A 125,916-nucleotide genomic window follows, 5' to 3' on the forward strand; every position below is an offset into this window, starting at 1 on the left:
CATCAGCACCTCCCTCTTCACTTACAAGAAATACTCCAAAACTGAAGACTCCTTATCTGCAAGGGTCTCTCATCATTAATTCATTGGAAAACTGGAAGAATCTATGTAGAATTTGAGGGCCATCTGCAAGAATGTCAACTGTGTAGGACGGTAGTCATCATTTTTCTAAATCTATTGTTAAGACAGATTACTAAAATTGAACAGAAAGATTACATTTAACAATTGAAATTTGATTTGTTCCACTTGTTAAATGGCTTTAACTTAACAAGTTATCTGGTTTTTGCAAAGACGTACGGGTAGGTTAATTTGGGTTTAAAATGGGCGGCACGGACTCGTTGGGCTGGAAGGGCCTGTTACCATGCTGTAAATAAAATTTAAATTTAAAAGTATATGGAATTTAGATCAAGGTAATAAAACTAGAAGTCTAGAAAATGAGATTTCCAAGACTGCATTTGAAAATTAAATGTCAAAATAACCACACCAAATTTTCCTGCCAGTGGTGAGAATGTCCTCTTCTGAACAAGTGGAGAAGAATTTGCATTGCATGGTACCATGACAATAAACAAATATTTTATAATAAAAGTAATGTAGTTGTAGTGTTTAAACCAAAGCTTTTATTTATGCATTCAAAACCATATGCTGTCATTTAAGAATGTCTCTGAGCTAGTGAGCAGGGAGAAACGTGATCAAGGGGTTCTGTAAATTCCAACTGATAATGACCTTTCATCACATTAGACACCCCGTGCTGGGAATATTCAAGGGAAAATGTTTGCATCCACAGTGACATGGAAGCTTATGTTTTGTGCTTTTTTTTGTCCTATGCTGTTTTTCAAATTTGGCACATACTGATCTTTTTAAGCTTGGTCAATCCACTGTACTCACTGTTCCTAGGACCCAAGCACAGAGCTGCAGTAGAAAGACTGCATGTTTTAATTTGTTGTCTTTATGCAGAAGATCTGGACTGGAAACACTCAAATCACCTAACCTGTAACAATCTACATGTGTTTTGCTAAAGTAATATTAGCTGAAAATAGGTGGAATGGCAAAATTGATTAGTGACCGAGAATCAATCCTAATGCTCATTCAGAATTGTTAGTTTATTATTATTTTAGTTAAATCAATCTTAACATTTTACAACATCATCCCAATCCCTTAACCTTGTTCGAGCAAGGCCAGCCCCAGAGAAGCAAGCTGGAGGTAAATGAGGTGGAGGGGGTGGCCTTGCTTGAACAAGTGTGAGAGATTGTAGCTCCTGGATTAATGACTGTTTTTCTCTTTAAAAAAAAATTGTGTGCCAGGGAATTATTCCTGAATGACTTTTGTGGTTAATGGCTCCAATTAGCTCAAATGATTCAGTGCCAACAAAATTACTTAAAGCATAGCACGCTGAATGTAAATGCATAGGATTTACATTAAGCTGTAACACCAGCCCCTGTAGATGAAAGTTAACAGTCCATAAACTGCCTAATTATTTTTGTACCTGTTCTCCAGCTTTTGAGGATCTGTGCTTGGGTTCTTAAATCTCTCTGCTTCTCTGTAGTTCTTGGCTTCACGTCAGCTAGACATACTCCTCTACCTATCTTGGGTCAAAAGGAAATGCACTTTGAATTCTGTCTGCTCACCCACTTAATTTATCAACGTACTATATATTTGCAACTTTCTGCTCTTCTGCACCTGGGAGATACCACTAAACATATGGTGCCAATGGAGACTCTGCTCTCTGTCACCTACCTCCTAACCATTTCCTTTCCCACATTCAAAGGTTGCCTTTAATTCTTTATTCTTCCATTGATCCTAACAGTTTCTTGTGGAAAGAACATAGAACAGTACAGCAAAGTACAGGCTCTTCAGCCCACGATGATGTGCTAACCTATATGAACCTTATCCCCATTCAATCTATCCTCCTCTCCACCTCCCATTACCCTCTATTTTCTTTCATCCATGTGCCTATCTAATAGTCTCTTAAATGACTCTATCGTATTGGCCCCTACACCACCGCTGGTAGTGCATTCCAGGTACTCACTACTCTGTGTGAAAAAAACCTACCTTTGACATCTCCCCTGAACTTTCCTCCACGCACCTTAAACAGGTGACCTCTAGTATTAGCCATTACTACCTTGGGGGAAAAGATGCTGGCTGTCCACTCTGTCTATGCCTCTCATTATCTTATATACCTCTATCAAGTCTCCTGTCATCCTCCGTCGCTCCAAAGAGAAAAGCCCTAGCTCACTCAACCTCTCCTCATAAGCCATGCTCTCCATCCCAGGCAGCATCCTTGTAAATCTCCTCTGCACCCTCTCCAAAGCTTCCACGTCCTTCCCATGATGTAACCAGAACTGAACACAATATTCCAAGTGTGGTCTGACCAGAGTTTTATAGAACTGCAACATTACTTCTCAGCTCTTGAACTCAATCCCTTGGCTAATGAAGGTCAGCACACCAAATGCCTTCTTAACTGCCCTATCCACGTGCGGCAACTTGGAGGGATCGATGTACTTGGGCCCCAAGATCTCTCTGTTCCTCCACACTGCTAAGAATCCTGTCATTAATCATGTACTCTGCCTTCAAGTTCATTCTTCCAAAGTGTATCACTTCACACTTCTCCGGATTGAACTCCATCTGCCACTTCTCTGCCCAACTCTGCATCCTGTCTAAATCCCATTGCAACCTACAACAACCTTCTTCACTATCTACTGCACCACCAACCTTTGTGTCATCTGCAAACTTACCAACCCATCCTTCCACTTCTTCATCCAAATCATTTATAATATGCTCAATTTAGTGGTTTCTCTGGTTATAAACTAAATCTTAATAAAAGTGAGCTTTTCCCATTAAATATGCAAGTTCCAATCTATAGGCAATTACCATTTAGATTAGTGACTGATTATTTTACTTATTTAGGTGTTAAAATTACCAAGAAGTATAAGGACTTATTTAAAGTTAACTTTTTACCCTTAATTGATCATGTTAAACAATTGTTTACTAAATGGTCCCCACTGTCCTTATCACTGATTGGTCGAATCAATGCAGTTAAGATGACTATTTTACCTAAATTTCTGTATCTATTTCAGGTGGTTCCAACCTAAATCCTTCTTTGATAGTATTGATTCTAAAATTCATTCATATATATGGCAGAATAAAAACCCAAGGTTAAGTAAGAAATATTTACAGAAATTAAAAAAGAATGGCAGTATGGCTTTGCCTAATTTTAGATTTTACTGTTGGGCAATTAATATTTGAAATTTAATTTTTTGGACACAAGATTTAGATGTAACTCAATGTCCACGATGGGTGTATCTCAAGCATGAGTCAGTGCAAGGGTTTTCATTGGCTTCTATCTTAGGGGCCTCACTCCCCTTTACATTCACTAAATTGAATAAGCAAATAATTAATCCAATAACTAAACACTATGGTTTAGTTACTAAACTAAATGGTTTCAATTTCATAAATTTTTTGGATTGAATAAATTTATCTTATCAAGTCCTGTGCTATCTAATTTTTTTCTTTCAACCATTTAGAATTGATCCAGCTTTTCTTTTATGGAAAACGAAGGGAATAACGTTTTTGTGATCTATTTGTTGATAACTGTTTTTTGTCTTTTGAACAGTTGTCTATTAAGTACAATTTGCCTCGATCACTTTTTTTTAGATATTTACAGATTATAAACGTTTTATATGTTACTCTACCTACTTTCCCAATATCACATCCAATTGAAATTACAGGAAAAATTTTAGGTTTTAACCCTTATCAGAAGGGCTTGATAGCAATAATTTATGATTTGATTATGAAAATACATTTAGAGATACCGGATAAAATTAAGAATGATGGGAAAGAGAACTTCAGATACCTCTGCCTATAGAGACATGGAAGAAAATTCTTCAATTAGTTAATACCTCTTCAATGTGTGCTAGACACTCTCTAATACAGTTTAAGGTGGTTCATAAGACCCATATGTCTAAGGATAAGTTAGCTTGCTTTTATAACCATATAAATCCTATCTGTGATAGATGTAATTCGGAGGTGGCTTCCCTGACACATATGTTTTGGTCCTGCCCTCTTTTGGAAAAGTATTGGAAAGATATTTTTGACATCATTTCAGTGGTTTTGAATATTGATTTACAACCACATCCTATTACTGCAATTTTTGGGTTACCAATGATGGATTCTGGCCATTTATCTGCCTCAGTTTGTCGTATGATTGCATTTGTTACATTAATAGACAGAAGATCCACTCTATTTAAATGGAAAGAGGTTACATTACAATGGTTTTCCCAAACTATAGCATGTTTAAACTTAGAAAAAATTAGGAGTGTTACTATTGATCCTTCGGTTAATTTTGAAGAAACTTGGAGCCCATTTATCCAGCATTTTCATATGATGTAAACTGACCTTTCCGAATCCTCTCAATAATTTTCTATTCGAATATAGAGGAGTGGAGTTAATGACATAATTTTTTTTAAATTGATGAAATATGACAGCCCAGCTTTTGTTTAGTTCTTGGTTAGTTTTTGTTTACTATTACCATTCATTTTGTTTTGTTACTTTTTTTTAGTTTGGGTTTTTTTTCTCATATAGTCAAATTTCTTTTAAATCTTTTTCATATTCAATTATTAAGAGATTGGGAGGTTCAGATTACATATTTTACTCTTTATGTTTGTATATGTTAACTGTTATTATTGTAATCCCAATCTCCTTATATCATGTGTATAATTACTATTATTACATATATCAATGTGAAATTAATAAAAAGGTTGAAAAAGAAAGAAAGAAATCATTTATAATAAATCACAAAGAGCAGGGGTCCAGGAACAGATCCCTGCGAAACACCACTAGTCACCGACCTCCAGGTCAAATACTCCCCTTCTACAACCACCCTCTGCCTTCTGTGGGCAAGCCAATTTCGAATCCACACAGCTAATTTTCCATGGATCCCATACCTCATGACTTTCTGAATGAACCTACCATGCGGAACCCTGTCAATCACCTTACTAAAATCGACAAATGCCACATCCACCGTACTACCTTCATCAATTCATCTTGTCACTTCCTCAAAAAACTCTATTGGGCTTGTGAGGCACGACCTGCCCTTCACAAAGCCATGTTGACTCTCCCTAATATCCTCTGCTTCTCCAAATGCTCATAAATCCTGTCCCTAAGAATCCTCTCCAATAGTTTGCCCACCACTGATGTAAGATTCACTGGTCTATAATTCCCGGGATTATCCCTTTTACCTTTCTTGAACAATGGAACAACGTTTGCCATCCTCCCATCTTCTTGTACCATTCCTGTGGCAGGGAGGACTCAAAGATCATTGTTAATGCTCCAGTAATCTCTTCCCTCACTTCCCATAGTAACCTGAGGTATATCCTGTCCGACCTCAGGGACTTGTATATCTTAATGCTTTTTAGTAGCTCCAACACTGGTTCTTTCTTAACTTTGGCATGCTCCAACACATTTGCCTATTCTATGCTAACCTCACATTCGTCTAAGTCCCTCTCCCTAGTGAACACTGAAGTGAAATATTCATTTAGGACCTCCCCTACAAAATAGGGAAGAGTAGATTGTTTCTGAATATCCATTAAGTAGTGTCCATTGAGATTAGAGGTCTACTTGCTTTCAAAGTTATACCCAACCCTAACCCAAGCCAACCATTACCAATCTGAACCCAACCCAAACCCAAGAACTTGGTGTCCATCCAGACCATTGCCAATTATTCTGTCCTGGCGTAGGGCCAAAGCACCTGCCCAGCCATCTGGCATAGCAGTGCTCCCATACTGTATATGTACAACTTGGCCCCCATGCAAAACCCTTAAGCTTGTTTATTTTAGTGCTTGTTCTCTTCCAGTCAAGCTCACCTGCTCCCCATCCCAGTGTCCTCCTGAGTCTGAGCCAGGTGTCCTCTCCTTTCAGCAGCAGCTTTCCCACCTGACGAGACACATTTGACCTGTTCCTAGAGCAGAGCTGTTACCCTGACGGACTGCCTCATAGTGCCCATGCCAAACCCTCTCCGCTTGCCTCAGTCAGCATCACCCTGATGTGGCTTTACTTAATCTAAAAGGCTTGGCTTTAAAGTGACGAAACACTTGGAGATTGCAATAGCACATTCATTTATAATATGCTGCCCTGGACTGATCCAACCCAAGCCCAAAGAACTAATTTTTTTCAAAGCCAACCCAATCCAATTGTTGAGTCCTGTTAGGCTTGGAATAGGATAACCAGGCTTTAATCAAGATTTCATTCATTATCTATGTCAGTGACCTGCTCAAAAGATTCAGGTTGGATTAGTTAGGCAGGACCTAGCTCTTGCAAATCTGTGCCAGCTTTCTCTGGTCATTTTTGTCTAAACACTCAGTCACCTGACCCTAATAATACCTTTTAGAGATTTTCTTGCAGCAGTTTGCTGGTTTATCTTTCACATCCTTCTTAAATACTGGCAAACTTCCAATTGATTAACATTATGGTTAATTAGCAAATTGGTTTATTATTGTCACATGTACCGAGATCCATACAGATCATTTCATTACAACAGTGCATTTGAGATAGTGCAAGGTAAAACAATAACAGAATGCAGAATATAGTGTTACAGTTACAGTTACAGAGAAAGTGCAGTGCAGGCCATAACGAGGTAGACTGTGAAGTCAAGAGTCCATCTTATCATGCTATGGGACTGTTCAACAGTCTTATAACAGCAGGATATTACAAGACTCGAGCCTGGTGGTACATGTTTTCAGGCTTTTGTATCTGCTACCTGATGGGAGTGGGGAGAAGAGAGAATTCTCTGGGGTGTGTGGGGTCTTCGATTATGCTGGCTGCTTTACCGAGGCAGCGAGAAGAGTAGACAGATCCCATGGAGAGGAGGCTGGTTTCCGTGATGTGCTGAGCTGTGTCCACAACTCTCTGTGGTATGGAGCTTAGTGGTCCAGACAGAACTCAAACTGCTTATCAGAGAGCATGTTATTGGTAAGTGCTGCTTGATAGTTGATGATTTTCAATCTAGCTTGAAATTATTTCCAATGAGTTAATTTGGTTTATTTTAGTTACTAAGTTTAGTTGGAAATTATTTTTTAATGTGTTCAGTGCCATCACCTCCCCGCTTCCAGGGCATGTTGCAAGAAGAATTGGAAAAGAAGTCTGGAAATATTGGGAACCAAGGACCTACAGGCTCACCTCCTGAGAATGGAGGATTTTGGGGGGTAGAAATAGGGAAAGAACCCAATAAGTGTGACTGAGCATAATGGAAGGAGGTGGCTACATCCCAGAAGGCTACTACACTGACCTATCCTATCAAGGAACAGTGCCACAAAAGGTACAATGATTAGAATAAAGCAGACAAGGTAAGGAACTCAGCATGCTCCTGAAAAAGATAATAAGGAACAAAAATCGGGAAACAATAGTCTTTCCACTTTTACAGTTGCTTCTTGTTTTCCTGTTTGTTTTCAGCATGTTGTACTGCTGTTCACATTATTTAAGAATGTCAAGTTCTTTAATCCAGTGTGGTAAGGTTAGTACCAAATATATGGCTATTCAGGTAGGAAGGCAGCTACTTTCAGGCAGCATGTATTAGTTGGGTTCAAACTAAGTATTGGCAATCTTCTAGAATCTCAGTTTTTGGGGGAGAAAATCATCAACTATCACAAGATAAGGGAGAAGAAGCAGGCCATTCGGCCCATCAAGTCTGCTCCAAGGAAAAGGGAAAAAGAAATGGGGAATGGGGAGGAAAAAAAAACCTATTCTAATCCCAATTTCCGGCCTTATCCCCATATCCCTTGATACCCTGACTATTTAGATATCTATCTATCTCCTCTTTGAACGCCCCCACTGATCTGGCCTCCACTGCTGTATGTGGCAAGGAGTTCCACAAATTCACCACCTTCTGGCTAAAGAAATTTCTCCTCATCTCTGTTTTGAAACTGTGCCCTCTAATTCTAAGATTGTGCCCTCTGGTCCTGGACTCACCCACCAAGGGAAACAGCCTAGCCACATCTACTCTGTCCTTTCCTATCAACATTTTAAATGTCACTATGAGGTCCCCTCTCATTCTTCTGTACTCCAGTGAGTACAGTCCAAGAGCCGACAAACGCTCATCATACGTAAGCCCTTTCATTCCTGGAATCATCCTCGTAAATCTCCTCTGAACCCTCTCCAACGTCAGCACATCCTTCCTAAGATGTGGGGCCCAAAACTGCGCACAATATTCCAAATGAGGCCTCACTACGGCCCCGTAGAGCCTCATCAACACTTCCTTACTTTTATACACTATACCTCTGGAAATGAATGCCAACATAGCATTCGCTTTCTTTACCACCGATCCGACCTGGTGGTTAACCTTTAAGGTATCCTGCACGAGTACCCCCAAGTCCCTTTGTACTTCCGTACTTTGAATTTTCTCTCCTTCTAGATAATAATCTGCCCGTTTATTTCTGCTTCCAAAGTGTACAACTGCACATTTCTCAACATTGAATCTCATCTGCCATTTCCTTGCCCGTTCTCCTAAACTGTCTAGGTTCCTCTGCATCCTTTCTATCTCCTCAATACTCCCTACTCCTCCACCTATCTTGGTGTCATCCACCAACTTAGCCACGAAACCATTTATTCCATTATCCAAATTGTTGATGTACAGGGTAAAAAGGAGCGGTCCCAACACCGACCCCTGCGGCACACCACTAGTAACCGGTAACCAACCAGAATGAGATCCTTTTATTTCCACTCTTTGCTTCCTGCCAGTTTGAGTTGTCAGGACCACTAAGCACCATACCATGCAATGGCTTCTATTCATACATGCACAAGGGTGGAGATGAAAGTGATTCCCTTTGTTGGCAAGCCAGTGCTTGATAGAATATATCACCAAAGAAACCAAATAAAATTGATGTATGTATGAATCTGGGGGAATAATCACAACCATACGAAGCCATACCAAGCACAAAGGAAGATGGTTGTGGTTACTGAAAGCCAATTATTGCCTGGTGATTACATGTGTTCAATACCACTCGCAGTTCCTGAGATAGTGAAACAAGCAGCAAAATCTGAGCAACTCTCAGGCACAGGCTGATAAATGGCACTGCAGCAACTTGCCAAGATTTCTTTGGTAGCATTTCCCAAACCACAACCTGTACCACCTGGAAGAATAAAGGCAGCGAGCACGTAAGAGTACTACTTCAAGTCTCTTTCCTAGTTGCACGCCATCCTAACTTGTTCAATACCGGATCAAAATCCTGGAACTTCCTAGCTAAGTCCATTACCAAAGTGAGTGCCATAAATAGGTTCAGTACTGACAGTCAAAGGAGAATTGCTCAGGAGCGATGGAAAGGAGCAATTTGTTGCATTGATCTCAATGGTTCAAGGTGGCGCTCCCAATCATCTTCTCGAGGCAATCAGGAATGGGCAATACATGCTGGCCTTGCTAGTGAAGTCTACATCCCATGAAAGAATTAAAAGATAATGGACTTTTCAAAATGGGCTGATAAAGTAGGCAGTTGAAGATCACCGCTCAGGACATATTGTTGTGTCTGCAATGTCTAATCAGGAAATTAATAGGAATAACCCTAAAACAGATCGGTACAAGTCAATGTGCTGGGCACTTCTCTGCACCCCCAATTTTCTTTCCTTTGTTCATAATTCATATTGGTGTATTTTTATTAAAACTTTGACAGTGTGCATCAAGAGGGATTCATGATGGATAAGTGTTTTCAATTATGTGGCGAGATTAGAGAATTTCTCCTTAGAGCAATGGTTAAGAGAAGTTTTAGTGTGGCAATTCAGAACTGTGAAATTTTGATTGCATGGGTTGACAAGAATTGCTTCCACTCAGAATTTTGTGGACACAGACTTAAGCTATTTAGCAAAAGAAAGGGAAGATGAGGAGAAATTTTTATATTGTCATGATTTGTATACTGCCAAAGAAAGTGGTAGAAACAGATTCACTGGTAACTTTCAAAAGGGACTTTATAGCTGTCCTTGTAATGGAGAATTTGTTTGGACCACGCAGGAAGAGCAGGAGGGTTGGATTATTTGAGTGGATCTTCACAGAACCACCACAGACGTTACCTCCTTGTGTAAGTACAATTTTGTACCTGGGCAATCAACTGCATAGGACAGTCTCTGATGCTGGGAATGCTGAACTTTTCTAACCTGTGCTTTCTAACTCACCAGTCCAATGGAAATGAGGGGAGAGGGAGGAGGATCAGGAAGAGGAAGAGGGAACAAAGCAATCCTAGAGGGAAATGGGGGTCAAATATGTTCTTGCCCAAGATTCTGTGTGTTGGTGTTTGTAAAGGTCTTGCCAAAATCTGCTGAACCTGCAGCTGTGCAGGCCAGACCCGGACTGATGAAAGTGGACAGCAGGCTGAAAGGCAGGTCAGTGGTTGAGAAGTGGAAGGGCACTGAGTAGAGCCTAAACTTCCATTACCCCTTTCAGCATTGTCCTTCTCATCATTGCGACTTTTGATTCAGAGGAGAGAATGTTACAGGCTGATCTACAACTAACAAATTAAGTGCATTGAAACAAGTGATTCTGCTAATTCACATATTCCATTTCAATCTCACAAGCTCATTGTCAACTTTCATTCTGTAACAGACGTACTGGTTTACCCTGTCCTAGAGAACGGAGTGAAGTCAGGTAGTGTTGTTGGTGTGATGAGCTTGCTGAATCTGGCAGGTCAGGGAGCAAAGTGGATTAAAACTAATTAGGTGTTCTCCGGTCATCATTGAGACAGGGTCAATCGCATTAAGGACAACGCTACAAGACTACTTAATACAAGCACTTGTGAACCCTGAGATATATCATTTGCCCTTTGTCCTGTTAACGGTGATGCCACATGGAATCTACTTGCTATCTTTCTGGTCAAAATATCTCTTGCTTCCCTCACTGCCCTTTATGTTCACTGATTGATTCCATTCCCATATTTTTATTTCTTTCTCAGTCTCATCCACTGATTGGGCCTAGTGTTCTTTCCTTCTACACCAATGGTTGCAGGGAGATGCAACATGTTTTCTCTGTGAGAAGTTGTGGCTCCTCTGAGAATTGAGAACTCCAACAGAATGTAAAGATGCTATTTTGTGTTCAGCACCTCTCACATTTCACAGCCCGTTTAATCCACAGTTGTCAGCATATCCTACTGTGGTTTAAAAACTAATGTGATAAATCACCTGTGATGATAAACAGTGGGCCTACAGGGATCCAAAAATCAGTAGACCTTGATGTAGTTATTTAAAAACAAATACCCGTCACAGAGCATGACCATAAGATGTACGAAAGCAGCGGAAATGCTACCCTTGTATGTTTCAACAGAAACTCTGCTCCTCTGCACATGAAAAGGTTAGGTTGGTTATAACCACAGAACCACTTGTTGCATTGGAAATTTCAGGTGAAAATAATCTAAACTGGGTACTGTAAGCATCTTCTATCTTTAGGCAACATCCAGTATAAAATCTAAACAGTTGCGTGTGTGTACGTGTGTGTGTGTGTGTGTGTGTGTGTGTGTGTGTGTGTGTGTGTGTGTGTGTGTGTGTGCGCGCGCGCGCGCGCACGTACATGTGTGTGTGTGTTTTTAGTTCTGCTCTTGAACTTTCTCCACCAGTTTTTTTTTCTCCTCTCCTAAAGACGTTGAATCTTTGATTCATGAGTATTGGCAATGCTATTCCACAACACAAGTATGACATCTCAACCTGATCCTCTCATCCTATAAGATTTACCCAAGGATATTTCCAGAGAGAGTTAACTGATATGATCATAAGCAGAATCTCTGGCCATTTTTCCCTTTGCTAAACTTAGAAGTGCTGAAGTCATTTTTATTGCCTTTACTCCCACACTAACTGAGATAGCCAGGAACCCTAATCTCCACAGCTCAACTATAAACCAAGTAATTTTTCTGAGCCACATAAATAGTGATTTCTGAAGCATGTTTAGCAAATAAATCACAAGCTTCAGAAAATTGATCATTTCCACATTCTCAGAGTTTGAACATCAAGCTTGAGAATTGGCCTTCTAATATTGTTCCAGAAATTGATTTACATTATAGTTGTGTCCAGAAGAAACAATGACCCATGACATCTAATTACTTCATGGACCCATGCAATCAATTCAAAACCGAAAAATAATGGGAGATAAGATGCATCGGATCAGATTTTGTCCAATAAGTTCCATTATCTTATGTACAGAGGATATACAAGTCAAATATTGGGTACTAGGAATAAAGCAGATTCATCTGCTCATGGTTATAGTGGAAAATAAAATCTCATGGTGTAAGAGGTAACACATTGGTGTGGATAGAAGCTTGGCCGGATAACAGGAAACAGAGACTAGACAGAAATGCATCTTTTCCTGGTTGCCAAAACGCCACAGGGATTGGTGCTGGGGCCTCAACATTTTACAATTAACATAGACGAGTTGGATGTAGGTACCAATTAGGAATGACACAAAGATAGAAAGAAAAACAGGTTGTGAAGAGGACGAAGGAGCTACAAAGGGATATAGATAGGTTAGATGAGTGGGTGAGAATCCGGCAAATGGAATATAATGTGGGAAAATGTGAAATTGCCTATTTTGGTGGGTAAAATTGAGACAGATTTTATCTAAATGGTGAGAGATTGCAGAGCTCTAAGATACAGAGGGATCTGGGTGCATGAGTCACAAAGTCTACTAGAGTAACAATCTGCTGGAGGAACTTAGTGTAGGTTGAGCAGCATCTGTGGGGTACTCTGCAGGTGAAGCAAGTAATTAGGAAAGCTAAAAGAATGATTACCATTTATTGCTGGGAAGTTATGCTTCAGTTATATAGGGCATATCTGGAGTAGTGTGTATTTTTAATTAAAGGAGGATGTTAACGCATTAGGAGTAGCTCAGAGAAGGTTTCCCGGACTAATACCTGGAACAAGCAGCTTGTCCTGTAACGAAAGATTGGACAGACTAGGCTTGTATATGTTGTTTAGAAGAACGAGGGGGGACCTGATTAAAATACACAAGACTCTGAGGGGTATTCACAGGATGGACGTGGAGAGGATGCTTCCTTCTGTGGAAAAATCTAGAATAGGAGTTTAAAAATAAGGAGTCACCAATCTGCAACAGAGCTAATGGCAACTTCTTCTTTTCTCAGAGGATTAAGAGTCTTTGTAACTCTCTTCTTTGGCCAGCGGGTGCAGTGCCTTTGAACATTTTTAAGAGAGAAGTGGATTGGTACCTGATAGCAAGGGGGTGAAAGATTACATTGGGTAACTGGGAATATAGGGTTGTGGTTACAGTGAGATCAGCCATTAAATAGCTGATCAAGTTTGAAGAGCTGAATGTCCCACTCCCACTCCAAATTTGTACATTTGTATTTACATTATAATCCCTTGATTCCACTTTTATCTGTTGGTCTCATTTTTTGGATATGTGTGGATGAATTGGGTATCTTAGTTTTTATTATGTATTTAAAAATAATTCTCATTGAGACTCCCTATGATGGATATTCCAAGACCAATTCTACAGCTATTGAAAAATAAATATTTCCACTCCACTCTGTCTCAGCATGGAGAGACAGAGTTGTCATGGACACACCTAGATCAGCTGCCAAACAGCTGACATTTAAGAGCTGTATCTTTGAATGCAATTCAATGAAAATCTATTTGCATCAAAAACCACATGCTTTGAGTATGATTTTAATCCTACTTTTCACCCAATTAAAAAGGAAGGTAGGTGACCTTTATTACCAGAAGTAAATAAACCGCTACATAGCAAGAGAAACAACATCTTTTAATATATGATGGATAGGAATTAATACTAATGCAGTTTTTTTCTGTTCTTTTTGATTAAGTGTGAATAATTTTTAAAATGACATATCAGGGTTTGTTGACAATCCAGAGGGGCAATGCTGTTGTGTGCTGCACTGTACCACAGAATGACAGGATGAAAGCTTGCACTTAAGATTCCACACAGAGTGCAGCTTGCTATGGAAATGGCCAAAGGAACCAAGACATATCTACGTTTGTATTGAAGTGTGATGCAGCTCTTGGCACACTGATATTCCGCCCAGTGATCCCTTCTAGTGTGATAACAACCCCATGAGCTGGGAAAATATCACCTACCCACTTTCTAACAAAGATTGGCATGATCTTTGGGCTTGGTTCTAATTTGGACAAATTCCCTACAGGGGAGAAAAGGTTAATCCAATATATTGGGACATTTCTACTATCGGAGGTTTTCCATTGCTTGAATGCAACAATATTATAGCATCCCTTTTACAATTCTGATTGTGAAACTGGAGACTGCTCTCACTTTTTAAAAATCCCAAACTTCGGCCAGATAATTCCAGAAACATCTGTTCCTTCGTCTAATCTCTGAATCACTTCTACAATGTTTTTTTCTGATTAGCAGGTATTATGACTAAACCACAAATTTCCTAAAAAAAAAATTGGTATCACTTACTCTTTTACGTTTCCTAAAAATAAAAGTCACTGCCCAATAAGAAAAAGAAACTTGAAAGTAGGCTTCGTTACTGATTTTAAACACACAGCTCTTTTCTGGTGCTTTACAAATGTTTCTTTTGTATCCAGAACAGGTGAGAGAAATACAAGCCCCTCCAAAAACAGGGCAAGATCAGCAACATCCGCAAAACATCAAATTCAGAATTAAATTATTTTTAACTTGTTTAACAACTAAATATAATCCAACAATTTATCTGTGGAAATGTATCCAATTTGATTCATAAAAGATAGCAAAAACATTCAAGAAATAATCACAAACTTACCTCTTTATAACAATCCTTTGTCCCTTCTTTTCCACAAAGCACGTTCTTCTCCTTAGTACCATTAGTCACAAACTATACTCAACCTGTTAACGCTCCATGTTCAGAAGTTTAATACAGTAGCCACAATATGCAATCATAGAAATTCAACAGTTATTAAAATAAAACATTGGGGCTAATTTTTCTAGGCTTTGTCCTCAGGGATCATCAAGGGGCGACATGGTAGCGTAGTGGTTAGCGCAACGCTATTACAGCGCCAACGATCGGGGTTCGATTCCCGTCGCTGTCTGTAAGGAGTTTGTATGTTCTCCCGTGGGTTTCCTCCGGGTGCTCCAGTTTCCTCCCACGTTGCAAAGATGTACAGGTAGGTTAATTGGGTTTAAAATGCACGGACTCGTTGGGCCGGAAGGGCCTGTTACCACGCTGTAAATAAAATATTTAAAAATTCACTGGGTGAAAAGGTCAGTAAAAACAAAAGGATGGGGGGGGTGGGGGGAAATCACTTACATTGTGTCTTTGACATCCACATTGGCTTAAAATATTCATAGCATCCCTGAAGTATGATGTGCCTGTTCAAGGTTACAGCAGAGAGGGCCAAGAGATACAGCCCCTGTAATTCCCAGGTGGTCCCATGCTGCCAAGGTTCAAACTCCTGCAAGGGAATGTGTTTTCCTTATAACCAGCAACAGACATGTCCACTGAAAATGCATCTCCACTGAATGTATTTGCAAGGCAGAGTTTGGCAAAAGAGACATTTGTCTGAGTAAAAATGTGCATTTAGGCAGGATAGCATGATGACAAGATTTACTTTTGTAATAAAATCATAAAATTCTGGAAACACTCAACAGGTCAGGCAGTGAAAGATAAACAGTGTTAATGTTTTAGGTCCAGTTTCCGACTTTGTCTTCAAGAGTTACTTTTAACTCACTGAGTGCATGCAGTGAGACTAGTAGGATAGAGGTGGAGAGGAAAGAATTGTTGCAGGAAGTGATAGGTAGAAACAGGAATAAGATGTCAACTGAGATTCAGTGCGGAAGTTTTGAGAATTATTGAAAAGCAGAGACACTTGAAATGAGGAGAATAAATAACAAAAGCAGAAAGAAGAATCGAAACAGTCACACAAGAGAAAAGACTATTATAGAAAAGGGCAAGGAAAGTAGAAAACAGAAGGTAATTGTATGGAAACTGAAATAGAGGGAGTATCTAAAAGCCTAACAGCCACAGATATAATATTATACCAGTGGAAAATCTAATAGTTACAAAGAGACTATTATGATTTCATTGCACAAGTAAAATGAAGTGTGTTTTGCAAGACTCTCAGCTTTGTCCACGTCTCTCAATTATATAATGCAGTCTGAACCCATGGAGAGACTCAAACTTCTGATGAAGTTGACTACTGCAAAATAACCACTGAGCTAAAACTAAAACAGATAGTTTTGCTCAAATGGTAGGCTTTATAAGAAGATCCAAGAATGCCTGTTAGCCAAATCTATCCACCCCTTCCTCTGCAGAGATAACATTCTCCTCCATCCGCTTCCCTTCCCAGTAGCGAAACTGGCCTTCAAACTCATTGTGTGAGGGCCAATGCAAGTGCACTTCCTCCCATTCTACAGTGACTGGTTCCAGTAGTTTTGTCCATTTGAACTCAGCTATCGAAATACCTTTGCTCAGATGACACCATGACAATGATTCTTTGTTTTGTTATGGAACAAAGTGAAGTACAGCTATTACTGAAAATTAATTAATAGTTTTCATTTCTATACTGCTGCTTAAAATATTTTTTTTTTAAAAAAGAAACTCAATACTAACATTTACTATGATCACATAGTATGAACTACAGGAGTATAGTTGCCATACCATCCTTGAGTTTGCTACAGTAGTGACCCAAATGGTCTTTGAACAGGTTAAATTCTATTTAAGTTATACCATTACTTAGGTTCACCATATAAACGGGTAATCTATAAACTCAGTGAAGACAGTAATTAAAAATAAAATTCAGACTCACACCACCCCATCACTGTGCTTTCCCCACTCAGTTTTGAGTAATTGTAGGCCTAAAAAAGTTTGCTGCAGTTTCCTACTCTGCCTAAGACAGAACCATAAAACTACAGGGTCAAGTTCCAATCTGTAGTGTCAAAAAAGAGAGCATGTAATTGTCTACAGGAATACAGAAGTTTCTATATCACAGCTCCTTACATTTCACAGTTTCCATTGTAGGTATTGGAAGTCCCCGATAAAGATCGCAGAGCCCAAGTTATTAGTCTATCTTGCAGGTTTGATCTCAGGATTACACCAACATAATAAATTCCCAACCTCAGTAATCTCTGTGCCATAAACCACCTTGCTGGAGATGACAGTGGAGAAAAGCTCCAAGACACTTACAAAGCAATACTGAGAACAGCCCAGGAGATACACAAGTGTCGCAAGCAACAAGACTAGTGACAGCCCATTTCATGTTAAGAATATTTACCTCTTGTTTTCCAAAAGAATTTTTCCCTCAGATATTTGTTCACCTTCTGATGCAGCTCACTTGGTGACACACTCACCTTTGAGTCAGGAGATTAGATGTTCAATTCCCATTCCAAAGACACAAGCACAAAAACCTAGGCCAATGCTCAGTGTGACTCTGAGTACCACCATACTGTTAGAATCCTACACTGATCCCATTTGTTTTATTCTCCACACATTCCCATCATCTCCTCCAAGACTCTACCACCCACCTACACACTACACAATTAACCTACCAACCCACACATCTTTGGGATGTGGGAGGAAACAGGAGAACCTGGAGAAAATCCATAGTCACTGGGAGAACATGCAAACTCCACATAAACAGCACTTGAAGTCAGGACTGAAACTGGGTCTCTGGCGTTTCAAGACTGTGGCTCTCATCCAGTCAGTGAGTTAATGGGAGAAATTAGAAAGAGGAAAGCTAAAAGCTATGAAATTAAGTTAATTGGACAGTGTTTTCATTTTCTGACTGCCTCCAATAATCCATCAACTGATGACCTCTACAATTTATGTATTGCAACCCTGACCTTATCCTAACAACAAAATTCCCTTCTCCCCAACTTTCTTTGCAACTGACAAAATATCTTTGACCAGAAACACTGACTCTATTTCTCTTTCCTCGGATGCTGCCTGACCCGCTGAGTGTTTGTAGCCTTTTCTGTTTTTATACCAGTTGATTTCTTGTCAAACCACAAAATCCACAAATAAGCTGACTGTTGTCACAACGTCATAATTTGATTCTCTGCTCAGAAAATCAAATAAAACACCCAGAGGGAATTCAACTTCCTGAAAAACAATCAAAAGATATTTTTCTCAGTCTTAAGGGTTTTTCCTTGCTGAGATTGAGTTAGTTGACTTGGCCGGATATCATTAGTTGTATCACGACACAACTAGGTAGTAACAGCAAATAAAGTCCCACAAATAAAGTCTGATAAATAAATATCTGATATAGTCATCCGCACACTGGTAGAAGCTTGATAAATAATTATGATGTTAAGAATAGCAACACAGAGGCCTGAACCTTACCTCTTTCCTCCCAATTTCAGAGTGGGTAATGGGAAACAGTGAACAGATACAATAGCAGTAAAATAAGAGGGGAATAATAATTTTTACTTCACTTTTTTTATTGAAAGTTGAGAACAGCCATTGTAAAACAACAGGAAATGATACAGTTTTGCTGAAGACACTCACTTTATAACAATCAAGTTTACTGATTCAGAACATGTCCTGGATCTTCAGAGAAAATCTTGCTTCAAGGTAAAAACCATGTAATAAACATTCTGAAATACAGTAGTGTTCTCCAATTCATTTCAGCAACTGTAGCCCATGTTTTCACTGCATGTAAGCAGTCTTTTATACAGAATATGCACCCAGATTTGCTAGCATAAAGTTCATTAAGTTTAAAATGCCCAGACTTGCCACATATAACTGTAGCATTTACTGTGTAAGCTTTTGAAGTAAGGCAAACAGGTTACGCAGTGTTGCATTATTGCTGCTACTAATGGTTTGAAAACTGCATTTGGCCACTCCATTTTGTGGCTCATCTCTGAGTCATCATGTATTTGACAGCATTTCGTGAGTTGTAAGGTCTTAACATAAAACAATTGATTGTGCTCCCATCAGATGCCTTAGCACATGCAGGTAAGTACTGTATAGGTGTAAATATTGCTTGGTCTACATTTGGAAAAAAAAGTTTAAAATACTTCCAAGTTGTTTTTCTTAGAATTCCTGTTATTCCAGAGAACGTAATACCTTAACAAAGAAAGTCACACTCACAAAAGTGCAGGGTTTCCATACCCTGCCTCATTCCTACCTCATATATTGTATTCATTCTCTCAAGGTCCACCTGAAACCAAAAGCACTGGTTTTATCTTTAATATCCTAATTTCCACTTAAGCTGATCACAAAGGCTGAGACTGTAAATAGTTAGTTAAATGTCAGTGATAGAAAATAATGCAGTAGAAAACATGTTTGTCTTGTTTTGAACAATTTTAATATAAATTATCAATGCCGAGTGGGTTTTTTTTTAAATGTTCATACTACAAGTCCATTATGGACACCCTGAGTCTGCAGGAGACACAACCAGAAATCTGGTGGTGTCCAAAGTCAGTGATGCCAACTCTCCTGATTTTGGCAGGATTTCAGGTAATTTCCATAAGTAGTACATCTTCAACCTGTATACATTTATATAAGAACTCCTCTTATTTATTGTTCCAAGCCAGTATAATATTTTTGAATCACACTGATTATATTAATACTTTGTTTCTCCTCTCTCCTCATTGTCATAAGCTGTCACCATCTCCCAGTTAAGACTGTTAATGTCATTTGGCTGAGAGCCTATCGATAAGTCTTGCAAAGATACCAGTGGCTCTGTGGAAACTTACAGCACAGAAGGCAACCGCTGTGCCTGTGTTCACTCTCTGAAAGAGCACACGGCTGCGTCTCAGTGCCAGCAAATGCGAACATAATGCAGGGAGACCCACATTTTGATCCTTTCCTTTCCACTCACTGGAAGTGGGAGAAAAAAAAGTATCTGCAGTAATGCAGTACAGGCATCAGCAGTACAAACATGCCGGAGAGTGTTGCCTGCAGTCAAAACCAGAGCGGCTCGCTTTCGCACGCTGTGGCTAAGGAAAGGGTAACAAAAAAGTTTGCTTGCAAGAAGAAAATGGAAAGACACAAAATAAACATTAATAAGACTTTTTCTTTAAAAAAAAGTGGGTATAGATATAAGAAAATACAAATCAAACAAAAAGAGTGCAAGTGTGCAGCATGAGACAGATTGCATTTGTGGCATGAATCCATTGAGATCACAGTTTGTGGTTGGAAAGTTGGCATCTCTGTTAGACATTCATTTACTGGATTTGGTGGGGTGTAGGTGGTGAAGTGTCACTTACTAGATCGAAGTTATAAATGTCGTTCACACTGCATTGAAACAGTTTATACACATAAAAAAAACTATGATTAAGCTTGTATTGAAAACATGTACAGTGTGACCCTCGAGCCCAGCTTTAACCTCCAAGACATGGGCATTTTTAAACTGTTGTACCATGAACAGGTTAAAAACTAACAATTACCTCCAATCCCCTTTGTTTATGCCCCATTGAACCATGACTGCCTGACTCTCTGCTGGCAAATTCATCTTTTAGGTATGGACATGTTAGATATGAAGTTTTTGACCAAGTGCCTTGGAGCACTATTCAAAACAACTAAAAAAAAATGCAACAAACCGCAGAATTTTATAGATCATTTCTGCTCATGCACTTTAGAACCTGATAACCTAGTTGTTTTCTATCTGCTCAATGTCCAGTTCACCATCCAGCTGAAATACATCCTTTGCTGCTTTCCCCCTCCTCCATGAGTCTTTATCATTCTCGCCTCTTTGACAGCTTTGCTTCACAGTTCCAAACACCTTCATTTCCTTCCTGCTGGTTTCCCCTTTGCTGGTAGAGGGCTTTTCCAAGTCCCCATGATGCCGTGGTTCAGGACTGCAGGTGGGTGTTGTGCCTGGTTGGGGAGAAGAATCGTAAAGGCGGCATGTCCACGTCTTTCCTGTTGTTGCATTCGGTTCCCAGAGGCAGCTGTCGTTCCCAGTGCTGCCCACAGAGTTAGGGCTGTGAAAGTTCCTGAGGTTCTAGAAAGAGGAATCAGACAACAGCAGGTGAAAGGCTATTCTTTCACAATTCACAGATGAGCTAGAGACAGAAAGAATATTTTACATTGATAATGTGGGCAGATTTCTTTCACAGTAATGCAAATGAGGACTATAGTTCCACTATTTGTTCACAGCCTTTTGAAGTTCAATGTGAAGTGTTTTGATGGACCATATGTATACACAAAGTTGTTTTATAACTCTTCACAGAAGTGTTTTATTCTGAGAGTTAGCACAGTTTGTTCTTGGCAAAGGTAATTCCAGTGATGTTTACCTGTTTGATTCCAAAAAGGTTAATGATTAATGCTGAGGAAATGATTGGTTACCCTTCCCTCCCACCTGAAATGAACTTGCTTTGCACAGAGCGAGAGAGAGCGAGAAAGAATGAGAACAGCTTGGGACCAAAATAATTTTAATTGCTTCTGTGCACCCTCAATTCTTATTCCGAGTGGCTCTCAGTTCAGTATTTACATGAATCCCAGGCAAGAAAGCCACAGGGTTAAAGTGTGAGGCACCACCTGTAAATATTAATACAGTTGTTGCCTTTGGAATACCAGTCCCTGATGACCAAAAGGAGGTAGTAATATCATCAGCAGAAGTTCTCTTTGGCAGTCTACAGAAAACAATGATAGAAGAAATCTCGCTATTGTCAAAATCCCATTTTAAAAAGTATGCTCCTGAAACAATAAGCAAGTCTTACCATTGGATTTTCCTAAATAAACTGAGAAGGAATCAAGCTAAAATATCAGCACACCAGATGGATGGTTTCCTGGGATCTGTGGATAGTGCTTAAAAACTGAATTTCAGACACCACACAAAGTGTAAATATACAGAATGAAAACAGGAAACGTGAAAATTTTAGACCAGGTCGACAGCGTAAGGAAACAAAACGTATGGGTCAGAATCATTTGCTGGAACAGAGCTTCAAAGATTTTGTTTTAGTTACCATTTCCAACATTCGTGATTTTTCTTTCTGTTTATAAAAATGTGGGATTGATCTGGAATGAACATTGAAAATGTGTGTCCCTTGTATGCCCCAGCTCAATTTTAGGACTCTTCCATGGAAAATAGCAAAATAAAACTGCATTCATTAAGATTCCCCAAGTACAAGCAAGGTTCTTAGGCAACATGAATTTAATATTCACTTGTGATTCATATGTTTCTTTAATCCATCAACTGTTAAGTGCATGTTTTGATGTTTGAAAATACTGCAGACACTGCTGGAATATTACATCCAGGGTCCACAGCCTTCTATCTTCAGTATGGCATAGGACAGAAGAGAGTTACAATTTTATTACATAAATATTTGGCCATCCTGAAATGGTGCATTGACTCAGAATCTAGAACCTCACACCAGTTTTGATCATCACGCATAGTCTATATCCACAAAGATAAGTCAAGCTAATGGCAATGTTCCAGAAGCAGGGAGACTTATGGATAAAAAGTAAAACGTGAATCATTTGAGTCGCATTCTGAGGTAAGGCTCTCAGAAATAATTGAGAATACTTTAGACCCCACTCCTCTTTTCACTTCCTTGCCCAAATAAGCATTGCTTTGGTGGAAAATCCAATCAATGTCAGCAAGATGCTCCATGATAAAGTGAAGTGCAAGCACATCAAACATTTTGGACATGAAAACCTTTGGCCTTTCTGCTTACACACCATAAACTTCAGCAGGAGTCTATCCAAACAACCAGAATTCATACCAGCAAGCATCCAAAAAATAATAACCATGTTAAAGAGGATGTAGGAGCTGAGGGCAAGATCTTCTAACATTGAAAATCCCACCCCAGATCTGGAACTTCTGCACTGCCCCTTTGGTAAGTAGACGCTCTGCATGAACCAACCGGCACAGATAGAGTCATAGAGTAACATAGCACAGAAACAGGCCCTTCGGCCCGATCTGAGTTTACAAAGTTCAGCAGTGGACACCTTCATAAAGATGGGCTCCACTGGCACGTATTCACTGCAGAAGAACAGGAATTACTAAAGATCCAACAGGAAAGAAATGCTTTTTGAACTCTCTCCCTTTTCATCCCCTCCCCAACTCCTTACTGCCCCCAACCACCTACCCATACTCACCGCCTTCACAAGCCGAGGAACACCAAAGCTTGTTATCGAATCCCAATTGCTCCATCGGCTCAGAACAGCTGATTCAACCAAAGCTGTACATCAAGCCTACAGCATTCTCTTCTACAAGGCCCATTCGTAACAACACTAGTGTTCAACAAGCCTTGACCACCTCGCAGTTCAATTTACTTAAAATCATGTCAAACTGCGGCTTAGGAAAAATACATGTTAAATACTCAAGGCAGGATCTCACTATTGACGACACAGGAGAGGGAGGAGAAATCTTAGGCGATAACTCAAACAGCTGGCACTTTCACCTCAGCCGTACTCTCACACACTGTCTGTGCTACTCTCACAATGATTCGAAAAGAGAAAAATAGCTCTTCACCTTGCCAGCATGAGCATTTTAAAGGAAGAGATTTATCCCATGTTAATTCTAACAGTGGTATGTGATCAGCCCGAAACCTCACCTCTCTCCCACAGCCAGACACATCGCAATTTTAAACCATGGAACACTACAGATCAGCTTGTTGTAGCTGGCAGTGCTTTTACTTGCCTGACTTTCTGTAAACACACACCAACCTAGATTGATTTAGAATCCTTGTATTGCAAAATAGTTTAAACATGTCAGGACCGCACGAATTTATTGGCATTTTATTCTTAATTCAGCTGTTTATTTCAGACCCACAGACTGAGGTATAACAAAGCTGTTCAACATGTGAATGAAGTACAGACTGTTTTTACAGATTGTTGATTTCTACTGGTGTGTAAATAATTGTGATTTTCTCTACTTATTCCCTGAAGTTAGTAGCTTCTCAGTACAACTGTTGTCGCTAGAGGATTCGTGCTGCATTAAATCCACAACATCGTCTCTTGCTGTGCTGCCAATATGATGAAAATAAACAAGAACATTTGTCCATCCCACACTGTCAAATAATAAAGGAATGCATTACTTTGCTCTATTCAAAGCTGCAAGATTCAGGGGGGTATTTGCCTAGTGGTCACAATTACGCAGTTGCTGGTGTGAGGTTGAAGACCGACTGTCAAAGAAACAATATTAGTGCAATCCATTTAGAAAGTAAAGTGGCGAGAGCAACATTTCAAACCCAGCGTCACTGAGGTGAAGTGTAGCTAAGAAGAAATAAAGGGTTGAATTAAAGGGGTGTTGTCAGACTGAGGATCGATGAACTGTTGTGTAGATGTGAAGGCAAGAGTGTGCTGTAGCAGATGCCTCTGATTAGAAAAGCAAGAAATTGCAGATTCTGGAAATCTGAAATAAAAATAGAAAATGCTGGAGATATTCAGCAGATCAGCCAGCATCTGTGGAGAGAGAAACTGTTAACAATACAGGTCAATGACCTTCCATCATAACTGAGGAAGGCTAGAAATCAAATATAGCTTAAGTGGTAGAGAAGAGCGCAGAACAAAGAGACCGTCTGTGGTAGACTACCGAACAACATGAGGGTTTGACTCCACTGGCACCATTACCATTTGTTTCCAATGCCAATCTCATCATATGTTGCTTTCCCATCTTGCTGCCAGGTCATAAGCAGGTTATTAACCTGGTGATATGGAATCCTTGCAGGTTCTGCCAGATCATTTGGATCAGTTATACATGCCCCACATAGCACGTTTCCTCCAAGCCTCCCACTCCTACCTGCATAGTGCATTCACACACTGTTTTACCATTAATGAGAGTTGATGCCAGAAATGCTGACCCTGCTCTTCTTTTCCAATTTTCTTATAACATTTCTATTTTCTATTTTTAAATCCAAGTTCCCAACATTTGTAATTTTATATTCTTTTTGAATTTCAAAATTTCAACTCCTGTTCCTGCACATCACAGCTCCACCCTCTTCCCTGCCATCATTTTTAAATATGCAGTGTCCTCAATATTTTCCTTGGGAATGGGGTGGGGGGCAGTTGTGGATTGATGGGGAAGGCCACAACGCAGATTACAAATTACACAAGTGTCATGAACGGTCCCAGCTATGCCTGCCTCTTTGTCGGCTACGTCGAACAGTCCATGTTCCAAGCCTACACCAGTAACGCACCCCAACTCTTTCTCCGCTACACTGATGACTGCATTGGGGCTGCTTCCCGCACCTGTGCTGAACTCATCAATTTCATCAACTTTGCCCCCAACTTCCACCCTGCCCTCAGGTTCACTTGGTCCATCTCAGACACCCCTCTCCCCTTTCTGGATCTCTCTGTCTCCATCTCCAGAAACAGATTAACCACAGACATCTTCTACAAACCCACTGACTCCCACAGTTACCTTGACTACACCTCTTCCCACCCTGTCGCCTGTAAGGATGCCATCCCCTTCTCCCAGTTCCTCTGCCTCCGCCACATCTGTTCCCATGATGAGGCTTTCCATTCAAGGCCATCAGAGATGTCTGCCTTCATAGTGCCCTATTAAGGTAAACTTCACAATGATGTCAGGACTAGGAACCATAAGCAGAATATCGCTTTCCCATTTTTATTAGCTCAGGAAAGGCAGTGGAGTAAGTCACTCTGTCCATTTCACCAATTCACCATATCAAGGCTCATCTGTAACCTCTCTACATTTATCCAGTTTGGGTCCATTTCCCTTAATACTCTCAACAAACAAATCCAAAATTATTTCTACCTCTGAACTTTCTATGCAGTTTTGAGAGAGAGAATTTGGCACTTCTGCCAGCCTTTGCAATGACATCATATTTCCTAACCTTTCCTGAATGGTTTGCCTCTGATGTTAAGTTTAAAGTCCCTTGTTCTAGATCCTGCCTTGCTACTAAGCTCCCCCATCGACACTGAAATTTCTCGTTATTTGTTTTTTAGTTTCTTTCAAAATCCTAAGAACCTCAAATATCCTAACAAAGCACTTGGACAGGGAATATAAATGGCAGACATTAACCAAAAACATAGCCATAGGGTCAACATTCAAACTTAAAATCCCAGTTGCAGTTTTGCAACACTATTATCATCACTGATGTCACTGGGCTGGATTGCACTGGCCTCAACCTATGCCTTGTGGTCACCCCAGCCACTCTGCACTAGCCTCAATGAATAAGACCCTGCAGCCACTACCATTCCATTAGGAGCTAATGGGAACCAGGCCATAGGCAATGCAAACGGAGGCCCTGCCCACAGACTGCCCTGATGACCAGGTTACCTACTCACTGTTTCCTGATATCTGAAAAATCCTTTTTCCAAAAAGTTACATATTACGAATAAATTAGTCATAAAATCTTTGCAAGTTAATTAAAACATTCATTAACATAAAGTAGATTTTAAAAAAACATCCATATTCAGTGAAGATCAAAAACCCCTTTCAAATGAATTGGGTCGAATTAGATGGCCAAATACAAACTGTATCCAGCTCCTCAGATTAGGTCATCACGGAATGCTCTGGGCTGAACCATGAGTCCCGGGACGGAGGGAGAGACCCAATGTTCCCACATCGGATTTTCAACGCATTCTGTTCAGCTGCGTTGCAATGTGCACCAAGTCTGAATGGGCTGACGAGTGCACTACGGTGGGCTGTTGGTTCTCTGCAGTCCCTTCCACAAGCAGTCAATGCAATCCACTTCGTTATTTTTAGCCCTGCCTACAAAATTGCTCACAGTATCTTTACAATAACCTTAACCAGCAAATAACTCAATTTATTTCCATACATTGTATGCAACAATTAACTGGAGTACATCATGAAAAAGCAATACTCAGTTATCAAGACTAACCTATGTAAATGACAGTCTGCATCTGTAGAAATAGAAGCATTTTCTCTTCACTTTTTCTGACATCATAATTAATAGGTGTTCAGTGCCTAACAATGTCAATTTGCTCAGCTTTTCATCTCACTTAAAATGTGGAATCAGCCATGCAGAGTGAACTGAAAATAGCTACATCTCCAATCATGCAGATCTCTCTATACCATTGCTATATTTAGTAGCAAAAACAGATATGCAAGGAACCAAAGGCTATTGCCCAATGCATATTCTTATTGGAAATTCAATGAAAGGTAAATCAGAAGAACTCTACAACAGGAGGGCAATCCACTCACTACATTAAAGGTACTGAGGTAAATTTATTTAAAAATATATTCAGAAAAATAACTAAAATATGGTAGAGTTAATATGAAGTCAATCTGCGCAAAGGCTATTACAACAAATAAAATAAGAGGGAAAAGTACCTCTGAAGTACTAAAAGTGATATTTCAAAGAAGAGAATACAGCAAGGTACACCAGAGGAAATGGTAAACAGCAATACTTTCAGATGCATCAGGACAGCATGGCAAAGGTCACAGGATCATGATTTGCACAAGTTGTTTTCTAAATGTACTCATTCATAAGATGTGGGCTAGTTGGCTGGGACAGCATTTATTTGCCAAGTTATGGATAGCTAACAACAAGTATTTCTTTACACAGGAGATAAACAGCTGGGATAGGGAGGGTGATTGAGATCAGCAGGTTGGAGTCAGTTAAGACAGCTAGATGTGTAATGCTGTGGCTTTCAACCTGTGGCCAGCGGGCCCTGGGAGCCTGAAGGCTATTTCTAAAGAATCCATGAGAGCAGACCATTAAGTAAACAGACTGTTATCAAATCTGTGAATCAGGACAGATGACAGGGCGTCGAACTGAAACTGAATGCCTTGCCTTTTATACCATTCAACAATTTACTTGGCTTTGAAGCCACCTCAATGTCTTCTTCAAGCATGTAACTGAAGCTAAAGTTGATGATGCATCTATTGTGTAAATAATGAAACCAGGCCAATCCTCAGAAAAATGGGAAAAAAGTGCGGAAGACAGCAGCCGAGAGTTAGTTTGACACACGTTGTACTCTGCTTGTTCTTCCTCTTTAACGTCACCATTCTTAAAACATTAGCTTTTAAGCAGCCTTCGTGTTGGAGGGTGGATGAGAGGATAAATTCTCAAGCACAAGGTCTTAGAAATTCAAAGCTCAGAACAGTGGAAGGACTGAGACACAGAGAGGATTAAATCTCATTTCAATGAACACAGACATTGAGCAACCTCCATCTCGTTTAACAGTGTTTAGAAGCCAATGAAATGATGCATGTGCTCTTTCCACGGTTTATATTTGCTGCCATTCAAAAGATTTCTTTTGAGGAGAATTCTCATTCATTTGTTTGCCAGAAATCTTTTCACTGTTCCATGCAGATGAGAAAAATGCTCTGTCCCTAAAATGTTGATGCAATTGGACAGATTTTCCAAGTGCTCACCTACAGCAAGGAGCACATAGCACATGACAGAAAAATCAGAACCAACACTTCAAACAAAACAAAAATTCAAATCAAGGGTGGAATGACTGCACTGATTGGCCTGGATACCCTGATAATTCACAACATAACTATGGTGCCATGCAGTTTTCAGTGTAGAAGGTCAAAAGGAGGAAATTCAAGCATAAGTGACGCAAGCCACTTTAAGTTTTAAGTTATGCCCACGATTCTTCAGATTTTTACAGTGATTCAAATAAAAGCTCTGTCAAATTCCTTTCCTGCTCATTAACACAGACCTACCCTCATGAAAGACCAGCTCACACAAATTTCTTGAAATTATGGCAGTTTTGTAAAGGTCAGCTGGTGCAAAGTTGTACCTCTGCTGTTTTATTGAAATTTTTTCCAATCATTTTTGTTTCAACTTTTCTTGAACTTTTAAAAAAATTTTGGATTTGCATTATGTAATTAGAAATATTAATGGGTACATTTTTAAATAATCTGCAGCTAACATACTTAGTTTGATGGCTTGAAATTGTATTTTTATGCAGAGACAAAGGAGGTTATGATGTCAGTTTTGAACACTTGCTTAAGGCCCCAACTGTTGATGCTGGTGTGTTCATTTTACCTGCTTTTACGCCTCTCCCTCAAAGAGCGGTGTAAGTAGTCTTTGAATACTTGTAAGACACAGTTAGGTAAGCACAGGGGTGAAAGATTAGCACAGGTAGATAGGAGTGTGGAGTTGAGGGTCATCTTCCAAAACGGTGGAGCAGGCTTGAAGGGTCATGTGACCTCATCCTACTCCCTGTCTGCGTGCTTGTGTGTGTGCTAGTGAGATCCTTACGAAATTTTAGCAGGGTATATGGGATGGAGTAACATTCACATAAAACAAATGCCAGGCAATGACCAACGCTCTCCAATAGGGAAAGTTTAAGTTCCTTCCCTTGATGTACTATGTGGCATTACAATCAGCTGATTACCTCCAGCCATACATCCTGTGGGCAGTATTTATCAGAATAGAACTCAAGAGGATGGTATACCATCACACTCTTGATTTGTGCCTTGTAGATGGTAGAAGGGTTTGTGGGTTCAGGAAGTGAAACACTTGCTTTAGAATACTGGCGATTCACCCTGAGCCCACAAATTCTTTCCATCGTCTATAGGGCACAAATCAAAAATATGTTGGATTGCTCTCTGCTTGTCTGGATCAATGAAGCTTCAACTGTCAAGTAACTCAACATCATTTAAGAGTAAACAACCTGCTTGGTTGCCTCCCAATCCATCAGCCTAACATGAGCTTTGTCCACCAGGACAGTTCAATGTTTCGTGTTTGCCAGGGAAACACATTCCCTGTTCCAGATTTCCAGCACAGCTTCATTATATTGTCTTGCCAAGCAAAGATTATCACTTAGGCACACTCCTGATAAAACTATGATATGCCATCACAGCTGTAGTCTGCAAGGTCCAGGTGAAATGGTTTTGAGCAATTGAGCAGCTACCTACACAACAACAAAAGAAAAATTAGGAACTGCTTTCCCCCTCCTTTTAATGTAGATACTGTGTACAGTAACTGATAAATATCGCCCCAGTATCCAACCTGCTGTACTCTCGGGATATGGAAAAACACTCCAATCACAAACTAACTCAACATGTGTTGCAAATATTGATTCATTTCACTATTCTTACATTTTAGAACTACTATGTAAACTGTCTCAACTTATGTAACATTTTTAGACTGAACAGTAATTGGGTTAATCTAAGCTGATAAATCTACCTCTGGATAGCAAGCAATCTCATGAAGGCAATTTCAATGCTATTTGGTGTTAAATGATCAAATCACCCAAGCGCAAATAGAAAATGGATTAAAACATTTAAAAAGACATTGACAAACCTAGTGTTACTGGAAATTTATTTTCTATCTTTTCCTCACTTGTCTACTCGAGAGTGTGAATTACAGTAAAGGGAACGAAACAGGACAGAGGACTTTGGACAGCTGCAAAATTTCAGTCTGTGTATTTTAAACCACTTCAAACAACGCACCACAATGGTGCTTTTTCACAACATAGGAGCAGAAGACTATGTAGGAAAGCTAATCAAGTGCGCAATGGCCAGAATAATCCTAATACTGAAACTAAATCAATAGCAGTTACAGGTACACAGACTCAATCACACTAACAATTACTAATTTATTACCAATTACTAATTAAAATAAGTAACAACTCCAGAGCACAAGAAAATGTTTTTTTTCTCATTATTTTGCAGTGGTTTTCAAATTGTGACTTAAAATTCATTTAATACAAGTCCATCAAATGTGTTTCCCTGTAGTGGGAGCACAGCACCATTCAAGCACATGGAGCCTTGCTTTCTTAAACATTTACTAAGTAACAGTAACGACAGTTAGAGGGAGCTTTATATCTGACTGTGCTGTACCTGACTATGGAATGATTCATGGGTATCCAATGTGGGAAAAGTGTTCCCTTCCTCGCCAATGAGATTCCACACTTGTTGAGCAGAAAATATGTAAGAAGCAAATGAAAGTGCAGAGATCGGGCCTCAAGATTACAGAAAGCAATTCAAACACAGAAATATTGACCAAATGCCAAACCTAATCAACAAAACATACTGTGTCAGTGCCGTGAGCTCCTAATTAAAATATAAGCTCAACTCTTTTTTTTAAAACAAGCCATTTTCCTTCATTTAATAACCCAGGAGCATTCCTCTTTGACCAAACCCAGATGCAGCTTGGTCCCCCGCTGGACCTTTTCATACCTACAGCTGTACGAGTTTTTAGGAACAAGTCAGGTAAGCTATGTAATTGATAACATCACATGATGAGACAGGTTGCCCACACAAACTAAACTATTAAAAAGGCAGGCTTATTTATTTGAATCCAAATCCAACAATGCTGTAGCCTAACTTCAGATGATGTAATTAATTGTCTTTTATTAACATAAGTACGTATTAGGAAAGGTATCAGATAAATTATCTCCAAGTGCTTCTGGGAAAAACCTTCAGCACCTTTTCCCACCAGCAGGAGAACACAACTGAGGCCTAACACAAACATAGCTCAGTTACACTGCTTTTGACTTAGCTTATAAAAGTAAATTAGAAACTTGTGTCAAATTTTATCCTGGGATTTAAGCCTCAGAGGAGAAGCCCTGTTCTAACACTACTGCAGTTTACTTAAATCCACCAACCCCCCCGCCCTCCCCAACTGTGTTTCTTTTGGCCAAAACCTTGACTTCTTTTCAGTAATAACCATCAAGCCCAGATATATACAAACTTGTAACTCTTTCAGCACTTTAGTTCTGTGATCAACACTGAAATAAAGCAAACATATTCAATGGGAGATGAATGCAAGCCATCAAAGGCACTGCTTTCTCTCTTTACAGCTTACTGATGGTCCCAAAGTAGTGAGGCAGAGAGATACACCATCAACACACTCAATCCTCTCACATCTTAGGCTTTCACACCAAGGCAAGGTGACTCAGAGGAACACAAAGTCAAGTCAATGAAATACTTTTCTCTCCACCTCAAACTTTTCCATCTTTCTCCCTTCAGGTTATTTAAAAAGTAGCTATTTTTGCTTGGACAATTTTCTCCCGGCTGTTTAGCCTTCAAGATCCTGCTCAAACAAATACCATTTTCCACACGAGCTTTGATAGCACACTCCAGCAGGTTCTTCAAACCCTAGGAAGCTCAATCCTTCCCGTGTTTGATACACAAACACCCACATGTCACCAGAGAGCAATCTGACGAGAACCGAGGCTGATTTTTGTTCTCAACAGGTTATGCAAGGTGGCATCAATTGCATACTAGCTATTGGTTATTTTAACACACGGAGCCTATGCAACTCACTGCATAAAGTCACTCAGCCACTGGGGATGTGGAAGGGGTTTGTTCTGTTGCAGGTAAATCAATCCCTGGCCTGTTTGTGGGCAGGGTGAAGTGGGGGGGGGGGGGGGGACGGGGGAGGGTATAAAAAGATAATATCCTCCTAGGTATTATCTCATTATATCCTTCACTTCTAGAACTTTACAACTCAGAATGCTTAACCCTCATTAAGCAGCAGGTCTACAAAAACTTCTTACAACTGCTGCTCGATGCAGAGTCACAGTGAAGACCAGCTTCAGACTTCCCTTATTCCTGGGCACAAAGTGAACAACTAACCAATTCATGAGAGAAGACCAAACACACTGGTGGTACAATAATAACCTCAGCCTAGCAACCTAAAAGCTCATTAGAAATTATCTGCTTTCAATATTCAAGAAAACAGGTTTACTGGAACCTAAAATAAGCTACAGTTTGCACCAGACGGGACTTGTCAGTGATTAGATTAGAAGTCCTTTTTTTTTTACAGGCCGTTATCAGTGCTCTCAACTGGGCAGAAAGCAGATGCTGGAACATTTGCCAATTTCAAAAACAAAGCTCTCAAAAGCAGGAACATGAATCATTTGCAAACAGCATGGAGGGTAAAAAAAATAATGAAAAGGAAAAAAAAATGCACTTCTTATCCAAACCAACTGACTTAAAAAGTAGTCTCTGCGGTAATGTAAATGCAGAGGAGTAAAAGCTTTTGGCCCTTAGTGAAATATAAACACATTAAAGAAATATTAAAACACTGATTTTTCTCAGTTTCAAGACTAGTTTCAGAAAAATGGCCTTGCCAGCTAATGAATAAGCAGACAGATTATTTTTAAATGAGTCTATCAGGCAATAAGTTTCTGGAAACAGTGTGTATGCAGCCAAGGTTGCTCAGATCTCACTAGCTCTTTGTAATCGGAAGTCTATGCCCAATCCTAATTTGCTCATCAGTTAGTCCATCTCCAGAGGAGGAGAGGGAGGCAGTATGCTTAGCCCACGGAAGAAAGTTCACAGTCAGTTACTTTACTGGTTCCAGTTTGGAACAAGTAATATAATTCCTTAAAGTACGCTGCAGAATTATTAGAGCAGCAGCATGTACAAGAAAGGAGGGCAAAAGGACCGAGGCCCCTGATGTGAAACAATTAGGTTAAGCAGCATTTGTGAAGTTTACCTATTGACTCTTCATTATAAAGTGCATGGAATATATACGAGTAAGGTACATGACATTTTGGCCCCTTCAAATTCTAAATATGTGGAACAAATAATGATGACTGTGCTCCTGTCAAGTGTCTACTGTAATAATTTAGAACCAGTGGAAATGTGTATGCTAACCAGAGTCCCAATTTTGACCCTGAAGAGTTTAGGCCTGGGCAGATCAGCCTTGATCGTGGGGCAGGTTTGAAGTGCCAGGTGGTCTATTCCCGCTCATGTTTTTTTAGTGTCCATCTGTAGTCCAGCAGAAGCTTTGGGCCAAGTTCCTACAGCACAGAGACAACAAAGTCTGGGCCATGACTGAACTGAACCCAATGGGATTTAACCATGGTAACACTGAGTCACAATTTGAACAAAGCAGTATGGACTACAATTTCTATTACCCTTATGATTGCAGATTCTGTTTTCTCCCATTAAAATTCTCTACTGCCCTTTAGGCCTATTAATCCTTCACTAAGGAATATACTGTATAGTTGTAAGTTATTCTGCCTTGGAGCAAAACATGAAACAATTAATTTTGAGAGGAAGCCCTCTGTGTTGCTTCACCATGGAGGCACAAATCTAGATTTGCTTTTCCAACACTTTATAATCTTCATGTGAATTATCATATCAGGATTGCTGTTTACAGATAATCAGAATACACCAAACTGCACAAGGATTATCCTATTTCCACATTTGAAGAGTATTCATATTTTTCTTGCTTCTTTAAAATTCTTGTTCTCGTCAGGCACCAATCTCTGATGCAGAATTTGTCCTCGACAACCACCACATTTCTTTCCCAAGAGTCTTTTATTTCCACCTCCATCTCACCCACTATGGAATTCTGCCCCAACTCCTGGGAGAGTGCCTAAACTGGGAAATGTTGCAAATATTTGGAAAGGGAAAACCATTTAAGGTAAAAAGGACAAGAGATATGCAACAGGACCTTAGCCCAACTTGTTCATCCCTTTTTCCTTCAGCTACAGATCCTAATGGGCCTATGTATATTTCCAGTATTTACTTTGTTATAGCCCAGATACCTCTATTTCCTAACAACATAGAAGGAGGTTGTGTTGGCCCATCAAGTCTATGCCAGTTTACAGTACAATCTTGTTCCCACTGAATTTTTCCTGCAACCTAGTGGGTGGTGTTGTGGATAGTGTAGAGGATTGCCAAAGATTGCAGAGGGACATTGATAGGATGCAGAGCTGGGCTGAGAAGTGGCAGATGGAGTTCAATACAGGGAAGTGAGGTGGTACACTTTGGAAAGACAAACTCCAAGGCAGAGTACAAAATTAATGGCAGGATTCTGGGTAATGTGGAGGAGCAGAGGGATCTGGGGGTCCATATCCACAGATCCCTGAAAGTTGCCTCACAGGTGGATAGGGTAGTTAAGAAAGCTTATTGGATGTTAGCTTTCATAAGTCGAGGGATCGAGGTTAAGAGCCGCGAAGTAATGATGCAGCTCTATAAAACCCTGGTTAGACCACACTTAGAGTACTGTATCCATTTCTGGTCGCCTCATTATAGGAAGGATGTGGAAGCGTTGGAAAGGGTGCAGAGGAGATTTACCAGGATGCTACCTGGTTTAGAGAGCATGCATTATGAGGAGAGACTAAGGGAGCTAGGGCTTTACTCTTTGGAGAAAAGGAGGATGAGGGGAGACATGATAGAGGTGTACAAAATATTAAGAGGAATAGATAGAGTGGACAGCCAGCACCTCTTCCCCAGGGCACCAATGCTCAATACAAGAGGGCATGGCTTTAAAGTAATGGTTGGGAATTTCAAGGGAGATATCAGAGTAAGGTTTTTTACCCAGAGAGTGGTTGGGTCATGGAATGCGCTGCCTGGGGCGGTGGTGGAGGCAGGTACATCGGTCAAATTCAAGAGATTACTAGATAAGCATATAGAGGAATTTAAAATAGGGGGGTATGTGGGAGGAATGGGTTAGATAGTCTTAGGTGAGGTTTAAAGGTCGGCACAACATTGTGGGCCGAAGGGCCTGTATTGTGCTGTACTGTTCTATGTCTGTTAAACCTATTCTCCACATATTCCCTTCAAGTCCCACCCCACCTATACACTTGGCACAATTTACAGTGACCAATTAACCTAACAACCTATGTGTCTTTGGGATTGTGGGAATGAACCAGAGCACCCAGGGGAAACCACACAGTCACAGGGAGAACATGCAAACTCCACACAGATAGCACTGGAGCTCAGGACTGAATCCGGGTCACTGGAGCTGCACCAGTGTGTGCCACATTTGCAATTTTGTTTCCTTTACCTCATGTCTGCTCTTCAGAGTTGTTCCGTGATAATGGATTTTTAATTTTGTATCGTAACCTTGCCATTGCAAGCAGGTCCAGTTCCCACACAGGGCACTGCCATGCCACAATACCAGAGTCAAGAACTTGACAGTTACAGAAATTAATGGAACATCTGCCATTGATTTTTCCTGGAACATATTCCTTCTGGTGAAAGATGCCAGACTAGAAACGTTAATTGTTTGTCTTTCCACAGATGCCACCTGATCTGCTGAGTGTTTCCAGCACTTTCTGCTTCTATTTCAGATTTCCAGCATCTGCAGTTGTTTGATCTTCATTTACTCGTGTACATGTTGAGACACTTTTACCCTGTGCTGCACGAACAGACTGAAATTTTCAATGTGGGCAGACAGATGGCTAGGATAGGGCACCAAATCTTTAATTCTATCTATAGTAATTATATTTTACTGACTCTTACGATCAACAGTGCCGAGAAATTAATTTTGATGTCCACAATCTTTTCAGAATTTATGACTACAGCTTAGAAAATCTGCTAACAAATCTCAATATGGCTGTAATCTATTTGTGGGGCTCATTTGTCATCAATGTTTTATTACTTGGCATTTTAATGTGTTCTCTAATTAACTTTAGCAGCAATATAATTTGCATTAAAGCAATCTAGATTTATATATAAAAGAAGAATTGTTGTTTTACCTCTGGTAAGTTGTAGAAATACCATTCTAGATGATCTATATGTAATGGTATTTCTTCAATTTATCCATTTAGTCTATACCCTAGGTCATAACAAATCTGGACCAACAAACTTATTAGAAGCAGCCCATTAAATGCCTCATTTCCATGAATAAGTAAACTCCTTATAGATAGATGTAGGTTTAGGATTTTCCATTTCCAGTTATTTAATGTATTTTAATGTTAGTTTTATTGCCATGAACTAATTTGAAGGAGTTCTCTTTTTAAAAAAAAGGAGCTTGTTATAACCAGCACCAACAATGACAGTAGCTAGCATAAGAACAGGCATCCATCATGATCTGTCTAAAATATTGACTGTGAAGTGAATAATCAGCACAATCTTAAGATAATAGCATCTACTTAAAGGGCTACACAATGTAAAATTGCCTCCAAAAGCTGGAAGGTCATTGTAATGTTAACTCTGTTCTCTCCTTACAGATGCTACCTGACCTAATGATTACTCCCAGCATTTTCTGTTTTTATTTAAAATTGCCTTCAATTGAGTGCTATCATGAGCAATTCAACTGCTTGCTCTCCATCTGGTATGAACATGCTGAAAAGGCTTTTGCCTTTGTTGGAAAGGCCATAATTATTAAAATGTTCTTGACAAACCTCTCGTTGTTATGGAGGCACAAGGGCCAATCAACTTTCCATCAGAGATTTCACACACAAGAGGCACAGTGAAGTGCTGCAACACTTCTTGCACAGTCCAAGATTGTATTTCACCACCAGCTCCTGATAAAACTGATTAACATCAAATTAGACTTATTCTGGGGAAGAAGGTATTGGGAATGGTAAGAACTATTCAAAAATTTCCCCACCTCCCAGATTCCTGTTGACCTGCAGGGGGAGAAATATACCAAATTAATATTAATGAATATACCTTTCTTGGAAAAGATATGGACAGGCCTGTGACTTTGGTGTTCCTTACGTTTTGAGGTCAGGTAGTTACTTTCATTTTGTAGCAGTGCCCAGTGTAGGTGCTGATCCAGACCAGCACATACAAGAGCTGCTGTTGAAATGGAATGCATGAAACTGCCCAAGAACTTCAGAAGAAGGAAATAATGTATCATTGGAAGGATTATCAAATTTTACAAACAGTACAATTGAATCCTGCACATAATAGTTGATATTTTACAAATTCCTTTGTTTTTTCTGCTATTCAACTGACTTACTTTTTCAAAAAGTGCTTTTATCCCACATTTTCACAACATAAACACGGCATAAAGCAGGCATTATTTGTCTATCATTGCTCAAAGTCTATGCTGCCAATGTACAGTGTGTCACTACAGTTCCCAACTGGCACTCACCAGCCAGAAATTGCTATTCGTACTGACCTTGAGACAATTCCAACATTATGACATATAAATAGCTGAAAACACTGCCTGAATGCCATTCAGTTTGCCCAGGAATGCCAAAATGATTTTGTTCTTGTATTCCCAGCCAAGATCATAATTCTATTATGAATCCTGGAAGACTGCCAGACCAAAAGCACCGATATCAGAATCCCACGTACAGCAACATGCAGAATTTGCACAGCATTATTGTTGAGTTTTGTACAGTTACTGTGGGAAGCACAGTGGAACCGCAGGTGGTGCGAAGGTCTCACAGCTCCAGCAACCCAGGGTAAAATCCTGACATCAGGTGCTGTCTGCATGAAGTTTGCACATCTTCCTGGTGACACTGAGGGTTTCCCCTGGTTGCACCACCATCTTCCCATGTCCCAAAGATGTGTTGGTTGATGGGTTAATTGTCCACTGTAAATTGCTCTGAGTGTTGAGCGGTAGGAGAATCGGGTGGGTGTTAGGGTCAAAGTTATTGAGTCATATTGCACAGAAAATGGACCCTTCAGCCCTTCATGCTCATGCCAACCATTGAATACCCATCTATATTAATCCCAGGTTCCAGTATTTGGCCCATGGCCTTCTACGCCTTGGCAATTCAAGTGCTCGTCTAGATACTTCTTAAAGTCTCTCTGCCTCCACCACCCCATCAAGTGGTTCCAGAATCCAACCCCACTCTTTGGGTAAATAAATTGTCCCCCATATTCTCTCCAAGTCTCCTACGTTTTACCTTAAACTGATCCCCTCTGGTTTTGTATCCTTCTGTAATGGGAAAAAGTTTCTTATTTTCTACCTTATCCATGCACCTCAACATCTTGTGCATCTCAATCAGATCCACCTCCCCCCCAGCCTCCTCCCCTCCAATGAAGACAAACCCAGCTTATCTACTCTGTCACAAATGACATACTTCATCGTGGTGACGCTCATCTGCCTCCTCTCTAAAGCAATCATGTTCTTCCTGTGAGTGTGGCAACTAGAACTATATCCAGTACTCCGGCTATTGTCTAACCACCAATGCATAGAAGGCTACAGGCCAAGTGCTGAAAAATCGGATTAGCATAGATGGTTACAAAATGATCAGAGTGGACATGGTGGGCCAAAGACTGTTTCAGTGGAGTGAAGGCTGATATTGTCATATCCTACAGTTAGCTCACTTGCTTTCAAATCACCATGACAACAGTGGATCTTGCTGAGTAAGTTTCAGACAGACCTGCGTACGGCTAACATATACCATTGGGGTCCACGTGACAAAGATCCATGTAACAACCACACCCTAGCTGTGGCCTATTGTTGATGATTTCCCACCTATTAAGTTCAGTGCTGAACGTAAAGAAAAGTGTACACCCACTGAGGACGCTTTCGCCATTTGGCAAACTGAATGACCCGTCACCGAGTGACACATGTTGCAAACAAAAATGGCTGAGGGTCCAAAACACTAGTCACATTATTAAACATAAAGTAGAGAAACAAAGGACTGCAGATGCTGGTACCTAGATGAAAAACACGATGATACTGGAGGAACTCAGCAGGCCAGGCAGCATCCGTGGAGAAAAGCAGGCGGTCAACGTTTTGGGTCAGGACCCTTCTTCAGGACTCAATGTAAAGTACTTGTGGCAGTTTACAACATTATGAAACAGCAAACTGCTTTCTTTTGGTCAAAGATAAAGGATCATTCTCATGACATTAAGTTGTCTCTTTTGTCTTAAAGCACTAAGGATCAGCTTAGGAATTAGTCCTGTCCCAAAGGGGGAGCTCTCCCCAACCAGTACGCAGAGTTGTAGGGGAAATCCAGGTGCAAAACTCTGAGCTTCATTTGCATCTAAATCTGTATTGTTGCAGAGTCTTAAGACAAGAGTCAGGTGCAGACACCAAAAAAAACCACAGAGGAGGTGTGGTTGTAATGGTATTAAAGAAACAGATTAACACCAGAGTGCAAGGTTGGGTACAAGGTTTTGGGGGCACAATCATCCATTTTGCCAACAATCTAAAGTTGTCTAACACAAAGTTATGGATACACACCTGCATGTTCCCTCTAAAGGTCAGAAACTTTAAAAACTGCCACGCATGCTCCTGAGTAGCACCCCTTTTTCCATTATGATGCACCCCTTTTTTAAGACACTGTTTGGGATACACCATGTGCAAACTGTTAGTGCCTTTGAATCTGGGTGGGGCAAATGGTAAATAAAAAAATTATAGCCTTAACAATGCATGAAGATGACTGATAAATTGGATATTTTAAGATTTCATCAATAGCAGAGAGTAAAGCAAACCAAGGCAAATTTATGAAACAAACCTGTACTACTAGCAGGTTTGGTGGGAGTAAACTGTTGTATCCAGACTGAGGGAGGATGCTGCTTTAAGAAGAATCGGGTTAGTGAGTTTCTGAATTTGGCTCATAGCAACTTAAACTGGTTCAAAAGGAAAAATTCACATGTTGGCAGACTCTCAGTCTCCCACAGTTTTAAATATTGCAAAGTGTCTGGTTATTTGGATTCATCTTGAAGCTGACCCCAGCATATATGTTCAGTGACAGAAATGACATCAACATGTTCTATTTATCAATGCAATAAAATGTCTTATATAACAAATTAAATAAACATGTGACCTTGCTTAAAGAAAATACTCAGGAAAAGTAGGTTGATTGCATAATCTGCCTCATACAAACCAGAAATCACTAGGTCCATGTGAGGTCAAATCAGTACTTTTCTAACATTTTTGCCAAATCAAACCTCCAGGATTCCAGAGAGAATAAAGCATCTATGTAAAGTATACTTCATCACATGGAGTGACACGTTTTGTAAAATAATTCAATGCATCCAGTGACACGCAATGTAAAATACACTCTCACGCTAAACATCACACAATGTAAAATATGGTTCATCAAGCTTAGCATTACAGTGTGCAAGAAATAATTCACAGCATCCAGCATCATGCTATCTAAAATACAGTTCATAACCTATGGGGCCAGTAGACTGGTGAGTCAGATGGGATATTTGTCTTCTATGCCTCAGTCGAAGAAGGCAAGAGCAAGGTGGTCATACTGGAACTGTATAAATTAGTAGTTAGGCCACAGCTAAAATACTATGTACTGTTCTGGTCATTCTAAGGGAGGATGACTATCCTTGACATCAAAGCAGCATTTGACTGAGTGTGCCATCGAGGAGCCTTAGCATACTTGATGTCCATGAGAACCAGAAAGTAAAGCCTTCACTGGCTGGTGTCCTACCTTGCAGACAGAAAGATGGCAGTTGTTGGAGAACAATCAGCACAGGCACACTGGAGCGGCCCCATGGCACAGCTTGTAAAGCTGCAGCTTCACAATTTCAGCAATCCGGGTTCGATCCTGACTTCTGGTGCTGTCCGTGTGGAGTTTGCAGGTTTTCCTTCTGATGCTATGGGTTTCCCCAGATGCTCCAGTTTCCTTCCACATCCCAAAGATGTACAGATTGATAGGTCAATTGGCAACTGTACACTGTCCCATGTGAATAGAATCTGGGGCTTGATGTGGATACAAGGAGAGTAGATTACAGGGAAGATTAGTGGGGAAAGGGATTATTCTGTGAGCCAGCCTCCTAAGGAAAAGATGGAAACCATCTCAGCTCCAGGACAATGCTGCAGGACTTCCTCAGGACAGTGCCACAGGCCTAACCACCTTCTGCTCCTTCATCAATGACCTTCCCCATATTGTGAAATCGCAGGTGACACACTATTCAATTCCATCCGCATCTCATCTGATAATAAAGCAGTCTGTGCGTGCCCACAGCAAGATTGGACAGCATTCAGGCTTCTGATGTTGTGATGAGTAACAAATGTGCCACACCAATGCCATGCAATGGCCAGCACCAACAAAAAGTACAACCATCTTCCTTTGGCATCCAATGACATTACCATCATCAAATCCCCCACCCACCACTGAAATTCTGAGGTGAGGCAGGAGGGCAGGATCATCACTGATCAAAAACCTTACTGGGTCAGCCATATAACTACTGTGGCTGCAAGAGTAGAACAAAGATTAGGTATTCCCAGGGATTTATCTGCCTTTCTGCAGTCTAGAGTGCCCAACTCAGGAATAGGTTGGAATATTCTTCAGTTGCCTGGGCGCAGTTCCAACAATTACAAGAAGCTCGACACAATCCATTATATAGCAGCTTGTTCAACCAACACCACGTCCACTGTCTTCAGGATTCACATATACAAAATGCACAGTGGTAACCAGCCATAATGTTCTTTTTTTTACACAGTGTTTGCCAAACTTGACCTCTACCACTAGAAGGACAAGGGTAGCATGCACAAAACTCCATAATCACTAAGTCGCACTCTATCCTGACTTCAAAATGTATTGCCAACCCCTCCAAAATTACTGGGTCAAATTTCTGGCACTCACCACCTAAAAGCACAAATGGAAGTACTTTTGCCACACAAACTGCAATTATTCAAGGTGGCTCACTAGCAAATTCTCAAGGACAATTAGGAATGGGCAATAAATGCTGTCTTTATCAGCAATGCCCACATCTAGCACACAAATAAAAATACAACTACATATTACACAAATATTGTAATTAAGTTCATTACCCTATGTGAAATATAGTTGGTGGCATTCTCAGTGCAGAGTGAATAGTTTGTGGACTTAAGTCCCACTTTAATGATGCAAGCAGAACAATCTGGGGTCATTCCTTCATCATCAATGGCTCCAAATCCTGGGAATCCCTATCCAACACCATTGTGACACTACCATAACCAGAAAGACTGCAGTGGTTCTAGGTGGTGGCTCACCATCAAGGGTAACAAGGTTATGGGCAGTAAATCATGGCCTTCCTAGTGAGGGCAACATTCTGCAAAATGAATAACTTTTAAATACAATAACCCAGGGAGTGCTGCACCATTGGAGGTCTGGCTCCCCCCATGAGAGATTAAAGCAAAGTCCCAATTACTCTGTCAAGTGGATGCAAAGAATCATATGTCACCAATTCAAAGAACATGAATTATCCTCCATATCTTGACCAATACTTACTCCTCAGGCAACATCCCAAAACAGATCACTGGTCACTATCATGTTGCTGAGGACACATTGCTGTGGCTCCTGCATTACAATAGTGAATGCATTGCAAATGTACTTCATTAGCAGCAGAGTACTGTGGAATGTCCCGAAAGAGATGCCATAAGGTATCTTGCAAACATACCTTTCCTTCTATAATTCATTGCTGTTTGCAAGATGTAGATCATCACTATTATAATTAGTGAAGACGTGCAAAAGTGTTGGTTCACCCATCATTTCCCTATCAAAAATAATTAAAGCACATTTATTTTTTTCTGGATAAGTAATGTAAAATCAGCTTTATCCACATTAAGCTATACCTACTCAGGACAAATGGCCTGGGTGTTGGGCAGCTGCCCACCTTACAGCTGTGGTACTTTGAACTCTTACTTTTCCAGTAGGCTACCTTCAAGACGTAGTTACAGGTCTCCAATCACTGGAGCAAAGAAAAGGGTCCGAGAGATATAATAAAACTGTCCTGTTTATGATCCTTGCTTGTGATGGGAAAAGTCAGTCATATCAGGTCACTGTCATTGTGAAATATTATTGTGGCTTTCCACAGCAGCATGCTGTGTTGATGTGCATGACAGTAAAGTGCCCTGTACTCCAACCCTGTCACTTGCTTCATGGTTTCTGTTAAAAGGGATTTCAGAGAAAATCTATGTTGTAGAAATCATTAGAGTGCAAAATCTGGTCAATACTTAACAGCAGCAAATAGGAGATTATGGCAGCTGTAAAACAGGTAGCAAATTCAAAGGTCACAAGTACTGCAAAAGCTGGAGAAAGAAAGACTAGTTAGAGATGGTGATGGAGGCAAGAACTATATCTAAGACAATCCTGAGAATTTTAATCCCTTTTGTTAAATTGACTACTCAGTACCAATGAGGTTTGAATAAAACCCCTCAGATATTCACAATTTAGGTTTAAGCAGTTCTAACAGAGGGTCTCAGACCTGAAAGATTAACTGTTTATTTCCACAGACTGCCTGATGTGCTGAGTGTTTCCAGCACTTTCTGTTTTTATTTCAGATTTCCAGCATCTGCTGTGTTCAGTTCTGGTCACCTCATTATAGGAAGGATATGGAAGCTTTAGGAGAGGGTGCAGAGGAGATTTACCGGGATGCTACCTGAATTGGAGAGCATGTTTTATGAGAATAGGTTGAGCGAGCTAGGGCTTTTCTCTTTGGAGCAAAGGAGGATGAGAGGTGACTGGATAGAGGTGTACAAGATAAGAGGCATAGATCGAGTGGTCAGTCAGATACTTTTCCCCAGGGCGAAAATGGCATAATTTTAAGGTGATTGGAGGAAGGTATGGAGGTGCGGGATGTCAGAGATAAGTGTTTTTTTTTTACACAGAGAGTGGTGGGTGCGTGGAATACACTGCCGGCAGAGGTGGTGGAGGCAGATACATTAGGGACATTTAAGATACTCTTAGATAGCCACATGAATGATAGAAAACTGGAAGGCTATGTGGAGGGAAAGGTTAGATAGATCAAATGTTGACATAACATTGTGGGCTGAAGGGCCTGCACTGTGCTGTGAAGTTCTATGTTCTATGTATTTTTATTGATTTTCATTTAGTTGAAGCTTGTTTGGATTCTTTTCTCATTGTTTTATAATTAGCTTGACTGTCACTCAGCAAGTAGTAAAAGGACACACAACATTAATACAGACAGATCACACAGTGCAACAAAGTTCAAGGGCAGCCCATATTAGAGCAAACAAGTGACCTTCAGATTGCACTCCACAGCTGCCACTACATGTTGTGACACAGAGAACTTTCTAAAAAAACACACTGGGTTGAGGAAGGGGTTAATTGCCCACAAAACCCTGTACTCAGTGTGGTGTGCATCAGATAAGTGGTGGTACATACCAGAATCATCACTTGTGGACCAGAGCAACATAAAAAGAGCTCATTGGATCATTCAGATCCAGCTAAAACAAGAACCCTTTTAATGCCCACAAGATTGGTCAACTTCACATCCACTGTCACTAAGTTTATTAGGAATGCCATTCTGCTTGTGTTACTTGCTCAAAATTATGAAGTACACTGGCCTTCAGAAAACTTGAAACTTTTTGAAACAAAAGTTGTTTACTGCTCCAAGCAGATGTTGCTGGCAACCAGAAGTGCTGAAAGAATCTGGATTAGAGACGTTCCACACAGGAAAATTTGGCAATTGTCAGAAGTTTGCATTTTAAATCCTGTTAACTTCAACCATGAGCTCAGCCATAACATGCACCAAAAGCTTCTGTGTGCCATGTGCTGGAAGTCTGAATCTCAGGACAAGTTCCTCATCCTTGACTTCACAGTGCCTCTATGTCTCTTCAGTTTACAAATGGATTTGCGTGCTGCTTTGTTCACAGGACTTGTAGTTCCAAGTTGTTCCCCAACCTTGCTCCCAGCACCTACTCCCAGGTCAAGATCAGGCAATGATTATTGCACAACAAACAATCTGCTGGAGGAACTCAGCAGGTCAAGCAGCATCTGTGGGAGGAACTCACATTTCAGATCGAAACCCTGCATCAGTCCTGCTCCAGGTTGCTGCTCGACCTCCTGAGTTCCTCCAGCAGATTGTTTGTCGCTCCAGATTCCAGCATCTGCAGTCTCTTGTATCTCCAATGATTATTACCATATTATCCAAGTAAACATTTTATAAAGTACCGTGGATAATAAACAGAAATCCCTGTCAACTTAAACGCTTTAAATTGCTGGAATTATCCTATACCACCACGTTCTTAATAGGCAATAGCACAACAACTGTGAAGAATATTTCTACAATAGACCAAATCTTGTGGGTAAATGTCAGCAGTTCCATGTCATTTATCTCCCTGAATACTAGTAAGTTTGGGATTTGTGCTTATTTGCATCCAAATGTGGAGTCCCATACTTACTGACAGATTTCCGCTGGCAATATCTGCCTGTATGCTCTGCCACTGGACCTCCACATTAAGTCCAAAGCAGAACACGGATTTGATGAGAGTACCCAGTACTTAGGCTGGGAATCTGCTCATGGATCCTGTGCCAGGGGACACCTGGCAGAGAGTCCAAGAGCCCATCCATTGTCATGGAGATCTTACAGCTGTGTGGGTGATAACCAAAGGATAAGGCAAGTTATTTATTGAATTTTAATCTCAGCAGTATTGTTTTAATTAAAGTGTTTTTAAATCTTGCTTTAAATCTTTAAAATTACATTTTCTACATGTAATTATTTATTTCATTATTTAATAGATTTTGAAGGTGATCAAAAGCTTGACAGATGGCTAATCAGAGGGGGCAAGGTTAGCAATCTGTTAAAAGTTTCCCCAGCTTGTCCTGACCCACCCATGTGACCTGATTACATCACTCGAGGCCCTGTTACGGCCCATGATCTTGTTGATTAGCTCCAGAATGCTCTTAACCAGCAATTCCATCCTTATGGATGTGAACCATACAAGTACAGAGCAACGAGGAATCCAAGTGGTGAACAGGGAGCAGCCCTCGTTCAGCACACCCAGGCTAATGTGGAACAAAACGTCACTTACTTACATCACACATTTGAAATTCCATTACTTATCAACTCGACAGGAAATCAATTAAATGTTGTATTTTATAAGACCTCTTCTTAAACATCATTTACATGGCTTTTCTACTTGGAACCTTTACTGATGGCAGGGATTAGCTAGTCCAGTAAGTCTTCTTCCATTCGTATGATTCAGCCTTACTGAAACAATTCCATTAATATCCCTCAACTGAGTGCCAAGATTATTTGGAATTCCATAGTTGCAAACCACATGAGTAAATAACTGTAACAATGACAAAGTCTGGTTATATTTAAAATCTGTGTATTGGTCCCAATCTTTGTTTGGTCACCACGTAAACAATAACAAGCTTCAGCAATAGATGCACTGTCCCAGCCTACACAAGTACAGGCAGTTTCTTTTAAACTCCTAAGCATTTTGCTTGGATTAGAAAAAGCCAGTGACCATTACTCATCATTGGCCCACTAATTCCCAGTTTCCTTAACAATTCTGCCTCCTGATTCTGGACCCAGCTTTTGTTTCTTTACTTGTACCTCTAACATTCACTTTGGCCTGCACTGCCATCCCTTTTGTAACTTAATCTCCCTGACATTGCACCCTTTTACAGACCTTCCTTTTCATTTTTACCTCCAATTTCCCCCCTTTCCTTTGCAACAAAACTTTTGTTCCATCACTAACTTTTTCTAGTTCTGATAAAGGGTCATTGAACTGAAATGTTAACTCGGTTACTCTCTCCCTTCTCTGATGCAGCCTAATCTGCTAAGTATTTCCAGCATTTTGCAGTTTTATTTAAGACAAGCCAGAACTGCTTCATTTTTAATCATAAATGTAGGATCTTCAGAGAGAGCCAGCTGTAGGCCAAGCAGATTCTTCACTTGAGTCGAGGCCAATGCTCCATAAATGCTTTATAGCTGAATACAGCAACAGAAGGATGTTAGTGAAGTGTATGGTATCATAAGCCTAAATCTTTTACAAGGTTTGGAGTGACACCAAGGTGATTTACATTGTCGCAAGACATAGTTCAAGGCTCATTCAGTAACACTTATGATGCCTGAAATCAGAAATCATAAAAAACCTAGGATACTGAAAGATGTGGCTGTGCTGATTGAAAAAGAGTGACCCCCATCCTAATTCCACCTGTCAGCACTATCTAGAGCACCAAACCACAGCTTCACGTGTCATGATGGTTCTTACCTTTTCCACCCTCTCAGGCACTCTGTGTGAAAGATTTTTTTTCTCATCTTCCCTCAACCTATTACTTCATGCTCACTGGTTTGGTTTCCTCTGTCACCTAGACCCTTCAGTTAAGTCTCCCCTAAGCCTGCTTTGCTCCAAAGAAAATAATACCAGTTTATCCATTCATTCCTCAAAGTTACAATTATCCAAACCCGGTAATACCCTCAGAAACCTCCTCTGCATCCTCTCCCGTGCTAAGATGTTTTTCTCAAATGAATGCCCAGAACATCAAGAATTTACAACTCTTGTATAATCTCCCTGCTTTTATATTCTATGCCTCATTATAAAGGAAGGCACGCTGTTTGCCTTTTTAACCATCTTGTTAACCACTCCAGCCACCTTTAAGGTTCTGTGGACATAAACTCCAAGGCCCCTTTGTTTCTCCACTCCACTCATTCTCTCACGATCCCAAATGCTTTACCTCACACTCTCTAGGTTAATTTCCATTTGTTACTCTTCTGCCCAACTGATTCCTCAACACAAACCACAGAGACAATTTTTATACCACTTACAAACTCTTTGTTATGCCCCCTATATTTCATTTTAAAATCCTTGGCTCAAAGCTTCTAAAATACCTCTGCAATAATATTGCTCCTACAAAGTGCACATCAGCAGAGCAAACTAGTTTGAGGTTTTAAAATTATGCATAAAGTTAACCTCAGCCCTTAATCCTGTGATTCTGCTAAAGGTACTGTAACAGTATGACATTCCAAAGTTTCAAGTGGAATCCAAAATGGCTGGACTCCTGATCTTCCCACTTTGAACATTTCTGATTGTATCTGGATTATTCCCAGTGGTAACAGACAAGATCAAGGTAGTCCTCTGCTAGTAAAAATAACGAGCAACAGCAGCTCCTTCAGCCTAAGCTGCTTGAACACTTCATTTGGTTGCTAACTGTAAAGCAGCATTAGCTGAAGCTGACAGCAGGCTGTCTGCCCACGCTTCTGACATGTGACATAATAGGAGAGAAAGAAGTTGAAATATGCAAATAGAGAGGCGTAGGATGGAAAATGCAAATACTCACCAAGTCCCAACTGCATCAAATACAGAAGAGATCTGAAGTTAAATAACACAAAAACATTCTCTGCATGAGGTCAAAAACCAGAACTGATGAAGGAACAAAGAGACTCTCTTCACAATCTTGCCTGCAGCCCAACCATCCATGTCCTAAATTATTTCAGACCTTAGCCATCATCTATGCCAAGATCCTTTATGAATGCAAAGAACTCCACATCAGAAAAAGAAAAAAATGTAAACTTCATCTTTGAACCAGAAGAACGCAAAGAAACCTATTTCACTTGTGAAAAGGATTGAAGGAGAAATAGTGGCATAAAAAATGTTGGAAAACAAAGTTGAGATCTTCCAAGCACCAGTGCAATATTCCAGCCACCCCAACCCTGGATGCATCGATATCAATAAAAACCACAGAAAATGTGTATTGGATATACGATTCAAATGGATATAATGCACTCAAAGTTACAACCAGCATAGCACTAGGGTCACAATGAGAGACAAGAGAGATGAGTAGCTGTTACTGTGCTACACACAGGTATCTTTACACAGCAGCAGCTTGACCAGCTGCCTCAATACCTCCAGACCAGCCTGGGTAGCAGCTATTGGTGCTGCTTTCCAAAAATAACAGAAGTAGGCAGATAAATGAGGGTGGATGATACCTGCAGTAAGCTTTAGTTATAATCACAACAGTAATCTACTTCAATATTAGTGACACAAAGAGAAATTCCTGCAGGTGCTTGAAATCTGAAATATAAAATTTTGGAAAGCACTCAGCTGGAAGATCTATGGACCATAATCGTTCCTACAGAGCCATAGTTCAGCACAGCTTAGACTTCAGTTGTGTGTGCGGTCAAAGGCAGTGCACTGAGCGTTGGTTGCCAGTGCTTCTAACTGTTCCTTCCTCTCCTACTCTCACTGTTGAGACTATCAGTGGAGCAATGCTGAAGAAACAGTCTGCATTAGACTGCTCACTTTTAGGCTAGAGGGCTGGCATAAGGATATTGGCTCTATCCTTTAGGGTCATCAACCCAGCAAAGGTGAGTATTTAAATTATTTTAGTTCTTTTATTGTCTTTATAATGTGCTTAATTACATTCATTTTTAATTTTTTCAAAATATTTCAATCCACTTGAAGAGGTTTTAAAATGTCTCTGACAATTAGCTTTTAAAGCCGTTAAAACCTTTTATCAATGGTGAGAGTGGAGCCTCCCCCACCCTGATAGATGCTTGCTGGGTGCACATGTCAGCTTGTCCAGCCCTCCAAATCTGGCAAATGTGCAGGTGGGTCTGGAGTGTGGGTGGTCAACAAACCTGGGTAGTAGGTGCAATCTGACCAATGGCTATTATTTCTGTTTCTCTTTCCACAGATGCTGTCTGACCTACTGTGTTGCCACTGACAACTTAAAACAATTATCATAAATAATGAATTTTGTGAAAGACTATTGTGTAATTTACATTAAATCTACAATCCTACTACCAAATCACCCGCATCTGGTTTTAATGGAAATAGGTCAGTGGGGACTAGCAGCCAACATGATCCCAACAGCCAGGAGCATTTGGGGAATTTCAGTATTTTACTGAGGTTGTGTGCCTCACCATTTTAAACTTTTTTTTAAAACACTGGCCAGCTGAACTGTGCCAACATCAGGAAACCTGGCTAGAAGGCTGCTGTGTCCAGGAGGCAAGTGTCTTTCCACTTACCTGCCAGACCGAATTTAACTGCTTCATTGACCCAATCTCCTCCCATGTGCTGGCCTCTAATCCTCCCTCTGCCAACTTCCCTGTTCTCTCCCTCTCCCTTACCAATTCCTTCCTTGGCTCCAGCCTGGTATTAAAGCCTGCCACCTTCCCCTGCTTGTACCATCTCTCTCCATTCACCACCTCCTTCCCCAGTTCCTCTCTTCTCCAAGTGCTTCTCAATGTGCCAGCTACAGTCAGCAAGCAGTGATAAGAAATAAAATGCTAATTAGATCTTGACATTCAATTGAGTAGGTCTCACAGGAAACCATTTATCAGGACTCCTAACCACAAACCTGGCTGAGTTAGTGCACGTGTATTTAAGTCACATATGTAATATTGTACTACTGCTGCCCTCTGATAAAAGCATAGTCACCTTTATTAAGAGGCACCAATTACAGTTACCAAAAAAAATCTTTTAGCAAACCCTTTTCTGTATTTGTTTGTAAGTTTCCACGGTCACCACTACAAACTGAGGAGTATTCAAAAATTGCAGGAAAGGTCAGCAGACAATTGATTACACAACAATACTGCCTATTTCTGTTTTTTTGTGATAAGGAGGGCTGTATCTTTCCCCAAATGGTTCTCCAAGTACCTTTCACCAGCGATATCGATGAAAAGCTCCCATTTGGTGTGTGCCTTCTTGTCCTTTGTACAGCTAACGTTGAGTCAATAAAATACATCAGTTGTGAAAACACAAGCCACACAAGGTATGAGTAGGTATGGTAAGGTCAACAGGCAGAAAATGGTAAAGGAACAAGTATTATTGACTGTAAAAATTATTATTACCGAACATTCCATAATTCATTCCTTTAGTTTGAACTTTAAATGAAGCTGTTTCAAAATTTAGAAATATTTCTATCCAGAGAATTTTAGCTCATTATGAAACTTCTGACATTTCTAAGGACACCCTTCCAATTGAAGGGAATGTATGATTGCAGTGATATTATAAGCTGCAGTGAAACTACTGTGGAGATCTCCCCGACAGACTTAGTAAATAATTGTACCAAACAGATTTACAGGGTGCAAAGCTTGATCCTTTGTTAAAGGTGACAACTGAAATCCAACAATCAGCCTTAGTTTTATACTCTCACGGAATCTGTGTGTCACTGGAAGGACCAATTTATTGCCCATCTTATAATTGCCCTTGGGAACCTTGGGAAAAAGGTGCAGTGCTTGTTGTAAAAGTACTTCCATGGTTCTGTCAGATAGATCACCTTAGTAGTTTGGTTCAACTGAGTAGTCTGCTAGCCCATTTCAGAAGGCAGTTTACTAAATTATGGTTGGCCTGGAGTCACATGTGGACCATATGTTCTGAAGGGAAATTTCCTTTCCTAAAAGATATATTATTGAACCAGATGGGTTTTATGACATTCCAATAGATTCCTGATCATTAACACGGGACCAAACTTTTTTCAAATTCCACATTATTGATATAAATTCTCCACATGCCTGGGTGATGCAGAGCCCAGACATGCTAAGTCTCACACATTGGATGTGAGACACACAGTCACATGATATTGCATGCTCCAATGCACCTCTCAGCTTATTTCATGCATTTTCGGGCTAGCACACATTGCAAGCACTGACTGGATAGAAGTTACAGAAGCACAACTTTTACTGTGCAATAATGGCAGGCCACAGGACAGTCAAGGGTGCTCTATGGTTGCAGCTAGTTCCCATGAACTTTAGGCAGCTGGGAAATAATTTCTGGAGACCTTCAAGAGATCTGATAACTTTCCTTTCATTTTGGTAAGCTTAATTCTGGCACAAGTCCACACCACATATTGTGTTCTTTTTAATTCTTACTAAACTTGTCTCGAGTCTGAGACGAGAAGAGCAACCTTAATAGTTTTAATCTGGTCTTTGTACAGCAGTGATCCCCGCAGAGTTGTAGCCAAGCTTTTCCCTGAAATTTGTAACTTTAAAAAGTTGAAGTCTCTCTCCGGGGAAAGAGGGCAAAAGTTCAATATTCCCAGCTTTTTACTGCCTGGCTACCAGCCCTCGTTCAGAATACTTATCTACAGTATGCCCATATCAACAGTGCTTGCGATGGAGTAAACAGATTGGCAGCATGGGCAAGTTATCTGGAATTAGAATCAGAGGATTTTAAATTTGTTAGTAATGATTTTCCCCTTCTTTGTGGGAGCATACATCCATTTTAAAAAGGATTCCTTTATAGTGAGATGGCAAACAACAAGTTTTGATAGCTTGTGGAGAAGTAGTTCATTTTGACTGCTGTTGTGATATTTTCCAGTTATATGTTCATATACCATTCCAGAGTATCTACCTGATTTATCTACCCTTTCAATCAGATTGATCAAACTAATCTTCACATCTTTTAATTATATTCCCTAAAGAAATTGAGGTTTCAGCCTCCAAGGAAAAAAACAACTTACTATTGTAGTTTGAGTCATTTGGTTTTAACTAGAGTTAAAATTAATGGAAACACTAAAATGACTATAAAATTTATTATAAAATACAACCCTTGTTCATGAGATTCTATATGAAATGGAGATCATGTTTAATGATTAGTGACATAGATGAATGTTTCTACAGTGTAAGTGGCAATTTAATGTAAATGCAATCTTATATATTTTTTTAAATCAATACCTAGAATGTTAAATCAACACCAATATTTGTGCATCAAGTGAAATGCTGAGAGAAAACAGTGGCTACTGGAATTATTGCCTTATACTCATGGTGACAGATCAAGGATGATTTGATTTTTTAGATTGGTCCAACAATTAAATTATAACTGAAGTTATAAAAACAACAAAGGCAAATACATGGCAACCTAACAAAGCACATTAATAAAATGAGAATCAAATCAGGCAATAAAATATATGTGGAATCCAAGTCTATTATTTGGCTTTATTAGCTTCAAATTAAATTACTTTATTTTTTACATTCAATTAATGTACTATTTGGTTGTACTTTGTTTATTTAATTTTAATTAATTTAGTTTCTATTCATTTATTTTGGTCTCAATTACTTTTAGTTTGGCAAAAATGTAATATGACCAATAATGTACAAATCAAATAATATTTGTGAAGCGTTTTTCAAACACTTTTGATGACTACTGTGACAAGGTCATATGGAAAATAAACATCATTGAATTGGTAGCCATTTTTAAGCTTGTGTCAAAACATTTTTGTACATATACATCTTTGTTCTGTTCACTGACTGTGTACCTGAACTAGAGGTTATTAACTCTGGTCCTTGAGGGATCTCCAAAACCTACAGGCTTTTGTTCCGATCGGCAAATAATTGTTTTTGATAAAATCCATTTGTTTGCATTCTCACTGAAGTCTAGGCCATGTATGATTTACAACATTTATCAACAGGGTGCTTGCAGTGTGCATATCAAAACTAACTACAACGTGTTGGATTAAAAACTTGGACCATAAAATGTCACCATGGACCAAAGAGAGTCTGGCCTAGATATTTCCCTGTGCAACACTCAGGAAATTGGTGTTGTGCAGTGAAAAATCAGGCCAATGCAGCACTAACCTATCTTATTCATACTTCTAAGTGAGTTAGTGGCAGTGGTTAATAAGGGTATAGATTTTTCAATGCAAAAAAGTTTGTGTGCCTAGCATGACTTCTGATGACTAGTATACCCAAACAACAACAACAACACTTGTGCAATGCCCAGAATCAGTTTCTGGCCAAATTTTTAACCACATTGGTCTAAATCATAGCATTGTTCTCTCACAGGAGAACCAGCTTTTTATAATGATTAAATAACATTCAGTTTTGGCTTCAAAGTTTCAGACATATCTCTCCAGCTTGATGGCAGACTGCTGCACGACTCTCTGCCAAAGAAGCTTCAACTAGGCTGACCCAAACTGGGATCCCAGTCACCACAGCCTCAGCTGCTTTCAGCAGGTTCATCTCAAATGTAAGCATCCAAGAATGCCAGAAAAAAAATCCAAAGACAAACTGTTTGATGTTCATCCAAACAGGAATAGAATAAAAACTGGAGAAAGACATCTGACAAATGGCACTAAAAGAAGGATGTTGCCAAGGAGGTGTCTGTCAGAGCATGATAGCCCTCTATTCATGCTTGCAGCCAAATGCCCCTTTTGGGTGTGAATGCAGAAGTCACATTTACCAGAGAGAAAGGTTTCCCATTTTGCCACAGTTTTTCTAGACTTCCGCAATGCAGCAGTGAGCAAAGTGGCAGATGTGGCATTTCTCAGCAGAGAAATTTGCAAAGATCCCCAGGCAAGGTCTCGGAGACTGAGGGTGACTTTGAGTTTAAGAACAGTGAAGGCGTGTGTTTATTCACTGTTTGTGGTCTGCCAGTTATTTCCTGATAGAACTGTGTGGAAAGGTGGTACTAACTCCCACTGTCCTGAAATGTCACGAGGAAACTTGTTGGTGCTGTCTGGAGCCAACACTAATGAATTTCTTAAAACTTTTTTTTAAAAACTACTTTAAGGAAGATTGCTCGTGAATTTTAATGCAAGAAAAACAGCAGAAGCAAAGGTCTAGGTCTCCATATGTTAAGTAAAGACACAAGTAGCACAATACCTGGAAAGTTTCACTCATTGCCCATGAGGGCAGCCAACTTTCGGCATCTCTGGGGAGAAGACTCAAATTTCCCTGCAACAACTTTCATCTTTCAAAGTTCCCACAGTTAATTAGCCTCCAACACTAACACTAAGGAACAGATGGGACACTACCATGTCCTGCTTCCCTTAAAAAGAGACACAAGCAAAAGCCTGGAAGGAAAGTTACATCACTGACTTTTCCCATTTCTGACCTGAAGTATTAAAGAAGTTAATATTGGTTTGTGAGTAACACAATGAAAGAGACTTGCTGTAAATACTCAGCAGGTCAGGAAGAATCTGTAGAGAAAAAAATCCAGGTTAACATATAAACTGATGATCAGGTAATGATTTTGCTGTTCCCATTTACATCTCCTCTGGACCATCATCTGCTGTCTCTTGTGTCCCATCCTTAATTCCTTCACTTGTCCCACTGTCAACCTCCTTTGCTTACTTCATCTTTGTTTTCATCACTTCATCTTTCCTTCCTTCCATCCTCTCATGAACAAATCCTTCCATTCTTTCCTTGCCTCCATTTATTTCTGCAGAGAAAGATTTCTTCCAAACTTTGAGCAATCTTTCCCCACCTGCATCTGCACCTCTTTGAATATTATCCACCACTTTCAGAGTTCCAAATTTTCTGGGACTCACTGTTTCCTTTTTACCACAGACACCCAATTGCTTCATACCCTCGTCTTATGCTAAGAAAGCTTGAGAACCCTTTATTTCTCCTTTGAACCAAGTTCCACTGGTCCCCATCTACCAAGACTTTCCTCCCGTTGGCTAACTTTGCATTTGGGTTGGACAAGTTCTGTGGATTTCCAATCTCCTGACACTTCCTTTAAATTAAAAGTTGGTATCATTATGCAAGTGTAGTTAATCCATCCTTGTTGTCAAATACATACACGTTCTTTGTTTCAATCCTATTCAGACCCCTCCGATCCTTCACATTTACACTTGCCACAAGCTGGAAAATGTCATCAATCTTCTTATTTCCAACGCTCTCGCCTTCAGTCCACTTCTGATACTTTTGCTACTCAATTTTCTTCTTCCTCAAATTCTCAATCTCCATTCTTGATCCGTTAAGTGTTTTTGCAGATTTTTCCTTTTTATAGGAGGAAGAATTTTTGTAACTTTTCCTTTATCTTTAATCTAATAATTTGGACACCTTTTCTCCAGTTGTGCAAATAAAAAACAGAACAACTCCAGCAACAGTAAGGAGAAAGAAAATGTTAAAGCAAAATACTGTGGATGCCAGAAAACTAGGAAAGAAAAGCGACTGATGCTGAAAATAATCCTTTGGACAGCCAGCACCTTTGGTGAGAATTAATGTTTCAGTACGATGACCTTTGATTAGAATCAGGAAAAGTTAAGAGATAAACAGGTGTTAAGATGGGCATAAAGAGGGAGAACAGAATAGACAGTCTGTGATAGGGTGAAGGGCACAAGAGATCATGTAAGAGAAGCAAGTGATATTTAAAATGAGCAGGGATTGGTAAAAGGATAAGCAGTAATATATGACCTGGATGGAGCAAAACCATTATCTGAAGTTTCTGCTGGAATATACGGTGAATACTGGAAATCGGAAGTAAGAACAGAAGAGGTTGGACATGCAGACTATCTGAAGTTGATGAAGCCAATATCGAGTCTAGAAGGATGTAACGTGACCTGTCAGAAGATGGAGTGTCATTTCTGCAGCATCACTGAGATAGTGCAGGTGGTAGAGGGCAGTAAAGTCAGTGTGGCTAATAATGAGACAGGGAATTAAAGTTGCAGGGAACTGGGAGCTCAAGGTCATGCTTGTGGACTGAAGCAGGGTGCAGGCAGTATCTATTTTTAAAATAAAGCTTTAATTCTTTGCTGTTGTAAAACACCAAATTTCAGAAATGATTAAAGAAGATCAGAATTCAGTTATGTGCAAAGATGTGCCCAAATAGTCTCAAACTCTAGGTTGCCAAAACATCAGTTAATTGGTCTTGGACTGATTACCTCACACTAACCCTGAGATATTTAGGTAGATGCAAAAATATGTAGACAGTTGTTCAAAAATGATAGAAATTTGGGAGGTTGTGATTGTTTGGTTAATCATCCCAGCCCCAGGACACTGCTGCAGGAGATCCTCAGGGCAGTGTCCTAGGCCCAACCATCTTCAGCTGCTTCATCAGTGATCTTCCTGTCATCATGCAATTAGAAGTGGGGATATTTGCTGACGAATGCACAACATTCAATTCCATTTACAACTGCTTAGCAAATGAAGCAATCCACGCCTGCACCCAGAAAGACCTGGAGAACATTCAAGTATGGTCCGATAACCAGTAGGTAACATCTCTGCTACAAAATGCCAGCCAACCACAATCTCCAACAATCGTAGGTCTAACTACCTGCCACAGATATTCAATGGCAGTACCATTATCAAGTTCTCCACCATCTACCTCCTGGGCGTAACCATTGATCAGAAACTTAAATGGACCAGCTACATGAATATTGTGGCTATTATCAAGTCAGAATCTGGGAATCCTGTAACGAATCCTGTTTAACACCAAAAGCTCTTGCACCATCTGCTAGGCACAGTTTACAAGGGCAATGGAATACCTTTCTCTTGGCTGGACGTGCAGCTCCAATAACACTCAAGAATCTTGCACCATCCTGGATAAAGCAGCCTGTTTGACACATACCCCATTCACCACCCTAAATCATCACTTCCTCTGCTACCAGGACACTGCAGCTCTAGTCTATGCCACCAACAACAAAATTCACTACGGTTACCCACCTGAACTACCTCAAGCCTCCACCCCATGAGTCTTTGGAGCAAGAAGAAAGGCAGTGGGTTCCTGGAAAAGTCACCATGTGCAGGTTCCTCTATCAGTTACACTACAACCCGACTTGGAAACATATCACCATTAGTTTAATCAATGATGGGTCCAAATCCTGGAACTTCCTATCCAAGAGTATCATGGGCCAATCTTTACCAGAGATGGCTCATCACCACCTTCTCAAGGTCAATCAGGGGAGGACATTCAGTAACTCCAGTTGTCAGGGGACCTGCTGAGCAGAAGGAGCCTCAGAAAGAGGGGTACAAGAAGGGAGGGGGCAGGAGAGAGGAGGAGAGAAAAGGGGAAGGAGCAGGACAGTGGGAGGGAGGAGAGAAAGAAGAGAGGAGTGGGGAGAGTGCACAGAAGAGAGAGTGGGGTAAAAGAGGGAATTAATCATGATTAATTTATGCAAGTAGTCCCCAGATTATGACAGGGTTCCGTTCCTGACAACTGTTCGTAACCTTAAGTGTTTGTAAGTCAGAAATGAACAAAAACAGTGTGCGGGAGAGGATCACAGAAACAGCTGTGACGGGAGAGCGGGCAGGCGCGGGAACAGCAGCCGCCAGCCGGCCTCACTGACTCAGTGAACGAGCGAGTCTGCTCAGTGCCCCGATCAGCTCAACCCAGCCCCTGATCGTTATGGCTCAGGGGAGAGGGGGTGGATGGGGAGAGAAGGCACATGGAAATGCCCCGCTCCCACCCGGCAGAAGATACAAAAAAAAAATTAGTCAACTGCCCAAGTGCAAAAGGAAAACATTTTGTGGATCAGTGCACTTGTCCTGAGTTTGGTATATTGATACTTGCAAATGTGAAAGAGAGGCCATTAAATCATCTCCTTATGTTCTTAACAAAGATGATAGATTTCCAAGAGGGTTCTCTCCTCCAGCTGAAACATTTCATGGCTCCACAAACGTAAAAGGCTGAAAACCACTTCAGTGACGTTTCAATAAGATAAACTAAAATGAAATTGAACTATCCTATTTTAAAAGATGAAAACAGTATGGAATAGTGGATTTTACCGTAACAGGAATTGGTTAGGGGTTGGTTGGGGCATCAATGAATTGATCCCCCTGCTTAAATAAAATGGGATTGCTTTGTAATCCTTGATTTTAGAGGATTGCTTACATTTTTACTGGCTGGTTTTTGATTGTTTTAGGTTGGATTTTAGAAACTCAACCACTCTGGTAATATAGAAGATCAACTTTCACCAAGTTGAATCGCAAAGAAGCTCCAAAGCTGAATTAAAAATTTAGAACATTGCAGCATGAAAGGAGGAAGATTGATGGTGAAGAAACGAAAACATTATTTGCAATTCCAACTGGACACAATGTGAAGGACATTTTTTAGGACATACCTGCACTCCAAGCAATCTGTATAGTGTTTGAAGTAAAAAAAAATGTTAATGGCTGAAAATAATTTTGTCACAGCTTAGAAAATCAGCTCAAAATGAAAGAGCTGAAATTTTGCAAGTTATTAATACTTCCAGAAACAGTGTTTTTTCAATTCTATTCCAGTCCTACACTGGTGCTCAGACAAAAATGTTAATCCCTACATGGTTTCTCTTCAATCAGCTTTTGCTCTCCTGTCAAAATGTAGTTGTGCCCACAGATGAATGACAGTCCCTTGGAAATCTAAAGTAATCTTATCAAAAGGTTGAGTAGCTTCTGCATCTGTCTTACATATTGTACAATTTAAATGCACAAGTCACTCCTAATGTGCTTATGTGGCGTGTTTATATAGAGCTGTGGTGTATATATCTTTGCAATTTATAATTCAATAATACTGCAGTTTGCTTCAAATCCACTTTGGGAAGATGGGGGAGGGGTTGAAAATGAGCGTCAGCCTAAGCCTACAGTCCATCACATACCTGAGTCATCTTGGCAAGGTCAAGGGACGGCCTTTGCTCTTCTTCTGGTCGCCGGCGTTTCATCCCAACTTTCTGATCGTTGTGGACACACGGCTGGGACCTGCATCGGAGCAGGCGGCTGGTCTGCTGCGCGTGGTCTGGGGCTGTGGCAGATGCTGTGTTTGTGGATGGCTTGCCGAGCTCCAGCACAGATATCTGCTCGTGAGATGCAGAAAGGGGTCGCAGCAGATCGACCCTGGAGGCAATTCCTGAACTGGAATCAGGGTGCAAATCATCTTCAAACCTTCCACAAGTGGGTGAGGTCCAGAAGCCCTGGCCCCGAGGGCACACAGACCTGTTGCTGCTAGCCAAGGGTTCACACGGAAAAGACAAGACATTGGATCTTGAAGGCAGACTAAAACTTGAACTCCTCTGCATTGTAGACACCCCGTTTGAACAATGTTGCACGCTGCTCCCACTGTGGCAGCGTCTTTTATCTACTGGAGTCCACACCTTTGACCCACTTGGTTTCCACGGTGACCGACAGCTTGAGAGTTCATCTGAAAATGAGAGCGACCTACACTGTCGTTTGCTGGGAGGTGCTGCTGGGTTGCTGCTTCGGTCACTGAGGCTGAGGTCTTTGATTAAACTGGTCACAGCAGACGTTGTACTTGCATCACTTGGCCAGACTGCATTCTCTTGATACTCATCTGAGCCAGTCAAACAAGTCCAAGGTGGATCCAGATTACTGGTGGTTTGCTCAAGGTCAATTTGACAATTCCTGTTGAGGTCTTTCCACCGATCACCCTCTTTTTATTTCAAACAAACAAAACAAAAAGGTTTTATTAGACTGTACCCTGATGTCACTGTATGGATTAGTTCTTAAGGAAAGAAACATTATAAAAGGAATGGTATATCATAATTTCAATCTACTATGTTAGGGTGATCAAATTTTCTAACCAAATCAGGAGACGTGACATGTGGGAGCACAGGTAACTAGGCAGGATGGATATACATGCTGTACAGAGTAAAGAGGCCAAACATTCTAGCAGCCCGTATTTTAAAAGTTGTTCATATACATTAAGAACACAACAGCAAACATGCAGGTAATTACTAGGGATATGAGATCACCCTATTGAAGTACATTCAGGCACCACTGATAAATAGTGCAATAATACGGCCCAGTCTTGCTAGCACCCATATCACAGGGTGCCAAGCACTTATAAATGCAAGCATGCACTGTGCTGAATGCGCAATTTGAAAAGTCCACATTCACTTTCGTTTCGTCTGTCCCCTTCTGAACTTGCATCTTCACCATTCCCCTTGACAGCTCACTCCCTTGATGTCCTATCCTACCACCTGTGGATCCCAGTCCTGTCCCCCATACTCTGAGCTCCTTTTCCTGATATGCTCCCCTGTCCTTGCTCCCTTCCCTTCAATTTCCTCATCTTGTCTAATCACCCACTCACTCCCCAACAATCCCCTGCCGTCTCCCCATGTCTAATCCTCCTTCCTCTCCTCCGGCACTCTTGCTTTCCCTCCTGGGAAGGTAGCACTCTTGCTGCTGTATCAGAGATTTGAGCACAAAATTCCAGGCTGATGCTTCAGGGGGTACTGCACCAGCAAAGGTGCTGTCTTTCAGATAAAATGCTAAACTGAGGCTTCATGTGCTCTCCCAGACAGATTTGATCCCATGGCACCATATCAAAGAAGAGCAGGGGAATTATTTCTGCCCTGCAAGTTATCTCAAGTGTCCTGGCCGATATTCATCCCTCAGTGAACATCACTATAAACAGATTCTCTCTTCATTATCACTCTGCTGTTTCTAGAGCTTGCCATGCAAAATTGCCTACCATATTTCCAAATGATGACAGCGACTAGATTTCAAAATTACTGCAGAGGTAATTCGTAGGATGTGAAGTACTTCAGGGCGTTCCAAGAGAGACATAAAAGTTGATATAAATGCAAGTTTTTCTTCAATGTTTGTCTGCAAACCCCTCTAATTAACTGTCCAATTCCTATTCCATTCTTGCCCCTCCATTCCTCTGCCCCATTGTTTAATTAAAAGCTCTGAAGAAGGATCAGGCTAGCTATCTCTAGCAGCTGATGGGGCACCCACAATTTTAGTTCATTCTTGGGTGAGTGGTGATGACTCTGTACAGAGTTCATATAGTGATGAATGGAACCAGCTGGGATCCTCTCCCAGTCTTTGTCCAAAATAAATGACCTCAGCCTGACTTTGCTGAAATTGGATGCCAAGAGCTATTCCTCCAAGAGGAAAACAAAAGTACTAAATGATTATTTTCCCCTAGCCACAAAATCTCAGTGGTAGCAGTTCCCCCACCAACTAAACTGTGCCAGTAAGTATATTGTTCTTTAACATGAGATTATGTCAATTATTTGGCAGCTGACCTTCATTTAAAGCAAAAGAATCAATGACATTTAAGAGTTAACTGTGATGACTGATGTCAGCTTCCCTCAAATATTCCATGACATATCCTGCAAATTTCTACATATGCTTCCCACATCAAACTTTATTGTTTCACCTGAGAAGTCCCAATGTACCTGAACAATAAGGTCAGTGTGGCTCGTCAGTGGGATGCTTCACTGCCAATTGCTTCAACTCAGCTTATGAATTTGAACATATAATTGAGGGTAACACAATAAAATTATGGGAGCTCCTCATTGCTGGAGGTGCTGGTATCATTAAACAAAGGCCTCTTTGATTTCTGCAGGTGGATGTAAAAGACCCCATGGGCCATCCTCATCTAATATTGCTAAAAAAAAATGCTCCCATAACAGTGACTACACTGGCATAGCTGTGAATTTCTTTAGGGTCTCCTGAGGATATGGAAGATGCTGTATAAGTCTTTCTTTCTTCCATTTCAATGACAAATCACAGAATGATAACTGTGCCCACAGGATCAGTATGGCAGAGATCTGCATTCTGTAGAAAGACTGGAAGAATTTGGCTTCTCATCCTTCAAAGGAAACTTTCATGAGGTGATTTTAAAGCTGTTCGACTTGGTAATAGTATGGAATAAGCATCATAAATCAATCATTCATAGAACTGTTTTAAATAATTCTTATTCAAAAAAATGAGAGGCAGAACATTATAGGTGAGCATGTTTGTTTGCTGTGTTGTTGACCTATTTCATTACACTGGTAACAAGAACAGCAAGAATTATTCATTAAATCTTATGATTACAGATAAGAAAAGTCATTCAGCCCATCTTTCTCCATTTTGTCCAACTCTGAGATTCATCATCTGCATTTTTCAAACAATTTTTAAATGATTCAAGGGGTTTTATTTTGACCATGGGATGTAGGTATAAGAAAACTAACTCATATAAGTATGTTGCCACAAGTTCAATTTAGGAAAATGGTAAATTTTGAACTAAAATCATTCAGTACTTTGTCAAACCCTGGCTCTCGCTTTTTTTTAACCCATCGAGAAAACTAGGTGGTTCAAATCAAATGCCTAATTTAATGCTCAACTGATATTACATGCGAGACAAATATTGTGATTGACCTGGCCCAACCTGTTCTCAGCTGAGAAGGTTTGGTTAAAGTTGTAACTATTGAGTTAGCAATACATGGAATGGATTTCCTGATAAAATATATAGAACATAAACCCTGGAACTATCCAAGAATAAGCTTGGTTGTTGTAGTTGATAATTTGGAACTTTTCCAGATAGATGTACAAAGATGGGTTGAAAGGACTCTCCTGTCCATTATTACTAAGAGATTTTGAGCTCGGTATTGTTCTCGTTACCATGACAATAATAGCAAGTCAGCCCTGCTGACATCAAACAGTGTAATCACCTGCAAGGCTCTGCTTCTTATTCATCGAAATAGGAATTAAATTGTTTAACACAGTTTCATAAATGATTGATATGGCACAAAGATTATTTCCATCAATGTGTCGGCAATTCATCACAAACTATGTTAAGCCAAAGGCATGTTGAGCCCACAAGAATATATTTATAGCACAGTGATTCATTATTTTGTTAACACAGTAGGCTATAGCTTTAAAACATTATTAATAATAAGTGTTTAATTTAAATATGGATTTTTATGAAGATCCAAGAGGCCTTTTACCTGCCCTCCATCAAGTACTAATTCAAAAAGCCTCCAAATAGGGTTAACTATTCAACTCAGAAAGCTCGCTCTTAACCTTGAACACAATTCAATTTAGGAGTCAAACAGAATTATTTAAAAATTTCCAGAACATGCTCATAATCCAGATCATTAAATGGCAACAAAACAAGTTGATTCTTAGTAAAATTGAACACAATGTATTTACAATATCAATCAAATAAAGCAATTTGACATATTAACCAGGGAAGCATACAACATTTTTCAACATCTCGGTCATTTGAAAACCATTAAGAAGTTAATCATTGAGCCAGCACAGTACACGTCTTTTCGTGTCACAACACGTCTCAAGGCTGTAGCTCAGTCATAATGAGGCAAACTGATGGGTCCTGGTTAAGTTACAAGAAAGAGTACTCAGTAAAAGCCAAGAGGAATTCCGAGTCCTGGAATCATTCTGGTCCACTCATTCTGGAATATTAACATGGTTTGTATTTAAGATAAACTGGCCATGGAATACAAATGGAAGGGAACACATTATTTTGCCTGCCAAGTAAGTCAGAGAATATTTCATGAGGAATTACTGAAGTGACAAGGAGAGATGTGAATAATGCACGGAGGCATAATGAGAAGACACACCTGTCAGTCAACCCACACACACACAACATAGTCTGAGAGAGAAAGCTGAACAAAAAATTCAGATAACAAACTACTGAGATCAATTTATGCACACCTGACATTCTGAACTAAAAAGGGACTGGTTTATTCTTGCATTTAAAAAAAAAGAAACTATGCTAATATTCCTATAGTATCTTTATTCCTGGAATTTTAAGGTTTTGGTTTGATGTCCATGGGGATGGTGGGAGGGACAATGATCCTATATTTTAATAAATTAATACCAGGATCCATCAAGTTACTCAGCAGTGAGTGACAAATAATAGCTTTGCAATAAAATAAATTTTATTTAGTTGGCATTGTATTCAATATGCAATACATTGGCAATGGCACATTCTACTGTGCTGTTAAAATCTGTTTCTGTTGTGGAATTGAATTTGAAACAGAATACGATACACAGCCAGTACCAAGTGCAAATTTAGTGGAAGCGATTGTGATGGATTTCTAGTCATTTGCTGTCCTTTTCAAAAAATAATTTCTTGGCTATAAGTATTATATATATCACTCTTGCAAAAGGGATATTTTAACATATTAACTGAGTTCAGTAGACACTCGACATGAAGGATGATAACTGGTAGCCTACTATAGGACAACTCCTGCTAAACTGCATTAGTGTTGCTATGGGGAGACAAATGGCTTCAATCCATTAAAGCCATTTTGCATAATCGATGCTGAGCAAATACAAATAATGCACTATAAAAATAAACTAAACTCTAATTCAGTTTCTTTTCTCTCCCTTATCAATGTGTGCTCTCCCTCCTTTGGTTCCAATACTAGACTGATATCTGGTCCTTAGTTGATGTCATCCAGATGTTCTGAAATTGGCAACGGTTTGAATGGGGAATGCATCTAAGCACAGCACTCAACTCGCCCAAGAGTAACACATGCAGATTTCTAGTAGAGGTCAGTGCATGGTCAACCAGGACAGGAAAGTCCAGATGATTTCCTTCCACCCAACTCCGGCTCTGGGGACAACTGTGGGAACCCTACTGCTCTTCAGGATATCAGTCAACTGACCAAAGATTCAGAATCTTCTGGGGCTTTGCCACTCAGCAAAAAAACACATGGAATCAACAGGGGAAGGGGCCGGCCAACAGGTTCTTATGGTCACAACTCATTTGATACTTTGCCACAGCAATAATAGGAAGTAATTAAATAATTGGAAAGGCTCAATTTGTTTTTTTCTAAATTCATTTTCAGGATCTGGATGTCACTGGCAAGGCCAGAATTTATTTTCCAACCCAAATCACCCTTGGGAAGATTGTGGGGAACTGGCTTCTTGAACCTCTACAGTCCTTCCTGTGCAGATACTCTCACACTACTGTTGGGCTAGGAGTTCCTGGATTCAGACCAAGCAACGATGAAGGAACAGTGATACATTTCCAAGTCAGAGTGGTGTATGATTTGGAGGGAAACCTACAGGTGAAGGTGTTACAATGTACCTAGTACCTTTGTCCTTCTTTGCAGGTTTGGAAGATGCTGTCGCAGTAGCAGTGCATTTTGTAGATAACACACATTGCGGCCGCTGTGCACCAGTAGTGGAAGAAATGAATGCAATGTAGTTGATGGGGTGTCAATTAAATGGACTACTTTGTCCAAAATGGTAGTGAGTTTTTTGGGGCTTGATGGCACTACACTCATCCGGGCAAGTAGAGAGTATTTCATCATGCTCCAGATTTGTGCCTTGTAGGTGGTCACCGGCCACTGTGCAATTCAGCTCTTTGGTCCATGTCCAAACAAGTCTATGATGAGGTCCGATTTGAAGCCAACTATCAAAACTTAAACTGGTCACCTTTGAGTAGGTTGTTGGTGAGTAAGTGCTGCTTTATCGCACTGTTGATGATAGCTTCTATCGGTTTGTTGATGATTGAGAGTACACTGATCGGACAAGAATCGGGTGAGCGCCTGAGCTATTCTGCACATTTTCAGCGGATGCCAGTGTTGTAACTGTATTGGAACAGCTTGGCTGGAGGTGAAGCTAGTTCTGGAGTCCAGGTCTTCAGTACCAAAACTAGAATGTTGCCTGGTCCAAAAGTCTTTGCTGTATCCAATGCTCTCAGCCATTTTTTGCTATCATGATGAGTGAACCAAAGTGGCTGAAGACTGGTGTCTATGATTGTGGGGATCTCAGGAGAATGCTTAGATGTATCTTCTACTCAGCACAGCTGGTTAAACATGGTTGTGGATGTTTCAGCCTTTTGTATGGCACTACATGCTGGTCCTATTGTCACCAAGAATGGGGATGTTCTTGGACCCTCTTCCTGTTCACTGTTCAACTGTCCACCACCATTCATGACTAGAAGTGGTGGGACTGCAGAACTTCAATCTGATCTGTTGATTGTGAGATTACTTAGCCTTGTCTACTGCATTTGTTTTTATTGTTCAATCTGCACATGGTTCTAATTGCAACTTCATTAGACTAGTACTCCATGATTTTTTGGAATGACTAATGCTGTTCCCAGCAAGCCCTTCTGCACTGTTCATTGAAGTAGAGCTGATCCCCTGTCTAGTAATAGTAGAGTGAGGACTATAATCGGGCCATGAGGCTACAGATGGTGTTGATGTACATTTCTGCTGCTGCTGATGGTTTACAGTGCCTCGTGGTTACCCAGCTTTGAGATACCAGATCTGTTCTGAATCCAACCCAGTTGGCACATTTGTAGTGCCACAACACGATGGAGAGCACCCTTGATGTGAAGATGGGTCTTTGCCATCACAAGGACTATGCAGAGCATATACTTTCGTAAATTGTATTCAGCTGCTCCCTGAACTGCGTACAACCTCTCAATAATTATTATACCTACTAGCTGATATTTTAATGTTGGCACATGGAGTAAAAAAACATGTAGTTCTAAGAACGTAAGCATGTTGTAAATGAGCTCAGTTATAGCATGAGTCACAAATTCAAATTATTTACCTCATCCAAGCAAGTCTGGTCATTTTTATTTTAAAAAGCCAAATTGAAAAGGCAATAAATGTGAATATAATAACTGCCAAAATTATAATTGATTTTGCCAGCCATTGCAAAGGAAGCAAAGTAAAGCTGAATGGGCAATGCCATGTACTGCAGGGATCACCGAGAACAGAGGCTGGAAATAACTTGGACGATATTAGCTAATGAACATGTTCACATAATGATCATGTTAAACATTTCTCCACTGATCTCAGTTGCAGAAATTTCTAAGCCCCAAACTGTGACATCTCATTCATAGGAATTGAGAGTCAAAAAAAGCTGACTGATTTGGCTTTGTAAATTCAGCCAAAAAAAAAATTGTTAAAAGGTCACATTTCTTCTGATTTTGAAAACTCAAAAAACACAAAGAATGCGAGGTTTTGGGCGGGGAGCGGAGGGTGGCATGGCTTTAATATCTCTCACCCTTTGCTGAAGGTGTGGTACAATTTTGTTCAATTGGGAACAAGGTCTAAAGGCAGGGCCAGCAGCTGTCTGTTTTGAGCCTCCTCTAATTACATACATGCATACAAAGTGCTTTCTAAGCAATCTCCTTCGGGAGTGACTCCTGATGGACGAGTATGAAAATGTCCTTCTCCGCCCCCACAAAACTACCGAAGCATTGAGTACAATGACTTCTATAGTTTTAAAAGAAAACAAGTTCAGTGTCGCTAGTAAAAAAAACCCTAGAACAGCAGCTCCGGACAGGTGTCACAAGAGAGATCTTGTTTGCAACTGAATCAGAAGCAGGAAGGTTTTAGGCATCAAATGGTTATAAGCAATTGAGTTCATTAGTTGGAGATGAAAATTAATGAAACTTGCCTGGGTCCTCATTAGAACCACAATTGTACCTATGGCTATTACCCACCACTTCAAACACCTCACCATCAACACCCACACCTCCCACAACTTGAGACAGACAGGCAGTTGTCCCAGTCATATTTACACCATTAACATTGAGCCCAGGTCTGAATTGGGGATGTAGCCGTGGGGTTGACAGAAAAGGTACCCCAGCCAAGTCACAGATCCAGAAGGAAAATCTGCCACCTGGCATATTTGGCTATGGCCACCTCTACCACAGTGCTCACTCACTCGTCGCCCCTGCCCCCGGCCCAGCATTAACAGAGTATGTCAACAGCTCGCAGACAAAGCTACAAACCTGTAACATGACTTCTTATTCCACCCTGTCTGATTAGCAGGAACCTGTGGTCCTCCCATTAATCCATTAATGGCTGAGTTGCCAAATACACTGCATGGTGGAGAAGGCAGCTAAGAGGTCTGAGCTTGCCTGTTGCTGCAATGTAGATTCATTACAGTTGTGGCAGTGAAAAGTGACCTTGTTGCCGTGAGCAAGGAATGGAAGTGTGGGTGGGGGTGGGGAGTCAGTGTCCTGCCCTCTACTGGACAGACTGCAAAGAGCCAACAGGCGAAAATGGGATTGGATTCAGCAAGAGTTCCATTGCTGAACAGGCCATAGACATCGAGGAGGGTTCGGACAAAAACAAGAGTGTTATTGGATGGCTCTGCCGTTCATGGAACTGCAGTCTTGGAGGGACAAGCAGCTTGAGGGGAAAATAGTTAAAAGAAGTTGGGAAGGTTAATTGGATCCTGTGAATTGCCCCTCATTTAAGTAAGCAGAAGGCAATTTGGGTGGGGGGGGAGGGCGCGAAGAGTGGGGGAGCTAATGGTGACGCAAGAGGAAAAATGGGATTAGTGTAGATGGGTGCTTGATGGCCGGCTCAGACAAGTTGGGCTTTGTAGCTCTAAAAGATGTGGCAGGTAGAATTTTAAATACTTGTTTTATATAACTTCAGTTAATTCTCTTAATCTTATAGTTTTAAACTGCACTTATATAAATTGGTAAACAAGTAGCCTTCAGTTTGCCACGTAAAACGGTAACTGGAATCATGTAACTGAAGGGAAATTAGGTCTGCGGACCCAGTCTAAAACACAACAACAAGGGCATGGGCTTTACTGAAGTTAGAGTGATGAATAGATTAATTAAAAAGAATTATTTTAGTTCAGGCATGGCAGGGCAGTTGATGCACAACTATCATACAAGGGAGTTAATGGAAATCATTGGGATCTACGTCAATCATACCCGAGGCAGGTGTCTGCAACTTGAGGAACATTGGCTCAGGGTTGATGTGCTAGAGTTCAAGATTTGGGTAGTGCATTGCATCAGTGAGGGGTTAAGTTACCTGGAAGCTTCATTCCAGGAAGCAGTCACATCCTTTGGATTAAGTACTGTGGAATTGGTCAGTCACAAGGACAAGATGATGTGGCAACAAGTGAGGCAAGTATGGGGACCAGAAAGTAGCCCTTGAACCTGTCTAAGAGGTTCAAGGGCTACTTTCTGGTCCCCATACTTGCAACCTGTATGGACAAGAGCAGATAGTGCAGTGGATGAGTACTGTGGTTTGGGGGCCATTCAAGTTGAGGGAGTGAAAAGCAGAGAATAGTAAGGTTAGTAGGGAGAAAAATTGTTCTCTGCAGTTTTGAGTGCAAATCCCAAAGGCTTTGTTACCTGCCTAGAGCCAGGGGCACTCTGTCTCCTCAGAGTGGGAGAGGAACTTGTAGTGGGAAAAGAAAGACAAATTATTGTTGTGATCCTTGTGGAACAAATGAGTTGGAGAGGACAACAGAGTTTCTGCTGAAGGAGTATGAGCAGTTAAGATTCCAAATTAAAAAGCAGAAGCACAAAAGGTAATAACCTCTGGATTACCACCCGAGTGAGCCTTGTATAAACTGGCATAGGGAAAATAAGATCTGAGAATTGAATGTGTGACTCAGTAGATTGGAGTGGGAGAAATGGGTTTCATTTCATGGGTAATTGGCACTACTACTGGAAAAAAAAGGAAACTGCTCTGTTGGAACAGGTTTCCCTTTTAATCGGGCCAGGATCAGTGCTCTATCGAATCGAATAACTACATCTGCAGATAAAGCTTTAAGTAATTAGTAGGAGGGAAGTGGGGAAAATTTATAAAGTTAAAGCAAAAGGACAAAGCAATAGAGCAAGGTAGTAAAATGGGCAATGATAACCAGAGTATGAGTGAGGAGCAACATGCATATGAACATAGCTCCAGTTAGAGTAAGAGCAAGGAAATGCGGTAGAGGGACAAATTTAAAGGATCTTTATTTGAATGTACAATGCATTCATAACAGAACAAGAAAAGTAATGGCACAGTTGGAAATAAATGGACATGATCCAAGAGCCATTGCAGAGACATGTTGCAAAGTGATTCAACCCTGGGAATTAAATATTCCAGGATACTTAATTTTTTAGAAGAGATAGACAAAATGGAAAAGGAGTCAGGATGGCCATGCCATTACAAAACAGGGTAAAGACAGTAGAGTGGAAGGACCCAGACTCCAAAAATCAAGTACAGTAAGTTTGGGTGGGGATAAGAGATAGCAAGGGGCAGAAAACATTGGTTGGAGAGATATGTAGGCCCCCAAAATAGTTATGGTAGTTGCAGAGTGTAGTAACAAGGGGAATAAAATGAATCACAGAGATTTCAATCTACATATAGAGCAGGCAAATCAAATTAGTAGTAAAAGTCTAAGGATGAATTCATGAAGTGCATAAGAGATGGCTTTCGAGATCAGAAATAAAACCAGTAACTGTCTATGGTAGATCTAGCATTGTGTATGAAGGAACAGTTAATTGATGAGGTCTTAAGTCTGACTTAAGCAAACTACAAAGGCAGGTGGTGTGAATTGGCCATGGTAAATTGGAAATTACATAACAGGTATGATAGTAAATGAGCAATGGCTAACTTTCAAAGGATTAATATAAAGTTACATAAAATATATTCTTTAAGGCAAAAAAAACAACAGGAAAAGTGGTCCAGCTATGGCTGTCAAAAGAAGTTAAAGAGTATTAGATCAAAGGAAAAGGCTTACAAAGTTGCCAAGAAAGGCAGTAATCTGAGAATTGGGAACATTTCAGAATTCAACAAAGGAAGACCAAGATGCTGATAAGAAAAGGGAAAGTCAAAAACAAGAGTAATCTAGTGTGAAATAAAAACAGACTGTAAAATAAGACATATGAAAAGGAAAAGATTAGCAAAAGCTAATGTGGGTTCTTTACAGACAGAGACAAGACCAATATTGGGGAATAAGGAATTGGCTGAGATATTAAACAAACATTTTGCATTGGTCATCATGGAAGAAGATAGTGAACAACTATGGTACAGAGTGAAGCGCAGCTCAAAGAAATTGACATCAATGAAAAAATTAATACTGGATAAATTAATGGATCAATCCCCAGAATCTAATGACCTGACGTCTTGGGGCTCATAAGAAAGTGACTATAGATATAGTTCATGTATGATCACCTTCAAAAACTCCATAGGTTCTACAATCATCTCCACAGGCTGGAGGGTATCAAGTGTAACCCCAGTATTTAAGAAAGGAGGGAGAGAGAAAACTGGGAGCTATAAACAGCTAGCCTGACAACAGAAGTAGGGAAGGTAGTGAAGCTTTCGAATTCTCTGCACAGTTGAGGTTCACACATCATAAGCAAGTAGAAAAATTCAAAAGGTAATATAATATTCCTCTGCTGTGCTGGGGATTGAGCCAACCTCCCCAAAGTATGGTTCAGATTTTCCTTGATCATTTTGGCCTTCAGGTGCTGCTAAAACAGTTTCAGAACTGCTGTTGAAGTCAGAAGGAGGAGGGACAAAAAGGAATAAAAATCAAAACAAAGACTGACGGCTAAAAATACCAGAGCACTATTTCATTCCGTGTTCTGCAAACATCTGTAGTGTTATTTGACAGAGAAAAATTGGCCAATTGTGGAAGTGACAAACTATGGAGAAATGAAGTATTTGTTGGCTTTGAGAATGCAGGATCAAACTGCAGTATTTGCTATCTCTCAAATTTTTGCATCATAAGTATTTTTAATCATATATCAACCTACTCTGTGTGATTTGAGAATTCTGTGTTTAGATGTGCAGATCCAATACCACAACTGCAACCTTCAGAATCCAAAATCTAAGCAATGATTTCCCTTCTGCTGATAACTGTACCAGCAACTTTCTCAACAAAATTTGGGAAACAACCTACTCCAATCAACCTTTGGAAGCTCCTGTCTCATACTCTCAAAATTTGCCTTGCCCTGATTTAGAACTTGAACCTGTGGACCAGGTCTGTCCCTTTCCATAACTATTTTAAAACTAATAGAACCATGGTCGCTAGTCCCAAAGTGCTCCATCACTGTCACCTCAGTTACTTGCCCTGCCCTATTACCCAAGGGTAGGTCAGGCTTTGCCCTCTCCCTAGCAGAGTCCTCTATAAATTGCTTGAGGAAACTTCCCTGAACACACTTAACAAATTCTACCCCGTCTAAGCCCTTAACCATATGGCAGTCCCAGTCGATGTTAGATACAAAAAAATATTCTGTTATGTAGATACTACAAGATATTCTGCCATAGTTTTCCACTGAAGAGTATAACCATTGAACTAAAATGGTTCAAAAGGAAGAAATAGAGGAATACAACAGAGATGTGATACAGAAAACATTTAGTGAAACTCAAGTGCCATAAACATCGGGTCTTGACAGAATACAGAGAGAAGAGGGAAAGAAGATGGTTATCACAGTCCTTCAAATATCCTTTCACATGACCATCGTGCCAGAGGAACAGAGGTTGCGGGCAATAGCTCAGGTGAAAAAGGAAGTGAGAAAACCTGCAAGTCTAACATTAAGCTAGACCATGCAAGGATGACAGATTCCTCCTCTGAAGAGCATCAAAGAATCAGATGCAATTTTGAGACGGAATTCCAGATTGTTACTAAATTTAAGTTCCACAGCTGCCATTTTAAGATTGAACTCGAGTCTCTGGATTTTTATTCAGGCCTCTTGGATTACGGCTGCATCACCACCATACCCCATATTAGCCAAGTAGCATGGATTATATAAACCACGGTGTAGTTCATTAAGGAAATAAATGAATTGTATTGATATGGAAATATAGTAAATGTTTTGCATGCAAACTTTCAAATGGGACATCTAATATAATGCATTGTAATTGTCTTTAGTAAAATGTTCCCTAATTTTGATGAAAAAGGATAAAGGATAAAGCAGCAACAGAAGGTTGGTGAGAGTACAGAACACTTGCAACATTTAACTGATGTTTTTGATATTTGGGCAATATAATCAGTCGGGTTAATTAAGGGTCTGTATTGCGGCCATAGTGTTATTTTAAATATATATACATATAGGACACTATCACAACATTTGGACATAACATAGCTTAGGGGGAAGAGGACTAGGTGACCATATTTGAGGGTGAAGGGAGTTTAGCAAGTGCAACCAGAAGTGTCCCACTCAGGGTGAAGAGACCACCCCTGCAGCATCGGCTGAACTCCCCACAGGAGGCAGAAGTGTGAAAAGGGTAAGCAACATTGCTATGTAGGGCAAATTGTTGGCACGTAAAACTCAAAAGAGATCCTGCATCTCTGATGCAAAGCGGCAGTCGGGGGGTTGCTGGGCAGAGGTGGAGGGCACAGATCAGGCAAGTACAGAGTCTAGAAAGTGTCAACATCTTCTCCTACTGGGCCTTGATGCTCAGAGGAGGTACATCAGCCTTGAATGCAAAGAAATGTGGAACAGAGTAGGCCAATGAGAGTCAGTGATACCTGTTTTTAGTGAGGCAGCACAGCCTGGTGCAATCTGATTAGTCTCCTTGTCATCATAATATACTGAGGTTCTATGAGAGAAAGTAGATTTCAGCCTCCTTCACCTCCAGCCCTGCTTTAAAAATTAAGTTCAAATGCAGCTACCAGTTTTACAATATTTATTATTTAGCCAGTCATTCTTTTGCATTTACGAATTGTTGTTGTTGCCACAGTAACCACTGCCATGGGCAGACTCAATGACTCAGTAATTTGCATTGGGTTTCCACCATGTTTACATTACACAAGGTAGAGCGACTCCACCTGCTCCCACCCTTATTTATACAATAATAAATAAAAAGTTGGAATTCCTCAAGACATTCCCATGTGGGAATGATAAAAACATGCTATTCCAGGGAATCTGTATTGTATCATCTCAGCAGTATGGTGACATCTGCTGTGTGGAGGCACACAACCCATTTTAAAAGCTGAGTATTATCACTACGTGTAAAAAGCATTTGAGTGGAGAAAAGACAGCCTTAACACAATCCTTAAAATTAGACTCTAATTTTCAGACAGGATGAACTTTGTTAAACTTACGAAGAGAGTATAGTTAAAACAATTTAAGCAAGTCAAAAATTAAACCAAAAGCAGATTGTATTTGTGATACTCCTCCAATTCACTTGTCACTATGGAAATAGTTAGTTGTTACCATTATGGCACTGCTTCCTCACTTCAAAAGTGTATGTTGGCAAATGCTTGTCAATTTTCCAGTAAGGAATGCTTTAATGTGGAGCAGTCGAGTAACTTTCAAATGGAAGGGAATGTGAACGGATTATTATTTACATTGATGAAAAGAAACTACCAAATAAGGAGGTGTACAAAATTCTTGGCCACCTTTGGTGATAACAGCATAAAGTGCACAGATGGAGAAAATGTCAGCAACACCCTCTCAGTTTACTAATCTATACCAGAATTTTTAATGGCCTTTTCTCAATGCCATCATTCTAAAGTCAAGAGATTGGTAAAACGATCTCTCCTTGTTATCTCTGTCCCAAAGACTTTAATGAGACTAGGTGCAGTCCATATAATACCATCCCCCGAATGGCAAGTCAAAATATAGGATGGTGTTTAGCTATATGTCACCAAATTTATTCCCCGTTGCAAAAAGTCATTTGCAGTACCTTGATTGCTAAGTTAACATCCGTTTGTGTCTCACTAAACTTTGTTCAACATATAAAAACATGAAATATGCAAGGTTCAGCTTTCACCAATATCTGGATTTAAAGGATCTTTTTATTTATTGGCCTTCATTGCATGGGGAATATCAGATGTTGGTGAAATCATATCGTGCATGATTTTGTTCTCCTATTTAGAGATGGTATACTTGCATTAGAGGTAGTGCTGAGGAGGTTCACTTGATTGATTACGGGGATGAAGGCGTTGTCATACGAGGAAAGGTTGAGCTGGTTGGGCCTACGCTTAATGTAGTTTAGAAGAATGAGTGGTGATCTTACTGAAACCATAAGATTGTGGCGTGGGAGGGGGACTGATGATGTGGTAGATGCAGATAGGGTATTTCCTCTTCAAGGCAAATCTAGAACTAGAGGACAAAGTTTCAGAACAATTGGTCATCCATTTAAGGTGGAGAATAGAGGAAGAATCTCTTCTGTCAGATGATTGTAAATTCTCAACCCCAGAGAGTGCTGGAGGCTGAGTAATTAAATGTCAAAGGCTGAGATCAATTTTTTTAAACAGAAACATAGTTACAGTTAACGATAACATGTAGTAAATTGGAGTTGGGATCAAAATCAGATCAACCGTGATGTTACTGAACAGCAGAGCAGGTTTAAGGACTCCTATATTCTAATGTTCTTAATTTTTCAATAGTTGTACTGCAATCATTCAAGTCATTACTTTCCAAACCAAAATTCAAAATCACCCATTTTCAATTGAATATTTGCAGTAATGATGAAAAAAGTCATTCAAAATCTATGCAATACAAATAACCTCATCAGAAACCTCTGGAGTAATATATTATTAAATAAAATTGAAAAAGGCTTTTGCAGTTTAAACAATGACCTATTTTCAGTGTGCTTGAAGGTTTTTGGCTTTATCATGAGCAGTGCTTATAATAGCAGATATGGTAGGGCATGACCAGTACTTTACACATTTACAGTCCACTGGTTTATGCAATGCTGGATGCACACAAACTATCAGGAGAATCAGTTCAGCTCATGCCTGAAGCAATCCCACAGCTCTTGAACTATTTAGGATGGAAATTCCTTTACCCATTCAATTAAGGGTTTCAATGGATCCACCCTTTGTCCCTTTCAACAGATTGCTGTCTCAATTACCACCTTGAAACTGGATGAAGTGCAATGTGCTCCCTTCCTACTTTTATAACAAGGCTACAAAAACAGTCTATAAAAATATTAGGCTCTGATTTTATACAGGACTCTAAAAAAGCAAGCTCACACAACCAGCTCCCTGGGTTTACATTACGAGTATCACATTCCATATTTTATTGGCAGAATTATAAAACCTATACCATTAATCAAGATATAATGCATTTGGAATACAGTGTGGGGGGGGGGGGTGGGGAGGAGGGGTTGATATCACAGACTGGTTCTCCATCTGAGACCTGTGCTCATGTAAAAGTAAATTGCCTTATCCTGTGCTCCCTATGGGGCATTTCTTCTGAAGGAAGCACGTCAGTGTTGCTGCTGTAATACTATAGCACTGATTCTGATCCACATTCCCTTCAAAAACAGGTTACTAGTGGGGATGTAAGATTATTGAAGTTATTCTATAGTTTAAAAGGCCTCATTATATTTTTCACATTGTTTTATGAGCTGTCCAAACTATGTGTTGCATACAAAACATTGTGCTCCTCGTAGTGTATTTGTGATATTATTGCACGTTGCATATACTATGATCTAAATGGTCTAGAGTCTAATTAATTTTATTCAGAACTAGAATTCCTAGCATCCAGAAAATCTTCCATGACCAACAAGCATAAAAACAGCTCCAGACACTCTACAGGAAACATCATCTGCACTGTATTAAACCAATGAAATTACCCTCCTAAGTTTTATTCTTTGAAACTCATCCCACCTTAATACTAGATCCTGGAAGATAATAACTGACACAAATAGATGCTGGTAAATCATTTCTAAACTCACCCATAATTCCACACGAAAGGAGAGTGGGTCCTTTACTCATCTTCTTTGGACTGTGCTGAAATTATTAAAGAAGTAGTTAAGCCAAAATTATAGAAGAAAATCTACTAGGTCAAAGTGGGTAAAAAAAATATGCAATTACAGGTAGCTGACTAAGAAGGATGCAGCAAAAATAAAAAATATATAATCTCATGAAATATAATGTTATGAAATTAGCCAATCACATCTCAGGGGAAAAGAAATGTAATTGACAAAATTACTGATGCAGCTTGACATTTTACAGCAAGAAAAGTTACCCAATCACAACAAAAGAATTGTGTCATATGACCACATGATATTATGACACCACTAACTGACTAATTTTGAATAACACCAATGTAAGAACTTGAATGAATACAACTTTTTCACTTGACCTTTGTGAAAAAACTAATAATAAATATTGAAAGAGACATAGATTGAATTCTAAACAAAGCTAAAGAATCTGCACCATTTTCGTTTCCTTTATAATTGTCAGAAATGTCAATTGATGTCAAGATGATGCATATTTCCCACTGAATTTCTATGTATGAGCACTGTGCTCCCCAACTTCAAAGCTGAACCTTTTCTGCATTCCAAACCTCTAGAGCTAAAAAAAATCCAACCTAAAGTCACCTGCTTAAAATAAGAATACCAGTAACAAATTGTCCTTCATAAGGTCAGGTTCTAATTGAATTGAAGAGTTACAAAATAGCTTCCAGCTCCAATGTTTCTAGTTTAAATCAACAATGACGTTGCAGGAATTCATGGACTTTTCCAAGCTTGGGAGCTAAAACTAACACTTCTGTGCTCCAGAGATTACATTAGCAAAGCCCTAAACTAGAATTCTGTATCTACATCTGATCACCCTCCACAGCTTTCCTGCTTAGTCTTCCTTCTCTAAAATAAGTATTCTCCGTCTTCATGGTCTGGTGACTAATTTTAGTTTTAAAAAATGAGGACCATTTGCCTTGCTTATTCACACAGGATCTTGAAGATTTAAGTAAGCAGTTTGTTTACAGTTTTGGCCCAATCACTTCAGAATATCAGAACATGGACTTCTCTAGCCTACGGCAGCACAAAATAATAAATGAATTGCTTCCTATCATTTCTAAAGACCAGTTGCAGCATGAAGTACTTGTAGCAATGACTTGTACTGTGGAAGTCCCTCTGATTTCCTTCCCAAGACCAAGTAGCCTGGCCAGAAGAATGTCATAACAAATATCCCATAAGACAGTGAACTATGGGCAGATACAAATTATATTTCTCCTTCCTTTTTCTGGACTTTTTCCCCCCCAGAGTCTTCTGCATGAAGATGTTGTGAAATACTATTCCACAGCTGCCTGCCTTCATTCATTCCTCATGTGTGTTTGGCATCAGGTTTATGACCATGGCAGTGCCACAACAGAGCCCGCTCAGTTTACACTGGACCTCCACCTGGGTTCACTGTCTGCAGGCCATTGTGAGTGGTAATCTGGAGTAGGAACCGCAACTGATTTTCCCTCAGCAAACCCAGAGATAATCTGCTAATTCTCATGGTCTCCATCAAATGAACACAAGCTGGTGACCAGATCTGAACATTCTCTGGGCTGCTTGACTAGCAAGCTACTGATTCATTTAACAAAATGACCTAGTTAGAACTGTAAAGGCTTGCAAATGTTGATTATCTTTACTAGATACACAGCTTATACTCATATTTGCTAAGTTCTCCTTCAGATTTATTTATTGGTTTGTCCACAATTGAGTATAGATGTGTCTATAATAACCTCTGCCATTTCACCCAGCTCTCTCCATTCTAGAGGTGACTTTCTATCATCTTATGAAGTCAGTCAAACAGAAGATAAAATGCTAATTTCATGCAATTATGCTCAACAGGAAATGGCAAGAGAGTAAAAATTTGACACTCCCTCAGGAAAGTATAAAACCACTGTTTAAATTTAATCAACTAATGCTACAAAGAAAAAGAACCACAAGTTCTCTTTCAGTTGTGTACTACAGTCATCAACCTCTTCAGCAGTGAACCAATAAATGTTGGTTTCACTTTTCTACAGCAGCCTTGAGTAAATATTTGGTGTAAATAAGGCAAAACCTCTCACAAACTGGAGGCCAATAGTCATAAGGAATTCAATTAGAAAAAAAAAGTCTCAAAGATATCCCCCAAGTTATAACATCCTGCAATAATCCAACTAATAGCTAACTGTACATTGGAATACCTTTTAACAAGGGATATAATTCCGAGTGGCTACGCCTTGTGCAAAGAAGCTCCAAAAGAGAGCTTGAAACCCCTCTCGTGTTTTGCATGGGATTGTTAAATTAATACAAAATGAGGTGCAGTCACTTTTTCAATGAGGATAAGAAGCCACAATGCCAGATCCCATCAAACTTCTAGAAATACCCTGCTCTACCATTCTGTTTTTGGGGTAATTATAACGGAGAACCGTTTACAAATTTGCTCATAACTCGCAAGAAAGAGTTATCAAAAGGAGTTGAAGTTATCAAAATAGCAATTCAGAGTAGAGGAATTTTGCACACGTCTCTTAATGCCTGTCAGGAAATTAGTCTCTTCCTTCTTTGGGGGTGTGAGAAGTTCTTACTAGTATCAATAGTTGTGTAAAACTCAATTCATCTGGAGTCACATTTTCAGCTCTAGTCATGGTAGTGTAGCGGTTAGCATAACGCCATTACAGCGCCAGCGACCCAGGCTCAATTCCCCCACTGTCTGTTAGGAGTTTGTACGTTCTCCCCACAACTGCGTGGGTTTCCTCCGGGTGCTCCGGTTTTCTCCCACATTCCAAAAGCGTACGGGTTAGGAAGTTGTGGGCTTGCTATGTTGGCGCCAGAAGCGTGGCGACACTTGCGGGCTGACCCCAGAACACTCTACACAAAGATGCATTTCACAGTGTGTTTCGATGTACATGTGACTAATAAAGATATCTTATCTTCTTAGTTACTCAGAGCACAACATGTTTCATTAACCCAGTTTCCCTTAAAGCCATGCTATTTAAAGGGTCAATACTAAGACTGCATTCTTTGCCCAACTTAGATCTGTGACCTCTTAGAACCTCAAATGTAGCCCCGTATGTGCCTTCAGTGCTTTACCAAGGAAGTCAGGGTCACAACCTCGCCTCAGGTTCATTCCAAAATACTGCTGTTGATTCCTGCCACATATCATATCCTGGTCACTGCTGCATTAAGGAGGTCACCAACCTCCATAATTAGAATAAGAGTTATACAGCACCGAAACAGGCCCTTCAGCCCAATTGGTCCATGCCGACCAAGATTCCCATCTAAGCTAGTCCCATTTGCCCGCGTTTGGCCCACATCTCCCTAAGCTTTTCCTATCCATGTACCTGTCCAAGTACATGTACTATGTTGTAAATGTACCTGCCTCATTCACTTCTCCTGGTAGCTCATTACATATTCTAACCACCATCTGGGTGAAAGAGTTGCCCCACAGGTTCCTATTAAATCTCTCCCCTTTCACCTTAAACCTATGCCCTTTAGTTCTCAATTCCCCAACCCTGGGAAAAAGACTGAGCAATCTATGCCCTTCATGATTGTATATGCCTCTATAAGATCACTGCTCATTCTCCTAGGCTCAAATGAAAGAAGTCCCAACCTGCTCAACCTCTCTCCATAATTCAGTCCCTCAAGTCCCAGCAACATCCTTGTAAATCTCCTGTGCACTCTTTCCAGCTTAATGGCGTATTTCCTATAGCATGGTGACCAAAACTGAATGCAATATTCCAAATGTGACCTCACCAATGTCTTGTGCAACTGCAACATAACATCCCAACTTCTATACTCAATGCCCTGACTGATGAAGGCCAGTGTGCCAGAAGTCTTCTTCACCTCCCCATCTACCTGTGACTCCACTTTTGGGGAACCATATTACTTGTGCTAGTCCCCAGATTGATGAGAAGAGACTTCATATACTTTTGCTTCGGCCCACAGGAGCAGACAGAGCAGGCCACGGCATTTACCTACATTGCAAGCTTCCCTGAAGCACAGGCATTCATAAACTGTGCTTACGTCCTTTCTGATTTCTTCCTGTCAGCTTTCTGCTCAAAGCCTCTGGCTGTGGTCTCACAGAATCTCAGTGCCCCTTGTAGAAAAATCATGCCTCCTGTGGGCAATTTTCTTCACGAGTCTTTCAAAGTCTCTGACCATTTGGGAACTCTGACTACACCACCCCATCACTGCAGCATCCATTTATTCAGTGGCAACACTCCTGTGCATCAGGAAGGTTGTTACAATGTACTGTTGTATGTCCCTTCTCGAGCTAGCTGCAAAGATCACACTTGCTGGGATACATGCTGGCAACTGCAAGAACTTGCGACATCTATGGTGTTACACACAGGAACACAACAATGCTGTTCAGTGAACCTTGAAGTTAAAGTTTCACTCTTCATTTGACTTTCACAAACAGTGTCAGTGTGACCTGCAATGCTGTTTTAACATCAGAACATGGAGCAACAATTTCAGAGAACTTGTGAAAACTGGGGTAATTTCTAGAGTGATCTTTTTCTGGATGGTAAGATTTCAAAGCACAGAAATTCCAATACAAGATGGCAAACTAATAACATTCATGCTACACTTCTTTGCCTCTTTAACTGAGGTAACGCTTCAGTTAACATTCTGAAGAAATGTTAATAAAGTGAGTTCAGGTTTTGGTCTGTTCATATTATTAAACATCATTTTTCAGTTTGTGCATCTGTAATAAAATTAGCAAGACTTCCTAGCTCATTCAGTTTGTTCCACCAATCAAGTCTAGATTCCATTTCAAAAATCAAGGAAAAACTGCACTCTTCAATGTTACGGTACAAGAGGTTGGCAGACGAAAAGTGCTTACTGGAAACTCAGACACAAGCAGCTGACAATTTAATGAATGGAAAAATCATAACAACTTGTGCCCAAATTTGTGATAAATGCTTCTGCCTTGCCAAGCTCTTATGCCCAAGCATTGAAAAGGAAAATCTGCCCTTGAAATGACCATCAAATAGATTTTCCATGCTACTGCATTCATGCACATAAACAGTGCACCTGTCTGAGTAAGGCACGACAACACTGTCAAAAACATTCATTCATCTTTACAAATAAAGCAGCTCAAGTGCTCATAGAAAGAAAGGAATATCACTATCCAGGATACCTCCTCAAAGGACAACAGTGTTGATGGTCTGGCAGAAATAAGGAACAAAAGTCAAGGCAATCTCTTATGCACCAAACACAAAAATGTTCACATCAAAATTTTTGATATAGATGGAGCTAACTTAGTACTAATGGCAAAGCTTAGAGTTTATATCATTTGATTTAAAAAGGATCCTCCCCAGAAAGCTCACATAAAAGGCCTATATGAATCTTTTGCTTAAATATTGGTTGTGTTTCATCATATATAACCAGCTACAAATAAGTGAACATTAGTATTAACTAACTTTCCTAAACTATTGTATATTATTTCAGCAGCTACTCCAATTACCAGGGTAACAGCTGCAATTATTGTGTAACTGCTGTACTGGTTTTGGGAATGATGTAGGTCTCTAAGTATCAGTGCAGGATCAAATAAAAGGCTGCAGCCGTCACAATAAAATCAAATTACCTAGATAAAACTAGTTGAAATTAAATTTACATATTAATAGTGGTACTACAGGTTCAAAAGTACAACTTCTGAGAGTTTATGGAAGATACACTTATAACTATAAAGCTGTATAATACAAATCACATGTGGAAGTGATCTTTAAAACTATTTTAAACTTAAAAGTGGTTTAAAAAATCCATACATGTGGCTTAATTAAAAAGCTTACCAGTTCTTTGTTGAAAATGTTGCGTATACCATAATCCAAGCCCTTGTTTTCCAGATTTTTCATTAACAGAGTCACCATGGTAACATAGTCACCTCTCTGGGTCCATTAGACTGAGGACCATAGACAGTGGTCGCCATTCTAAGCCACATCTTCCACTTCAAAAGAGAGTGAGATCTAGCTGGGTGTATACTACAGCAGGTCTCTTCATAACTGTCCAGTACCATGGAGGAGAAAAAGAGAGACAGGTAAATTTTTTTTGTTCAATAAATCCAAGACTGAATACTTATAGCAACATACAAAGCACTGGAGAGGTCAGGCAGCATCTATGGAAGGAAATAGACAGTCAATGTTTCAGGTCAAGACCCTTCATCTGGATGAAAAGATAGAGGGAAGATAGCCAACATAAAAAGATGCAGGTGGTAGTGAACAGTTACAGCCTCCTTCCACATCATGTGCCATGCACCTTTTGAGGCAAAAAGATTTAACAAACAATTTGGGTATAGATATCAGGTCTCTTATTAAAAATAAGTTAGATTGGCCTCCCCTTAAAACTCCACTTTCTTTTGATGTGGTGATCATCTTCCCCTCTAGATCTCTCCCTTGAAGTGATGTTTGAGTCAAGGAATCAACACGTGGAGTATCACAAATATGAGCCCCGACCTTACGTTCAGTAACATGGTATAATACATTGGGTCCTCATGTGCTCATGAAAAAAAAGAATCTGGAGGTCAGTAGTTAGAGAATCAAGAAGAAATATTAATAAAATAAAATTTATCACTTAGTTCTATAACTTTTTTCCTAAAAATGCTCCTTTATTTCTGAATAATAAAAGTCACAATGATCTTCCATTGAAAAACAGTGCATGGTATCCAATTTTTCTCCACATAATTTAGCACTGCATCTGTAAGTTGCACTTGTATCTTGATATAACATTTTCAACAGAGATTTCTTTTAAATAAAAGGCCCATGGTTTCTTCAGGCATCAGATCTTTTTCTACAATAAAAATGCTTAGTTGCTTTGATCCCCGATAAGGGATAATAATTAGTTCAAATGCTCTTCCTCATTGTTAAATGATAACTTAGAGTCTTGTTCAACTGTTATCGCTGTTCTTCAATGTCACACTGAAAATGGCCTCAGAGGAAAATTGCTATTTGTTCAGGCTATGGATGAGTCCCACTGATAGACTTTACAACCTCTGTTATGTACAAACTTAACAACCAGATGCTAACTGGTTCACTTGTTAAGACTGAATGCATCAAAATTCACACCAGCTGAACTTTTCTCATTAGGAAACTTGGGAGCAAGGATGACTAGCTTCCACTCCATTTCCGTGTTCAGAGGTGGTTGAAGAGTCTTGGAGGGGCACAGCGGTTGGAGGAATTTTATTCCACTGTTTACACTGGGTCTTTGCATGCTTCTGAGGAGATTCAAGGTGCTCTGTATTCCCAGATATCCCTTCCCTATTTTGATCAGTTACAGACCGGGTATTTCAATGCATCAGCAAAAAATGTCACATTTTTCCAAGGAGACTTTGATAAGATCCTTAAAATATTCTCTCTGTCCTCCTGGAAATCTCTTGCCGTGATAGGGCTTGGAACCAAGCATTCATTTCTGAGGTCTGAGATTAGGCACGTGGACAATAAAGACTTCTTGTCAGAGCTGGTTGAATATGATCAGAGACTTTCTGCTGAGGACCCTGGCCTGGGATAGAAATAGATTTGAAGGATTTTGTGATTCACTGTTGGTGGTAGTTCTCCATGTCTTTGGAGGTCCTGCTACAAGTTCTTCATCTCTCCAAAGCTTTCAGGAACGTGAGGATTGTGGCTGCTAAGTTGATCACGAGCTTAGTGTTGGGTTTGAAATCTTGATCTTTGAATACTCTTCATATGGGGTTGGCTGAAAACTATGCTGCACATTGGAGGCAGTGTGCAATTTCATCATCAATGTCTGCCCTCACTGACACAAGCTTGAGGAACATTGCCTCATCTTCCATCTGGACATGCTGCAGCCTTCCAGACTCAATATCAAATTATCAAATTTAAGGCAACTTGCTCTTTCTTTTGGTCTGTATCATATCGGACCATTTCTGCAGTCATCCATCTGTGATTTTGGCTCAGTTTTCCCTCTCCTTATTAGTGTTGCCTTTCCCACAGCCAAGCTATTAGCAATACATAACACAGACAAAGAAGCATAATATGCTTCTAAATGCCACATTAACCCATTTGGTCTCAACCTCAGAGACAATCTACCCATTCCTCTCCAACCTTCTCTGCTACTGAATTCTAAATATGGTTTCTCTCTTTCCCAGTTCTGGTGAAGAGTCTTGGAATGAAAACATTAAAACTGTATCTCTTTCCACAGATGCTGCCTGATCTACTGAGTATTCCCAGCATTTTCTGATTTTATTTCAGCTTTCCAGCATCTGCAGTTTTTTGTACAATTTTCATTTGCCTTTACTAAGGTGGCTTTTCAGGTATGGAAAAGCATTCGCTTTTGACGAGGTCTCATCGTGAATTTTGATCATTGGGAGGCAATGTGGAGCTGCAAAGGCAGGAGCATAAAAGGGCATTGAGTCCATTGCATTGCGTCCTCTTGTCCAATTCAGTGAAGGAGTCAGCAACTAACTTGAAACTCGGTCTTTGAGTACACACGAGAGTTGTCTGCATGGTTGAGTTTGAACATAGAACATAACTGCACAATACAGGCCCTTTGGCCCACAATGTTGTGCTGACCTTTAAACCTTGCCAAAGATTATCTAACCTCTACCTCCCCCATATCCCTCTATTTTAAATTCCTCCATATGCTTATCTAGCAATCTCTTGAATTTGACCAATGTACCTGCCTCCACCACCGCCCCAGGCAGCGCATTCCATGCCCCAACCACTCTCTGGGTAAAAAACCTTACTCTGATATCTCCCTTGAACTTCCCACCCATTACTTTAAAGCCATGCCCTCTTGTATTGAGCATTGGTGCCCGGGGAAAGAGGTGCTGGCTGTCTACTCTATCTATTCCTCTTAATATTTTGTACACCTCTATCATGTCTCCCCTCATCCTCCTTCTCTCCAATGAGTAACGCCCTAGCTCCCTTAGTCTCTCCTCATAATGCATACTCTCTAAACCAGGCAGCATCCTGGTAAACCTCCTCTGCACCCTCCCCAACGCTTCCACATCCTTCTTATAATGAGGCAACCAGAACTGGACACAGTACTCCAAGTGTGGTCTAACCAGAGTTTTGTAGAGCTGCATCATTACCTTGCGGCACCTAAACTCGATCCCATGACTTATGAATACTAACATCCCATACGCTTTCTTAACTACCGTATCCACCTGTGAGGCAACTTTCAAGGATCTGTGGATATGGACTCCCAGATCCCTCTGCTCCTCCCCACTACCCAGAATCCTGCCATTAACTTTGTACTCTGCCTTGGAGTTTGTCCTTCCAAAGCGTACCACCTCACACTTCTCCGGATTGAACTCCATCTGCCACTTCTCAGCCCAGCTCTGCATCCTATCAATGTCCCTCTGCAATCTTTGACAATCCTCCACACTATCCACAACACCACCAACCTTCGTGTCGTCTGCAAACTTGCCAACCCACCCTTCTACCCCCTCATTCAAATCATTAATAAAAATCACGAAGTTTGGAGTGGAGTGATCATGTTTCTGGAATGGAGGCAACACAGACTGAACAGCTTCTCACGCATCCTTCCCCTTCCCCTGCACTTAACTTCCCTTCAGCAGAGAGAATGTTAGAGGGTGAAGTGAAATATTGCAGCAGGGAAGATTGAGGAGTATGGTGTGATGATGCAGCCTTGTAGGAGCCAAAATCTTCAAAAAATTTTCCCGAGTCTGCCAAAGGCTGCGCCAGAACACTGAAGGTGGTGGTGAATTTGTCTGTTAGACTAGTTAGGATCATGGCTTGCGGGCCATTGTGTAGCAGACATGGAATCGTTATGAATTACTGAGGGTAACCAGATTTGAGGATTCCCCATGATCCCAAGTGTTTGTTGAAATCAAAGGCTTTTGTGAGGTCGAAGGCAGCCACGTTCAGTAGTTGGTCCTGTCCCCACACTTTCTTGGCGTTGAAGCATGGTGAAGATCACGTGCATGGTTATCTCTTGATGGACGAATTTGCACTGTAACTCTGGGAGAAACTCTTCAACCACGAGGAGGTGGCAGTCAGTGAGGATCCTTATGATGACTTCTTCTGTGGCAGTCAGCGTGGAGACTCCATTTGGATGTCCAAGAAAGATGGTTATGATGATAGCGTCCCTACCCTCCTCTTCCCAGATCAGAGAGATGTGCATATATGAATTCCTGCCAGCGTTTCTCCTTCATGTTTTAGAACTTCAGCAAGATTCCACCTGCTTCAAAGACCTTGTTGTTTCTCAGTCATTGGATACCATTTTTAACTTCTTACATGTCCAGGGTAGTGCCGAGATCACAACAGATAATGTGCTGAGCATTGGAAGCAAAGAACACACGTGCCAGAGGTAGAACTCCTTAACCGAGACTTCAATATTCCCTTCTAGCAAATACTGTCTGCCTTTCTGTCCTTGGCTCTTGGTCACATAGATCCTTGAAATGGTTTTGACAGTAATAAAGAATCCTCACATGTTGTGACTTTCAGCTAGTTACTGAATGTCTTGCGTTCTTTTCTGTGTTTTTTTAGGTCAATAGTTTTATTGTTGGCTCTCAGCCTTCAAATACTTGCAGATCTTTTCTCTTGAAGTACATTTCCATTAAAGAATGATTTGCATTCACAATTATTTAGCTTCTGGACCTCCTGGGCACTCTCACCTCATCAGTCTTGGTCCCAAGGATCCCATTACAAAAGCTCTATTCCGTCAGCACCTCACAAACAATTGCTTGACTCCCAACAAAGAGGAGCCATGGAGCACCATTAGTGCCCTGTCCACCATAATTAACAACTGTGCAGAGACTCTTAGCTTCTCTACCAGAATTGGCTATCTAAAGGATTTAAAACAGGCAAGAGGAAGACATTAAATTGTTAAAATTAAGAATGATGCTTATTGCATCAATGCTTCAGCTATATGTAGATTCTAAATTATTATTTAGACTTTAAATACAAAATATTTGATTGAAATTGGGAATACGCAGATGTTGATAGATTGTATTTTTCCACTCTTAATTAAAATTTGTGGGAAAGCTAGCTTTTCTCAAAGTGTAAGTTGTCTTCCTAAATTTAAATAAATAAATTACAGAGCAGTATTACCTTCACCATAAAGTGTGCCTTTCTGAGTTGCTTCTGAAGAAAACTTGGGACCTTATTAACACAAATATTCCACTTGCCATTGAAATGATCTTTTGGATTTGAAAACACACACTACACTTGTTAACTAACTGCAGAGTAATAGAAAAGCTCAAAAACTGGAAGTTTAAAAATTCCTTCCACCATCTTACCAAAGCACTCAGGTTTCCACTTGAGACTGGAGGTTCCATTAGCATTCATTATACATTAGTGAATGATATATTTGAAGAATGTCAAAAGAAAGTGTGCTGCTAGAAGCTCAACTGGGACTTTGTCCTCTACCAGAAAAAAAACTTATTTTCCACTTGGTAAAAAGTACTTTTTTTTCCAGAACTCAGATTGGCTGGATTTAGAAGTCAGCTGCAGCTCAGCTCAATAGTACCACTTTTGCAACTGATTCAGGAGGTTGTGGTATCAAGTCTAATACAGAGCACACTGAACACCTCCCCACAATGTTGACCTGTTGGCAGCACCATCTACTGCTTGAGGCATTAAACTTCAGGCCCATCTGCTCTCTCAGGTGGACATATAGGGGAACCACTGCACTATTCTGAAGGTGGTGAGAGGTTTTAACCCTAATGTCCTGGCCAATGTTTCACTTTCAAACAACATTAAGAATAAGATTATTGGTCCTTAACACAGTGAATTTGTGGGAATTTCCTGTGCACAAACTGGCTATACATTTTCTACCTTATACTTAGTTTGCTATACAGTGCTTTCTGATTTCTAATGCATTCTGTTAATCAAAGTCTTTCTTTCCTGCTTTGACGTTGTGCTTAATATATACCAGAACTAAAGAATCTGTACATTCCGGTCTTGAAGCAGTTCAGAATTTACCCACTTCATTCCAAGTGAGGTGAATTTGTATGAGGAGCAAGAAAGGTGAAACAATTCATTCTGTTTTATTGACATAGCTTTATTTGACACTGCACATGTGGTTGTGACAATTTAAACTGACTTCAATAACTATATTACAAGAATTTAAATTGATTTCAATAGCCATATTACAAGAATTTGTCTCCTTGATTTACTTTCACCCTGCTTCCAGCTAAAGGTAATGTTATTTAAATTTGATGCTTGCAGGCTTTGCTCTTTTAGTCAAGAAGTAGGACATAACATATAGGTCTAATGTCACATTAGACAACTTGGAACCATCCCAGCACCTCATGCTCTGTGGAACCATGGAGAGTTACAGCACAGAAACAAGCCCTTTGGGCCAAGTCTGTGCTGACTATCAACCATAGGATTACAGTGGAGGAGGCTACCACCTGGCTCGTTTTGTCTTTGCCAGTGTTAGCATCTCTCTGGCCTCATTTGTTTTTCTAAGTCCTTTAGTATTGGTCTGATTCTTTGCTGAATTCCAAAGTATGCATGGATTCAATAGCTCCCTGTGGTAATGCTCCAGTATCTAAACATTCCCTTTGCACTGATGCCTTCAATATTAATACAAAGGTCTCAATATTAACCCCAGCCTTTCACAAAAATCTATCTAACTGTGCCTTAAATATATTTAATGAGGTGGCCTCTACTGCCAAACCTTACCAAATTAACCAGGAGATGCCTTTTTATCTGTCTGAACTATAATCAGGGTTTAACATTTTGTTGCAAAAAAAAACGAGCTGCTGGAAGAACTCAGCAGGTCAGGCAGCATCTGTGGAAAGAAATAGACAATCAATGTTCAAGTCACAGACCCTTCATCTGGACTGAAAGAGTAGAGGGAAGACAGCCAGTATAAAGAGATGAAGCGGAGGAGTGGGGCAAGAGCTGGCAAGCGATAGGAGGATCCAGATGAGGAGTTGATTGGCAGATGGAGTCAGGTGGGGGAGGGAAGGGTGGAAATGGTAATAGAGACTGGCAGATGAGTGGAGAATTAACATTCATGGTGTCGGGTTACAGACTACCAAAGTGGAATAAGAGGTGCTGATCCTCTAGTTTGTACTTGGCCTCACCCTAGCAGTGGTGGAAGCTGAGGACAGAAAGGTCAGTGTGGGAATGGGAAGGGGAATTAAAATGGTTTGCAACCAGGAGTGCCAGATGCCCACTGCAGGCACAGCACAGGTGCTCAGCCAGTCTGCACTCTGTCTCACCAACATTCTGGCCTTTAGCGAATGTGGACATTGACTTTCAAATCTTTCAAAATATTTGTATCTTCCCATCCTTAGTGAGATGATGGTGACTAGGAAATATGCAACTAAGATTAATGTGTGCAGTTTAATGTGCCCAAAGAATAGTACCCTAGAAAAAAAATGGCAATCACTCTCAGCTATCCCTTGGTCCTTGCTATCACCATAAACATCTTGGATCTTAAGCTTTGCAATTTGTCACATTTTGTCTTGTGTAAGTTAGAAATGCCCTTTGCAGACTGTGCCAAAGCAATCTTTACAACAGCTTTCTGACAATGCTTCTTGGTTTCTGAAATGCTTAATGCAAAGTTTCATAAAACTGCAATAAAACACATTTTTATGTACAATGAGAATAAGGAATCATGGTGAGCTTGCTTGGTAATGCCTACTTCTGACAATGGCTGCATTCCTAATATTAGCAATCTACACTAGGTTGAATATATGGGGGGAGGGGTGAAAATCGGCATTCTTAAGAACACAGTTCCAACTATCCACTAATCACAGCTGGGGGAGGGTGTTGTGGGGAAGCAGGTGAGAACCGACGAGGAAAAGCTGTTGCTAAAGTATCTTAACAACGAGTCATTTGTCAACAGCTTGCTGTCTTTAAGAATAGCACATCTTGCTGACTTTGATTTCAAAGCGATATCTGGAAAGCAGTCAAGAATTTACTGTAATCTTTAGTTTTGTTTGTATAAGATGTATTATCAGTATATCCGTGATGTTTTTGGTTATTAACATATCACTGTTTAAATCTTTCCACAGTATCAACATAAGGTTCTGATCTACAGCTGGAGACTAATTGTAAAATACCGTTGAGTTATATTTGCAGTTTAGGTTCATGCTATTATCAGTCTACATGCTGCGTATTGTGATCTCAGCTTCAACTGGATGTTATTAAGAAAAATATTTATATACCTCAGAACTTGAGCAGTTATTTCACAGTCGGGCATTTTTTCCTTCAAGCCACACTATAATAATGTTAGAAAGATCATGCAATGATTAAGTGGTGTTTTCAATATCCTAAAACATATATTGCTGCTCAAATCAATGTACATTGCTGACAAATTTGATCACATAACCCTGTTTTGTTTCAGTTTTACATGATTGAAAATCAATTTTACCAACAGTGAAATGCAATAACAAACATTTTTGACACACTCTGCATCACACTGGAAATTTCACCTAGCACTTCCAGGAATGATTTACATTTGCACAGGTGAAGTGTATCCAGCACCAGACATGAACCTAATGATGTTGGTGCCTTTTTGTTAGTAATGCAAGGTGAAATTCAGTCATGTATTTCCATTGTTCCTCCATAAAAAAACAACTAGTATTATATTTATGCAGTATTGCTGTTTGTTCTGCAACTGAGTTATTTAAAGGGTTACTCATCCTCTCACTTGCAAGTTCTGCACTCTGCTTGACACCACTCTGGAGGCTGACTGCTCATGCCAAAATGTGTTTCCGATCATCACTGAAGTTTCTCCTGACTTCCACTGCTGTTTCAGAACACAGCAATTCCTTATAATGGGTGCACACACCATGCTTCCATGGGTGTTGTTGGAACATGGACATAGGTTCACAGGCATGTACAGGCACCCTGAAGGCATAGGCATGGAAGGGCTCACTGATAAAGGCATTTAACTTACAGGGTCCATGGGGATCAACGCTCCTTTCTCGGTTCACAAAAGGCTTAACGTCACCAAGAGTGTCAGCACAGAGTCGTGTCCACTGCTGCCCAGGCTTGGACTATTCCAGGTCATGATAACTGCCACGTTTACCATTCTAACCTCAGGATGGTTCCAACCAGTTGAAGCTGATGTATGCCACACCTCTCAGCTTGCTGTTCACCACAGCATTATTGAGGTCATTGGTGTTCTATAGTTGAGGAGAAGTTCTCTCTGCTTTGCTTTGTGACAGATGAGGTGCAGCAGATGTGTGCGCTTGCATGCTTTTCTGCCTTCCATTAAGTTCAGCCTATTATAAACAATACTTCTGTAGTGCTCTGGGCTCCCATTCAGAACCCAGAGCTCTTCACGAACCTTCCGCTCTGTCAATATTCGAGTGGTGGTGGACCACGACAAGAATGTCCTCCTGGTTAAGGCAAGGGATCCTGGGTGCTCGCAGGTCTCCATTAAAAGGCAGTGACAGCATCTTATCGCTTTCACAGCCACACTCTAACAAAGGCTGGATATTGGGCATTAGGGCTATCCTCTTCTTACATGGCTCTCACTCCTTGTTTTCTCCAACTACTATAGCCACAGCAACAAAAGAAACTCAAGGGAGGTTGTTACTGCCCACCTGAAATGAGATGAGGTTACAATCAGATCAACTATAAGCTGTCTAAGTGGTGGATGTAGTGGCTAACTCCAGATTCATATGTATCCCCACTTCACTGGGACCTTCCAGTACTCACTGTACATGGGTTTCCTTCTTCACTGCTGTCTGCACAATTTAGCAAGGAAGAAACCAGAGCCTGTGCCCGAGGATCTCCAGCAAGAGGAAGAACAAAACAATAGAACAAAGAGGATTTGGGCTATTTCAGTAGCACTTGCAGTACGTCGCATAGGAGGAACTGAATGGCAGGGAACAAAGGCAGGAAATTCTATCTTATTGTCTTATCAGGAATTGTCAAGTAGACCACCGATTGTCCACATGTACAAAGTACAAAAGGATCCAGTCTATTCACCAACATCTACTACTACAGACATTCTTATGTTAATAAGTGGCAGCTTTGACTTCATCTCAAACAGTCAACTGCATTCTTCCATTCTCCACCAGTAGATCTCTCTGGCACAAGCAAATGAAAAAATACTCTTCAAATTGTGGGAGTGTTTATTACCTTTCCCAGTGTGTATTCTCCGGAGAAGGGCTACAAAAAGAAAATCACTACACCGAGCATACAGTGCTCAACCCAAGCACTGAGACTTTTATTTGGCTCAATAATATGAAACGACAATGACTGCTTTCTCTGTAATGGCTTATTAGAATATCAGGCAAGATTCATTTCAGCCTGGGTGGATTGCACCTACTGCTTTTAATATCACTCTCCACACAGGTCAAACAACTCACAGCAAACAGCTTTAACTATTAAATCAGCCTGCCAGATTTCAATCTGGGATACTTAGTGAGTCTTCTAATGGATGTGTTGCCAGGGTCAACTTCACTGGTAAACCAGCAGGCAAAATGATGCAACATTATGGGACTCCCAATTCTCTGGTGGATTAAATGCCACATTGTAGAAAAATGAGATAATCCTGTTGCTTTCGACTGTAGAATACAAACTCAAAAACTGCATGGGATCATTTAAACTGAGAGGCCAGTGCCTAGGATAGTGGCATATTAGCTTTCTGTTCAGATCAGACATGAGAAGCAGCCAGGGAGACTATGTGCTCCTACCAGAAATGAGAGCAGAATCCCAAACTCATCAGAATAGATACACTGCCAACACTGACATCTGAATGCCTGACCATTTTCTAAGGAGAAGGATCTATTCAAAGAATTGCGTTGGCAGTGAAGACTTGCAATGAATCAATGATTCTGATGGTTTGATTCCTACAACCATTTTTGTTCCAATGGTAAAAGACTCTGCAACTAGGATGTGTGAATGCCATGACATCCCATGGAAACTGGGATTATGATAAGGCTATGCTGTACGATGCATCAATCTATCCCTAAGGAGGGTCTCCACTCATTGTTCTGATATTATTTTTCCCTTTCAAATGAAATATAGTAGTTAAACAAATGTTTTATTCATTATGGAAAAAAACAGAATGAAATTTACCAATATCTGAACATAAAAAGGACTCTGTCTACACTTCCCACTGCCTTGGGAAAGCAGTCAACATAGTCAAAGACCCCCCCACCCCGGTCATTCTCTCTTCTCCCCCCTTCCATCAGACAGATGATACAAAAGCTTGAAAACACGCATGACCAGGCTCAAGGACAACTTCTATCCATCTGTTATAAGACTCTTGAATGGACCTCTTGTATGATAAAGTTGAACTCTTGATCTCTCACTCCAACTCGTCGTGGCCCCTGCACCTTATTTGTCTACCTGCACTTCACTTTGTCTGTAACCGTAACACTATATTCCGCATTGTTATTGCTTTTCCCTCAATGTGCTTATGTTTGGAATGATCTGTAGGAATGGCATGCAAAACAAATTTTTTCACTGTATCTTTGCACATGAAAATAATAAAACAATTGCCAAGTACCAAAAGGCCTTCCATCAAGGACAAAATAAATTGAAATATATTTTTGAAAACTGCACAATTTATAATCTATTTTATAAGCAGTCATGCGTCATCATTCTATCTGCATTCCACTATGCCGCTGTGCTCCTTCTTGGGTGCTGGAAGGGTGCTCCCTTTCTAGTGGTGGAAGCAGGAGTCCATGATGCACTGTTCCTTTGGAAGGCCTACTTCCGACTGTTCCAGGAGGGGCTGCAATCTGGGAAAACTGGCGTGAGGCGCAGGGAAGAGCAACTCATGAGGGTCTATGATGGGAGGAGAAATCTCAACATCCTCAATGGAGGAGAGAGCTTCAAGCTCTGCAATCCTCAAAGTCAGAGGTCCTTCAGCCCACCAAGTTCACGCTGGCCATCAACCACCTATTTAAATTAATCCTACATTAATCCCATCTTTCTTTTGTTCTCTCCACATTCTGAACAACTGCCCCCAAATTCTATCACTCACCTGCACACTAGGGGAAACTTACAGTAGTCAACTAACCTACCAACCTGCACATCTTTGGGATGTGGGAGGAAATCTACATGGTCACAGGAAGAACATGCAAACTCCACAAGGTCACACCCGATCAAACCCAAGTCTATGGTACTGTGAAGCAGCAGCTCTACAAGATGCGCCACTGTGCTGCACATTTTTTTTTCTTATTAACAGCTTTTTGAGCCAGTAAATACATATTAATGGGACTCTAATGGGATCGGCAAACCATGGTACACTGATCTTTGAGACCCAGATCACACTACTGTTGCAATAGCTTCCAGACCCCTGCCAACCACAGAAAACAGCCGTCAGCTTCCTGAAGGATGAAGAGCCTCAATGAAAAAAAATCTCTGCTTCTACACATAGCAATCTCCTTACATTGATGATAGACCTGTTGCTAGCTCAAAATAGCATAACTCTTATAGGTTGAGTACATCACCTCCATTGTAGAAGTAATGACTCCATACAATCTTGTCCAAGATATGAGGGTTGGGTCCTCTTCTCCTAGTCATCTTGTACATTTGGTCCTACAGAAGGGGCAAAGTGCCAAGCATTTCACTGTGTATTCTCCCGAATCCTTCTCTCTCAGGGTGGGATAGCTGTGTGGAATCACCCTAGCCACTAGTATAGGTCCCTTTTGCTTCCCACAGTGCCAGGTCTCTCCCTTCATGAGACAAACCTCTTTAACTGATCCTGGTGCTTAGCAGGCATGGATGCAACTGTGCAGAGTGCTTTCTAGCCACAGGCTCTTCACCTTGATGAACTCTGCCTGCTCCTCCTTCACTACCTCCTCCTTGGCAGGAACATCTAGGGGTGGTGATGGGTCACTCTCTGGTGAACCTGCAGTGATAAGGACAGAAACAATAGCAGGCCATTACTGCACTCTGAACCCCTTTGTGGAAAGTGCCGAGCACACATATCAAATAGAGATATTATTAACTTCAGTGACAGAGGAGGCACAGTGGAAGTGGCAATCTCTGCATACCAGAGATTACAAATCTGCTCTGTTGTACCTGGGGCACAGCGCCAGGCTGCTCCAAACCCCTTCAGGAGGTGGGCAGAGCAAGAGAGCGAGAGAAAAAAAGTCATGTGTGCATGTGCGACATGATAACTAGTAGAGGTGCTAATTTGCAGCTCCAGCCATCCAGGCTTTGATCCTTATTTCCAGTGCTGTCAGCATGGAGTTTGCACATTGACCACACTTGCATATCACCACACGGGTTTCCTCAGGGTTCTCAGGTATTCTCCCACATCCCAAAGATGTGCAACTGGCTCAGTTAATTGGCCACTGCAAATTATCCCAACTGTGCAGTAGAATCTGGGGGTAATTAAGATTAGTGTAAATGGGTGCTTAATGGTTGGCATGGACTCAGTGGGCCGAAGGGTCTGTCTCTGTGCTGTATGGCTATGACTGCTTTTAAAGGCTGGAACTCCAAGGTCAAAATTTCACCCCAGAAATTCAGCAGGTAACACCAGTTTCCATTTGCAGAATAAAATGTGCCTGTGCAATTATTTGAGCATAGCAATTGAAGACTACAATCCTTTGACAACATTTAAAACTACTGCTTTAACTGTTCAAATACTATGATTTTGGATCAAATAAATTTCCAGGCTTTCTTTAAAAACAAACAAGGAATTGCTCCAGTTTTCCTTGAAGGAAAATCCAACATGTTAAATGAATTATGATTAATTTCACATAGTGTAGAGTAACTCAAAAAAAGTTTCAAACCGCTATTTGATTTCTTGTAAAACACTGCTGGCTAAAACAGTAAATGTTGTTTGTTTGCATTTTCAGGATCACTGGCGTTCCGTTGCCAAACTGGAAAGCAAGGAGGAAATTAGCTACATGCAAAACAAAGATAAAATTATAGTCACTAGTTTGTGGATGATGTGGCAGACATTCTCTTTGAACTCTTGTTCTCCTTGTGGTGACAGTCTACCCAGAATGGAGATAGGTTTTAGCAAAAAAAAAAGATGTGGAATTTTGACCAGGCCATAATGAAGGAATGGTGGTATGTACCCAGTTCAGTAATAGTAGGTTGCATGGAGGGGAAAGTGGAGTTAATACTATCCCTATAAGTCAATGGATACTGGCATATCAAAGTATATCTGCTACAAAGTGGAGTAAACTGATCTATAAAACAAAACATTCATTGATCATAATGCTCCATTCTCACTCATTGTAAAAGTAATTGCGACAAATAGGTTCAGTAGCATCATGGTTGTGTTAATAATCCAGGGGTCTGGAAATAATCTAGAAATCTTAACATGCCAAAAAGGGCATCTGAACTCAGCCAATTAAAAAAAAAATCAGGAACAAGAAACAAGTATTGGTAAAAGGCATAACGAAGCCAGCAAATTGTCATGCAAGCCAAATAACCATTGGGCAAAGAAAGCTGCCTCCACTGTGACTCTGGAACAATACTCTACACTCTGAAATAACGTAACCTACTGAGATGTACTGAACCACAGTAAACATGTATAATAATGATAAAACCATATAACAACGATCTAGTTGTTAGTTTCAGACACACAAAGGTACAGCCCACCTAGCCAACCTTCCTCGCTAAGACCAGAAGACGTGCCAAAATTGTGGGAGCTGTCCCACAGGACCAGTCAAGTCTATCACAATCATACTTGCAGAATCATGTCTGCCAGCCAACGCCCCAGATTCCTCTATTGCTAATATTTCTTTTCCCGTCAGAGGCAGGGGGACAGTGGGGATGATGTGTCCCCTTCCAATGCAGCCAATTACCACCCAACACTTAATATGGATTGATGGCAGGGCTTGTCAAAAGGTCCATTCAGTAAGACTAATTCAGCAATAACCTGTTTATTAAGGGTCAGTCTGAGTTCAGCCAGGACTATAGTGCTGCAGCCTTGATCCAAAACATGAACAAAACACCTTCATTCCAGAGATGAGGCAACATGAGCAGCAGAATAGAAGGCCTATTATTTTAAATATGGATGTTTATAACACGTTCAATGCCATCTTGAATTCCGGGATTACTTTCATTAAATATTTGTTCACAAATTATAAAAACTAAACAGTATTTACTTTATTTGTACTAATCCAACAGAAACATGAAATACGGGATCTCAAAGCTGTCAAACAGATGAGAAAATAACTGTGGGTTATGATGCTCGTGAATAGAGATATTTATTACAGTTCTCCATTTACCATGCAAAATGCTATTTGTATCTCATATTTGAGACAGCTTCATAGCCTTTCTAATGGATAGTCTAGTTTCTAGCGAACAGTACTTTAGTTAACCTACTCTGGTCAGACACTCACCTTGGCGAAAACAGTGCAAATAGACACATTTTCTGCACTAAACTGGCATATCAACCAGTCATCTTTTTTTAATGCTAACATTCAGCCACTCCCTACATAAGAAGCAAGGCAAGCAACCTGCTCCAAAGTTGTCTCAAAAGTTGTTCTTTTTCCTGCCATCACAAAGTGTAAACAACTCCAACACTTCTTCCTTGGGGCAAAGAAAAAGTTTCTTACTGCATCAAAGTCAATGGCACTCTAAAAGATAATATTTTAATTTTGTGTGGAAAGATATTTCATGGGAATGGCTCAGCAGGCTCAAAAGGATAAGTAGCCTAATCCCATTTCTTCTGTTCTGGCAGGTAAATAGGCAACTCCAACAAGAGAGCCTAACCACCTCCAAATGACAATGGACAGCGCTACCACAAAATCAATTCCGGCACCAAAGTTCTGGGGGATGCCATTAATCACAAAATCACTGCCAGTAATCACAAAATTAACTGAGCCAGTCACATAAACACCGTGGTTACAAGAGCAGGTCAGAGGCTGGGCGTCCTGCAGCAATTGGCTCACCTCCTGCCTTGCCACCATTTACAAGATAGAAGTGGTAAGGAATACTCACTGTTCATCAGGATGAGTGCAGCTCTAAAAGTATTCAAGAAACTTGACATTAACCAAGACAACACAGTCTGCTTCTCTGGCACCAGATCCACCATCCTAAATATTCACTTCCTTCACCATGGCTACAGTATTTACCAGCTACAAGAAGCAACGCAGCGACTCATCAACAGCAGCTCTCAAACCAGAGGTCTCTCCCATGAAGGAGGAAAAGGCAACAGGAGCATGGGAACGCCATCACCTACAAACTGCACACCATTCTGACTTGGAAATATGTTGCTGTTCTTTCATTGTCACTTGGTCTAAATCAGTTGTGCACAACTTTTTACAGGGAAGACCAGATTTACAATCCAAACCACTTCCAACAGCCACTCAAGAGGAATGCAATTTATTGTGCCCAAGCTATTCAGAAAAGCACATAAAAGCTAAGTGCTTCTTTTCAAAAGCCAGCTCTTCAAACACCACCTGAGGAAAAATGTTTCCCACTCCCCAAGTCAGGAAACTGTACATTTTTTCTCCCTATCAATCCTCAATGACCATTGTCCTTCAAGTTCATGTACACATTCCTGTCTCCATTGAGAGTAAGACCTGGAAAGAAAGCCGAGGCAAGGAAGGCAGTTCAAAGAATCTTATAGCCCAGTATGTCTGTACCAGATCTCTAAGACAATTCACTGAAATTTTTGTTAGTACTAACAAGAAGCCTGTGCTCATCAATACATGCCTTGGTATCACAGTGACATAGCTGTGCCACTAGTAATATATCCCTGTATTATAGTGACAGTTCTGTCCACACCAGGGACAGACCTGTAGCCACCACCATAACCCATTGTCACACGGTGATAGACCTGTACCCACCATAACTGTTTGAGTGTTCCATGGTGACAAACTTGAGCCCGCCTGTACTGTACCCTGTGTTATACAGTGATAGACCAATGCTCATCAGTGCTGTATCCCAGTGATAAACAGTGACAGACCAGTGTGCACCAATAATATACCTCAATGTTACACAGTGACAGACCTGCGCTCACCAGTTCTGTACTCAGGTTATACAGTGAAAGACCTATGCCGATCAGGATCGTACCCTAGTGTTACATGGTGACAGATCAGTGCACACCCGTACCATATTCCAGTGTTACCAGAAAACATACGTGCCCAACAGTACTGTTCACAGTGTTACATAATGATAGGCTATGTAACACAGGGGTACTGATGAGTACTGTACCTGTGTTACATAGTGACAGATCGATTCCCATCAATACCATACCAACATTACGCAGTGATAGACCCTTGACCATTAAACATTGAAAATAGGACGAATAGGCCATTCTGCCCTCTGAGCCTGCTTGCTCCACCATTCATCATCAAATTCAGCACTGCATTCCTGATTTTTACCCTGATCCCTTGATCTCTTCAACTTAAGAATAACACCTAACACCTTCTTGAGTATATTTAATGATTTGGCTGCAATTTCTTTCTGTGTGGAGAATTCCAAAGGTTCACTATTCGCAAGGAAATGTCTCCACATCTCAATCTCGAATGGCTTACTCCTTATCCTCAACAGTGCAACCCTGGTCATTAACTTCCTCAACATCTCACCTCCATCAGAAGATCCTTATTATTGCCACCTACATGGATAATCTCACATTTATCCAGATTGCACTGTATGTCTTGTCTTGGCCCATTTACTCAATCCTTCCGAATCACAATGGAGCCTCTTTGCATCTTCCTCAGAGCTCACACTCCCACCCAGCTTTGTGTTGTCTGCGAACACGGAGATATTACATTTAATTCACTCATCCAAATCATTAATATATGAATTGCTTAGTCACAGCTCTGATCCTCTTGGTTACCCACTAGTCACTGCCTGCCACTCAGAAAAAGACCCATTTAATCCTACTCCGTTTCCTGTTGGTCCAACCAGTTCTCTATGCATGTCAGTACCTTACCCCCAAAATTCTATTTTACTTTAATTTTCCACACTAAATCTCTGAAGAACAACCTTAATGAAAACCTTCTGGAAGTCCATATACACTACATCCACTGTTCCTCCCTCACTTATTCTGCTGGTTACATCCTCAAAGTTCCAGAAGATTTGTCAAGATTTCCCTTTAATGAATCCACACTGACTGTCACTCTTCTCCAACTGCTCTTCCCCATCAGCATCATCGGGCTCATCAGTTTATAATTCCATGTTTTCTCTTTACCTCCTTTTCTAAATAATGGGGTTATATTAGCTACCCTCTAATCCATTTAGACTGTTCCACAGTTCAAAGAATGTTGGAATTTACTTTTTCCTGGGCCATTTCCTTAATTGCTCTGGGATGCAGAATAACAGGGCCTGTGGGTAAATCCATCAACAGGTGTGAAGATGTTGAGTATTTTTGGTATTTTATTGGGAAAGAAGCTGTATGGCATGCTTATCAGTCGAGGCATTCAGTTCAAGAGTTGGGAAGTTATGTTGCAGCTTTATACAACTCTGGCTTGGCCAAATCTGGAGTATTGCGTTCATTTCTGCTCACCCTATTATAGGAAGGATGTGGAGGCTTTGGAGAGGGTGCAGAGGAGATTTACCAGGATGCTGCCTGGATTAGAGGGCATCTGCTATGAGGAGAGGTTGGACAAACTAAGGTTGTTTTTCCTGGGGCAGCGGAGGCTGACAGGAGACCTGACAGAGGCATAGATGGAGCAAACAGCCAGTATCTTCTTCCCAGAGTCGAACTGTCTAATACTAGAGGGCATGCATTTAAGGTGAGAGGGAGAAGGTTCAAAAGGAGGTGTGCAGGGCAAGTTTTTGTTTTTACACAGATAGTGGTGGGTGTCTGGAATGCACTGCCAGGGGTGTTGGTGGAGACAGATATGGTAGGAGGTGGTTAAGAGGCTCTTAGGTAGGTACGTGAATATGTAGAGAATGGAGGGATATGGATCATGTGCAGGCAGAAGTGATTAGTGTAATTAGGTGTCATTAGCTTAATTAGTTCGGCACAACATCGTGGGCCGAGGGGCCTGTTCCTGTGCTATACTATTCTATGTTCTATCTCTCCAATCTAGTTCTTCTCCTCGTCCCCATATACTTCCTCCAGATGATGTTTTGGGCCACTTCTTTCAAGAAGCTGAGGTTTCATGGCAATTCTGAAGAAGTGGGCAGAAGAGGGTCACATGGAGTCGCTGGGATCGTAACTGCTTGTGAGCAAAATGGAGACAACCCAAGCACCCAATTTGATCCATGGACCATAAATCTAAATACAGAAGATCCTTACCTAACAGGACTGTAAGCAAAGACTGCTGAGTTTCAAAATGGCAACTTCCCAGCACCTGCTCAAAGCCAATTAAGGATAGGCAATAAATGCTGCCCTTGCAGTAGCACTTAAATAAAAAGTACAAGTTTTATTTATTCATTATGCTCTGAGTATTCAATGAAATAATGCATTTTGAAAGAAAAACAAGGTGTTAGAAGTGCAATTCAGAGGTTTGAAGCAAAGGGTTGGTCACTGCAGCCAAACTCCTTCTGCTCCCAAGCTTGGACATTTCTTAGAACGCTCTTTCTCCAAAGGAATGGCATTTTATATCAGTCCAGCTCAATTCCAAGACATATCAGAAAACTCAGTACAGCTACGCTGGCTGCTGGATAGATTTTACTGTTGCCATGAAATTTTGCAATTACAGTTTTAATAATGTTACATTTTATTGATGTCAAAATTATTAATAGTAATTATATAGTGTGCTCTGTGATATTGTACTAGTCATCTCAATGAGCTCTCGATTATATACAAAGAGGACAGTGAGTCTTGCGAGACAGTTCACAATGGATATCACTGATCCTTTAGAAGACTGGCACATTCAAAATCTTTGCAATATGACATTATCAACCCCAATAAAAATGTGGCCCTTTCTTTTAGTGATTTTGTTACAAAGCAATTCAGCCTGAATATCTTTCACAAGGAAAACAGCATTAAAGGAGACTAAAGGCCAATTACTATTGCTTTTCTTCAGCTCTTATCTTTTGTAGCTGGCAAACTAAAAGTGGCAATACAAAACTCTCCATTGTGCTCTTTGCCTCAGTTCCTTGCTAATTGTTTTCATCTAGGGGCCACATTGCTCTGAAATAAATTTCTCACTGGCAGACTGTTCTGAATTGATGACCAGCAAGTCATGTTATTGCAGCATAAAAACACAGATCCCACGAAATAACAAATCTCAAGTTACTACTTTAATCAACCATGGACTCTCAGAGAATAAACACAGCTCTCACCCCTGCTCCACCTGATTGCACGGGAAATGGAGATTATACTTCACCTAAACTCCACTACAGAAAGAATTCTCAAGCTTGCAAAAAAACATTTTCCATTAATGGTCTGTTACAAAACTTAAACGATTTCTGTTTCCCAGATCCATTCCACACTCACTGATTTATAAAATGCGTCAGCTTTCTGGTAAATCAACTATAGATCATTTCTCAATACTAATTGCATCTCAAATCAATAATCCCTCTTTCTGAACATTGCACATTGGCAACACAAAATGTGGCGTGAATTATCTTTTATGTTACTGGCAGACCAAAAACAAACCCAGAAAAGAAAGCATATCTGTACCATCCTGCATTAATTTAATTGATATGAGTGATTGATGGTTAGCTTTCCAGGTTTATGATGCTGAATAAGATGGTGGATTAAAAATACCAATTTCTGATCACTTCAGTTTCTATTTCAGTACAAGATGTGTTTCGTGCTTGTGCATGTGATGTAGAAGATGACCAAGCATTGATCTGTGATGAACAGGGTGAAAACAAAAGGGTGGCGGTAGGTTGGAGGAGTGGAATTCTATTAAATACCAAAAACAAAAATCAGTAAAACAAATGGGAAAGTACAAAAAGCTTTTTTTTAAATCAAGGGAATAAGATATGCATCAGAAGACTTACTAACAATTACGGCAACATGCCATGTTGGGAATTTTCTTAACATGCACCACTTTTGCACATCAACATGTAGGATTTAGCAGTTGTGTGGGAGAAATTGTGCACTTGGAAAAAATCAAATCCATCAACAATTAAGTTATCCAGTCTTCCTAGTGTTCCCACAAATGTTTCAAATTTCTATTAATATCCTGAAACTAATCCAGTTAATGCTTACAATGCTGACATGAGCTCACCTTATGTCACTGTCAGATAAGAAATTCCAAAATAACACTGTGACCATAATAACTAGTATGTTTCAATTCCACTTCTATTGAAGATTCTGCCATATATATAGTCTTCATACAAGTCATCTTTGAAGTTCTCAAATGATTAAAAAGCATGCATGGATGAATAATTGGATCAGCCAAACATATCTTAACTTCACTTATATGTAATGCAAATAGGATCAAAATATATATAACTGCTCTTCCTGCCATTCACCATCTCAAGGAAATAAACACTCTTAAATAGATAGAATCTCCATAAAAATGAAACATTACTGCCAACTTACATGAGACTATGAACTTTTCAACAACGATATTCCTCAATGATTGAGGATAGTTGCATCGGTCGTTATTTCTGGATTTACACTACAGCTCAACTTTGAAACCTAGTTCCAAATGCTGTGAAATTACCCTCCCCCCCCCCCAAATTTCTTCTTTTCCCTTTTTTCCGATACAACTTGCTGTTTAACAGTCTCATGTATGCAGATTTTGTTTTTCTTGTCCCATAGAAATTGCAACTCAGCTCACATCACTGTCCAAATCAACAATTCAAAATGACACTGACATAACCAATACAATGTTTCAATCTCACTGGTTCAAGGGAGCATATTAGCTGTGTAGTTATAGCCACTGGGTTGAGAAAAACTTGTTTATATTACAATACAATTTCTCCAGTGCCAGATCAACAATTAAACACATCTTTACTTCACTTATCTGTAATGCAAATGAAAATAAAACAAACTGCAGATGCTGGAAATCTGAAATAAAAATAGAAAAATGTTGGAAACACTCAGCAGGTCAGGCAGCACTTGTGTAAAGAGAAACAGAATTAACATTTCAGGTCAAAGACCCATCAAACTGTCTGACCTTCTGAATGCAACATTTTCTATTTCAATATGTGCAAGGTAACACTAGTGCAGCATTTAAAGATATTAGAACAAGTACTTTAAAATACTAGCTGTTAGAACTTTAATATTTGTACTTTAAAAATACTATTTAGATTTATTTTATTTGCCTCTATCTCACTGGGAGCAAGATGTACACCGATGACTCGCCAGTAATCAACAAACAGATGAAGAACTGGCCTAAATGGTGCATGCCAAGTACTTTAGATACCTTATGAAACAGATGCTAACCTTGCCCTTTATGACAGCATGGCCATCTACAGCAAGGTCAGCTCTGTGGGTGGCACATACCAACTCTGATCAAACTGGTGAGAATCTGTTTACCTCAGGGCTGTTATTGGCAAGGGTACAGCAAAAAGGTTGTTAATGCCTACCAGAAACCAAAGCAGTGTACAACAGACTCAATGCCTTCAGCTGGAGCATTTATTCCTGTGTTCCATAAGCTGGTACATTACACTGGTTGCTATTTATCATTATTTTAAAATTACTAGTTTGAATATATTTGGAAAAAATGGTGACTACACTTCCTGAGTGATATGAAATATATTATAATGCTATAAGTTTTTCCTTCTTTATTTGTTAGTTTTTCAGATGTTATCCCACAGCAAATGAGATACCATTGAGTATTTTTAAATTAGTGAATTTTAAAAAGTAAAAGTTGTACTAATGTGCATTTCACATTGTAGAATATAACGTTACTTGAGACATTGTTAATTGATATTATAAGCCTACTTCATTAGACAAATGCCCAGATAGTTTATTCTTACTATATCAAAACAGAAATTGCACAAATTTCAGGTCAAAGAAAGTTATTGGTTGTATTATTACAAAGCTGTACTTGTCACAAGTTAAAGCTATTCATTGTTTCAAAAGAAAAATCAAACTGACCCTTCAAACATTTCAAAAGATACCAGCACTAAATCAGATGAGTATTCTCCAAAAGTACAGGGTTCTTCCAGTAAACTAATCAATATTTATCCATTTTCAAAATAAGGAACCAGCAGGTAATTTCATTGGTATCCATATGCTTTCCTATATGAAAATTGACTGCATTACAACAGTAAGTATGCTTGAAAAATATTTCACAATGTTTGAATGAGTGGGGCATCCTAAGTTTATGAAAGCACTGCAGACATGAAAATTCTTTCATTCTCCTAAATGTTTCATGAATCACTTGTGGAAAGGTTTGCTGCTTCAAAGATTGCTATATAAAAATTGTTGCCACCATAAGACAATGTATCAAATCACTCAGTTGAAGCATTTTTGCACCCACGTCAGAGGTTTTGAGCACAAATAAAAATGCAGGAAAATTGAGCACATAATCTAGTGAAGTGTCAGGGCAGCGTTGAGGAGGTGACGCATGTTATTTAATGCCGGTCCCCCCCCCCCCCCACCAAATGTAAGTTAGTTGTGGCTAGCATTCCTCCCTCAAGCAACACCAACACTATTTTTTACCCTCAAAACTGTAACCATACTTCAAAAGTAAACCATTATGAAGATGTGAAAGAGGTTACATGGATGTAAGTTAGTTCTAGCCAAACCAGGAATACTGTCAGAGAGTTAAGTACTTACATGTGAATAAAGAACTCCTCCTTGGTTAATAAAAATCTGATGCTCTGTATTCTTCAGCCCACCCTCAAAGTTGTACCCTTTCAACAGCACGTTCAATTAAATGCGTCAGTTAACTTAAGATGCATTTAGAGCATGCAGATTTTACTAGAAGAATTTACTAAATGACTTTACTAAAAATGTATTACTTTACTAAAAGAAAAAGTATGCAAAATCAGAATAATGGTCCATGGGCTAATACTATTCCATGGAAAACATTAGACATTAAAAACAGCAAGGAGCTAGTAGGCATAAATAAAACCTTTAGACATGCACGGTCAGTGGTGAGTGACAACAAAGGAAACAAGTGTAGCTAGTGATTATTCGAAACAACATCAAGTGTTACAATGTTACAACTCCACACACATATCCTGCTGCCAGCTGTCCTCATAAAGGTATGCAAGAGTACTTATGCACAATGCTTTCTATGCGACACCAATCTCAAACCTCAGAATACCTTACACATTCCATCGTCCCAACTAGATACAGTTCTGCATTTGGCACTGGCCTGTGGAGAAGGAATATACCACAGTATCTGATCTTGGCAGCAAGGCACACCTTCCTTCATTTATCGACATGGTTACACGGAACATAATCTGTACTTTATCACATGGCATCATGCCCCAATCAACCCTTAAATGATCCAAGCAGCATTTGAGAGCATCAGCACACACAGCAGTCTGCTTTTTATGGGCTTACCACAGCTGGGAAGAAATCGTAGATTATTTATTGTTCCAGCAGAACTGCAAAAACTATGCATGCAAAACATAAATAACACAAAACTGTAAATTCATGATTATTCCAAATGCCATCCTATCTCTATGCAATGATGATCTGTGCACCCAGGCAGGGGAGATAGCATCTGAGCACAGTCCATATGACTGTATACCAGATACTACTTTTGCTTCCAGAGATTCAAATACCACAAGAATCTGAGCACAGAACTGGTCCATATGACTGCCTACCAGATATTACTTTTGCTTCCAGAGACTTAAATACCACAAGAATTGCAAGTCTTTATTTTCCCCGAAATTTTTAAAAATTAAAACTTTAGGGGGCTGCACTACACTCGGGGCTGCGAAAACGTACAAACATTGGGAAGAAAACACCTCGGGATTAGCTGGCGTTTCCCAAATCACTGATGTACTGCTGGGGACGCGACTTTCCCTGGGCAGCCTACAAGGGCAGACCGGTGCACCGAGCCCTCGCCATGTGCAGCCCCACTCCGCTCGGGAGCGGGCTGTCAATCTGCACTAAATGGACTGGAAAGGAATCGACCGCCCTCCAAACCAGACACTCCAAGAAAAACGGAGGCTCCCACTAAAAAAAACACATCAATACATCCGAACAATAAAGACTTTCCTCACAAAAAATAAAATTTCCTCAAAAAAAATCAAAGTAAAACTATCGAACAAAAGCCATTACGAAATGTAAATAAGCCTTGCATTCTTTACGCGGTCTCAGATATATTTATTTAAATATTACTTTTGACACGGGCTGGACTTGCAATTATGATATAATCACAGGAAAATGAATACCCACAGGATCATCCATCCTTTCGGGATTGAGAGGATGCGGCGCGCTGGATCGGTTAATAGATGGGTATATATCTTTTCAAAAACACATATAATAAATATACATTTTTTTCTCTTCAACGTTATTTCTTCGGAGGAGGATGTCAACTGCGTGTTGGTCTCACAGTTGCCGTGCTGAGGACATGCTGAGCCCTGCTGCACGGGTTTCAGCTGTTGTGGAGCGCTGCTCCCACTCCCGTCTCCCGCTGTCACAGGCTGACTTTACACATTGTAACAATATCCGTGCACAGCCTCTCCGCGGGGGGAGGGAAGCCACCGGGGCTCTTTTGCTCCCAGCCCCTTCCCAGCACTCGCTTCGTCCCGCTCTCACATCACCTACCCGGAGAAAGGCCGCCCGCACTCGGCGGGCTCCGGACTCCGCCGTCTCTTAACCAGCTCCGACCGACCCGCGACTGCCCCGTCCCCCTCTTCCTGCCGTGGAGCTGTCCAACTCATTACTGCCAATCGGCTGAAATGAAAGGGAAGTAGGTTTGTCACTTCCTGGACAGGCTGCTCTTCTGAAGCTGTGCGTGCGCTTGCTTTTTTCTACGGGCGAGGAAAATAAAGTTGTTCCCCGCTGCGCGATGCACACAACACCTAACGTTTTTAATTTTTTTACGCTTGTCAGCTTTATATCTAAAATAAAATTCGTTTGGTGATGGAAACTCCCCCCCCCTCCCCCGATGCTGTCGCGATTATCGTGCTAGGTGGCGCAGTGACCCAAGCTCCCGACTCTGTAATAAGCAGGGGATTGAGCTGCTGGATAAAATCGACAGCTAAATGAAACAGCTACCCCGGCGTATGCAATTGTCATATCTTTTGCACCGGAGGATACCCGTGCATAGGTAAGGTCTGGCCCTGGCATTTATTCAGCAACAACTACAGATGGCCAATAGTTCTTCTCTCTATAATGCAAAATGCAAAAAATACTGTTAAATCGAAGGATTTCAAGTATACAATGTGCATGAATGAGGACGGTGTGCAGCAATAGCTTAGTTGCACGCTGGTGTGTGTTTCACGATGAGGGTTTTAATTTACCTCCTGAGCCAGACAGACCATAAAGGTTCCAGGTTTGAGTTCTGCTGTACGTACGTTGAGTGTGGAGACCTCAGCTGGGCAACATTGGAAGTGCCACAATAGTCACAGCAAACTGCATTTTTGAAAGGAGTTGAACATAAGACTTTGCTTAACACTGGAGCTGATCACAATAAAGTGAATGTACACTGAGTAGATCATTTAAAAGAAATGAGGAAATCTATTCATAGGTTTTAAAGGCGGGGGAGGCAGCAAAGGAAAGAGGGAAGTCAGAGCGAATAGCAATAACAACAGAAGACTGTTGCTGCAACAGGAGCAATGGGACATGATCAGACTTGAAGGAATGGGAAGATGGCCAGCACAAGTATTGAGACGGAGAGGTAGAACAAGGAGAAGGTGGACTATAGAGAGAAGAGCCAATGGACAAGGAGAAATGGGGAACTGCAAATAAAAGGCACAACCTTAGGACTACCCAAACTGTTCTCCAGTCAATGAGATGCTTCTGAAGTGTTGTCAGTGCTTTAATACGGGAAACACAGCCGCCAATTGTGCACAGCAAGCTCCCGCAGATACGGGAGAGGTTGTCGTGGAGAAGTTTTGGCGAGAGGTTGGATTGGCTGAGCTTGTTTTGCCTGGAGTGGTAGACTGAGGGTTGACCTGATAGAAGTATATAAGATGATGAGAGGCATCGATAGGGTAGATAGTCATATTTTTTCCCATAGTAGTGGTATCAAAAACAAGAGGGCATAGGTTTAAGGTGAGAGGAAGGAGCTTTAGAAGGGGCTGAGGGTTAATTTCTTTTACACAGTGGTTGATATCCGCAATGTGCTGCCAGAGGAGGTGGTGGACTCATACAATTGCTACATTTAAGAAATCTTTAGACAGGCACTTAAATAGGCAAGGCATAACAGATACATAAAGTCTGCACGGGTGTGGTGGATCGAGGGGACTGTTTCTGTACTATGAGTCCATGACTCTATTGAAAAGGCCACAGTTGTCATTGCAGAGGATGTAATGGATACAGAGCATCTGCAGATCCTTCAGAACAAGTGTTGAGATCACATTTATTTCAATCAGTAAAGCCTAACGCAGTAACTCAACACAAAGTTCAACTTCCCCCTATTAATGGTTAGTCTTACTTAGACATAGTTCCACAGACATCAGAAGCACTTACGGACCTTGAAATGAAAACAGAAACTGTGGAAATAATCAGCAGGTCAGGCAGCATCTGTAGATAGCCAAATAGGGCTAATGTTTCTGGTAAATGATCCTTATGACCCATCCAATCTTCAGGTGCAAAGCTAAACAATTTCAGCAAGATAGTCAGCTGAGTTTATTCTTCTTTATCTTTACTAACATTTATACTCTAAGATTTTGTAACATTCATTTGATAGCAATAAGCTTTGGGGTGATCATTTAAACATATGTAGGATGTGTGCAATGCACTTAAGTGTATATGGTGAGTGTGTTTAATACTGCCCTTCACGAGTGGCCAAATTTTAATTCCCGTGCACATCCCTAGCTATAATAACTAATATAGTCACTATTTACTTCAGATGTGCTGAGGCAATCATTAGTCCTTCAATCCCCTCTGCTAAGCTGATATTAATAGCTCAGCACAGAAAAGATATCTTACCTGATAGTTTATATTGGCTGCACATCTGCTAAATGAACCACTGAGAAATATATTTATTTCCATAGGATTGTAGAAGACAATGCAGTTTGTTTTTTCTGCAAAATAAAACATAATTATCATTTGAAGGTCGGTGGAGTTTAGAGGTTTCAGTACATGCAATATATATTTTCACAATTTGATGACTTCTTTGAAATAATTAATATCACTCACATTATTTATCAGAATGACAATGCTTTCTTTTCTCACTAATACTTTATGTTGATCATTTGCCTTTGAGAAGATCATTTGTATCTGAACTTAACAATATGGGTACATTTATGATGCGTACAATGTCTTTTTCTCATTCTTCACTTGAGCAATGTAGAAGAATTGATCTAATCTTAAGCAGATATAAGATGTAGTAAGTACATAGATCATCATCAGTGCATGTTAGTTTATGTAAAGATTACTCTTTTCTTATATTGTTCATAAGAGACTCTGAACATAGGAGAATACAATCTGAACATATTCTAATTATTCCAAAAGGCTTTTGATGAGGTATTTTAAAGGTCCTTTACCAAAACTGAAGCCCAAGTAATAGGAGGTAAGACAAATAGGAAACTAGTTTAGGGCCAAGATAAAGAAGGTGGCGGTGAATGGTTGTTCTTTGAACACGAGGCAGATATCCAGTTGGTGCTTCCCAGAATTCAGCACCAGGAGCTTTTCCTGTACAGAACACACTTCTAATATCTGAAGGTGAATCAAACTGGTAAACAGGGTAGTAAAAGGATATATACTCGTTGGCAGAATAGGTAGGTGAAAGTTACCGTCAGTACTGTAATATACAGCGGCTTCCCAGGTTACGGAAAACCTGACTTATGGAAATCCAACTTGACGCAAATTCTCCCATAAATTTTCAAATAAATTTTCAAGATAGTAATAATAATAATCAAATATTTAATGGTACATTAACAAATGGATACCTTATATATTTCATTAGTTTAATTATGGGTAGCATTAGGCTGAATATTCGATGAAATGAAAGGTACAATATGGGTAGCTATAGAAAATGGACGTTTCTGACTTACAGAGAAATCAGTTTAGGGACAGTTCTCAGAAGCAGAGCCTTTACGTAACCTGGGAACAGCCTGTATTTTGGTCAGAAATACAAGTGAAGGTAATACAAACTGAAGGGCACATTCTAAAAGGGATGCAAGAACATAGAGACATGGGCATGTATTTATGCACAGAATGTGGACAGAAGCTTAAATTTAACCTTGCACCAGGCACGGTAGTGTAGCGGTTAGCGTAACGCTATTACAGCACCAGCAACCAGGGTTCAATTCCGGCCACTGTCTGTAAGGAGTTTCTACATTCTCCCCATGACTGCATAAGTTTCCTCCAGGTGCTCTGGTTTCTTCCCACATTCCAAAGACATACGGGTTAGGAAGTTGTGGGATTGCTATGTTGGCTCCAGAATTGTGGCGACACTTGCGGGCTGCCCCCAGAACACTCTATGCAAAGATGCATTTCACTGTGTGTTTCGATGTACATGCGATGAATAAAGATCTTAATCTTAATCTTTAAAAACCTTGTTGTCTACCTGAACTGCACTTTCTCTGTAGTTGTTACACTTTATTCTGCATTCCGTTATTGTTTTACCTTGCACTACCTCAATGCACTGTGTAATGAATTGATCTGTACGAACAGTATGCAAAATAAGTTTTTCACTGTACCTCGGTACATGTGACAATAATAAACCAATTCCAATTCTTTTTGGAGGGGTCTGTTAAATATGCACATCGTACACACATATACACATTTAAGTGCCTTCTTAATGTGGGTAATGATTGTTGGAGATTGTGTCCCTGCTGTCCCCCTTCTCCATGCATGACCCTGTCTGCGGGAAAGAATTACAGATGGTTGGACAGGTTGAGAAACTGGTTATAAAGGCATACGAGGCCCTGAGTTTTATACATAGAGGCATGGAGTAGAAAAGCATGGAAGTTATGCTGAACTTTTATAAAGCACTGATTTGGCCCAAGCTAGAGTATTGTATACAATTCTGAGTCTGTGTTTTAAAAAGGAAATGAAAGGTCTCAAAAATGCTGCTGTTAAGACTTAATTAGTATGGTCCTAGGGATGCATATTATAAATTACATGGAGGAACAGGATAATCTGGAGTTGCTCTCCTTGGAGCAGAAAAGTTTGGGAGATTTCATAGAAGTGATCATCATGAAAGGAAAATGTGGTGACTGAGTCCTTTTTGTAAACTTGTGGATGAGGAATGTCACAGATTTATGAACTTCAGCAGCAACACCATGATTACTTGGTCCAGGGCCCTTCCAAAATGGTTCAGAAAGCCTCTATGGGCAACTCCCATAAACTAGAGAGCAGCTGATAATGTGAATGTACCCAGTGAGTGAGCAGCCACAGTCATCTTTCTAGCAGCAAACACCATATGCAGCAGCATAAATAAAGAGAAACTAGTCTATTGACAGAAGGGCTGACAAACAGGGGACACAAATTTAAAGTGTGAAATAATGAAAAACATCTTAGTGAGCCAAGTATTTGAAAGAAGGAAAGGGAAAAAAAAGTACTGGGTGTTGGGAAAGAAACTAACAGGTTTGGTTTTACAAAATGTCGGCAAGGGCTGGATGAACTGATGCTCTCTTTCTCCTGTACCAATTTTATGATTCTATGTATATTTCCCTTTATAATGTTTAGGATTAAGTAGTATCAATAAAATATACATACATCCTTTATAATTATAATCAATGTTAGCTTCTTCAGCTCACAACTGTTAGGAAATATTCTACAAACCAAACTGCTTATATTGCTTGGAGACACAAGAGACTGCAGATGCTGCAATCTGGAGCTAAAAACAAACTGCTAGAGAACTCAGCAGGTCAGGCAACACAGTACTACAGATGAAGGGTCTCAACCTGTAACGTCGACTGTCTATTTGCCCTCCACAGGTGCTGCCCGACCTGCTGATTTGCTCCAGCAGTTCATTTTTTGCTGTTTATATTGCTTGTTCAAGCTAAAAAAAATTAGCACATTTGTTCATTGTTACATTGAAAAGAAATTGCTTGCATCTGTGTTGAGGTTGGGTTGCAGTGTGTAACCCACACAAGGTTCTGACCTAATGGAGGGAGCAGGTCCACCGGTATATTGGAGGATCTCAGATATTCTTGGTCTCAAGAAGCGCATTCACTGATATTGCAATTGTTGTATATCTGTAGCATTGCTGCAGAAAAGGGAAATGGCTCTCTCACAATGCCCAGTTTGAATAAAATAAGAACAAATTAGTCCTTGAGTGCTTGTACAGAAAAGTTTTACTACACATGCATTTACATTGCTGTTCAATAAGCCTGATGCCAATACCACAAACACTAGATGATTATTCACACCAGACTTAAAATAATTTCTTCCAATGAATCCCAGTCACTGATCCACGAATGCTGCTTTTTATAAGACATTTTAAGAAGACTCTGATCTATTCCTCAGTGGACAGATGATATTAGATGATATCTGGTGGCGAGTGAATTTAATAACACTTGCTCCCGTTCACTCCAGTAGCGCCTCAGCATTCATTGCCTGCACCACGGGGGCACAGTTACACCATGTACCAAAATACATAGCAGTTACTTGCCCAAACTACTCCTAAAGCCACTATTGCTGCTGCTAAGAAGAATAAGGCCAGCAGGTGCATAGGAAAACCACCACGTACAGGATCTCCTCCAGAGTTTGGTTTATATAACTTCTCAAAAGTACTTCATTGTCTATAAAGAACTTTGGGACCTTCTGAGATTTTGGAAGAAATTTAAAAAATAAGTGCCTCTTTATATGAGAGTAAAGCGACTAATGCTTCAACTGGTGATGGATATATTGGACAACAATCCAATTGGCACCTTGTAAGATACAAGGACTTCAAACCAAACCTTTTCATTGCAAGGCAAACCACATGATTGCATTCATATAGAGCACTTCATGATTTCAGACCATCATGTGTTTTACAGTCAATGAAGTATCTGTGAAAGATAGTCACTACAAGGAAACACAACAGCCTTCCATAAGCAAGGTCAAGCAGATAACTTCAAAGTAAATGGTTAGATAATCTAAAATAAAAACAGAAAATGCTGGAAATACTCAGCAGGTCAGGCCACATCTATGGGAAGAGAAACAAAGTTAATGTTTCAGGTCGAAGCCCTTCATCAGAATGGTTAGATTGTAATTATTTTGTATGTGGGATTATATGTCAACCAAGAAAATTGGAGGAATTCCCCTTCCTTTCTTTAAGCATGCCGTAGTATCTTTTACCATCTTAGGGGGCCTTTGGGATCTCTACAACAGGGTAAACTTAATGTTCTCTGACAATGTCACAATCTCTCAATTCAACACTGAAATTCCAGCTCAGACATGCCCCAGTCTCTGAAGAGTTGCTTGACCCCAGAAGACCCTGGCAGGGGGCTTGACAAGGTAGATGCTGAGAGGTTGTTTCCTCTCGTGGGGGAGGTTACAACTCAGGGTATCGTTTCAGAGTGAAGGATTGCCTATTTACAATGGAGGTGAAGAAAAATGTCTTCTCTCAGAGGGATGTGGAGCTTAGGAATTCTCTAGCCCTTCAAGCTGTGAAGGTTTAATACCTGAAGATCTTCAAAGCAAAAAATCAGAGCCGATGCCAAGATCAAATTAGTCATGCTCTTATTGAACAGTGGAGTAGGCTGCAGAGCCATATGGCTTGCTCATTCTCCTATTTCTTAAGTTATTTTCTTATTTAAGGCAAAGAATTCTACCACCAAGCCCAAATAATTTAAAAAAACAGAGCTAAATTTCATTTAACTCCTTAAAATGGCACTATTGTTTTCTGATAAAGACTGAGGATGTTTCTGGAGCATCGACTCACCTGTTCTCAGAATCCAGTTTGAGAATGTCAAAAAGAAAGGGATACTCCTCATTACCCCTTGAATCTTTTGCTATTGTTTGCAGTAGCAAATATCAGCACTTTTTGTGAGAAGAGATAGATGCACAGCACGTATAAAAGAATAAAATTGCCCTACCCATTAAGTAGGAACTTCAAACACTGCACATCATCTGCATATTTGGGGTGTGCAGATAAATCTAATGATGCACTGTACCTTGATTGATTGGCAAGTCAGTTTCCAGTACACATTCACCCACTATTGTTTGTTGAAAAGTTTTCTTTACTGCCAAGCTTTTGTGCAAAGTAACATAGTTATCTAGGTTGTCTGCAACCGATCCAAATAAACTTTTTTTAAGAATCTTTTCTCTTCTTCAAATATACTGTAACTCTGAAAACTGTCATTTACACTTAATTTTCATTAGTGATATATCATACTACAGCTGAAGGCTCAGTGGGTTATGAAATGCTAATGGATTCTTCATTCTACTCTCTTGTTTGACTGAGTTTCTGTTGCTCTTAGTAGAACTTGTTAGCAACTGTTCTTGGAATACATCACCAGACATTAGCTGTATAATCAATATACTTGTTAGTATCGCATTTTAATATTTCTGGATTAACCATTATTCCTTGCTACAGGCTATTTATATGAAAATCTACACCATAATAGCAGTGCAATCTGTTAAAATATGATCAAGCCCTGGTTTTGCTCTTCAATGTAATGTTCATTTCTAATTTCTATTCTACATTTCAAAAGTTACTCACAGCTGAAATAACTGTTTGTCAAAATCAATTTATAGTATCCAATGTTATTTTTCTAGCCACTATTTTTCTGCAAATTCTGTCTCATAACTGTTTTTGCAACAGCTTCTCATGTTAGAAAATACAATTTCCATATCTAATTTGGCTTTAAGTGCAGTATATTGAGGAATGGAAGGTTTCAGACAATAATATCTGGACAATTCTGTTGGAATGTAAGAATCATTTCTCACTTATTGACCAATATTTTATTATTACAAGGCAAACCTTTAACCCACACTTCAGAAAGATAAGGCATTTGTAATCATGTGCAGACAAAGGTTATAATGGATAAGTCATGTTGGTTTTGTCCTGAGATGCCCATCACTAAAGTTGAAAGCCTTCAGCCAATTCAACACATACCAAGCTACCTCAAGAAGAAGATTAATGTAAGAGAACGCAAGTTCCTGCCACCTCTAACTTACGTCCCAGATATAATGATGAAGTTGTATGCTCCAGAATTAGTCCCAGCTATGCCAGTATAAGCAACAGGCACCTACCCCCAAAAGATACCCATATTGTGTTGTTGGGTGTCATTTATTCAGATTAGCTTATTGTCATATGCACCAGGGTGCAATGAAGTTCTTTACTTGTGTGAAGCTCACAGAGTAAACAGTACACATGGTAATAATAAATACAACAATAAGTACAGCGACGAGTGCAAAACAACAGAACAGTACAAAGATTGTAGTACAGTCTGAAATGCTCGTGACAATAACAAAATAACTGAGAGATGTAGAATTAAGAGACGTGGCAGCACCACTGGGAAGAGCGTGTGAAAGAGGTGACTAGTTCAGAAGTCTGATAGCAGTGGGGAAGAAGCTGGTCGATGGTCTTTCAAGCTCCTGTATCTTTTCCCAGAAGGTAGAAGAGAGAAAACGGAATGGCCATGGTGGCAGGCATCCTTGACGATATTGTTAACCTTACTGAAGCAATGCACCATGAAGATGGACTGGATGGAAGGAAGTGATGAGCCTGTGAGGAACTGTGCTTACCACTCTCTGCAGGTTCTGTTGGTCCAGAACAGAACAGTTGCCATACTAGGCTGAGATGCAACCCATCAGGATACTTGCCGTAGCGCATCTGTAGAAGCTCGAGGGAATCCTCCTGGACAAGCCAAATCTTCTCAGACACCTAAGAAAATACATATTCTGATGTACTTTCTTAATCATTGCATCAGTATGGACGGACAAGGTGAGGTTGCTTTCTTTCGAGCAACCTTCTATAAAATGAAGAGCTCGGGCAACCCCCTGTCTAAATGTGTTGCCCACCACACACTACTGCACTTAATTGCAAGCTGCGGTCTTTACTGATGCCCTTGGATGCGTAGGAACTTGAAGCTGCCAAAGAAGATTCTGCTTCAGTAGTTTTCCATCAAAAAATATACTTAATTGCGCACTGATACTCACAACAAGTTGCACAGCATACATGTGTACTTCCCAAACTCTCAGGCAAAAAGCAACATAAGATGAGACAGGCACTATTACGGCAAATAAAAGTTATTCTTGATAAAGTCACTTGCTCCATCCACTGATAACTAAAGACCTGAGATAGAAGAGCTTTAAAACCCATAAACTATATGCACATTAATCTCATATAGAGACCAGTGATGCTGAACCAAATCAAGTGCAGCAATGGAGAATCCCAACTGTGGGAAAAATTCAGGCTTGTTCCTTTAGTACTTCCAAATGCAAATAGCCCACCACACAGTACTGCATTTACTTGCAAGCTACAGTCTTTAGTAATGCCCAGGCATTGATTTAGAATGCCCAGGCCCAGGCATTAGCAATGCCCAGACTCATGGATTTGGAGGCTGTTATCTAATGTCATTCAAAAAAAGAAGCAGCTCAACCTGTTCAGGTTTTTAATAAAAAAAACTGGAAAACTTAAAGCAGTTGAATAGTCATCAATCATAAGAAGGATTAGACCACTTTCTCTTTCATCGATGATCCTAGGAGGAAACACTGCAACACTGTACAGGCAATTAAAGGTAAGCTGAAGGATTCTCGCAATTCAATCAACTCCCAGCTGGGCATAAGGTGGTAAATTCTGCTCTTGATCCTTTGCTCATCTACCCAAGTACAGAATGATTGCTTGGATTGCACCCACGATGAAATGTGTTTTCATTTATTGCTGTTAAACTGTTGTGCAATGATACAGAATGTGGGGCACTATTAGCTAGAAAGGAACCTAGCAAATTCCAATTTTCCCTGGAACTATCTATGAAAGTATCTCTATTTCATTTAATCAAAAAACTCTTTTCAAGTTCCTTAAGGTCCTCCGGAAGTTCATGTTTTGCTTTTGTAGTCTCTTCCCTAGTTTCACTAATCCCTTGCCATTAGTCGTAAATAAAACACTTCAAAGGTACTTATATTATCTTTAATTTCCTGTCCACAATCCAGTTTTGAATCAACTTCCCAACAGTGAGATTTCAAGTATACTTTAAAGTTGTTTCAGCTGCTGGTTCAGCATAAATCTTTCTGAAAATAAATGGGTTGAGGATCTGATGTTTGTTCTCAAAATGTTTTTCCTGCACTTAATTTGGCATCATTAGTGCATCAAGTTGTTTTCTCTCTCTTAAGTTACCTATCAGTTAGAATTCTCCTTTTGTGTTCATTTGCCCCAGTATTTAGGAGGCTTGGTCTGATGCCATGCTTTTCATTAGTCTTAGTTATCAATACAGCATATATCTATCCCTACACATACTGTATCAGACAAATATTAAATAATGGACAGGTTTCTGACTCTGGCAGGAAACCAGGTACAACTCATGTCACACTTGTCCTACCTTACTGACTTGAAAGTCACCACTGAATTTAATAAATCAAAATCACAATTGCAAACATTTTAACAATCTTATGTCCTTGTAGTATATGTTTTCAGATTCTAACTGCACTACCAGAGATGTAAAGATTGACTATTAGTTATGTTCATGCTGCCAAAATATTCTAATTCTAATTTTGCACATTAACAAGATGAATTTTTGCTTACTCTGTGTGTTAAAAGCTAAAGGTCATTACTTTGCACCTATAGATTCTTTCCTTGTAGAACAGACTAATTAATAGAATGGCATGCTATGAATGTGAACGCTTGTTCTATTGCTATAACTATCTGTCGAGCAGTCAACAGAGTGAGTCACCCAATACAGTGGGAGAATTTCAGAGGCTTTCATTATCTGTAGCATGGGAAATGGGGAGTTGTGTCAACATGAGATGGTAGAGGTTGGAGGAGGATTGGGGGGGAGTGCAGTTGGAAGGCATTTTCATTAACCAGACTAAATTTCTTGCTGGATGTCAACCCAGAATTTAGAGCTGAGATACTGTCTCCATTCTAGAGTCTGCTTGAACCTTCTTACTGTCAGTACAAAGGTAGGAATTCTTTCAGGAAGTGAAAGACTTATTCAAGAGCTGAAGCTCATAAATGCAAACACTTTATGCAATTCCAAGTATTGGTTTTGCCCTCTTCTCACATGAATTGAACTGTTTTTAGCAAGAGAAACAAAGGACTGCAGATTCTGGAATCTAGGTGAAAAACACGACGATGCTGGAGGAACTCAGCAGGCCAGGCAGCATCCGTGGAGAAAAGCAGGTGGTCAACGTTTCGGGTCAGGACCCTTCTTCAGGACAAGTTTGGTTGCCTTTGGGGGTGGGATTGGTCTTCAGCAGAAGCACCAGTTCAAATTATGGAAAAGGAAAAAAAGGATGGGTGTAACTGGTCTCCAATGCATTGTCACCTTGTCTGCATTGCTTCTGTAGACAAATTTCAACTGCTCTCTCACCACTGCCTCTGTCTCTAACACTGGCTAAACTGTTTAGTCAGAAGAACCTCATAAATTAATGATGTGCATTACCTGCATCTCCCACAACACAGAAATAAAATTAGCAAAGGATTCCCCCAACATGCAGTTCGAGAGAAGCTATTTTAGAATGGTTATAGAGCTGACAGATTGTAGATTCTTGATAAAGTAGCTTGTAGTCTCTTGCGACATGATTGGTCAAGGGAATTATTATTTTGTCACTCATGCTTATGCAATGTTATGCTTCCACATATTTTCAGAAGAAATCATTTTTCTTTCCATCTATTTACAATTTATTACTCCCTCTTACAGAGCCACTGAAGATTATGGTGACTGACAGAAAGTGTTGAAGTCAAATTGCCTCTGTCACTAAACCATCAGATTTAAGGAATATTTGTAAATACTAACTCCTTGTGAGCTTTACAAAAATAAAACTAAGTGCAACATAAAATAAAAAATGTTTTTCTTGATAATTGAAATGAAAATTTTACATTTAAAATTATAGATGCTGTTATGAAACACAAAACAGAAGTATCACTGATAAAATATTTCATTTGAATATCAGGAAACTATTGTGCATTTTTAGGCCTTATATTCATAGCTAGTGAATAAAATCTGAAAAATTGTGTCTGCTTATAATAATTTTTATTATTTCCTGTTCTCAAGTCAGCAAGTTAAACCAATCAGTCAGGCAATGCTACCTCAGTGGAACAACATGTGGTTCTGTATGTAACACAGAATTGATATAACCAGTATGGGTTAATTTTCCATAAGGCAAGGAAATATCAGTCATTATGCTAAGTGGTGTGAGGCACAACCATAGGATCTCCAGGAACAAGCCCTTTGCCCACAATCCCAAACACAGCCTAGAAAAACTAGAGTGAAAAGGGGAACTGAGCAAAGCTAGTTGGCATTAGAGTTGACTGTTTGGTTCCACAATCCGTTGAGGTGGTTAGGCAACAGTACTGCTGCCTGGAAAACAATCCCTGTAACTCAAGGCTGTTAAAAAATACATTACTCTCTTATCTAATTTGGTACACTCTCTCATTGCACTCTGTAAGGCATGATGTACTTTTACAGTAAACATAGATTGTGCCAGAAGGAATATTAACTTAATAGGATTTTCATTGAGGCCTGCATTTGCCAAAGCATTCACTCAAACATTTATGAATTCTTATCATCCAGATAAGTCAGTACTTGTCTGTAAACCCTTTCCAAAAACATTACTCACTTTTATATAAATTAATTTAAGATAAATACATATTCCTCATTTCCAAATTACACACTGGTCCCTGAATATATTAGGAATACATTAAATACATCTCAGACACACACTTTTTCAGTCAAATATTTTTTAACAAACATATAACATCCAGTAGTACTACAGTTCTGTTTTTATATGGGAACTTCTAGAATAGCAAAGTATAAAATACAATTAAAGACAAATTCAATTTAGCAATTACAGTTTCATTCCCCATATATAAGGCACCAAATGTCTCTCTTTTTGCTGATAACTGCTTGAGGCATTTAATGACTACAAAAGAACGTATTGACTGACGGAACAACAAACTATCTGTTATTAAATTTTATTATTAGAAACTTATGGATTTCAACAAAATAGTCCTTATCAGAAAGGTTCATCACTTGTAAACGTCTGTCATTTTACTCGTTCTGTAATAGAAAGCTTGGCTGTGGTCTACAATGTTCAGTGGTTCACTGCTCTTCAACTTACAATATTACACAGAGACTGCCAACAATCAAAAGGTACTGGAGAAAGCCACGTTATGAACAAATGAGTCACCAGTTTGACCTCAGAAGATGCTAAGAACGCAGACTACTTGTAAGCATCGAACACATTTCAATGAACAGCTAGTTCAGTTAAGCATATGAGTCCTCACTGCACTTGAGAGATGGAGTTTCAAGCAGTAACACTGCGTAAGACAGAACAGTGAAGAGACTAGAGAGGTAGTCTCAGAAAGTCATAGAATCATACAGCATGGAAATAGGTCATTAGGCCCAAATCCTTCAGTGGGCAGCCTTCTGTATGAATCCCATTGCCCCAGCACATGGTCCATAGTCTTAGTAGAGAAACAAAGGACTACAGACGCTGGAATCTGGATGAAACACACTATGATGCTGGAGGAACTCAGCAGGCCAGGCAGCATCTCTGGAGGAAAGCAGGCAGTTAATGTTTCGGGTCAGAACCCTTCTTCAGGCCGGAAGATAAGAAAAGGGGAAACCCAATATATACAGTAGGAGGGAAAAGCAGAGCAGTGATAGGTGGACAAAAGAGGGGAGGCAGGTTGGGCACAAGGTGGTGATAGGTAGATGCAGGTGAGACAGAGATTTGGTGCTCCAAGCGTGGCCTCCTCTGGTGAGACCAAGTACAGACTAGGTGACCATTTCACAGAACAGCTGTGCTCTGTCCATAACCACGATCTGCATCTCCCCATTGCCTGTCACTTCAACTCCCCTTCCCACCCTATCACAGATATGTCAGTCCTCGGCCTCATCCACTGCCAGGAGAATTCCAAGTGCAAACTGGAGGAACAGCACCTCATTTTCTATCTTGGAACCTTGCAGCCTAATGGCATGAACATTGAATTCTCCCACTTTAAGGAAACCCCATCCCCCTCCCCCCAACCATGCCTCTTCATTTCTTCCTCTCTCTCTCTCTCTCTCTCCCCCTCTCTTTTTTCTACCCCCTTTTTTTCTCTCCTTACCTTTGACCCATCCCCCAGTGGATCTGCTCTCCCCTCCTCCCCCACACCTGCCTATCACCATCTCTTACCTGCATTTACCCATCACCACCTTGTGCCCACCCCACCTCCCCTCTTTTGTCCACCTATCACACTGCTCTGCTTTTCCCTCCTCTATATTGGGCTTCCCCTTTTCCTATCTTCAGTCCTGAAGAAGGCCCCTGACCCAAAATGTCGACCACCTGCTCTTCTCCACGGATGCTGCCTGGCCACGTGGTCCGTAGTCTTCTATGCCTAAGTGATTCAAATGCTCATGTGGACACTTAAACGCTTTTGGTGACCCAGTTTCAACCACTCTGACAGGCAGTGCATTCCAGGTAGTTACCATTCTCTGGGTGAAAAAGGCCCTCCTCATATCCCTCTAAATCCCTTCCTCCTTACCCTAAATCTATTTCCTCTTATTTTATCTACCTCTGATATGGGGAAAGTTTTCTTGCAGTCTGCTCTTTCTATACCCCTCATAATTTTATATACCATAATCATGTCCACCCTTAACCTCCTCTGCTCCAGGGAGAACAGACCTCCCTTCTCCAGTCTTTCCTCTGAACTGAACTGCACTATCCCAGACAACATTCTGGTAAATCTCCTCTGCACCCACCCCAGCGCTATCACACCCTTCCTATACCTTGGTGACCAGAACCACACACAATACTCCAGATGGGGTCTGACCAAGGTTTTATAAAGTTATAGCATAACCTCCTTACTTCTCTATTCAATACTCTAGCTAACGAAGACCAGTTTCCCATATGTCTTCCTAACCATGTTATCTACCTGTGTTGCCACCTTCAAGGATCTATGGACTTGTAATCTAAGGTTCCTCTGTTCTTCAATACTTCTAAAGACTCCACTATTTATGGTATATGTCCTAGTCTCACTGATACTCCCAAAATGCATCACCTCACATTTGTCGGGACTAAACTCCACCTGCAATTTTTCAGCCCATTTCACCAACATGTTAATATCTCTCTGCAGCCTTCCACACAATCAATAACTCTGCCAATCGTTGTGTCATCAGCGAACTTACCGATCACGCTTCCCACATCCACATCTATGTAATTCACATACTGCAAACAGCAAGGGTCCCAGCACTGATTCTTGTGGACACTACTAGTTACAGGCATCCAATCACAAAAACAAACCCTGCTATCACTTTTGTCTCCTATTACCAAGCCAATTTTGGCAGCTTTCCCTGGATCCCCTAGGCCCTAACCCTTTGAACCAGTCTCCCGTATGGAACCTTGTCAAAAGCCCTACTAAAGTCTAAGTCATACCTACTGCCTTGCCCTCATCGATACACTTTCGTACCTCTTCAGAAAATTCTGTCAAATTGGTCAGACAGAATCGGCCCTTGACAAAGCCATGTTCGTTGTCTCTGATACATTCCTGCCTTTCCAAGTCATCATTAATCCTCTTTCTCATTTTTTCCAGTATCTTCCCTACCACTGTTGTTAGGCTCATAGGTCTATAGTTACCAGACTTTTCCTTACAGCCTTTCTTGAAAAAGGAAATGATGTTTGCTGTTCTCCAGTCACCTGGTACCTCACTTGTGTCTAGTGAAGGTTTACAGATCTCAGCCAGAGCCATATCAATCTCTTCCCTTGCAGCCTGGGATAAATCCCATCTGGTCCTGGAGGATTATCCACCGTTAAGCCTACCAAGGCATTGAGTACATCCTCAATACATCATCCTAATTCTCAAACTTCCAGTAACTGCTCCCCCTCTATCCCGTTTCCCTTTTTTTCTTTTCTCTCTCCTCCTGATCCAACTGGCCCCCATCATCCTATCTCTTTCCCTTCCCCCACCCACCCAACAGCCACACAGTCCTCCTGTTGGTTCCCTCCCCACCTTTCTCCCTTTATTCCGTGCTCCACCTTCCTCTCCCATCAGATTTCATCAGCTTCAACCCTTTGTAGATTCCACCTATCACCTCCCAGCTTCTGACATCATTCCCACTCCCCCCCCCCCACTCATCTGCCTATCACCCCCCTCACCTGGATCCACCTGTCATCTACCAGCTCTTGCTCCGCCCCTTTCCTCCACATTTTCATGCTGGCTATCGCCCCTCTTTCAGTACAGATGAAGGGTCTCGACCTGAAACATTGACTGGCCATTTCCCTTTGTAGATGCTGCTTGACCCGCTGAACTCCTCCAGCATTTTGTGTGTTGCTCCAGATTCCAGCATCTATAGTCTCTTGTTTCCATTGAGTACATCCTCTTTATTTATGGAGACCTGCACTAGACTTTCCCTTACACTTCATTGAATCCTCCAACTACAGAGTCGGTCTCCTTTGTGAATACTGAGGAAAAATGACCATTCTTCATCAAAAAGAACTATCGGACCTGCTAAGAGATGAACTGTCAGACTGGGTGTCCATTTAGCATTTCAATAAAGGCATGGCACATATGACAATTTACCATCGTTACCACTGCACACATGTCAGCTCAAACAACATGTCCATATCTAAAATAGGGTTTGAACCTTCTAAATCGGATGTGAGAATGGTTAACAGCTGAACCAAGCTGACACTTGACATTGAAGAAAATTTCATGTTTCTAGTATCAACATGAATGTTTGACTTAAGATTTTGTGGTACAATTTAATCAAGAGCTTGCAAAGGAACAATGGACAAGTGTGACCTCTGACATTTTAGAGAGGAGGCATTGAGAAGAACATGACCACCAGCTTCATTCTGTTAGTAGTACTCTCCCTTGAGAGTCAGAAGGTTGTGCCTTTGACTGGATGCCAGGGTTTGGACTTACTGATCCCGGCTGCCATATCTGCTGCACCATTGAATGTGACTGCAGTTTTGATGAAAGTGGGTGGACATCTCAATGGAGAGAGGCTTGGTGGGTTGGGGGGTGGAGGAGGTCAGGGTAAGGGGGGTGGGTGTTGAAAAGTTACAGTAACTGAGTTTTTCCTCTCTTGGCTAATGCTGACCGACCTACTGGGTCTTTCTGGAGTTCTTCTTTTGTTTCAGATAACCAGCAACTACAGTCTTCTGACAAGTTTTTTATTTTCTCTTCTCTCTCTCCATTCATTTC

General features: G+C 40.3%; 1 protein-coding gene across 7 annotated transcripts; it reads right to left on the reverse strand.

The window, feature by feature from the left end:
* Positions 1–18,343: 18,343 nt before the first annotated feature.
* fam53b (family with sequence similarity 53 member B) lies at positions 18,344–108,568 on the reverse strand. 7 transcript variants are annotated; one of them, XM_052027822.1, is made up of 6 exons: positions 108,288–108,568; positions 95,548–95,633; positions 82,670–82,879; positions 76,857–76,911; positions 59,355–60,142; positions 18,344–20,865 (listed from the first exon to the last, which is right to left on the reverse strand). In XM_052027822.1, the coding sequence occupies exons 3-6, from the start codon at positions 82,745–82,747 to the stop codon at positions 20,512–20,514; spliced, it is 1,275 nt and encodes a 424-aa protein (XP_051883782.1). In that variant the 5' UTR covers positions 82,748–82,879; positions 95,548–95,633; positions 108,288–108,568; the 3' UTR covers positions 18,344–20,511. The 7 variants fall into 7 exon arrangements, with proteins under 7 accessions (XP_051883782.1, XP_051883783.1, XP_051883781.1 ...); XM_052027821.1 differs by having other exon boundaries at positions 18,372–20,865; positions 95,473–95,633; XM_052027825.1 differs by lacking the exon at positions 108,288–108,568 and adding an exon at positions 107,916–108,218 and having other exon boundaries at positions 18,372–20,865.
* Between the last annotated feature and the right edge of the window lie 17,348 nt (positions 108,569–125,916).

This window comes from Pristis pectinata, chromosome 12, assembly GCF_009764475.1.
Source record: "Pristis pectinata isolate sPriPec2 chromosome 12, sPriPec2.1.pri, whole genome shotgun sequence".
Lineage (NCBI taxonomy): Eukaryota > Metazoa > Chordata > Chondrichthyes > Rhinopristiformes > Pristidae > Pristis > Pristis pectinata.

Excerpts from the sequence above, each read along its gene's own strand:
- fam53b (XM_052027823.1), bottom strand. The coding sequence starts at position 82,747 with ATGGTGACTCTGTTAATGAAAAATCTGGAAAACAAGGGCTTGGATTAT. Across the intron at positions 76,912-82,669 it reads ACATTTTCAACAAAGAACTG|CACAGTCCAAAGAAGATGAG; the intron begins GTAAGCTTTTTA and ends TAATAATTTCAG. Across the intron at positions 20,866-59,354 it reads ACCTTGCCAAGATGACTCAG|AACCTCAGGAACTTTCACAG; the intron begins GTATGTGATGGA and ends TCCTCTTTCTAG.